General features: G+C 39.0%; 5 protein-coding genes across 6 annotated transcripts in view; 3 read left to right on the top strand and 2 right to left on the bottom strand.

Moving 5' to 3' along the window:
* Nucleotides 1-1,204, top strand: part of insrb (insulin receptor b) — a 90,168-nt gene extending 88,964 nt beyond the window's left edge. Inside the window, exon 21 of the mRNA XM_046857519.1 lies at nucleotides 1-1,204. This exon is cut by the window's left edge and continues 6,457 nt beyond it. The gene's annotated coding sequence lies outside the window, so the exon portion shown is untranslated.
* Nucleotides 1,205-23,718: 22,514 nt separating this feature from the next.
* Nucleotides 23,719-91,758, top strand: arhgef18b (rho/rac guanine nucleotide exchange factor (GEF) 18b). The gene is given in 32 exon segments (XM_046857518.1): nucleotides 23,719-23,897; nucleotides 31,282-31,388; nucleotides 32,131-32,471; nucleotides 34,878-34,995; nucleotides 35,084-35,210; nucleotides 37,716-37,767; nucleotides 39,372-39,416; nucleotides 40,141-40,209; nucleotides 41,334-41,442; nucleotides 42,137-42,356; nucleotides 58,109-58,176; nucleotides 58,440-58,482; nucleotides 61,377-61,512; nucleotides 61,601-61,707; nucleotides 62,671-62,811; nucleotides 64,355-64,605; nucleotides 65,158-65,280; nucleotides 66,621-66,702; nucleotides 66,705-66,737; nucleotides 68,123-68,377; nucleotides 69,165-69,241; nucleotides 70,262-70,440; nucleotides 70,696-70,769; nucleotides 71,836-72,021; nucleotides 72,346-72,483; nucleotides 74,109-74,221; nucleotides 74,430-74,486; nucleotides 74,905-74,952; nucleotides 75,788-76,249; nucleotides 89,802-90,123; nucleotides 90,425-90,550; nucleotides 91,273-91,758. Coding segments are annotated over 32 exon segments (4,395 nt in total). The 5' UTR covers nucleotides 23,719-23,821; the 3' UTR covers nucleotides 91,383-91,758.
* Nucleotides 91,759-112,064: 20,306 nt separating this feature from the next.
* enc3 (ectodermal-neural cortex 3) lies at nucleotides 112,065-126,166 on the bottom strand. Of its 2 annotated transcripts, none has more exons than XM_046857532.1 (3): nucleotides 125,934-126,166; nucleotides 122,884-124,683; nucleotides 112,065-113,399 (listed from the first exon to the last, which is right to left on the bottom strand). In XM_046857532.1, exon 2 carries the CDS (start codon nucleotides 124,668-124,670, stop codon nucleotides 122,901-122,903), a length of 1,770 nt encoding a protein of 589 aa, XP_046713488.1. In that variant the 5' UTR covers nucleotides 124,671-124,683; nucleotides 125,934-126,166; the 3' UTR covers nucleotides 112,065-113,399; nucleotides 122,884-122,900. The 2 variants fall into 2 exon arrangements, with proteins under 2 accessions (XP_046713488.1, XP_046713489.1); XM_046857533.1 differs by having other exon boundaries at nucleotides 122,884-124,678; nucleotides 125,935-126,166.
* Nucleotides 126,167-132,491: 6,325 nt separating this feature from the next.
* On the top strand, nucleotides 132,492-136,413 carry timm13 (translocase of inner mitochondrial membrane 13 homolog (yeast)). Its single transcript, XM_046857560.1, has 3 exons — nucleotides 132,492-132,731; nucleotides 133,798-133,866; nucleotides 135,646-136,413. The coding sequence occupies exons 1-3, from the start codon at nucleotides 132,612-132,614 to the stop codon at nucleotides 135,742-135,744; spliced, it is 288 nt and encodes a 95-aa protein (XP_046713516.1). The 5' UTR covers nucleotides 132,492-132,611; the 3' UTR covers nucleotides 135,745-136,413.
* A 384-nt stretch (nucleotides 136,414-136,797) lies between these two features.
* tmprss9 (transmembrane serine protease 9) overlaps nucleotides 136,798-144,179 on the bottom strand; it is a 15,651-nt gene continuing 8,269 nt past the window's right edge. Inside the window, 8 exon segments of the mRNA XM_046857524.1 lie at nucleotides 136,798-137,470; nucleotides 138,187-138,323; nucleotides 139,788-140,056; nucleotides 140,942-141,110; nucleotides 141,239-141,355; nucleotides 142,168-142,435; nucleotides 143,123-143,181; nucleotides 143,184-143,264. Coding sequence (XP_046713480.1) covers nucleotides 137,309-137,470; nucleotides 138,187-138,323; nucleotides 139,788-140,056; nucleotides 140,942-141,110; nucleotides 141,239-141,355; nucleotides 142,168-142,435; nucleotides 143,123-143,181; nucleotides 143,184-143,264 — 1,262 coding nt within the window. The 3' untranslated portion in view covers nucleotides 136,798-137,308.

Raw genomic sequence — 144,179 nt, 5'->3', positions numbered from 1 at the left:
CCTAAGGAGTGAGGCAACAGTAAATTACTCTGGAGCGTTACCGTCGCAGCCATGTTTTGTTTTTGTCATTTGGTATCACTTTACTTATTAGGACCTGCCATCAATTTGAAAGATGGTGTTTCACATGAATCAAAATGTCTAAACTTTGGAAGTTAGGGGAGTTTTAGGGAGTTGGTAGCTCAGTTGTTAAGGCTCTGGGTTACTAATTGGATGGTCGGTCGTTCAATCCCTATATATCGCCAAACTACCACTTTTGGGGCCCTTAAGCAAGACACTTAACCCTCATTGCTGACCCTGTACTCTGACCCCAGCTTCCAAACTTCACTCAGATATGCAAAAGAAATGTGGGATCAATAAATGATTCTAGAATGAAAAAAATTATAAATAAGCAAAAAAGTACAGACAAATGTACATTTAAACGGTAACTGTTTCATGGTTAATAAGATGATGGATTTCTCTTCAAATCCCAGGACCATCCGCTGAGCCCCTGAGCAAGTCCCTTAACCCTTACCTGCTCAGATCTATAAATGGGATCAAGTTTCTCCTGGATAAGGGCATCAGCCATATGTAAATTATAAATATACCCAACTGTTGCTCCTGTTTTGTAAAAATGAGGTATGAAGATTAATTCCTGAACTTGTATTGATTGAAAGTGTCTCGGGTGAGACGTCCATTACTTGTTCGCTTGTTAATTTCGATGCAAACGAATACCCAATTTTATATCATCAAACCTAATTTTTCTGTACGAGAAACCTTTTTCCACTTCTTAATTTTTCCTGTCATTTCCTGGCCGTGTGTCATCAGACACACTGATATGTGTGAAACGGTATTCGGTGAGGCCACCCCACACACACGCACACACACGCACACAAACACGAGACGGATCCTCGGCCGTGCCATCAACCTTGCATTGCTTACACACTCCTGTGTGTCTATGTGTGTATATAAAACCACAATCACAAGCTCCATAGCGGAAAGAAAAGCAACTGTATCGGATCAAAAAGTGCCATGATTAGCCGAAAGTCCCGCTTTATTACTTTTATTTTGTTGCTGTTGTTTTTTCTTCCTCACTGAGAGCCAAGCAGTGATATGTACAGAAAAAAATGTTGAATGATATGGAAAAAAAATCTTGCTGTGTGTAAATTATTCAACGATTAACTGTTTATATAAAAGATTATGAATAAAAAAACTTATTGGAGAAAAACTGTCTTTGCTACAGGCCCTCTCTACAGAGAACTCTTTTCTCTGTTCTTTCTTCTGCTTTCTCTGATCCTCTCTTTTCTCTTCTCTCCTCCCCTCTCGCCTCCTTTCTCCTCAGCCACACAACCCCCCCCCCCCCCCCAACCCTATCTCATAAATCTATATTACATTCACAATTGAAGAAAATAAACATCTCAAATGTTTTATCTGAGAATATACAGTGAGGAAAATAAGTATTTGAACACCCTGCTATTTTGCAAGTTCTCCCACTTAGAAATCACGGAGGGGTCTGAAATTGTCATCGAGGTGCATGTCCACTGTGAGAGACATAATCTAAAAAAAAAAATCCAGAAATCACAATATATGATTTTTTAACTATTTATTTGTATGATACAGCTGCAAATAAGTATTTGAACACCTAAGAAAGTCAATGTTAATATTTGGTACAGTAGCCTTTGTTTGCAATTACAGAGGTCAAACGTTTCCTGTAGTTTTTCACCAGGTTTGCACACACTGCAGGAGGGATTTTGGCCCACCTCCACACAGATCTTCTCTAGATCAGTCAGGTTTCTGGCCTGTCGCTGAGAAACACGGAGTTTGAGCTCCTCCAAAGATTCTCTATTGGGTTTAGGTCTGGAGACTGGCTAGGCCACGCCAGAACCTTGATATGCTTATTACAGAGCCACTCCTTGGTTATCCTGGCTGTGTGCTTCAGGTCATTGTCATGTTGGAAGACCCAGCCTCGACCCATCTTCAATGCTCTAACTGAGGGAAGGAGGTTGTTCCCCAAAATCTCGCAATACATGGCCCCGGTCATCCTCTCCTTAATACAGTGCAGTTGCCCTGTCCCATGTGCAGAAAAACACCCCCAAAGCATGATGCTACCACCCTCATGCTTCACAGTAGGGATGGTGTTCTTGGGATGGTACTCATCATTCTTCTTCCTCCAAACACTTTTAGTGGAATTATGACCCAAAAGTTCTATTTTGGTCTCATCTGACCACATGACTTTCTCCCATGACTCCTCTGGATCATCCAAATTGTCATTGGCAAACTTAAGACGTGCCTGGATATGTGCTGGTTTAAGCAGGGGAACCTTCTGTGCCATGCATGATTTCAAACCATGACGTCTTAGTGTATTCCCAACAGTAACCTTGGAAACGGTGGTCCCAGCTCTTTTCAGGTCATTGACCAGCTCCTTCCGTGTAGTTCTGGGCTGATTTCTCACCTTCCTTAGGATCATTGAGACCCCACGAGGTGAGATCTTGCATGGAGCCCCAGTCCGAGGAAGATTGACAGTCATGTTTAGCTTCTTCCATTTTCTAATGATTGTTCCAACAGTGGACCTTTTTTTCACCAAGCTGCTTTTTTTTTAGATTATGTCTCTCACAGTGGACATGCACCTACGATGACAATTTCAGACCCCTCCATGATTTCTAAGTGGGAGAACTTGCAAAATAGCAGGGTGTTCAAATACTTATTTTCCTCACTGTATATACCATTTTAAGGAAAAAAAATAAGGTCAGTTTGAATTTGATTGCTGCAACAGGCTTTAAAAAAATCAGTACAGGGCCATGTTTAACACTGTGTAGCATCATGTCTTCTGTCCTTATACATCTGGGAACCAAGGAGATTGAAGTTTCGGGAGAGGAATGTTCCATATGTGTCTGAAACAGGATTCTTGCTGCTCAACAGTTCTGGGTGTCCTTCGTTGTATTTTTCGCTTAACATTTGTCGGAAATTATCACTTAGGCCGAACGTTTCCGGCATTAGCTGGAACTTCCAAAATCAATGCTGTAAAGCAATCATTTCAAAGACTTCAAGAAACGTGGATGAGGAGAGCAAAGTAGAGCTTATTGCAGTAAACCGCGATCAACCCGAGAGCATACTAATGACATGACATTATAACCACAATGACTGTAAAAGACTGTAGAAAGATCATTACTCAATCTTACACTCGAGTGCTCATGTTACTTCTCACTCTCCAGTGTTCTGTATTGTTTAAAGACTATAACCACAGTCTTGATATCACCCAAATGAGGATGGGTTCCCCTTTCGAGTCTGGTTCCTCTCAAGGTTTCTTCCTCATAACATCTAATGGAGTTTTTCCTTGCCACAGGTCCCTGTGTGAGATGGCTGCTCATCAGGGATAATCACGATAATCACACATCGTTCACCTTAACTGTTAATTTCTGTAAAGCTGCTTTGAGACAATGTCTGTTGGTGGTCTGAAATCAAATGACAATCCTTCTTTTATACACATTGAGCATCCTTGTTTATCATTAACTTCAGAAACTCCCCAAATCTTGGCCTTCACCAATTACCATTAACTTGCAGATATTCTTTCTTATTGAGTGATTTAGAGGTCTGCCTGGATTTAAAGCTCATTTAATTAGTTAGTTATTTCAGTATTTTACGTAAACACTCAAATAAGTTTATATTAATTCTAAGCATATTATTTATGTTTTGTCAGCCAGGTGCTTTACTGCACAGCATCCTCCAGTGTCACATCAACACTGAAACAGTTTCTGCTTTCTCATATGGCTGCTGATTATTCACTGTTTATGGAGACTTTGGTATCATCCACACCTGCTCCTGATCCACGGATGTGGCCATCATACCGTCTCCTGCATCTCTAGCATGTGACAAATATGAGAGAGGACACGGAAGAGGCTGAGACTGAGCCGGCTATGCAGAATAAAAAAAGGGGACTGAGGCTACTAAGAGGGGGCGCAGAGAGGGCCCACCAAATCTGCTGTGGGTATGGGGATTCATTGTTTAAAATAGGTGCAGCAGCTGCGCATTGTCTTGGCAGGGAAGAATATATATGTAGGACATCATGGACGACGCGGCTGGAAGCGGGATAAATAAAAATGTAATTAATTTTTTATATGTATAGCATCCCATATAGAACCGGGGTTGCATCGAATGTCCATTAATTACAGATAAACGATGTTGCGGGGTGCAGCGATGGTGATCAAAAGCAAACTGTAGTCCTGAGTCAGTGTAGCAGACTGCTGACATTAACTACAGTCCAAAATCATCCCCAAAGCGCCTGTTCTTACTCCGTAATTTCATGGAACTCCAGAATATTGATGAGAAACCATCCCCAGCTGCAAACTATCCAGATGCAGGCCAGGACAAAGTTGGAAGATCCGAGGAGGCAAGAGGGGCAGGAACAGTGGTCACCGGAACCTGAGGAGCATGTTTTACTCAACAGATAGAGAGAGAGAGAGAAAATAGGGGCGACAGTAAGAGAAGGATATGGATTATTATGTGTCCTTATTGTTGTATGAAAGTTAAATACACTGTGCAGTTGGGGACTCCGGCAAGACTCGCTATGGTAGTGTTGCATGCTGAAATAAATGAAGTTCCAGACGTGCGTGATTTGATGGGTTCGTTTATTATCTCTTAATTTTTCTCTCTCTGCTTACAAATGGAAGCGCTAATTCCAAGCTTTTTCACACACCAAAAACTCTCCGCCTTTTTTTCCTATTAACTCTTTGTTTTCAGTCTTCGCTTGCACCTTTTTTCCCCTACTAGAGCCCCCTACAGTTAGATTGCTAGCACAACATGCCTTCTTGAGCATTCATCACAGCAGTTTGAGCAGTTTCATGCATTTACACAAACATTTCTCCAAACCAGACTTTAGTCATTAAACCCATCATAAATCCAAAACACAACCATCAAAATGAACTACATAATGTAAAACAAAAAAACATCTGGGGGGGTTATTATTTTCCTTCAAAAACAGAAACATCACATTACATAAGCCCCACACTCTCCCCTCCAAAATGAATGTCGACTGACATACCCTAGTTCCAGGTAACAATGTGTTAACATTAGAGCAAGATAGCATATAAGGGAGTCAGTTACTATACTCAATGCTAATTTGTCTTGCAACTGCCTTAGTATGACATCTATCTCCCATTTAATGTCATCCACTGGCGTAGACACCACTGGCCACATGATGTCTTAAGGATTACCTCGTCATAAGACGGGTCACGCATCAAGTACTGAGGGTTGTTCACCTGCGACATGCCCTATGCTCTATATACAGACCCACATATAGCTTTTTGCATGTTTCATCAAATTTTAGCAGTCTATGTGTCAATGTCTGTTTACTGGTACTTTATTTGCATTAACTAAAACATAAGTCTATAACCTGTTCTCCATGAACTGTTTCTTACTTAAGAACAATTAACTGTGCTAACAATACTTCACACAACAACTATGAAATTAAATAACTCTCTGTGCAATAGAAGGTTTGCCTAATGTATCATACGTAAATATCATGGGTGGATGTCTTTGTCTGAAAGGATACTTTCTCTGTGACAGATGTGTTACAGCTGGGCTACCCTCATCTACCTCGTCCGATGATGTCTCTTCTCCCGCTTCTGTCATTTCATTTTCATCCCCCATTACATCTGCAATTTTTCCTGAGTTTCTTTTCCCTTCATCACATTCCTCCTCTATGGGCAGTGCCTGCTCATCATCCAGCTCCTGGCCTAGATCTCCACCCATACCTCTTAACTGGAGCTCATTCTCCTCTGGACCCAACTGGCTTGTGCCCTCTGCAAGCTGCTTTGTCGACAGTGTCCTTAAGCATCTCCAGTCATTCTCATCTACTGAATCCTCTTCAGCCACCATATTTAATTGACGTGTGTCTTTTTCTCTTTGGTTGCAATTTGTTTTCCTTCTGGTCGCTATTGTCTATGGGTAGGAAATCACAGGGCAGCAACAAGTTTCTGTGCAGGACTCTCGCTACTCCTGAGCCACGCTCTGGCTTCACTGCATACACTGGGCCATCTTCATACTTTCTTTCTGTCACAACATAAACTTGATCCTCCCAATAAGAACGTAGTTTTCCCGGCCCACCCCTTTCTCCACAATTTCTCACCAGTACTCTGTTTCCGGGCTGGAGATCCGCTCCATATATTTTCTTATCATAGCCGTGCTTTGCTCTACTCTGTTCTTTCTGGACCGTTCTTGATGCCAATTCATACACTTCCTCCATGCGTTTTTTCCACTTGGCAACATAATCATCGTGTGAAGTTCCACACTCTCCCGGCTTCCGGCCAAACATTAAATCAATGGGCAGCCTTGGGTTTCTCCCATACAGAAGGTAGTATGGAGCATACCCAGTTACTTCACTTCGTGTGCAGTTATATGCATGGACTACCTTATTTAAGGAGCTCTTCCAATCAGACTTCGCTTGACTCGGCAGGGATCTGAGCATTGACAGCAATGTTCGATTGAACCTTTCCACCTGTCCATTTCCAGCAGGGTGGTATGGGGTTGTGTGGGAGTGTTGGATACCACAAAATTCCTTCATCTGGGCGAACAACTTGTTCTCAAATTCCTTCCCCTGATCATGGTGAAGTTTGGTGGGAAATCCGTGCCTGAGAACAAAATCGCCAAAGATCTTTTCTGCTGCAGTTTTTGCTGACTTATTTTTACAGGCATATGCTTGGGCATAGCGTGTGAAGTGATCCATTAACACCAGGATGTATTCGTAGCCACCCTTACAGCCCTCTAAATGCAGAAAATCTACTGACACCAGTTCAAAAGGGTAAGTAGTTACTATATTCACCAATGGTGCTCTCGTCATCCTGTTTGGACGTTTCCGTTTCAAACAGCTACACACTTTGGTAACGTAATGTTCCACATAACCCTGCATGTGAGGCCAATAAAATCTTTCTCGGATGAGGCTCAGTGTGCGCTCCACCCCTTGGTGTCCCATTTCCTCATGAAGCTCCTTAAGCACAAACTGGAGGTATTTGCTGGGCAGCACTATCTGAGTTCGCCCTGCTGATTGCCGACATAGTATTCCTTCCTCGTCCAGGTATAACTTGCTTCTCTGTCTGTACAGTACAGTCACCTCATTGCCACGGTCTCGTCTCATCAACTCTGGCCAGTGGTCTGCCATCACATACTCTCGTACCCTTTTAGCACTGGATCTTTTTCTTGAGCCTCTTTCAGTTCCTCAGTTGTCACTTTAGCCATCTGTTTTTCCCCTTGTTCCTGCTCTACTAAAGAACAAACTTTTGCTAGGGTTATAGGGCACATCCAGGGTCCCTCTTCCTCTGACTTCACAAGAAGACCATCTGTGACAGCAGCTACAACTCTTGGACTGGCCTCTTGTGAACAGGCCTGCATATAACTCTCCATATCCAGCGGCATTCTTGATAGCACATCAGCATCTCTGTGTATGCGACCTGGTCTATATTTGATGGTAAAATTGTAGTCAGCCAACTCTGCTATCCATCGGTGAGTGGTGGCATTGAGCTTGGCCGTGGACAAAACATATGTCAATGGGTTATTGTCTGTATAGACCACGAAGGAGGTGGCGTAATATAGGTATTCACGGAATCGCTCACAAATGGCCCATTTCATTGCCAGGAATTCCAGTTTCCCAGAGTGTAAATGATAATTCTTTTCTGGAGCCGTTAGTGTCCGTGACCCATAGCTAATGACTACCAGTTTCCCTTGCTGCCTTTGATACAGTACAGCACCAAGTCCATCTTGTGATGCATCACAATGCAATACAAAGGGCTCTTCAAAATCAGGGTAGCCTAAGATTGGAGGGTTCAGCAAGAACTCAAGAAGTTGACTGAGGACATTTTGGTGGTGTTCTGTCCATGATATCGGCTGACTGGCATGAAGTTGAGCTGTTTTTCGCCTTTCCTCCTTCCTTCTTACTACCATGACTTTTATGGCTTGCTTTATTTTCTGGAAGCTTTTCCACTGACAAAAGTTCATACAGAGGTTTGGCAATCTGAGAGAATCCAGGAATATATGTGCGGTAGTAGGACAGAAACCCCAGCAGTTGTCTTAGGTCACCCACAGTTTTAGGTTTACGGTCCCTTAGTGCTTGCACAGGTGCAATCTCTTTGGAGTCCATCGTGTAGCCCCTTCGACACTATTTTTCCCAAGAACTTAACCTCAGACTTAAAAAGCTCGCACTTTTTAGCTGTAAGCTTTACCCCATGACTCTGGTAACGGCGTAGTACTTCTCTGACATCATTGAGATGCTCCTCGAATGTCTTACTATGTACAAGGTTATCATCTAAGTATGGAAGACAGGTGTTGTCTCTGAGTCCCAGCAAGCATTCCTCCATACTGCGCTGAAACTCAGCAGGAGCCGAGGACAAGCCAAATGGGATCCGGACCCATTCGTAAAGGCCCCAAGGTGTTATGAAAGCTGTAAAGGGTCGGCTGCCCTCTTCCACAAACCCCTGATGATACGCCTTCCCCTGATCCAGGACTGAGAACCATGTACTCCCACTTAAACTGTTCAGCATGTCTTGCACCCTAGGAATGGGATGACGGTCTGGGATGGATTTGCGATTGAGCTCCCGGTAGTCTATACAGAGGCGGAGACTGCCATCCTTCTTGCGCACGCAGACTACTGGGGATGCATAAGGAGAGCGAGACTTCTGAATCCATTTTTTATTTAAGAGGTCTTCCAGATATGCTTTTACCTCATTGTGCAGTGGTTTTGGCACAGAGACATACGTACGTTTTACTGGAGACGTGTCACTCAGCCTGATTTTCAGTTGGAGTGATGGGATGCACCCCACATCATCCTCATCCTTTGCAAATGCTTCACATTCTTCTTTCAGCATTTGCTGAACTTTCCTTTGTTGTTCAGGTGTCAGGTGATCTATCGACACTGGTGGGTCCCACCTCTCTTGTTAACATCTTGGCCTGTGTTGACAACATGGTGTACACCTGTCCCCTCTCTACTTTCTGTGACTACTCGCGCCACCCCATCACCACTACTGACATTCCAGTCTGCTGTTACAACGACGGGTTGGGTGTCTGCTGGGTATATGGCTCTGACTTGCTGTACTCGTCCCAGGACCGTACGGGGAGCGAGAGTAATATCCCATTTGGTGTTGTTGGTAACTGGGATCTGTACTTTTGTTAAGTTCCACTTCTGAAGACTAACTACCATCCTGGCTACATTTAGCCCCTCAGGCCACTGTGGAATATCTTCTGGTTCAAACAGGACTTCCTGTTTTGCAGCAAGCTGACCAGTCCTAACATTACAACTTACTGTTGTCGTCTGTCCTGCTGCCACTATTATGTTTATCCTTCCCACCTTTACTATTCCCTCTCTTTCCGCTTGGTCCCCGTTCTGCATCATTTGGATCAGTGCAACAGATTTTCTGCCGTTGAATGAGAAAGCTTCCTTTACCACTTCTGAGACAACATCAGGGTGCTGCTCCATTCCCTTTGACACCAGATGCTGTATCACATTGTAGCCAATGATTGAGGCTGCCCCACGCCTTGCTCCTTTGAAACAAGCACTGGCACCGCAGTTCTACCTGAGCCCCTCTTTTTGGCCCTAGTTGGAGTTTCAGCTCCACCCATCCAGAGAAGGGAATGTCGGTTTGGTTTGCTGCTTGACCAATGAGTGTTTCACCTTCACTCAATAGTTCACTCAGGCTCCGTGTCTGTAGATGGGGAAGGCAAGTATTTTTAAACTCGTCATTGATGATGGTCACCTGCGATCCAGTGTCCCAGAGCGCCTTCACCGGCACACCTTCAAAGAAACAGTCAACCATACATCTTGGACCAATGAGTTTATCCAGTTTAGCTTGACGCTGCAAAGGAATGTGACTGATGTAGGTGGTAGCTCTGGCATGCTCAGCCTTTCCTTTTTGTTCAAGTTCTGCTTCCAGTTGTTTAATTCTTTGCCGCAGGAGCTCTTGGGTTTTCTCTTGTGGATCAATGTAGTTCAGAATGGAGGTGGAGCTTTCTGGTTTCATTGAATGGACAGATATCTTTACATCGCTTCTCCCCTCAGCTGGATTCTTTATTGCTCTACAACCGCGGGCAGCATGGCCCACAGCTCCACATCTGAAGCAGTGCTCACATCGATCCTCCTCACCTTTCTCCTGACAAGCTCTGCACCCCTTCCGGTAGCGGCCTCTTTCCTTGGTTATGTGTTCAGGAGGCGATTTTGAATCCTCCTGAGTTCTGCAACTTCCTCTATCAGGAGTTTAACCATCTCATATAGCTCTGATTCTTTCTGTCCCTCCATTGCTGGTGCCTCTTTGCCTCTTCGCCTAAAGATGTCACTTGGCTGCTTATTAACCAGATCTTTGGTGGTCATATCAGCCTGCTTGCCAGAATGGGACTGCATTTCTGAACACAGCTGGTGTACTTTTGCCACTTTGCTCCCTGTGTTCTTCTTTTGTTTATTTAGTCTCTCCGTCTCGTCACCAGCTGCTTCATTTGTTTTGTTTATCAGCATTTCATCCGAGATCTCTGAATCATCCAGATACGGCCTCAGCTGAAATTTTATATGATCACTGCTCAAACCTGTCCCCACTGAGCGTAAGAACTTTTTCTGAATATGCTCTGTACTAAAATATTCACCACCTTCTTCACACGTGCGCAGCAACCTCTCTTTTAACTCAATAGCTCTAAATAGGAAGGCTTGTGGAGACTCGTTTGCATTTTGTGTAATGTTCAACAATTTGTAGTACAAGTCAGTAGAACTGTCCTCCTTGAAATGTCCCTTTAATATTACTTTCAGCTGTGAGAGAGTGAGATCTCTTTTGATTTCAAGCATATTATGTAAGCTTAGTCCTGGGCTAATGGCTTTTATTACAGCTTCAATAATTTCTGCCTCATCATGGCCCCTTCTCAATCCTTTATCCACCTGATGCATTAAATTAGTGAATGACAGCTTGTCCTTTGTCCGACCTCTCCAATCTGTCCGCTGATTTTGAAATCTCTCCTCACAGTGACTTCAGGGGCAAGACCAATAAATGATTGCTGTTCAATGGGTCTACTCCGTCCTGCTCCAGCATCTTTTACTTTAATTTTTCCCATTACTGTATTTCCAGAATGCAAATCCACCTCATTCAGTAAATCGTTTGCTGTCGGAGAGATATCTGTCACGGTTTTATCGTTGGCGCCATTTTCCACTTTCTCCTCTCTAGCTGCGCCTCCATAAAAGTTAGCATTGAACACATGTAGCGCTTTGCTACATCTTCTTCCTCGCTATCCATGATAGCATCGACAGACTCTGTGACTATATTAATAAGTGCGTTTAGTAATGACATGCCCGGTAGGGATTTTGTTACACTCACATACCTCCTTCACTTGGTCTAGCCGCAACAACCACAACCTTCCTGTCACGCGTTCGGCTAGCGTTTCTAGATCCATCGAGAGCCGGTATGCTAGCTTACTCAACCGTGAATCTCTGCTCTTCAATTCACTTGCTCCGTTCCCACCCGGGTGATCCCCTTAAACTCGCACTTCTTAGAAATCCCAGCGGTGCCTCCAAGTTTGTTGCATGCTGAAATAAATGAAGTTCCAGACGTGCGTGATTTGATGGGTTCGTTTATTATCTCTTAATTTTTCTCTCTCTGCTTACAAATGGAAGCGCTAATTCCAAGCTTTTTCACACACCAAAAACTCTCCGCCTTTTTTTCCTATTAACTCTTTGTTTTCAGTCTTCGCTTGCACCTTTTTTCCCCTACTAGAGCCCCCTACAGTTAGATTGCTAGCACAACATGCCTTCTTGAGCATTCATCACAGCAGTTTGAGCAGTTTCATGCATTTACACAAACATTTCTCCAAACCAGACTTTAGTCATTAAACCCATCATAAATCCAAAACACAACCATCAAAATGAACTACATAATGTAAAACAAAAAAACATCTGGGGGGGTTATTATTTTCCTTCAAAAACAGAAACATCACATTACATAAGCCCCACAGTAGCATAATTAAAAGGGAGAACCAGAAGGTAACACAGACATGAGGGCTCTCTGGGATAAGAGACGACCCACCACATCACCGTCAACAAACCCAAGTGAACATGTGAGAGTGAGCGGACGACAGCATACAAATATCCCAGTTCGCCAGTTCACTCTATATCCATGATCCCGCCAGTTCGGCTCCTTAACCTAAGAAAAATCTACTGAAAAGACTTGACCAAATAATGTTTTCAGCCTCGACTTGAACACTAAAACAATCTGCCCCCTGCTGTAGTCTTCATTATTTGAGGTACCAACAAATAGCCTGCACCTTCTCATTTAAGTGGCATGGAGGATCATACTGGTAAAGAAATTCACTCAGATACTGCGGCAATAGACAATTAAGTGCTTTATATGTCAGTAGTAGTATTTTATAATTAATGCAAGATTTAATTGGGAGCAGTGTAGACTGATTAAAACAAGGGTGATGTGGTCATATTTTCTAGATCTAGTGAGGACTTTTTCTGCTGCATTCCAAACTAACTGAAGCTTATATGCACTTATTTGAACACCCAGACAGTAAAACATTACAGTTGTCTAATCTACATGTAAAAAAAAAGAAAAAAAAAAGCATGAACTAGTTTTTCTGCATCCTGTAACAACATCATATTTCTAATTTGAGCAATATTTCTTAGGTAAAAGAAGGCGATTCTGGTAATATTTTTCACATGAGCCTCAAAGGAAAGACTAGAGTCCATAATCACACCAAGGTCTTTGACTGCTGTACACACAGACAGAAACACCATCCAGAGATGCTACGTAATCGCAAAGTTTACTTCTTGTTGCATGCGGTCCTAGTAAAATTACTTCTGTCTTATCAGAGTTAAGCAGCAGGAAGTTATTAAACATTCCCTGTCCAATGTCCTTTACACACTCCTCAACATTTTTAAGATGATCTCTCTCATCTGGCTTTGCTAAAATATACAGCTGTGTATCATTAGCATAGCATGGCAATAACTCCTGTTGGAGGGCTGGTAATAACTAAGAATAATAACAATAGCAATAACAATAACTGGTGAGAATACCAACCACTACCCTGTAATATGGAACCAATGAAGTAAGCAGAAACTCTATACCGTGGATGTCTTGGCTAGATCTGTCTCAGGGGTGAGCGAAAAAACCTTGCAACCAATATGAGTAAAAATTCCTACCTGGCCTGCGAGTAGATGCATGCAGAGCATCTCGACAGGAACCAGTGCAGTCTACAGACGTTTTCCTGAGACCATCCCGATACATTCAAACAAACAAAGTGATCAGTGCCATGTTTTTTTTTAAGAGTATGGGGACGGTCTCAGACAATTATTTTACCTTAGAAAATTAGAAAACGTTGTGGGGTTGTAGATCTTTCTCTTCTACACCTTGAAACAACAAGTCCAGCAATGATTCTTCCTGCAATGATTCTTCCTGTTCATCAGTCTCAAAATCTTGCTCTCCAGTTACTGATTCCCATGTGGTTTCTAGCGAGACAGTGTCTCTGGATTTATCCAAAACTGTCTGTTTTGCAGCACTACCTGAAGGTTCTGCAATCTCGCTCTCAGGTGAGGATGTTAAACGCTCTTTAGCTGCCTGTCGTTCCTGTCGCTTTTGTGCCTGAATGCGGGTGTGTCTTGCCGGGACTAATGTGGCTGCTGAGTCTGAGTCGCTATCCGAATTGTGTGGCTGTGCTTATGGTGTTTCTTCCTCAGCTCCCCCCTTTGTCTCTTTTGATTCATGTGGCCCCACTGCAGTGGTTGAGATGGTAGCAGTGGTCCTTTTACCTTTTTACTTTTACTGCTGTGGGGGTTCAATGGGACATTCGTTTGTAGGCTGCTCTCCAGGGGTGTCTTCTGCTGTCTGTAAAAAACAAAGGCCTATGGATTTTTGTTAGGTGTTTAACATAACTTTTGAGTTCACCTTCAAGTCGTTCGAGGGAGGGTCCTTTATACGGAACAGGCATGAGTCTCCCTGTAAGCATTTCGTGGGGTGTTGTGTGTTATGCGATTAGTTGTGACCGCATCTTCATCAATGCTAGGGGTAAAGCATCTAGCCAACTTAGAGATGTGTCTGCACAGATCGTTCCTACCTTTGCCTTAATTACACCATTTGCTTTTTCTACCGTACCCTGCGATTTTAGATAATAGACACATCTCAACTTATGTCCAATACATAAGGTTTGGGTAATGCACTTTATGACCTTGTTTACAAAATGTAAACCATTGTTCCATTGTTCTTATTTAATTAAAAGTGGAAGATATGAGACTGGAAGACAAATAGGCTTTTCACATTGCGCCAAATATTAGTACTCTGCTCTTTAATTGCCCCACGCATCTTCCAGTTTGTTTGTGCATGTCAGCTGTCTCCTGCAATTCTGCTATGCAAGATAGATCTTGGTCTGGTGGTTCCTCATCTGAACCTAACATTGCCATAGTACACTTTTCAGAGGATCACCTCCTGCTGCCTTCTTAGCTGCTATATCTGCAGCATTGTTTAATTGAGATACAAAATCTTTCTCCAAATTATGAGCTTGATATTTAACTATAGCTACTTTAGCTGGCAATGTCATAGCATGTAGTAATTCTGCAATGTGTAGACCGTTTTTAATTGTTGTTCCATCTGCTCTCTGAAAACTTCTCTGTGCCCATGTTGGGCTGAACACATGGCAGGCACCATGTGCATAAACCGAATCTGTGTATATTGTGCATGTTTTTCGCACGCTTTATTTTCGTCTATGTCCCGGAAACATGACCCATCTGCAAATAGGATGAGATCTACTTAAGCAAAGGTTGATTTTGCCCATTCGTATGTGCTCTTAACAATTTCTCGGTTTCTTCGGAACAATTCCGTGGAGTTCCATCCAACAGGGTCACCGTTTTTTCACCAGGATAAACTGTTTTGCAATGCTCTATGGTCAGTTCTGCAAACAGGTGCAGCTGCATACGCCTACCAAAAAGCATCTGTAATCACCATGGGCCATCCAGTCACGTTGTATACCACACACAAACTACATGCGTTGCTAACCAGCCAATCCATTGTAATTACCAAATGATGGCGAACAGGATATGCGCCTGAACTAACCATAGAGCATTGCAAAACAGTTAATCCTGGTGAAAGGATCCACAGATGTGGCAATCATTCCGTCTCATGCATATCCCTCAAGTTTCCAATGCCTCTATCCAAAAGTTAGTGTGGGTGGGCATGACTAATGGGCCTACGTTACCTGTTTGTGATTAGTACCTTGTGTCATGAGTTGATGCACCAAATGTTTTCAAATGGCAGAAGGTCTAGACAGCAGGTAGGACTTTTTAGCACCTGGACTAGTCTATTATGGAGGTATGATATTGTAATAGATGTAGTATGCATTTAGCATTGTCTTGCTCCAATATGCAAGGCCGCCTTTGAAAGACGTTTTCTGGATGGACACTTTTGTTGCTCTAAAAGCATTTAGCAGATGCCCTTGTCCAGAACGATGTAAAAAAAAAAAAGGTGCTTTTAGTCTCTATCAATGAATAAATCTATACTGGTTCACTAGAAAAAAAAAAAAAAAAAGATGAATCAGCCTACAACGCTGTTGTGTCAGGTTCAAGAGCGGGTCTCGAACCCGGGTTGCTAGAGCGAGTAGCAGTCTCTCACCGGGAGGTGTTGGAAACTCCCCATGGTGTTGGAACCACTCGAGATGTGCAATGGCATGATTATTTAATGAAAAACAATAAGTACAAAAACAAGCTAGAGAAAAGAGAACCAAAAATAGAAAACAGGCAGAGTGGGTTTAACAAAACAAAATAACAAGACTTATGCAAATAAGTAATAACAAACCAGGACAAAGAAACTCAGGAAGACAGGAGGTACCAGGAGACTCAGGAAAACAGGAGAATAGGAAAAACAGAAGCCAGGAGACTCATGAAGAGAAGAGAATAGGGAACACAGAAGAAGCGAGGAGACTAGGGAAGACTGAAGAAGCCAGGAGACTCAGGAAGACAGAGGAACCCAGGAGACTCTGGAAGCCAGGAGAAACCAGAAGGCTCGGGAAGACAGGAGACTAGAGAAAACTTGAGAAAAGCAGCAAACAAAGAAAGCAAACAAAATAGAAAGACACTCACTAACAGAACAACAAACAAACCCACACATATCCAGATTAAAATGCAAATATCAAGACAGACAAATACAAAGACCAATATTAAGACAACTATACCACAACAAAAATAATGACAAATATAATGCACTAACAAAGACCAAAGCCTATAGCCAATAGACCACACTAACAAGGAGCAGGTGGGAGACATTAAACCAGGGGTCACCAACGTGGTGCCCACAGGGACCACATGAGTAGCCCATGAGGCTTTTCTAAAAATAGCTGTTTCCTACTTTGTTAAATCATTGTTAATAAATTAATCAGTAACATGAACAGTGTCTTCACATAGATAAATATCATTAATTATTAATAATAACATATAATAAAAGGTAAATTGAGCAAATTTGTTATTTCAGATTAAACTGAAAACTGTGTGTATCAAACTGGTAGCCCTTCACATTAATCGGTACCCAAGAAGTAGCTCTCAGTTTCAAAAAGGTTGGTGACCCCTGCATTAAACAGTTAGGGGCTAGGGAGTAGGGGCTAAGGGAGTAGGGAACAAGGGCCCAATTGCGGCATCTGGTGGCCAAAGCAAAAAACAAGTCAAGTCAAGTCAAGAAGCTTTTATTGCCATTTTAACCATATATAGCTGATGCAGTACACAGTGAAATGAAACAACGTTCCTCCTGAACCCTGGTGCTACATTAAACAACAATCACAGAAAACCGAAAACACAGGGCGAAGGTGATGATGAGACCCACCATGGTCGTGTTGTCTGCGAATTTGATGACGTGATTTGAGCTTTGCATTGCTACACAGTCGTAAGTCAGCAGAGTGAACAGCAGTGGACTGATCACACAGCCCTGAGGGGCCCCAGTGCTCAGTGTTATGTTGCTGGAGATGTTGTTTTCGATCCGGGCTGACTGAGGTCTCGCAGTCAGGAAGTCCAGGATCCAGTTGCAGAGGGAGGTGTTCAGGCCCAGTAGGCTCAGCTTCTCAATCAGGTGCTAAGGGATGATCGTGTTGAATGCTGAAGAAAAAAATCAAACCCAAAGAATCTCCAGACCCTGACATGTTAAGAGATGTGTTGTTGTTGTAAATAACAAAGAAAACCTGAAAAAGTGTTAATTTAAGTGTTCCAGGAAGAGGTAGGAAAAATAGTAGCAGGTGCTCTGGACCGATGAGTCAAAATTTGAAATATTTGGCAGTAGCAGGAGTCAAGTTGTTTGCTGAAGTGCTGGAGAGCGGTGCAATAATGAGTGTCTGCAGGCAACAGTGAAGCATCAAGGAGGTTTTTCTGCAAATTTGGGGCTACAATTCTGCAAATGTACTTGGAGATTTGGTCAGGAATAATGGTGTCTGCTAAGAAATACAGGCAAATACTTATCCATCATGCAGTACTATCAGGAAAGCATCTATTTAGAAGTAATAGTTTTGGCCCCCACAGAGCCCTGTTTGAGTATTACATGAAGAGACAGAAGAATTTGAGGCAGCCCACATCCACAGAAAATCTGTGATTAGTTCCCAAGATGTGTGGAACAATCTTCCTACAGATTTGCTTACATTTACATTTATGGCATTTGGCAGACGCCAATATCGAGAGCAACCTGTTGGCAAACTTCAAGCGGGCATCCATTGGTTTTGCCCTGAGGAGAGGCTTCCATCTAGACGCTCTGCTATATATAGCTGCTTCTGGAACTTTGTCCCATCTCCACACAGGAGCTCAGTCAGAGTGACCATCGGGTTCTCGGTCACTTCTCTTACTTAGGCTCCTCACCCTGATTGCTCGGTTTTCCCGGGCAAACAGCTCTTGGAAGAGTCCTGGTTGTGGCACACTTCTATTTGAGATTTATAGAGGCCACTGTGCTCTTAGGAAGTCTAAGTGCAACAGAATGTATTTGTTGCCTTCTTCAGATCGGTGTCTTACAACAATCTTGTCTCTTGGCTCTACAGGCAGTACCTTTGAGCTCGTAGCTTGGTTTTTGCTTGGATATGCATTGTCAGCTGTGAGGCCTCCTATAGAGAGGTGTGTGCCTTTCATAACCATGTCCAATCAATAAACTTTTTCACAGGTAGACTCTAATCAAGGTGTAGAAACATCTCAGCAACAATCAAAAGAAATGGGAGGCACCTGAGCTCAATTTCAAGTGTCGTTGCAAAGGGTATGCACTTACTGAAAATTGAAAAAAGTAAAGCAGATCTGAATGCACTGTGTATATAAAGACATATGTATATTTGCTTACTGGTCATATTTAAGTTTCTGGAACACCCACAGGTTAGTTCCAATTCTCACTTACATGATAGCTGCTATAAACAGTCTTTCTGTCACCAACCTCTGTTTTAATTTTCACTTCTGAAAAAAAACCCTCTTTCAACCAGGAAGCCACAAAGTATGACCTCCTCTGTCAGAAAATACTTAGCTTTACTTCCGACTGTAACAAAGTGATGACACCAGAGGCTCCCTTTGTAATTGTTCAGTAGTTCGAAATGTTCAAGGTCCTTAACTCTCAACTGCTCAGTTGTATGAATGATGTAATTGTAAGTTGCTCTGGATATGGGCAAAAAATGGGCAAACACAAAGATTTTTGAGAGAGTTTGACATGGGCCAAATTGTGATGCATCATTATTCTTGTGGGATGTTCCTGTTCTGCAGTGGTTAGTATCTATCAAAAGTGCTCCAAGGAAGGAACAGTGGTGAATCAGTGACAGGGTCATGACCAGCTATGGCTTATTAATGCATGTGGGGAGCAAAGGCTGGCCCATGTGGTCTGATCCAAAAGACTGACACAATATTAGGCAGGTGGTCATTTGTATGCCTGATCAAAGGCCATAAAGTATGCCTGATCGGTGGTCATAAAGTTATGCCTGGTCTATAATTAATTATTATTGAGCATTGGGGCATTTATAGAGAATAGAGCATTTCATTGGATGCAAAAAGCGAGTATAACCTCATGTGGTATTTCTTAAGATTTATGATAACATTGATGCCCATAATAATGACACACGGGTATAAAAAGATATGAACCACCAATTTTAGTAACTCTTTATAAAAGCAGTTTTGAGAAAGTGTTAGTGTAGTTAGAATGCAGTGTAGGCTGGTGGTTGTGCAGCTAGATAGAAATGGAAAGCTTGTGCAAAGCCGCTTACTTCCTTTCTACCCAGCAGCAACTGTATAGTACAGACTTACAGTTGATGTCAGATCATTTCAGCATTCACTTCTCACTTGTCTGAGGAAGCACAAAAACACACTGACACACACTGACACACACACACACACACACACACACACACACACACACACACACACACACATATCTACAGCTGAGAAGAAAAAACACTCCAATGAAGCTGCTTTTTAACACAACTCGTGCCTGTCAGCAACTTTTTGGCACTTTGCCACTTCCGAAGAATTTAAAATGTGTGTGTGTGTGTGTGTGTGTGTGTGTGTGTATTCTGAAATAATTTAGGGAGGAGTTTCTCTGCTTTTTCCCCCATACAAAGAAGGAAGTCAATGAGTGATACAACGTTAATTTTTCAGTGTGCATAACTGGCAGACGTATTTCCTTGCACCTGCTGAGGGACTATTTTTTATTCTTACTTCAGACGTTATTTTCCAGATCTTCCATCTTTTTCCCATTGATCTTACATAAAAGAGGTAAGTATTACTTTTTGCTTTATTATGAGCTCTGTACATGTCAATCACAATTAAAATGGGATGGGATTTGTCAAGTCATAAATCACTTAAATCTTACCGTGAAATGCATGAACCTTTCTAGTGACTTAACCAATACAGATATTTATTGCTATGCAGCATCTCGGACTCACCCATGCGCATTAACATGTGTATTATTATAGTTTGATTGAAATTGCAACTGAAATCCAAACAGGTTTCACTTCATATAGAATAGCTTTTATTTGTCACATATACATTACAGCAGAGTCAAATTAATTTCTTTGCATATACCAGATGGTTCAGAACCTGGTATCAGAGTACAGGGTCAACCATGATACAGCACACCTGGAACACAGAGGGTTAAGGGCCTTGTTTAAGGGCCCAAGAGTGTCAGCTTGGTAAAACCAGGGCTTGAACCTTCAATTTTGGGTTAACAGTTTAGGAAAAAATCCCAAATAGGTGGAAAAGTCAGGTGTCCCAATACTTTTGTCTATATAGTATAAGTGTTAGATTTGAATCTTTTGTGGCTTATGTACACTATGCAATAAAAGGGTTTATGTTACATGCCATTTCTATTAGCTTATCATTTCTATAGTAACTGCTTATCCACAAGAAAGAGTAAATGCACACAGATAAATGAATTCAAATCAAACTTTGTTGGACAAATACATTTTCTGTAATGAATGGACATTCGGCGCCCCCCAGATGAGGATGGGTTTCCTTGTGAGTAAAGGTTTCTTCCTTTTACATCTCAGGGAGTTTTTTCTTGCCAGTTCCCAGTGACTTGCTCGTTAGGGACAAACTTATAAGGAACAAACTTATAGGCACTAAACTTATACAGTCCTTGGTTCTTAGACGTTCCACCAACATAAAATGTACATATATACTGAGAAAAAACAATGAGTGAAAATCTTTTTAATTGTCTGTTAAATGCGCTGGTGTAAATGGAATAAAAGATAACGTGCTGTTATTGGCAACAATGTAGTGATTATTTTTTACTACCATACAGTTAACTTCCTAAAGTGTTCTGTTCCATATACAATGTCCATAAGGGTTTTGTTCTTTGATTAGCTGTAAATACTTTACTTTTCTTGTCAAGCAGAAATAGTTAAAGTGATCAGAGTGAGTTTAGGGGATTGACAGTGTTGTGAATGAACACACATTTAGCTTTAGTTTTGTTATTGTTTTTTTTTTTTTTTACACACGCAGCTCCTTCTACTTGTTTTTTTGTCAAGAGATCTCGTTCTCAATTTTGAATTTCTCTTTCGGTTTCTTTTCTTCTCAATCAGTATCGTGTCTGTCTCCTTATTGTGTGACTCGTGATTGACTGATAAAGACTTGTTAGTTTATAGTTTACATAATATCATGTCTTGGGATGGTTTATCCTCCTTATCTTGTACATACAATTAGCAAGAAGTCCTGTGTTTGTTAGTAAAAAAGTCACAATGCTAGAACACACTGAGGTTGTTCTTTTTCTTTAATATTTTATTTCCAGGTGATCACACAGAGGTACTTTGTATAATTATTCATACATTATATGAACAGAAATATGTGGACACCTGATAATAAGATTAGTATGTGCTTTCTGAACATCCCTTTAAATGTTTAGTCTTCATTTGATCTTATAATAACCACCACTCTTTTGGGAAGATGTTCCACTAGATTTTGGAGTGTGCTTGTGGATATTTGTGCTCATTCACCCACAAGGGTGAGGGGGCCTGGGGTATAGATAGCACCCCAACACATCACAAATATTAAATAGGGTTGAGGTTAGGCCTCCATAGCAAGCCGCTCAAGATCTTCCACCTAAACCCATCTAAAGCATATCTTCATGAAGCTGGCTTTGTGCACAAGAGCAATATCATGCTGGAACAGGTTTAGGTTTCCAAGTTCAAGTGAAGATAAGATCCTATCCTGTAAAACAGTGGTCCCCAAACCCTGGGCAATTGGGCAGTTGGTACCGGGCCACACAGAGAGAATATATAACTTACATTATTTCCGTTTTATTTATTATCTGATTCTAAATTATGTTTTATTTTGGAAAGCTACCGGATTCTCTCAGCCACATCTGCCTTTGACTCACTCTTGATCCATGTCAAGATGCTTGTCTTGATCACATGTCATACCTCCATCCACTACCTTCCTAAAGGGGCTGCTCCGGTCGGAAAAACCTAATACATTACCGCTGAATTGAAACCTCCAAGCTATCAAAATTAACAAAAAATAACACAGTGGATTTACGTTTATTATTATATTTAGAAACGTATTAGTTTTTATGCCGGTCGTATCATTTTATTTTGTTGTATGTATCCACCACTCCTTAAAGGCTGTCCGTGAAAATATTGTCTGACATTAAACCGGTCCGTGGCGCAAAAAAGGTTGGGGGAAACGCTGCTGTAAAAGGCATCATATACATTTGTGTGCCTCCAACTTTGTGGTAACTGTTGGGGGATGATCCACATGTGACTGAAAAAGTCAGGTGTCCCAATACTTTGTTGCATAGTGTATATTTACTCATAACACACGGCATGTTGTTTTAGTTGCAGACACCATATCTCAAGGTTTTACTCTAATACAGTGTTGTGTAGGAAGAAGTGAAAAAGTTTTTTTTTTATTTTTTGAACAATTTGTCCTTGTACAAGTTCTTGAAATGAATACTTTGTACTTTTAGTCAATTAAGAGGAAATAACACTTCTTACTCTTTGGAGTTTTATTTAGACCGTCATATTGCTCATTACCCTATAATCCCATGAGATGTTACTTCATTTTGTTTGGGTTTTTTGGGAGCATTTTTTTCTTAGTTACAAAGTCATACAGAATGAAGCACTCGCTTCTGCTTCTTTAAAATGAGCTAGTTTAATTAGCATGTTAGTTTGGGTTTTGTTTTTGTTGCCAATGTGCACATGACCTTCATTGCAAATTGGTTTATCATTGGTTAACTATTAACTTACCCGTAAATGGGCATTTAGGATTATGTTGTAATTACAAAAAATACTTTTACATTTAATTTACTTATAATTCAAGTCAAGTTTTGCCTCTATGTTGCTATGGGACTTTGACACATTACCCAAACATTTACATTGTACAGATTGTCTGTATTTTATTCACCCCTAAACAACTGGCTTGAGAAAACAGCTAGTTGGCGGATTAGCTGGTTACTAGATTTATGATATTTAGTAGCTATTAGCTATTAGCTACTAATATAGTAGATAGTACAAGCTACAAACAGTTAGCTAGTGTATAATTAAAAGTTTCACAATTCTCTTATTAAAGCCATTTTTCTCAATGATGCAGTATTGCTACGTTTCCTTGACGGCTGTTAGGGTTAGTATAAATTCTCCTCTCGACTGCTAGTGTTTATTAGTTGTGTGTTGCTGGAGTTTTCCTCTCCTGACTCCGTCCTGGCCAGTACGAAGGTGTCAAGGCTGTGAGATATGAGCTGGCTTTGGGTTCAAAGAAACAAGTGACGAGTCACACACTTCAGTCCAAATCTGTTTTCTCTGAATTTATCCTGTCCTCATTCTGTCAGAAGGAGACTCTCTTCTTCCGCTCCATGTCCTCCTCGGCACTTCAGCCTCCAAAATGCATCATTCTTCTCCATCTACACCCCCATCTCTGTCTGTTTTTCTCTATGTCTGTTTGTCTGTTCATCTCTCTTCTTTCCCCTTTATCTGTCTCTCTCACTGTATTGACTATCTGACTATCTGACTATCTGAATTTCTTTCTTTCTTCTTTCTTTCTTTCTTTCTTTCTTTCTTTCTTTCTTTCTTTCTTTCTCTCTTCCTGTCTCACTCACAATCTCTGTTTGTCTATGTCTTCCTGTCTGTCTCTCTTCTCTCTCTCGATCTCAATCTCTTTGCTTTTATTTTATTTTTATTTTATTTTATTTATATTTATACTCTTTCTATCATATTCTCTCTTGCTTCTTTTCTCTGTCTCTTCTTCCTCCCTCTCTCTCTCTCTCTCTCTCTCTCTCTCTCTCTCTCTCTCTCTCTCTCTCTCTCTCTCTCTCTCCTTCCCTTTGGATCAGATGATTTGCTAAGCTCCAGTTGGTTCTCAACTCTGCTGCATATCGGGGTTCTCTTTTTTTTCTCACTCTACTGCTTGAATGTGTTCTCGATGGCCGATTCTCTCCTAAACCACTCCTGGCCTTCCTTCTCCAAGTTCTGGATGAAAAGATGGTCTTTCAAAAGAGGTAGAAACTCTTTATTCTTGATACTTTGCTGAGGATTTGGATTTTTATTTTATACGATGTCAAAATTTTAAATAGTTTAAAACAAGTTTGATTATTAATAAAAAAAAATACAACAGAAATGTATTTATAATACATAATAATACTGACTCAGCTGTCAGCATTCATAAAATACAGATCTTGACTAGTGCTACAGGAAGATAATATTTGTACACATTTTTCTGCAATGTCATTTCAAACGTATCTTCTGAGTGCTGCTTTCAAATGAAGCTTCACAAAAGATTATAAAAGATATTCTTACATTTAAAATAATCTAAATAGATTGCAACCAACCTGCATGTGGTGTATTTAAAATACTTTTTAAAGCTCAGAGGATCTCACGCTGTGTATAGATGTCTGGTTCTAGGAACGTTATATGATGTTTATGTACTATATTTGTCTTCCAAGCGGCCATTTAATGCACAAATGTGGTTTAAACCATCAATACACTTCTCATGACTCACACATTGCCACACCGTGTGTTAAAACAGCTGCAGGTCGATGTGACAGCCATGTGCCTACAGACATCTCATGATACAAGTAATAAATAGTGAAAAAAGAAGTGGTCACCCCCATTTTTATTTAATCCCACCTTTGGTCATGTTGTATTGAGAATCACGTCTGCAGACTGACGGTTGGAAGCCTCCGGGTTGTGCAGAATTAACATTAAAGTAATGGCAGGAGTTAAATCCAAAGAACAATTCTAATATTGTAGAATATTAAACTTAGTAATGTAAGAACTGAAAGATTAGGGAAGTTGAGAATTATTTTTTAAAAGCAAACATTTATCTAGAATGAAAAGTCTGTGAGATTAAAGGTGAAATCACTGACTTTATATCAGACACTTAATTAGACATCAACAGTGTTTGTTTTTTCATTTTGTAAAATAATGGTCTTAATGTGTCATTTCTGATCAACTTACCCAGATATTTATGGGACATAATCAAGACTATAAATCAGGTTAGGGGTTAGAAGTTAGGGCTAGATCTTAGGGTTGGTTTACGGGTTAAGGTTAGGGAATAATTAGGCTAAGAGTTAGTGTTAGAGGTTAAGGGTATGGGTAGGTTTGGGGTTAAGTTTAGGGCTGGGGTTGGGTTTGGGTTGGGTTTGGGGTAAAGTTGGTCTTAGGTGTGGGGTTAAGATGTAGGGTAAGGGGTTAAGGTTAATGTTAGGGCTAGGGTTTGGGGTTAGGGTGTAGGGTTAGGACATTGGGCCAGGTTTAGGGGTTAAAGTGAATGTTTTGTCTAGGGTTGGAGTTAGGTATAGGGTTTAGGTTGGGGTGTGGTGTTGGGGCTAGGGTTAGGGATTAGGTTTGGGAGTTAATTTGGGATGCAGGGTTAAGGTATAGAGTTAGGGGTTAGAGTTATGGTTAGGGATTAGGGTTCGAAGTTAGGGGGTAGGATTAGGGTTTAGGGTTAGGCATTAAAGTTGGGAGTTAGGGGTTAGGGTGTAGAGTTAGGGGTTAGAGTTAGGGTTAGGGAATAAGGTTTGGAGTTAGGGGTTAAGCTTAGGGTGTAAGGTTAGTATTTATGTCTCATTTAAAGATTAGTAAAAAAGTGTTTTATTACTTACTGAATCTTGTTAATGCTCGCTAATGCAGTAAATTATGATCATTAAGGGATCATACATACACACCACTACCACAAAGTTCCTCCCAATTCGATATGATCATTGTATACATGTAAACATGCTATTCCATTTGAGCCACTAAAACACTAACACTCCTTTCTCTCTGGCTTTAACATATGGTGTGAGGAGTCAACCCTTAAAAGGCTCGCGGTGCATGAATGGTAGCGTTGAGGTTTACATACTACACGTTTGATGTAGATGTAGACCAACCCGGTGTCTGGAGTCAGAGGGAATTTTGAGGGGGGTGGTTATGGGGGGTCTGGCTTGTATCATTTTATATGTTATGATCATCAGCACAGGGATACAGAGAGAGAAAAAGAGAGAGAGAGAAAGAGAAAGGAAGTGCCTTTGTTCAAAGATTTATCTTATTCATATCTGATCTGTTAATAAACACCACTCAGAACGAACTGATGGGCATCGAGGTCATGATACAGCTTTCTAAATATGGAAGAATTTATAGCAGGTTAACAGGAGGGAAAACAATGTACAATAACAATAAATAAGATAAAAATGTTAAGAAAATTACACAAGAATCAAGATAAATTGATGTTTTGATGTGTGGACACTTAACCATGATATGTGGTTCTTCCCCAAACTGTTGCTACAAACTGAAAGCATGTAATTGTACAGAATGATGTTTACAGTTTCACTTCACTGGAATTTAGGGGTTTAAATATTCCAGCATGACGATGACCCTGTGCACAAAGCACGCTTTATTAACAGATGGTTTGTCTATGTAGAAATTCAATTCAATTAATTTTTTTTTGCATAGTGCTTTTAACACTGGACATTGTCTCAAAGCAGTTTTACAAAGACAAAGCAGGTATAAAGATGGACTTAGATTGACTATACTGAAAGGACTCGGGTGTCCTGAACAGATCTCTGATCTCTTGTTGTATTGCTGAATGATCACCACTGCCTATAGTCACACTCCAAAAAACTTTCCAGAAGGCTTTAATAATGATCAGATATCCATATGCCCTATAGTGAATACAGATACAATGGATGAATGAACAGATCGATGGATAGATAATATAGATATGATGGATGGATGGATGGATGGATGGATGGATGGATGGATGTATGGATGGATGGATGGATGGTTAGATTTAAAGCTGTAGTGATATGGATAGATTAATCAATATATACATGTAATGATGATTGAATAAAGAGATAGATGGATGGATGGATGGATGGATGGATGGATGGATGGATGGATGGATGGATGGATGGAAAAATAAACAGATGTTTTGATTTTTTAGCAGGAATGGACAGATATATCTGTCTGTCTGTTTGTGATGAGATGAATGGATGAATAATATGGATGAGTGATGGATGAAAATTATAATAATAATAACAAAAATAATAATAATCATCATCATCATCGTCATCATAATAATATAATAATAATAATAATACATTTTATTTAAAGGTGTCTTTTAAAACACTCAAGGACACCATACAGCAGCAGTGAAATCATTAAATCGAACAGCACCAAACTGCTATTTAATTGTTAAAATAATCAGAAAAGGCTAATCTGAACAGATGAGTTTTGAGGCATGATTTAAAAGTGGTCAGACATTTACAATCTCCTATTGATGGTGGAAGAGAATTCCAGAGATGAGGAGCAGCCCAGCTAAATGCCCAAAATACCACAGTGGCTCAACGAAAAGAAGGTACAGCGAGGGAAACGGATGAGGAAGATCTGAGAGTCAGTGTAGATGATTAAGAACAGGGGAGATATATTCGATGTAGGAGGTTCTAGTAATTATAATTGCAGCTGAGTTCTGGACGAATTAAAGTTTATAAAGAAGTTTGTGAGGGAACCTAAACAGAAGAGAGTTACAATAGTCAATGTGTGAGGTAACAAGAGCATGTACAAGAACATCTATGGAATTGGATGTGAGGATCGGACGAAGGCAGCTGATGTTCCAAAAATGAAAGTATGCAGACAATGTACTATCAAGGACAACACCCAGACTCTTAACCTAATGAAATAAGGAGATTATAGATTAGATTAGATTAGATTAGACTAGATTAGATTATAGATTACATATCTATCAATATAAAGTGAAAAACTATTATATTTTGACAAATTGGACTTGGTGTCAACCAGAAGAACTTCTGTTTTGTCAATATTTATTTTGAGACAATTGCACGAGAACCAAGATTTAATCTTTTCTAAACAATTCAAAAGAGATGAGAAAAGAAGGGTACAATTTGGCTTGTAGGACAAATATAGCTGGGTGTCATTCACGTAGCAATGAAAACTAATGCCATAGTTTCAAAAAATATTACCAAGAGGTAGTAAGTAAATGATAAGTAAAAGAGGGCCAAAACAGAGCCTTGAGGAACACCAGCAATAACATGTGAGGAGTATGATCTGAACTTTTTAAGTTGGACAAATTGAGTGCGCCCAGAGAGATAGAATCTAAACCAGGTAAGAGGGACACCAGTAATACCTATAGGCGCAGTAATCTATCTAAAAAAACTTGATGGAAAATTGTATCAAAGGCCTTAGATCTAGTAAGATATGTATAGTTAAGAGTGGATGAACCATTAACTATTCATAATAGTACATTGCAAATGAACAGAATGTACAGTCTGATCCAGTGACTGGTCTTGAAACAGTGGTGTTTATGATTTGGTGCGAATGGAGGAAGAGGATTTATACAGTCTGACTGTACATGGTGTGTATAAAAATGTGTTCTGTGATTGCTCAGTGTGTAGAGAAAAACACCTGTCAGGTCCCTAACGACACCAATGACCTTTCAGTCATTTCTTGAGCTAAATCGCATATTTAAAATTCATAGAACTAGCTAACAATAGCGCTATACTCTATTTACTAGTGTACATATCACAGGTTGGGGAAGGTGTGCTAACTCTATGTGGCTAATTCACCTGGATCCTGGGATAATATATAATATTGTACTCCACAGAACTGTTGAATTCAGGATTCTGACTGTGCTAAAAGTTCAAATTCATTTTCTATTTCTAGAGTAACAGCTGGTGCGAGTATTTCCACGTAATCGTTGATGTGGTAAAGTTATCTGTAGGGGACATTTATTTGACATTTATAGAAGCAGCTTATTAGCATATTAGCATATTAAAACCAATGCATTCATATAAACCTGTGATTTGTGGATGCAGTATTAAAACCTTCTAACCAATCAGTGGTTTTTGTATGTTGCACAAGGTTAAGGTGGCCAGCTGAGCTGTAAAAAAAAAAAAAAAGCTAATTTCCGCTAACAAACACACAAAGTAAACAGGAGCACCTGCGCTACAATGGCTTGAGGAGGCAATGTTTACATTCTGCAGCTGCACTTCCACTTCCTGTTAATTAATGTGTTATGTTAATTGACTGTTTGAATATGGAATATACGCAGAGATAAGTCGTGGATAAAGATAGTTTAAACATGCTTTTATAGTTTACACAGCAGGCTGCTGTTGTTTATCGCCTACCAGGATAGCAGTGTTACTGTATATACAGTCATGTCCAAAAAATCCTGTGGGATTATAATTAGAGACAAAAACAGTCCTGGGCCTTCAGCAGCAACTAATGGATGGCTGGATATCAGTAAGAAATATCTGGATATCTGAAGTCTTGTAACAAATATTTTTGTATATTATGTATTTGAAATTATTATATTTGATATTTTATTATTCTAATTATATTAACAATGTATGTAATTTCTGTGTAAAAGAGTTGTGCATTATTTATTTAAAAATAAATAAATAAACTAAAATAAAAAAGCTATTAGTACCAGCTGATAATCAGGGTATCAGTGTTAAACGAATTGATGAATGAAATGAATTGATTACGTTTTGGAGATGATTTGAATAGCTTCAAGGTCACAGCAAGGTCAAATTCTGAAATACTCTTCTTTCCTGTTTGTCATACAAAGATGTTCCCTATGCATGCATGTTAAGGACCTGAATGTTTGCTCTATTTATTTATATGCAACAAACTAGATAAAAGGCAAAACACAAGAATTGGAAACTGAATGACTTAAAGAAAGTTCTGTGGACAAATTAGTTCAAATTTGACAATTTTGGCTCTAACAGAAGAACTTATGAACTGTAAGACAGAGAACAGGAAAGATGATGTTTGCATACTGTCTTAAAGCCAAGAAGCTTAATAGTTTGGGGTTGTTTTGGAGCGGAGAAATTTGGAGACCAACATGGCTACCATTCTATACTTCAACACCATGCAATTTCTCCAACTTTCTTCATCAGTAGACTGGAGCAGTTCAATCCTATTGAACTGCTCTGGGACGGATTGGATCACAAGGCCAAAAAGAAATCTTCAACAAGTGAAGATCACCTTTTACAAGTTTTACAAGAGGCATGGAAAAGTAGTTCATATGTTCAGATACTAAAAGTGTATAAAGCTGATTTTTCAATGAAAAAAAGTGGAACATCTTCACATTTGTATATTTGCATGGTCAGATTAAAAATGATTGGTTATTGACAAAAGGAACATACATGTGACTCTCAAAAATTGATTAATTGATTGTGTCTCTAAACCTTTGACATGCCATGTATTCTGGGGATTGAAAATGTCTTTCTCCATTTCCTTTCCTAATCTCCCCCAGCTGGAAGGTGCACCAAAGACATTAACAGCCAAATAGTTAACAGTCCTAACATTTCTTTCCAAAGACAGGAACAAGATAAATCCAGGGTTTGTTTGTAAGAAATCCTTATAAGAAGCTGAACTTCATCTGCACATTTGTTCACACAGCAATTGATTGGTTAATGGTTGATTTTTCCCTGTTATGACTCTGCATTTTTTTATTTAAAATGAACACATAAATTTGTGAGTTAACCACGTCTCTGTTTGTTCTGTGTTCTCTCGCCTGGGGCTTTCAGTCATTTAATAAATTTGTTCTGGACTAATATCAAGAATCAGGACTGTTGATTGTGTCTGAGCAAAATCATGTTTGACCAAAATAGTATCAATATTTGATAAATGGCAACATAAAAGCAGTTGTTGCTAATGCACATGGACTTTTGTACTCAAATGATTAAAATCTGATTTCTGTAGTTAGTTGATGATTTGCCATTTGTACTATTTATCTGTTAATTTCTTAATCTGATTAGTCAATTAACAGATGAATGCGCATGTGCTAAATTTTATTTGGTGGATTGATTGATTGATTGATTGATTGATTGATTGATTGATTGGTTGGTTGGTTGGTTGGTTGAATGGATGGATGGATGGATGGATGGATGGATGGATGGATGGATGGATGGATGGATGGATTTACAGATGGAAGGATGGGCAGATTGGATCTTTTGATAGATGGAAGGATGGGGGATGGATGGACTGAAAGATGGATTGATTTATAGATGAAAGGGTAGATAGATAGATAGATAGATAGATAGATAGATAGATAGATAGATAGATAGATAGATAGATAGATAGATAGATTAATAGATTAATAGATTAATAGGCTAATTGATATAAGAGAAATGAGTGAATGGATTGATTGTTTTTGGTGGCCAGTTACCAATTAATTACTTGATTGTAAATTGATAGAAGTATTAATCATATATATATATATATATATATATATATATATATATATATATATATATATATATATATATATAATATTAATAATTTGTCTTTATTATAACATAAGTGTATATACAGAGTGCAATCAGTAGATGATTTACCTTCATATTGGTAAAAAGATTTTGATCCTTCTTTTTTTAGCTTCAGAAAATAAACCATGTACACGACCAAGTGCTCCGGTCTCAGGGATGAGATCTACCTCCTCACCTTCACCTGACAGCTTGTTCAGCAGCACAACTGAGGATCAGGTGAGATAAAACACCTTTTAGATAAATGTGTTAGTATTAATAAACCAAACTAGAGTAAGGCTGCACGGTCCTTAACCGTGTTGATTTCAAGTCAAAATGAAAGCAAAACAAATGAGAATGAACAAACAAATAAAATCACAAAGCTAAAACCCCAAATGAGAAGCAAAACAGAAAGAAAAAGATGAATTGCAAATAAAAGATGCAGAAGTAATTGCAAGAAAGGGTTGCAAAGAAATGCCCTATGTTGACTGTATTGTAAAATATATTTCCACTGAACAAAATTCCATCATTCATTAGAGATTTTAACACCAGTTTGTGTTTACACCTGACCATAAGTTTGGTATGTGCTTTTTGAACAACTTATTCCACATTTAGTCCCAATTTTTGTTCTAATAACCTCCACTCTTTTGGGAAGATGTTCCACTAGATGTTGGAGTGGGTTTGTGGCGATGTGTGCTCACTCAGCCACAAGGTTTGTGTAAACTTAGGTACTGATGTAGGGTACTGAGGCAGAGAAGAAGGTTTCAGGATTTTTCAGGAAAATTCTCAACTTCAGGGTTTTTTTTTTTTTTTTTTTTTATATTTGAGTTTTGCAGAATCTGATAACATGAAATGTAAGCATTATTTTAAATAATATGAGCTTTGCTGAAATAAATGCAATAGGTTTTCATGTCAGTCATGTAAGTGTTTTTATCTGAATAACCCACAATAAAACGGTGCTGTATTTCCTTCACTCTCTCAGAATTCCTGTTTAGCTGAAAGCGACTTTTTGGACCTGAGTTTTTCTCTGAGAGACTCAGAGTACTTTAAAGACCTGCAGGCCAACACTGGTGGGGAGTGTAACCCTTCTGAGAGCACCCCATTCACACTGCACTGCGAATCGTACGTAGATCTCTCCGTGTCCCACAGGAAGATGAACCTGCTTTCTGATCCGGAAGATCAGGTAGACTCGACAGAGGGTTTGGACAAAATGAGTGTGGATGATTTGGACAGGGAAAATTTTCCCATCCTGGTCAGGTCTATGTCGACCTCGCGGAGACACAGCTCGGATGTCCCACTGAATCCGCTTGACCTGGGGAGAAGGTGAGACTGATAAAAGAAAATGTCATAAACAAATAGTGCTTCGAGTGCTAAGTGAACTATGGAGTGCATAGTGGTGTAATGATTTTGGATGCAAGACATTTGGTTTAATCATGAGCTGTAAAATAATACGAAAATAATAATAAAATACATTTAAATCAAGCATTTACTTTTTCAAAAACTTCTTTTCTATCTCGAATAAGGAGAGGCTACGAGTGTTTGGGGAAAAAAAAAAAAAAACAAGCTCCTCTTAAACATTTTAAAGCATTTTTTTTATAATGAATATAATAGTATGTTAACATACTACTACGACTGCATCTTATTAAAAACACCAATGGCACTTATTATCAGCCAGAAGGAGATGAAAGATTCTTATAAAATTCCCTCATTTTCATGGCTGAAAATTCTAAATATATTAATAAATAAGTTAAACAATGTCTATGATTCTTTACTAATGCATTACAACATGCTATGAATGTATTCATAAGTCATTCTATACTGTTCACTATACAAATTCTGTGTAGAAATACGATTTGGTCCATAACAGGAGCATGAGCAATTGAAGGTTCGTGATAAAACAGTGCGTTTAAGTTAATAGAAGAAGAGAAGTTTTGCATGTTCACTAGTATGTGTGAAGTTCCACACTGCTGCTGAGAAAAAAGAGGAACCAGCAAATCAGCAATAGGCTAAATGACACACCCAACACACACCACTGCAAAATTACAAAATACAGTAATCCCTGTTTGTAACAGTGGTTACGTTCCAAAACCACCTGAGATAAACGAACAACACTCGAAAGATGCTATTTTATGTATACAGTACTGTACTGTATTAAAATTTTTATTCATTTTATAAATAATAATCATATTTTTATTATTACATTTCATTATTTCAACATAAAACTGCTTGTTATAACTTCCCTATAAGTTTTTTTGGTCTATGGTGCTATCCGCAAGAGACCGGGAAAATCAGCCAAACAAATTAGATTTGTGGCAAATGCAATTCCGCAATAAACCGGGGCATGAGAGTCGAAACATGGTAAAGGAGGGGATTTCTGTACACTACAACCCGAGACAAGCATGTGCACACACCAACATAGCACCAACACAACCCATGATTGGAGTTCCATCTCATCATATACCTCCAGTGTAGAGTTACAGGGTTTGGGTGAAGAAAATATAATGTGGTAAACGATTATGTAAAATTAAAGTACTTCTTTATTACATAACTATATTACGGGGGGTTTTTTTGTTAATAAAAATAATATAGGTAATATAGAAGATCTATATGTGATCTTCAGGAAATGTAAAAACGTCTGTGGAATATTCTAGAAATTTGCATATCCTGCAATGGCTGACATGAACAGGATTTTTCAAGCACAAGATAAATGGATTTGCTCCAAAAAATACTAAAATACGCTATATGGACAAACATTTTTGGACACCTGACCATAAAATGAATGTGTTTTTTGAGCATCCCATTTTACATTTAGTCCCCGTTTGCTCTTATAATAACTCTCTTCTGGGAAGATGTGCCACCATATTTTGGAGTGTACTTGTGGAGATTTTTGCTCATTCAGCCCCAAGGGTGTCAGTAAAGTCAGGTAATGATGTAGGTGCGGAGGCCTGGGGTGTAGTGTTCAAATTCATCCCAATAGGGTTGAGGTCAGAGCTCTATTGCAGGCTACTTAAAATCTTCCACTCCAAATCACATAAAGCATATCTTCATGGAGCAGGCTTTGTGCATTGTCATGCTCAAAAAGGTTTGGGTCTCTTAGTTCAAGTGATGTAAGTCAAATATGTAAGGTCAGGTTTCCTAATAGTTTTGTCAATGTAGTGTATTTTTATGACTAGATATGTATTTATATGACTAGATATGAAGGTAAAGTGTACCTTCACATCTATATGTGTGTATTTTGGTTTAGGAAATGTGTTGCTAAATTTATTAGCCTAATACATGCCAGATTTAAATGGCAATCACAATTTAACAGTGTTTAAAGTATATACACAAATCTGCACATAACTTTTTAAACACTTGTTGTTCCTTAAAAAGATCCAATAAATTGTTACATCACAACAGATGATTTATCCACATTCAAAATCTTCACAAAAGACCACAGGGAAGCTGAAAATAGCAGCTGAACTAAACAGTGATTGAGCACTTCCTCAAGGTGTGCTATGTGCTACCTCTTCCAGTAATGCAGTGCCTCACAAAAACGCACTAGGGTGCCATGACTTTTCTCGTAAAATAAATTATATTTATATGAACAAGTTTCAAAAAGGAGTGGTTTCAACCTGACAACATAATTTGCATATAGAAAATAACTAATTAAGTCAAGGTGTTTTTTTTTTTGTGAGTCACCTTTAACCTTTTGCCTGGTATGTGTGTGTGTAAACGATGTGTGTGTAGGTTTAGTTTGGACACCAGAAGTATAGACAGTGATGGGGAGCATGATGATCAGAGCCGGTCTCAGAGCTCGGTGGAGGAGTTCACTACATCTGGAGAAACAGAGAACACCAAAACCCTGGTAATATACAATTTTTACTCCTCATTACATACACACACACACACACACACACACACTTTATGAATCACTATCTACTTTCACTCTTAAGCAACCGTCCACCACGGGGAGAATGGTGTATTCTCGATCTGAGATTGTGTCGTCAGATGAGAAGTTTCGAGCTGAGAGGGTCTCACGCATTCTGGAAACTTCTAAAGAGGCAGCCCGAGTTTCTGGAGGTTAGGAGCTGATCACACACTCACACAACAACCTGATCTCTAATCACACTACAACCCAAAGCTTGAACGTTTGTGTAGCTGCAAATCACAGATTTAAATCAATGCATCAGTGGAGAAACACATAAACATATATTAAAAAGGTGTGATATCATTGCTGGGGTGATGCTTTCTATAGGGACATATAGATGTAACACTGATTAAAGGAGTCTAGGTTTTGACGTTCAGATCAGAGGAATTTACACTTTACAGTTACTCAGCAATATGACAATCTTAGAAAAATGAGTGAGAAAAAAGATGAGGAAATGACTGTGTATAGATGTCAGGGAGTTGGAAGCTCAGTGGTTAAGGCATTGAACTTCTTGGATCAGAAAGTCAAAAGTTCAAATACAACCACCACAAAGATGCCACTGCTGGGCCCTTAACCCTCCCCTGCTCAGTTGTTAGTGACTCTTGATAAGGGCGTCTGCCAAATGGCATTAATGTAAATGTACATGTAGATGCGATTATGTAATATGTGTGGATACAAAAAATAATTTTGTTTCAGGAAGTGGAAAGTCATTGAATAAGAGGTAGAACTACTTATTCAAAGGTCGTAAGTTCAAGTCCCAGCACTATCAAGTTGTCACAGCTGGGCATGTGAGCTTGCTGTGTATTAAATGTTAGCTATACCAAGTTATACATGCATTAAAAAGTATACTTTGCTTGACAGGACCATACAAACGTGTTTCTTGTATTAGAGCAGTTAGAATTTGGTGCTTTGAGTACAATTCTCTCATACTGACCACTGGATGTTTAAAGTGGCCTCATGGCAAAGACTCTCTGAGGATTTGAGAAATAGAATTGTTGCTCTCCACAAAGATGACCAACGCTATAAGAAGTTCAATAACACCCTGAAACTGAGGTAGTGTACAGTGGCCAGGGTTATACAGACAGGTTCCTCTCAGAACAGGCCTCGCAAGGGTCGATCAAAGAAGTTGAGTTCTCGTGCTGTGTGTCAAGTGCAGAAGCTGGCTTGAAAAAACAGATGCATGAGTGCTGCAGAATTGCTTTAGAAGCTACAGAAGCGGAAGGTCTGCTTTGCTGAAGACAACCTGTCTAAGAGCATGAAATAATAAAACCATGTTCTGTGATCTGATAAGATTTAAATAAACTTGTTTGGCTCAGTTGGTGTCAGCATGTGTGGTGATGCCCTGCTGATGAATACCAAAAGAATTGTGTTTTGCCTACAGTCAACATGGTGGTGGTAGCATCATGTTCCGGGGCTGCATGTGTGCTGCTGGTACTGGGGAGCTGCGGTTCATTGAGGGAAACATGGATTATAACATGTACATTGACATTCTGAAGCAGAACATGATGCCCTCCCTTCAGTAACTGGGCAGAAAGGCAGTTTTCCAACATAATAATGACCCCAAACACACCGCAAAGATGACAACTGCCTTGCTGAGGAAGCTGAAGTTAAAGGTAAAGAAGTGGCCAAGTATGTCTCCAGACCTTAACCCTATTGAGCACCTGTGGGTGCATCCTCAAGTGGAAGGTGGAGAAGCCCCATGTGTCTAAGTTCCAGAAGCACCCTGATGTCATTATGAAGGAGCATTCCATGCCCCCCCAGATGACTGGGTCAGAGCATCTTTAAAACTGCAGCTTTTGTTGGGTTTTCCCAGTCTGCAGTGGTCGGTATCTATAAAAAGTAGTCCAAGAAAGAAACAGTGGTGAACCGGTGACAGGGTCATGGGCGGCCAAGTCTCAGTGATACATGAGGGGAGAGCAGGCTGGCCCATGTGTATAGCTAACAAGTTCTGATAGAAAGATGTCAAAACACATAGCATAGCAGTTTGTTGCATTTCGGGCTGCATAGCCACAGACCAGTCAATATAATGCAGGTGGTCATAATGATATGCCTGATCAGAGAATACTGGATAAGTAAAAATATTGGAACACCTTTCCGGCCATTTGTGCTTCTTCCCCAAACTGTTACCACATAGTTGGAGGCACACAATTGTATAAGATGTCTTTGAATGCAGTAGCATGAAATATTCCCTTGAACTAGGAGACCCAAACCTATTTCAGCATGATAATTCCCCTGAACACAAAGCCAGCTCCATTAAGATGTGCTTCACGTGGTTTGAAGTTGAAGATCTTAAGAGACCAGCTATAGGGCTCTAACCTCAACTTTACCGAATGCCTTTGAGACGAATTGGAACGCTGTCTGCACCCCAGTCCTCCTCACCCTGCATCAGTACTTGTATTATCTTACACCATTGTGGCAAAATGATCAGCAATGCTCACAAGCACAAGCCAAAATCTAGTGGAACATCTTCCCAGAAGAGTGGAGGTTATTATAACAGTAAATGGGGACCAATTGTGCAATGGGATGCTCAAAAATCACATACTAATCTTTTGGTCAGTTGTCCACAAACTTTTGTATAAAAGGGTTTATTAAATGAAAAAATGTTAATTTCAAGATTAGTTTGTTCTCATAAGCAATGTTGTTTTTGTCTGTTTTAGAGGAACATGACTCAGATGAGAATTTGCGCTCTGCAGAAGGCCAGTCTCACATGTAAGTTCAACCCTTTCAAATTCCATTACACAATCCAGCTTTATTTAGTTCAGTAAGTCAAATGAATGTCCATGTGCACAATCAGAAGGATGAAACCTTGTCTACTGATTTTTGTGTTAACCATATTCATGTTTTAATCTCTTATCTCTATTACATTTCTACTTTTACTGAATCAGATCCTTGTGTATCGTCTGCTAAAATTCTGATCTCTGATTGTGGTCATTTTTTATTAAACTCTGGTATTTTGTATGTAGTTTATATGAACTCCAACATGCAGCGTGTCTCAGTCATTCTCAATCATTCTCATCTTTTTTTTTTTTTGTCATTTTTGCTCATTTACATCTTTCACACTTTAAATTTTCCTCCCACTTGTGTTGTTTTTTTTTTCTCCCATGCACATTTGTTGCTGAGGAAGTACCACCAAGCAATGCACCTTCAGGGTGTATTCATTACCTGATTTTAATTGATTTAACACGATGCAATTAAAAAAATATGATGCTATGCATTTCAATAAGGTACAGATAGTTCACTTTTATTTCTTTGCTTCAGACAGCAAATCATCAATACTTAAGTGTTTTCTGACTTCTGACACGTGGCCTTTTCGAAAAGGGCGAAAAAAGATTAAATAAATCCATGCATTTTTTTCTTGTTCTGTCTCCAGGAAGATGCAGCTCTACCTCTGCCATGTTAATCTGTATACTATGTGACTCATAGGAAACGCCTCGGTCTCCGTAGTGTTGTGATATGTCATATTCACGTAGCGGCAGTGGCGTCGAGAAAACATACTTGAGAAACAGTTTATTGAGGAGAAATCAACCTACATATCAAATATTAGTCATTTTTTAATTAATAAAAGTATAGCACATCTATTAATAATGTTATTAAACATAAATAGTTTTTTTTACTTATGCAAATATGTTAAAAGACGTTTTGCATCATGATGCAAATGCTAACTTGTATCCAATGCACAATTTTTAAAATCGATGCATCACATCACTAACTTTGATGCCGATGCACTGATGCGAATCGAGTTAATCTTACCATCCCTAGTGTCTATACGTTCTTAAAGGTGCATTCGCTTTCTGATCATTTTAATTCGTTGTACAAGTTCCACAAAAGTAATTCTTTTTAAAAAGAAATTGCCTTTCTGTCATGTCTTCTTCTTCTTCTTTCAGCTTCTCCCATTAGGCGTTGCCACAGCAGATCATCCGTCTCCATACCCCCCCTGTCCTCTACATCTGCGTCTTTCAAATCAACTACCTGCATGTCTTCCCTTTACCACATAAACCTCCTCCTTGGTCTTCCTCTTTTCCTCCATCCTGGTGGCTCCATCCTCAGCATTCTCCTACCGATATACCCCATGTCCCTCCTCTGCACATGTCCAAACCATAAATTGCCTTTCTGTCATGTACATGTTATGAATGTGATACAGCAGACAGGAAGTCACACACAGTGAGATAAAAAGAGACAAAACATACTGAGGTTGAATATTTGGTTTCACAACAACAGCAGTTATCCATCTTGTTTCTTCTCCTACTCCTCCTCTTACTACACGCACACACAAACACACACACGTTCAGTCCCTGTGTATTTTTTTGTCTTAGGCTGATGGTACAAAAAGTTCTTCATGAGCTTAAGCTGTATCATTGGTAAGTAAACAGAGTGACAGGAGGCTGCTATATCTGGTACACACACACACACACACACACACACACACACACGCACACACACACACGCACACATACACGTGACTGACAGCCACTAGGCAGCATGCAAAACCCAGTGGCCACTATCCAACGAGCCTGGTTAGCATTAAAGGAAACTTTCACAACCAAAAATAAAATGTGCACTAGCACAGACATAGTGGCTGGAGCTACAACACTGCTAACAATGAACAGAAGGTTCCAGTTTTGCATGGTGCATCACTTCCTCACCTCATTTCAAATCAAATCGTATTGTTTCCGTCGCCTGTCTGAGTCGGTCACCAAAGTGTGCTGCACACAAGGTTTTGTTCTACAAATATCTTTATCTCTGTGTCCATGTTTATAGATAATATCACCCAGAAAGCACAGTAAGAACCTCTCCACGAAGCTCAAAGCATGTTATTCACCAAAACGTGCATCAGAACATTCTGTGCATCTCAGTTTTGGATGAATTGTTCCTTTCCTCGTTTCTGAGATAAACAAGTGACACTTCACTTTATCACACCGCTGTTTCTTTTCATCACGGTTTTGAGCCAAAATATATCTTTTAATTCAGCATGTGCACTTTGAGTGAATCTGACATCACTTCCTGGCCATGATGTCTCTGTGGTTTGCACTTTCGCTTGTGTGAAACAGTAAAGGTGTATATGTATGTGTGTGTTGTTCATAGGGCCAATCGCAGAACTTCAACTGCTGACCGAAAAGAAAATGTCACCTGGTATGAATTTCTCTCAATCGAGTAAGTCCATTCATGTTTTATTCTCTTCATGCTGTTAAAAAAAATTAGAAGCAGAAAGGCTAGGTGGTCTCTGTGCTTTAATAACACTAAATCAGGCATGAATTTTATGTTTAAGTTACAGTGAAGGAGGCGTGGTCTCTGTGCTTCAGCCACAGCAAAAAGGCTATGGTCTAAATGCTTAAAAAATAGTAAAGGAGGCGTGGCCTGTGCTAGAGTCACAATAAAGGAGGCAGTAGGTTTAAAAAAAGTGAAGGGGGCATGGCTTGTGTTATTCGATCACGGTTAAGGAGGCATGGTCTTTGCTTCAGTCAGAGGCCTCTGTTTTTTAGTTTCAAAATAGGGGGCATCGCTTCTCTTCTTCACCCCACATAGAAGGGGGTGTGGTCATTGTTCTTCAGTTACAGAGAAGGGGGTATGGCATCTGTTTTTAAGTAAGAGAAGTAGGCGAGGTCTCTAAGCTTCAGTCAAAGTAAATGGAGGCATGGGCTTTGTTCTTTAATCATACAGGGGGCGTGGCTTCTGTTCTTCAGTTAAAGTAAAGGGGTGTGGCCTCTGTTCTTAAGTACCAGAGGAGATGTGGTCTTTTAAGTCTTCAGTTACAGTGAAAAGGGGCATGAGCTTGGTTCTTGAAATAAAGAAAAGGGGCATAGCCTTTGTTCTTTGATCACAGAGAAGGGGCGTGGCCTCTGTTTTAAGTTACTTAGAAGGAGGTTTGTCTCTAAGCTTCAGTCACACAGAAGGGGGCACAGTCTGTATTCTTAAATCACAGAGAAGGAGGAGTGGTCTCTAAGCTTTAATCACAGTGGAAAGGGGGCATTGCCTTTTTTCTTAAATCACACAGAATGGGGCATGGTCTCTGTTCTACAATCACAGAAAAGGAGTGGCTTCTGTGCTTTAAAAAGTAATGGAGGTGTGGTCTTATAGGTCCCAGTGAAGGAGGAGAATCATGTCTTTAAAATGCTGATATTTTGAGAAATTAATAAATGCCAGGCATATTTTCAGACCGTTTATCGTTTATTTGGAGGCCATTGTTTTCTGTCATTAAAATTGTACACTATATATTGGAGTTTTGCAAACTTCCCATCACGTCCTTTAAAATCTACCCTGTTTTCTGGTAACTTTAGGAATGAGGAGGAGGAGGAGAAAGTGGAGAGGGCAGAGAAGGGCACAAAGGTCAAGCGCACCCTGAGCTCGCTAAAGAACCGAATGACTGGATCCTTCAACAAAGATAAGGTGAGGACACTCATGATGAATGGTTACTCTGCAGGATAACACACTTCCCCTTTGCCACCATGCAATGGCTTACAAGAAACATCGCTGCAATGTGTACTGTAACTTCCTGTTTTTTCCCCATGTGAATTTAAAAGTAAAAACTGGAAGTTTTTTTTTATTTACTGATTGTTTGGTCATCTTAATTTGATGGATGGATGGATGGATGGATGGATGGATGGATGGATGGATGGATGGATGGATGGATGGATGGATGGATGATATTACATTTTATTAAGGACACACATGGTCCATAAAATAAACAAACCAACATTCAAATGATGATTTGATGAAGGGGGGGATGGATGACCTGATGAAGTGATGGATGATGAAATTGACAAAATAGATTATTGGATTAATGACAAAGATGAAGTGATGGATGGATGGACGGATGGATGGATGGATGGATGGATGGATGGATGGATGACGGATAGATGGCTAATCTGATGGATTATTGACTAAATGGAACAGGGGGTGAATAATGATTTGAAATAATAATGGAGTAGTAGAATGGATGGATGGGTGGATATATGGGTGGATAATAAGTAAATTATATTACCACTACACATGTAATAATGTTACCAATACACATTTATATGTCTCACATCCAGAGCATTGAGATTTGAGTATGTTCTTTTCTGTCGTGTTTCTGTTTCAGGGTAAGACCCGTGAGAAAGAGCAGCAGAAAGAGAGAGACAGAGAGAGGGAAAAGGAGAAAGAGAAGGAGAAAGAGAGGGAAAGAGAGCTGAAGGAGAGCACTTGTGTGGTTAGCAGCAGCTGTAATGGGCACCAGCTTGTGCGTGGCTTTTTTTCGAGCCGAGCCACATGCTCACTGTGCAGCAAAACCCTGCAGAGGAAGCATGGCCTGGAGTGTGTCAGTGAGTAAAAACACAGCCACCACACACATGCACACACACACATACACACACACACACATGGCATACATCTGCATGGTCACACGACTCTTGCATGCACCCTAACAAACCAATACAAAGCATTAACCACAGCTACTGTCACCCAAAGCAGCCTGTTTACTTTTCACGTGTGGCCGTGGGTTTGCATGTCGATTCTGCACAATGCAACTGTCCCAGTGTGTGAAATAAAATCCCTTGGGCTTAACCTCTAATACTTTGTAAGATGAGGATTAGAAATGATCTAGCCAATTATAATGAGCTGCCACACTATTAATAAGAATATTTCTATAATGTGATTTTATATATAAAAAAAATACATTAAATCAGGGCACTTTTTTCTGTGAGGCCACATACTTTTTCCTTCCTTTAATGGACTGGTATTTCTGTGGAGATTTTATTAAGAATTTAAATGTATTTTATATGCCTCCTGATGCTAGATTCGTTTATTATTTTGTTATGCAGCATACAGATAAATGAGCATTACTTTTCACAAGATATAAAGTTTATTAAAAGAGCATTATTAAAGTTATAATGGAATTTTTTTAATATTCATAAAAGACATGCATTTAAACTGAAACAAAAAATAACACTCCAAATAAATAAAAACAGTTACATTGAAAAAGAATAAAAGAGACACTTTGAATAAACAGTAGGTGGCATCAGTGATTCACCTCTAGAGTCTGCTCTCTCGCTGTATAATGCAACCCGGAAAAACTATTTGTTTAATATAATGTAATTTTTGCTGATTAATCAACTGTCAGTGCTAATTGATCAGCAAAACCGATGAACTGGTTGACCTCTAGATATTATGTGGCTTCACATTGCATGCAATAGCTTTGCTTTGTGCATTGACACACACAAGCATTTGTTGATGCGTAAATTAATCCACCTCAGAAGAACACCAGAAGCCTTAAGTCCAAAAAACGCATTTGTGTTACTGCAAAGTTCAATAGGTTGCTAGTTATTTTTCTAAAGGGATAAGTAAGAAATATAGCTGTGGGCAGTGATTGAGGGGTCCAGGCACAATGTGCTATAAGGATGTGGAAAATGTATTTGTTTGTCCTAATGGGATATGTGCATGTATGGTGTTGTCATTAATCAAATTTTAAAAAGCTGTAGTTAAAAAAAATATTTCTTCTCGTAGTTCAGGATAATGACCATTTGTAGAAAGCTGCATTTGACTGGGAATATATAATACATGACAGTTAATGATTTTAGACTTCTGAGCTGAAATGTGGTGTCACGTACTTTACAGCACAGTGAAATTTTTCTTTGCATATCCCAGTGATGTTACAGTAGAAAGCTGAAGTCAGAGCGCAGGGTCAGCCATGATAAAGCACCCCTGGAGCACAGAGGGTTAAGGGCCTTGCTCAAGGGCCCAAGAGTGGCAGCTTGCCAATACCACAGCTTGAACCCCTAATCTTCTAAACAGAAATTCAGTGCCTTAGACACTGAGCTACCACCTCCTTATTATTGGCTTATTATTGGTCCATTCGATTAGATTAGATTAGATTAGATTAGATTAGATTAGATTAGATTAGATTAGATTCAACTTTATTGTCATTGTGCAAGGTACATGTACAGAGCCAATGTAATGCAGTTAGCATCTAACCAGAAGTGCATAGATAGCTTATTTACAAGTGGCAGTGTAATAAATAAGGGTATGAGGTTATACAGAAGGTGTAGTAATATGTACATATACCTGAATAAGGGTATATATAGTGTGGTTTTTATTTAAGTATGATACATTATGAAGTGGTATTACAGATATAGCTGTACAAAGGAATGTCATTATGAATATATACATCTATATATATATACACAGAATAAACAGAATAGATATGGATGGACATACAGAAGTGTAATGAGTTTTTGGGTGGTGCAAGGATGCATGATTTTAAAGTGGTGCAAAATAGTGCAAAACACAGAAGAAGAGTGACAGTGCATTGGTGGTTGTTAACACCATATCAGCTGTTCGGTGCAGAAACAGCCACGGGAAAGAACCTATTTTTCAGTTTATTTGTTCTGGCTCTGAGACAAACAGCGTTTTTTGAAAATGTTCTCCAAGGTGGGTAGTTCAATACCGATGATTTGTTACTGATGGTACTGGCAGAAACCAGTGCAAGAACCTTTAGAAGCATGCTGAATCGTTGTATCAAATTTCATGAAAGGTGTGTAAGTGGTTCTCTGGGCTGCTATAGACTCCTGCACTTTCAGTGCTAGGACCTCTAATGATAAGAATGAAGTGGAATCAAGTGTGTTATAATAGGAATTCCTGATGTATATAGAACACACTGCTACTTATCTGCATTACAGATTATATACATAAATAACATAAATCATGTTGAAATTTGTGCAACATTTCTAACACATGAAACCACAGCAATAAGAAGTGTTTCATCTACTAATGCAGTGAAAACACAGACCCTGGTTGTAATTTAGAGAAAGCGCGAGTTAATTTAGTCGTTCTTACTTCCTCTGTCTGATGAAACCTCTGCAGCATAGCAGTTTTCACACTTCACTGTTTAGAGAAAAGAGGAACTACATGTCTATGCAGTACATTTTTTCGTTCTTTTTTTCTCATTTATCAGGAGACAGTTTCCTGTGTTAAATTTATCCGTCCTACAGCATGCATTTTCTTATACACTTTTACTTTTAGACTTTCAGCTCGGTTGGAATCACTGTAATTTGGTGTATAAAAATAGTATTCTTTTTAATGGGTCACTTGGTTTTATATCTCGATTTTGTGTCGAGCATCATCACTGAAAAAAAACATACGACATTAAAGGTGTCGGACAGAGTGATGTGCAATAAAATCGAGTTGATGAAAGAAAGAAAAAAATGAAAACGAAATGAAAAAAACACTACAGACCTTAAAATGATTCAGACACCTGTGTCAAGTCAAGTAGGCTTTACTTTCATTTCTACCATATATGGTGCAGTACACAATGAAATTAAATAGCGTTCCCCAGGACCAAGGTGCTACATTAGACAGAATAAATGAACAAAAGCAACACAGTACTACACAAAACTCTAAACTGACAACACAAAGTACACATATGCAGCATTTTGTTTAAAAAAACTAAACAAAAGACAGCATAAGACAAGCCGACAGCAGACACAGTAACTGGCAAAAACAGTAAACGTATCAAAACGGTAGCGCCGACCAGTACGGTATAGTAAGTTTGCACATGTATTGTTCGAATAAAAATACAAATATATACTATACATTTTAGCATTATGTTTAAGCAGCAAGTGTGCATACAGCAATTTTGTGCAAACATTTTTTTTTTGCCAATGATGTGTGTGTGTGTGTGTGTGTGTGTGCGCGCGTGTGTGTGTGTCAGTCCGGTCTCTTTTTGTTAAGGAGTCTAATGTAAAATTTTTAAACTTTATTTTAAAATGTCTACTACGATAAAATGCTTTTATTGGCAAGTTGTTCAATAATCGTAAAGCTACAGTCATATTATAATATTATTACGGTGGCCGAGAAGTGCAAAACACATTAACAAATCAGAAAACAAATGAACAAATTAGAAAACACTTACAGATCAGAAACCAAAATAACAAATCCGAAAACAAATGAACAAATCCGAAAACACAACGACAATTCAGACAAACAGGAAAAGGTAGGTATAGTTTGTGAATGGAAACTTACCGATCATTGGACGAGACACCTATCATTCAAGATATACAGGAAGTATGAAATCTTATTACCGTAATTTCCGGACTATTAAGCGCACCCAAATATAAGCCGCACCCACTGAATTTTACAAAGATTTTTATTATAAACATAAACACACCGCACCTGTCTATAAGCCGCAGGTGTCTACACTGAAACTAATGAACTTTACACAGGCTTTAATGAAAGACAGTGTCTGTTACACGGCTTGTATCTAAACAGTAGCCTACCAAGAAAGTCATTGTTCACTGTCTTCCTCCTTCCTTTCACAACTATTTCTCTCGGGAGTTTTTCTTTTGGCATCGCCGTGCGTTTAAAATCACCATCGGTGAAGCTTTTCTCCCGATGCCGTGCAGCTCAGAACACTGGTGAAGTGTGTTTTTTTCATGCCCGGTTGTTTTCAGCGTGATGAATGATTCGCATTTCCTGTAGACAGTCCGAGTGAGCGGCAGGTCAAACGTCAGAGGAACATCATCCATATTTATGATGTGGTGCGGCCCGATTCAGTGGGAGCGCATCTGATTTAATATAAAGAGTTTTATTGGTTCACCTGAACCCGTTCGGAAATTTCATTGGTCTAATGTTATGGGGCTCAGTTTTTTGGCATGAAGCTTGTGAAACCGGGAAAACCAGGACAAATTCAAATATTAGCCGCTTCGTTGTTTGAGCCGCGGGGTTCAAAGCTTGGGAAGTAGCAGCTTATAGTCTGGAAAATACGGTACTTTGTTTCTTGTACATGTGTAAAGTTCTCCGTTTACTTCAAACTATTTTTTATTTCGATTAGTGCACCTTTAAATATATACACCGTATATTATTCATCAAATACACAACCATACACAGAATGAGGTGCAGTGAAATGCTTTTTAGAATATTATTACTGAATTTTATTACGGTATTCAATCGGAACCTGTATAAAATTCTAACTACAGACCACAGAATTCATTCATCAAACTCTTCATCAAAACTCTTGCCAACAGATTAGGATTAAAACTAAATTCTCCTGTATAGTATTGACTAGTGATGGAAAGATCTGGCCATGCAAAGTGACTTGGTTCTTTGAATCTCGTTTATCAATATCAACAAATATTTTTTTGAGTCATTGAGTTCATTTCGTTTCTTTAATCATCTTCATAATGTATATAGGAGCCACTTGACAAACGACTGGGATCAGGGGACTCTTGAGATCAACAACTCAATTCTGTTTCATGTGTAATGCAATGCATAGCATCTATAGAAATCACATTAAAGACTCATTCGAAATGAACGACTCATCACTAGTATTGACTTGAGGTGCTGCTAAGCAAGAAACAGCTAGAAAGCTTAGAGGATAACATGGTTCTGCGTTCTATGTGAACCCTCAATGTTTTAATGATAATATTGACCGCTGTGAACTGAAAAAAAAAAATCACAATGCAAATTCAGGACGTGTGGCGACAAGGCACATATTTGTATAGGATGTTTTTCGATGTGGCAGTATTACATATTTCTTCACCCAACACTGTTCCAGCATGACAATATGCCGGTGCACAAAACCAGCTCTGTGAAGATATATATGGTTTACATGGGTTGTAGTGAAAGATCTTAAGTGACCTGTTACAGAGCTGTGACTTAAACAATACTGGGAGGAATTGGACGCTGACTGCACCCCAGGCCTCCTCACCTCACCTACGTCAGTACCTGACTTTACTAACACCATGGTAGCTGAATAAACACACATCTTTACAAGCAACACTCCATCTAGTGGAACATCTTCCCATAAGAGTAGAAGTCATTATAACAGCAAATGGGAAATAAACATGGAATGGGTGTCTACAAACTTTGTCCATATAGTCTGTTAGCTAATGCCATTGTTAACTATTAGGACATTTGGGTGCAATGTGGTGCAATTAGGACCACTAATTATGAAGATGATCAAATTGGCTCACAGCTCATTTCTTTTTCTCTTTTTCCACATCGATAAACCTCCTGCTTGGCCTTCCTCTTTTTCTCCTGCCTGGCAGCTCCATCCTCAGTTTTCTTCTACTGATGTAACCCATGTCCACCCCTCATATGTCCAAACAATCTCACAACTCAGCTCTAAGACTCAGAATTAATCTTTAATGTTGGCACTTTGTGATATTAAATGAATGAATGCCATTCTGCTTAATCTCAGGGTTTAATAATGAGCTGATGGAAGATTCCAGAAAAGGTGCATGACTCGGTGCCAATGCTGCTCATCTGCCAGATAGTAATAAATATTTTAATTTCCAGCATTGGTCAGACACCCGTATGCAGATCCACTTTCAATTATCTCATTTACTGTATACAACTGAGCAGTTTAGAGCTAGGGGGTAAGGTCATTAACCCTTAACTGCTCAGTTGTATGCCATAAAATGGCATAAATGTGAATGTAAATCTTGGTGGTCCTGGGATTCGAACTCACAACCTTCTTATCAGAGGTCCAATCACTTTATGAACTTTGAACTGGGTTTGTGAGAGCCAACACTCATGGGTGATCAGGAAAAGGGAATGATTTGAGTGCTGCAGTCCATTTGTTGCTTGGGTTTTGGACTCAAAAGAGAGGCCTTTGTGTTTATGTTCAGAGCACAGGCTGACAAAAGCCATGGAACTAACAGCCATTCAAAAGCATCACCAGGTGTGTCTGAGGAATATGATTGATAATCTTTTGAGCAGTATTTGCTTGCTGAACAAATAGAGCTGATATATTACATCAGGCTCAATACAGCTTGAGCTGGAGGTAGAAAACAACAATTTTACTGTCATCCATTATAGAGCTTAGAAATGCAGCAGTTATAGAAAAAAATACACTCACAAATTACAGGCTTATAGGTTTTCATGTAGCTGTCTAAGGAAATAAAGGCATGTTCATTCCATGTCAGTCGAAGGTGCATCTCCATTTTTTCATGGTTTTTCAAGTTTTTTGTGCACCTGCTTTAGTCAGATTCCTGGGCTGCCTGAGCGGATTACGCAAGTCATCTTTGTGTAGTTCACGTCTCTGTGGTTGCCAGATCTTTCTCAAGTATAAGTGAAAAAAGTGAGGGGAAAAAACAAATTATGTATTAAAAGCACAAAAACACATCTGTATCTCATCGTATAGGTTCCTCTTTAATTGACTCAAGGATATTAAATGCTGGCTGTCTAAAAACTTCCTCCAGTGTTTATAGTCGATCATCCTGATACAAGAAAACGTTTAAGAAAAACTGTTAACTAACAAACAGCAATGACAAAAACCTTGTTCCTTTTACAACACAGCAATTTGACATTCAATTTGGCCATTAACATTTTTTTTAATTAAATAATGACATCATGCTTTTATTTAAATATGAATATATTTAAAAAAAAACAGTATTGTGGAACATCCACAAAACAAGTAAGTTCCTGGCCTCATTACATTAGAGCATCTATGAACAGTCGCTCCCTTACCATTCTTTTCTTTTCTGTTTTGTTAATATGTTAATAAGACAGAACCAAACAACACACCCACCCACCCACACACACACACACACACACACACACACACACCCACCCATACACACACACACACACACACACACACACACATGTAGAGTCCTTCTATAATTTAAAATAAACACTTATTTACCGAAAACATGACTATAAATTTTTTTACAATCTGTCTGTTATACATGTTGCTTTAAAAATGCTTATTATATAACCTTAAAAAAAGAAGGAAAAAAGAAAGAGGCTTTTACTTCAGGTTCATTAGAGAACAGTGAAATGCCTTCTTCACATAGCAATCCTAACAAGTTGAGGTCAGAGCACAGGGTCAGCCATGATATAGCACCCTTGGAGGAGAGAGGGTTAAGGGCCTTGTACAAGGGTGCAACAGTGCCGACACCAAGATGGAACCTGACGACCTTCTGATCACTAACCCAGAGCCTTAACCACACTACGATTCACTAAAACTTTCTTTCGGCTTCTCCCGTTAGGGGTCGCCACAGCGGATCATCTGCATGTTTGATTTGGCACATGTTTTTACGCTGGATGCCCTTCCTAACACAACCCTCCCCATTTATCCGGGCTTGGGACCGGCACTAAGAGTGGCTGGGGTTGGTTCCCTGACCGGGGATCGAACCCGGGCCGCAGCGGTGAGAGCGCTGCATCCTAACCACTAGAACACACTAAGATTCACTAATCAACTAATTCTAGGACTGTGGTGAGACCTGCGATGTTGTATGGATTAGAGACAGTGGCATTGAGTAAAAGACAGGAGGTGGAGCTGGAGGTAGCAGAGCTGAAGATGTTGAGGTCTTTGTTGGGAGTGATGACGATGGACAGGATTAGAAATGAGTTTATTAGATGTACAGCGCATGTAGGATGTTTTGGAGACAAGGTGAGGGAGGCGCGATTGAGATGGTTTGGACATGTTCAGAGGAGGGACATGGGGTATATTGGTAGGAGAATGCTGAGGATGGAGCCACCAGGAAGGAGGAAAAGATGAAGACCAAGGAGGAGGTTTATGGATGTGGTGAGGGAAGACATGCAGATAGTTGGTGTGAAAGAGGCAGATGTAGTGGACAGGGGTATGGAGACGGATGATCCGCTGTGGCGCCCCCTAATGGGAGAAGCCAAATTAAGAAGAAGAAGATTAATAAAAAATTATTATTCTAATAATGATTAAATTGTAATGAATAGACATTTGGTATCACCCAGCTGAGGATCTGTTGCCTTTCAAATCTGGTTCTTTTAAAGGTCTCTCCATGATACCATCTCAGAGTTTTTCATTGCTGGTGTCACCACTGGTTTACTAGAGATAAATTTATAGGGACTAAATTTATAGGCTGTGACACATAGAGACTAACTTTTTAAACAGATAAAACTGAATTGCATTCTTCTACTTATTAGTATTAATGAAATAAAATATTATTATGAAAATGGTAAAACTATAATAAATTGACATTCGGTGTCACCCACATAAGGATGTTCCTTTGGTTTTTTGCTTATAACATCTCAGGGTGGTTTACTCAATAGGGATACATTTATAGGGACAAAACTTGTAAATTCATATTTTATATTCTCTTTATTTCTGTAAAGTGCTTTGGGACAATGTAGTTTGTCTCCAAATTGTTTGTTTGTCTACATTTGTTGTTGTTTGTTTACAAATAGAAAGTAGTATGATGATGATGATGATGATGATGATTGTTGTTATGATTATTCCTGAGCAGAAGACGCACTGATCGCCTCATTAAACCCTCGGAATGCGCCGCGTTCACTCCCACAATGCCTCGGGAGCTCGGGGGAGGACAGAGGGTGAATCGACTTTGGAATGAATAAATAGTGAACTAGATAGGGCACAGGGCTAGTGTTCGATGGTGAAGAACTAAGAAGGAAGTGTGGAAAGATTTGGAACAAAACCGAGGCAAAACCCAAAGCAGCCCCATAGAGAGAGAGAGAGAGGGAGAGAGAGAAAGGGAGAGAGAGAGAAAGAGAGAGATTCCTGGCGGCTGTCAGACGGAGCGGTCGTGACTGTGAGATGTGCTCCGGAGACCTGCGGCTGCTCGGGTGGGAGCGGAACTGCCGGATTTTGACTGTTCAGGTGTAGACGAGGCAACAGGTGCGTGTTCGTGTGAAAGCGCGTTCGTGTGTACGCGGGTGCGCGCACGCTGGCGGGCAGTGCGTTCATTGTTGAATAACCAGGCAGGCATTACGGCCTGATTTGTTTATTGTCTACTAATCCGTATTTGTTTAACACAAAACATGTCCCGGGTCTGTTTCATACCTGCTTTACAACATTATATCATTAGGCTCATTTATTAATTTAATTGCACGCCCCACCTGTTCGCCTTCCTTATTTCTGTTATGTAGTCTGTAGATAGCTTTAGCTTTAGCTTTATGTTGGAGGTTAAGTTTTCGCAGTGGTGAAGGTTTATGTGATTTGATTATATTTCAATTCCATGAACTTCTTGAAATTGTGAAATTATTTGCTCCCAAAGCCAAGTATTTTTTTTAGAAATTATAACGATTTTAAAAACCATTTAAAGTGAATGGAGTGCTGGGTCTCTTATTAGATCAGATCAGTTATTGGTGGTCGCGTTTTGATGACGCAATTCGATGCTGAGAAATCAAGCCGGTATAAATAAACTCGCGTTTTTTGTTTTTATTTTACTACTTCCCCCGCAAACATTCAACAAGTTGGAGAAAGCTAGGTAATGGTGACATCATGTCTAACAGTTTTTCCCTCAATTTAATTTTGTTAATTTTCCTGAAAGTGAAAACCTATTACAGTTTTTTTTTATGACTCATACTGTACCAGTTTTGTGCTTGTCCAATAAAATGCTTCCTAGAATGTCCATGCCCCGCCCACCTGGAGTAATGCCTGGCTCTCTACAGGTGGTCCCTGAGTTACGATGGTTCGACAGAATTGTACAAATATTTACATTTTCGGGCAGCATTGTAGTTTTCGCACTATACATTGGGAGGCTGCCTGTGCATGTGTGCATCTCCCACCTTGTGAGTTCGGTTACTCTTGCTGCCAGTTGGCAGTTCAGATGTCTCGGAGGTAGAGTGCGGATCTTTTTTTTTCTGCTTTTGGTTTTGGTCAAAGCCCAATTTAGCTCTTGTCTCTCTCCTTTTTAAAACAGAGCACGTCTGGTTTCGTCCTCCACTTGTGAACCGCCTGTCGTGCATGTTTCAAATTACAGTATCCCTCCATAATTCTAATAATTTTTTACAACTCTTGAGTAGGCTAGGTCATGTCTCGACTTGCGATATTTTTAAGTTACGATGGTGTCATTGTAACTAGGGCTGAAACAATTCCTCTAACTCTTACACACAGAGCATTGTGCTTCACCACGGACTATTATTACTGACGCACAACCCACTAAACTCTGGCGTGCTGGACAGGTAACACAGTGAGGTGCGAGAAGATTCAGGCCAAAGAAAAGGACAACGTTTTTCAAAGCTTGGGATTATTTCAAAACAAAAACATAAAGAAACCTCCCTTACAGAGTGTTTACTTTTTAAAAAAAGAAAAAAAAAAGTTATTTGAAATTGATTTTTATATTTTTATTTTATATTTTTATTTATTTATTTTTATTTTATTTTTATATTTGTATTTGGATGTAATATGGCAATTAAATGCACTAAATAGGTTTTAGTTTTCAGAGATATTCTTATATGCAAAAAAGGGTCATTTTAGGAGACCTGTCTTATTTTCTGTTGTATATTTGGTATTGCTCTTCAATAAAGAATAATCGATAGCTGCAGCTCTAATTGTAACACATCTCCACCGTAAGTCGAGGACTATCTGTAGTAACAGTGAACAGGCGTTCGTGTGCTGATGATCATGTGGCTGACGTGAGGCTGTTCGGCATCTGTTACCATATGTTTCTACTGTAAATGGATCAAGAATTGATCACTCAAGTCTTCATAAATAAACAGTTAATAGCCTTAACAATGATGGGACTATAATGCATGGACATTCTGTATCACCCAGATGAGGATGGGTTCCCTTTTGAGTCAGGGTCCTCTCGAGGTTTCTTCTTCATACCATCTCAAGGAGGTTTAGTTCTTGCCGCTGGCTTGCTCATGAGGGATAAACTTCGAGGCTGATTTGTAATGTTTTAGTTCTCTAGAAGTGCTTTGTGTCCATTGTTTCGTCAGAATGATTTAGTAATTTTATCTACCACTTTGACTTGTCAGATGTTTCACAGTGCTGATCTTTTGGTTGTACTTGAGCTTGGCTCAAATTTATATAAAATAACTTTCAAACAAACACAGAATTTTGTCTAGGATTAGACAAGCATTGGTAAACATGATGGTGGTGGGAAAGCGTACATAGTTTGTACAAATAGCTCTGGATCAACCGTTTCTTTGGTTTCTGTATATAGTTAGTTCACTAATCTACTTTCATTTTGTTTAGCATTTGATCAGGTTTGCTTTAAACTGATATAGTAAACATTTAATAGAGACATGGTGGCTCAGTGGTTAAAATGTTGGACTATTGATGAGAAGGTGGTTACAAGCAACTGCTCGGCCCTGGTACAAGAAACTGCTCACTTGTATGAGATAATTGTAGGTCTCTCTGGATAAGGGCGTCGCCCAAATGCCGTAAATGTAAACACACTTCTACTCCGACTTCCTGTTTCAAAAGAAATTGAACCATTGCTCCATATTTTGATAGTCAAAAGGTTAACGCTTTGGGGTTACTGATCAGAAGGTCAGGAGTTCAAGCTTCAGTATTGCCAAGCTGCCACTGTTGGGCCCTTGAGAAAGGCCCTTAACCCTTTCTGCTCCAAGGGTGCTGTATGATGGTGGACCATGCGTTCTAACCTCCTAACAAGCTGGTATATTTCGAAGGAATTTCACTATCTTATAATGAGCATGTGGCACATCCACCACTTTTCCTTCCCTAAGGAAGTTTCTACTGGAGTAATGACAGTCAGAATGGGTCTGTCTGAAATGCAGCGGGAAAGCCGCACAAATTCTGTATTAGGCAAATAAATAAATAAAAAACGAGACATTCCACCGATTTATATCTCGCTTTGTGGATATTCGACTCCTTCGACAAACCTCGTCCCTTGTGGCTTCGCTTTAGAGCTCTTAGACATGAAGTGCTGAGACTTTTTCCCCACACATCAGCATTTCTTGGCCTCTCTGTGTGCTGGACCGAGTAGTCACATGGTGCTGATTGCATTTGGCAGATCCGTGACTCTGCTGCTTTACCTCAGTTTTTCTCCCAAGCAGCACAGATTTCTTTCTGGTTTTCTTTACTGTTACTTGGTGCACATTTGGGGGGGAAAAAATAAGCATCACAAGACGGCATATGTTTGTTTTTTTTTTTTGTTTTTTTTGGGGGGTAATTTTTGTTAGCAGTGTTTGCGTCTTGTGGCCACATTTTGATGTCTAAAAGGTTGAGTTTTTATTCAGTTTTTTTTGGAAAAGGCATCTTGATTTGATTACAAGGATTTATAAACACCCCTCGAGGGGATAATCCACTCTGTGTTCCTGCATGTGTGAAACTGGGAGGCTGATCATTTTTAATTAAATTGATTTGCTTATTTATGCTGTTATTTTGGACCAATGATCTATTGATCTATTTTTCAGGAGTCGAATATCAAATCCATTCCATCATCCAAAATGGTGGTGGCCTTTTTATTTTACAAATAAAGACTTTCGTCTTTTAATACGCACCTCGCGTTAGCTCAGGTCATGTGACCAGACAGCAAACTGCGGCATCGTTTTGTCACCTTCATGATGCTGTCGATATTCGCCATCGAGAGCTTTGGAAATCCATCAGTTTAAGCAAAATGACTGAAGATTTAACAGACAACCTCCATTTTTATTGAAGGAGTTTTCAGTGTTAGTGAAGGAACGATTATCTACAGCTGCTGTAACACACGATAGAATGTGCTGTATCTCAAATGTATGTGTGACAGTGATGTAATGTTTGGTGGAAGATGGTGCTGAATAAGAGGAATAAAACACTTCAGGGCGTGCTGTTACAAGAAAATGATCTTTATTGCAGCTTCAACTTTACCACTAGATGTTTATCCAGATGTTAACCACTTCTTTATACAGTATATAGACAAACGTTTGTGAAAACCTAAAGAGTTTTTGGGTTTAAAAAGAAGTTGTTTTGCTAGATTGTGGAGTGTGCTTATAGAGATTTTTGCTCGTTCAGCCACAGAGCTCTATAGCAGGCCACTCAAGATTTTCCGCTCCATCCCATTTAAAGTATATCTTCATGAAGTTTGTGCAAAAGGGTGTAGTCATGGAACAGGTTTGGGTCTCCTAGTTCAAGTGAAAGGAAAAGTAAATAGTGCCACATCCAAAGACCTCCTATACCATTGTGTGCTTTCAACAGAACAGCCAAGAACAGCATGCAGATGGAAAAGTCAGGCTGTCCCAATACTTTTGTCCAGAAAGTGTATCTGTAGAAAAAAAAAAAGAAAAAGAAAACTTCACATGTATTTAGTGGGAGATATATGTGTGTGTGTGTGTGTGTGTGTGTCTGTGTGTCTGTGTGTCTGTGTGTCTGTGTGTCTGTGTGTCTGTGTGTGTGTGTGTGTGTCTTCTTCTTTCGGCTTCTCCTATTGGGAGTCACCACAGCGGATCATCCGTCTCCATACCACCCTGTCCTCTACATCTGCCTCTTTCAACCCAACCACCTGCATGTCTTCCCTCACCACATCCATAAACTTCTTCCTTGGCCTTCCTCTTTTCCTCCTTCCTGGCGGCTCCATCTTCAGCATTCTCCTACCGATATATCCCTTGTCCCTCCTCTGCACATGTCCACACCATCTCAATCTCGCCTCCCTCACCTTGTCTCCAAAATGTCCTACATGCGCTGTCCCTCTAATAAACTCGTTTCTAATCCTGTCCGTCCTCGTCACTCCCAACGAAAACCTCAACATCTTCAGCTCTGCTACCTCCAGCTCCACCTCCTGTCTTTTACTCAATGCCAAAGTTCTATAAACTTTCACTTTCACTCTTGCAGATACCCTTCTATCACTGTGTGTGTGTGTGTGTGTGTGTGTGTGTGTGTGTGTGTGTGTATATAAATATATATAAAAAAAATAATATATATGAATGACACTGTATATGTACCTGTAACTCACTGATAGGGAAGTTCAGCTAACATTTTAGAAAGAAAGAAATGATTGATGGATGTACTTCCAAAGTCTGCATTTTAGCACATGTAATTTTATCTCTATAATGCTGTTATAATGTGTAGTGATATTCAATGCACTGTAGTACAGGTTTCAGCTTGTTATGACCAGTATTAATCCCAACCATGTCCCATGTTGCTTCATCACTGTGTGTAAGAGGCTGCAATAGATCCAGGGGGGTTTACACCAGAGGTTCAAGAACATTCTGGGAAAAATGTCTATAGATATGACACTTTATTATTGATTGTGTGTTTTGCCATTAAGAGCCAAACAAGGTCATTTAACATTATGAATATTTACTTTGGTCAAACAAATATATAAATGTACAGACTTTATTTTCAAAAATCCTCCCTTTGCATGAATACCAGCTTTACACATCCTGCATCCTTACAGTTAGTTACTCCAAACATTCAGCTGAAATACTTTGCCATGGGTGTAAAAAAATCGATACACATGAGTTTTGCGATATTTCGTTTAGAGATACTGTATCAATTCTCAAATAAACAAGATCGATTTAAAAATAGAAAAATGCTAGTGGCAGTTGTTTCAGTTTTTATCCTGACCGCTAGATAGATAGATAGTCTTATTATCTCTAAACTTAAACAGTGACAGGAAGTACTAACGTTAGGGCACGCCACGAACATTAGCGTTAAATTCCCCTGGTTTCATGGGGGCGCTGCTGTAAAAACGATACAAAAGTAATAGCAGCATTTACTGACTTGCGAAGACGGCAATATGTTTGTTTTCCAGGCAGGCTATTCGTTTTTCAGTAGGGGTTCTTTCTGGCCTTGTGGTCCAGTTCATCCCAGAACAGTTCAATAGGATTTAGGTGTGGTGACTGGGCAGATGATGATAGATAACACTCCAGCCTACTGTTTGCTTTCTATATAACGCTTACAGAACTTGGATGTGCGCTTCAGGTCATTGTCTGTATTGTGAATTGGGTTCCAATGAGCCTCAGTCCAGATGGATTTGCATGGTGATGAAGTATAGAATAGTGGCAATGTTGGTTCAGTTTTTCATTCACTTAGAATAAGTCTCCAGCATTACTTTCTCCAAAACAACCCCCAAACCATTGTTCATGTTTGACTGTATGGTGAGGGAATCTGCTAACATCTTACATAAGTTTTTCTTTTAGAAGCAAAAAGTCTTCACTCATTCACTGTCCAGTTTTTGGCATATTTTTGACTGGGTGTTTTCAAACTATACGAGTGGATGACTTTAATTAATTAGTTATTATTACATTTATTTACATGTGTAGCATGACAGTTCTGTGGTTGTTGTTTTTTTTTTTTTTTAATACATGATCATGTCTTGTGCCACCCAGCTGGATCCAGAATTCAAAAAAAGGAAGCCAAAACTTTTGTTCCCATTTTTTTTTATTCATTCCCTATTTAATTTTGCAGATTGCGCTGTTAACGTTCACAAAAGCTGTAAGAGTCTCCTGCCTGAGTGCAGCAACAGTAAGAACAAGGTAAGATTTTATTTATTTATTTATTTTTATCTCCCCGGTAAGAATGAAGTCTGGGCTATAAATAAAACCAAACACTTCATGAAATCGAAAACCTGTTTGTAGCAGCTATCTTACAGTATATCAGATTGTAGATTTGTTTATCTTTACTCTGTACTTATTTCTGCTTCTGTGAAATCTTTTCAGCTATGAAGCGATCAGCATGCCGGCTGTATTTTGTTGTAAACCAACAAAAATTAATCATCCCCCTTTTTCTTTCTTGACAGAGTAAAGATTTTGCCCAGAAGAGCCAAGCAGCCTGTAGTCAAGGTGAGAAAAAAACCTGTTCCTGATAAATCAGACGTATACTTTATAAAGCACTAAAATGAATATTGTTACAAGAATTTGAATTATTAAATGATCTGAACACTTGCTTCTCTTCAATCTGATGAGTCAGAAGTTATTGGATTTTCTGCAAAAGCAGTACTGACAGCATTGCAGCTGCACTTGTTCTAATCGTTTCTATAGGACCAACTCAGGGTTTCCAGCCGCTTCATATAAACCATAGATAGATAGATAGATAGATAGATAGATAGGCAGATAGGCAGATAGGCAGATAGATAGATAGGCAGATAGATAGATAGGCAGATAGATAGGCAGATGGGCAGGCTACAATGTGGAGTGAGATAATCCCTGTGAGAGAGAGGTTCTGGTCTGTTTTTTGTTTTGTAGGCGAGCATCAGTGTTTTACATCTAATGAGGGAGGCTACAGTAAGCGTGTGGAGGGAGGATCACAATGGGGTGGTGTTGGAGATCTTGGTAAAATTGGAAACTAGTCATTCTGGATCAGCTACAGAGATCGAATGTGTTTCAGAGGGAGACCGGCCAGAAACAAGTGTAGTCTTAAGGAGATGAGGGACTGGACAAGCACATGAGCAGCCTGTGTGCTTATTATTGCAAATTGGTAGTAGTAGATGCATTTATTTGTCACATTACAGAAAAGTGAAAGTCTTCCCTCACAAATACTAGCTTATTAGGAAGCTGTGGTCAGAGCACAGGGTCAGCCATGATACAGCACCCCTGGAGCAGAGAGGGTCAGGGGGCCTTCCTATTATTAATCCAGAGCCTTAACCTTTGAGCTACCACCTCCCCACTAGGTGTCAAAGTGTACAGTTTTTGTCCATAATCTCGCATTTAAAAAGATTTTTGCAGTAAGTTCTCTCAAACTCATTCTTGCTTCAACATCAAACATCCTTCATTGTTCACTCTTTTGCGGCTTCACACGGACAAACTTGAGTCACCTGCATTTCTGCCATCTCCTGTAAGCTGGATTCCCCTGACAGCAAATTAAAGCTGCTCTACTTGTAGCACAGACGCTAATTAAAATAAAAATCTGATCCATAATGTGACATTTGGCTCCATCTGGAAAATTCGGGGCGATTTGTGGTGGCTGTAGAATTCTTGTAAAGTTAGCAAAAACAAATTTTGGTCGCCAAATAAAACAAACGGCCACATTGATAAAAATGCTTCCAGAAGCGTTCAGGTTCAACCTGTCAGCATTCTTCTTACGCATTTAAACCAGTTTGCTCATTCACTACACATCACTCATGATTCATTTGAGCCCTACGCTGTTTCCAGCCTCCATGCGAGTAAAAAGCTAAACAGCGAAATGAACAATCAGAATTTAAAAGTAACGACGTGCTGCTTCGTGTTTTTGTTTTTTCTTCCCCTTTCCTGTGAATGCTGTGAGCAGTAGAGATGGGAAGATTGAATCATTTTACTGACTTGGTGAATCTTTATTTTTGAGTCATTTAGTTCATTTCTTTCCTTTGATCAAAAATAGAATAAAAAGATAAAAGATAATATCTTACATTTTCAGTAAGCAGATTACGCACACATTTACATATACAAACTTCGACTGTAGTTCCAATAATTAAAATCTGAGAATTCAGAAGGATAAATTCTGATAAACAGAATGAGTAGCTTCACCTCTCACATCTTCTGGTCCGTGTTGTTAGTTCTTTTGTCACGTGACTTTATAATTATGGTAATGTCAAGCTTCGGACCAAAAAAATCAATGGGAGTCACGTGATAAAAGAGCTAATGAATCTGACTAGAAGAGTCAAGAGATGAACAACTCAATTCTGTTCCCTATGCTTTGAAAATGAACGACTCACTCTTTGAGACGACTCGTTCTTCTGAGTCACGTAAACGACGACACTGGTGAGCAGGGTGTTTTAAGATCATGTGATGAAATCGAGGGTGAGAAGGACATCCCAAGATTCCAAAGCGAGGGGTTTGTGTTTTGCCAAGTCTAATGTGGGGACATTTCAAGTAACAAGTTGAACACAGCCACAATTCCTATTAATACTTCTTTACAACACAGTAAACACTTGAATGAAACGTTAAAGGTCTTTTAATTCTACCGAAATCATTTGTGTGTGGTTTTTCCTACAGTTTCCTACAACTTCCTACATCCCAGAAAGTTGTTAATTTTATTATCACATAAAATAAAAACTGGCATACGTGGTATTGACAAAAGTATTGGGACAGCTGACTTTTCCAGTCATATGTATTTTTTATTTTAAATGTTACCACAGTGTTTGAGGCACACAATTGTATCAGGTGTGCAATTTGGCCTTTTTCTTGAAAAGGACCCAAAGCTGTTTCAGCATGACCATGTCCCTATGAACAAAGCGAGCTTCATGAAGATATGCGTTACATGGGTTGGCATGGAAGATCATTGACCTCAACCCTATTGACACCATTGGGTTAAAGTAGAGTGTAGTGTAACATGTATGTGCGTGTGTTCAAGAGGAAGAAACTTCCCCAGACGCCTAATGAGAATTCTGCCTTTCTTTTAATCTCTTAATCTCAGCATAAACCCCTCGCTCAAAAACACGCTCCATCGAAACCCCCTCCCGATGGGCAGGAGGGGATAAGAGGGGCAAAAAAGTAGGCTTGTCTTTCAGAATTGGCTCGTGTCATTATCAAGCAATCCTGCGATTTATTATTATTTTTCCACTCTTATTGATGGTCGTTCATCCTCCGAGAAACCATGCGAGAAAAGATGGTCGTGGTGATGCGTAGGAAGCATAAGCCTCGAAGAAATGTCTTGTCATTTTCGTTAGGGTTCCTCCTTCAGCGTCACCGACTCAGCTGGCATCTCAGGAACTCGTTGCTCCTCCGTTCCACCCGTTCTTATTTGCCCTGTTTCTCCACAGCTTCGAGGGAGCAGTGCTTCGCCACAGATGGAGCCATCCGCCCGGCTACAGGAATGACCATCCTGCCACGAGGAGCCAGCGGGCAGCAGAACGCTCACAGCACCACTCACTCAATCAGCCACACCAGCAGCTCCAGGTAAATCTTGGTGATGGTACTAAGTGTTGCTTAGAACCATAGAACATTTTGGATCCCTTTCAGACCTTCTGGGTCTGTTGTGTTTCAGCTCTATTACAGGAGAAATGGATGAAGTAGACGCGTTCAGAATTAAACGGCACACCGACGACACCATCTCCATCGCTCCATCTACAGCCGAATCCGCCATCGTTGAAGGTGAGAGATTTGATTAATTAATTAATTTATTTATTTATTTTTGTCAGTCAGGGTCTGGTAGAATTTTAATAGAATGATATTCGGATTCGTGATTTTGTGATCAGAAAGGATTACAAAAATATCATGAATATTATTAATTATTGTTACGATTCACCCCGTTATGATGCAGTGTGTGTGATCGGATTTCGATTCAATTCAACACAATGCGATTCATTTGAAAGGAATTGGATGCCATGCAGTTCAATAGAGTACTGATAGTTGGTACTTTGGTTTAGACAGACAGCAAATTATACATTTATCATAAAGCCATTTGTCTTCTGACTAATGCATGGCCCTTTCACAGAGATTCAACAAAACTAGATGTCCTTTTCCTGTTCTGTCTCCAGGAAGATGCAGCTCTACCTCTGCCATGTTAATATATATTCTATGTGACTCTCAGGACTCGCCTCGGTCTCTGTAGTGTTGTGATGCGTCATATTCACGTAGCAGCAGTGGTGCTGAGAGAACGCGCTCGAAATCAAACTACAGATCAAATATTGGTTACAAACTATTGGTCACTTTTGAAATAATAAAAGTAAAGCACATCTACTGATAATTATATAAAAATCGAATCGTTTTTTACTCATGCAAATATGTAGTGCGGTATAAACACTTATTTTGTATCTGATTCATACTTTTGTAAATCGATGCAACGATGCAAATTGCTATCATCCCTAATATGAACGCTTTGATTAACATGACCGAGTGTTTGGATTGTGGTCTGTTTTATTTGATCAACAGGAAGTGAAGATTCAAAAAGCCATACATGCGTTACATTTAATTATTATGCATTTTTTGAAAATGTTTGTATAGAATTACATTGTAAATAATTAATACATTTAGAGAAAAATATATTGCAGATGTATAATTATGAACTGTAAATGAACCGTGTGTGTGTGTGTGTGTGTGTGTGTGTGTGCGCAGATGCATACTACAGCAGCGTGCGAGCCGAGCTGGACTCGATGGCTCAGGACTACGAGGTGGAGTCGTGGAGTTTGGCTGTAGATCAGCATTTCTTAAAGAAACATTCCAAAGAAGTGATCAAGAGACAGGACGTGATTTACGGTGTGTGTGTGTGTGTGTGTGTGTGTGTGTGTGTGTGTGTGTGTGTGTGTGTTTCACACTATTCCTTATCTTGTCTACTCTATAGCTGGTCAGTCAACTTTTGTGTGTGTGTGTGTTTGTGTATTATATTATATATTTGTGTGTATATACAGACAGATACATACAGTATACATATATATATATATATATATATATATATATATATATATATATATATATATATATATATATATATATATATATATATATATATATATACACACACACACAGACAGTGTAAGGGCTGTCAATTGATTAAAATATTTAATGTTGATTAATCGCAAGATTGTCATTAATTGCAACATAATAGCACAAATTGTATCTGTTCTAAATGTACCTTAAAATAATTTTTATGTTTTTAATACTCTAATCAACATGGCCATGGACAAATATTTATGCTTTATGCAAATGTATGTTTGACATGTTTTAAAGATCATAGATGTTTTTCTATTAGACACATGGGGGAAAAAAAGAACATAGAAATACCAGGTTCCCATTACTTCTCTTTCGTTGCACTTATCCAGTTGCACAAACAGACAAGCCTGTTTACATTTTCAGATGACAGGGCAGCTCGTAAAAATACTCTTGTAAACATTTTAAAGTAATTATGGTGTTTTAAATTACGCAAATCGATACCAAACGGAACATTTGCTGTGTTTCCTATGTTTTCACAAATGTGCATCATGGCGATGTTTGATGCTTGATTTGAGACTTGGTCTAAAACAAATGTTTCATGATAAAAAAAAAAATTTGTTTTCTATTAGAAAGAACATTTTGAATAATAATTCTGTTGAAGGTTTTCATTTAGCTTCTTTTATATTTCTTTATTTAAATTTTTTATAAAAATGGTCAAACAGAAATGCGTGAAGCATCAATTGCGCGTTAATGAAATTAATGCTGTTAAAATGGATTTGCATTAATTTCTAAATTAATGCATAAATAACCTGTTCATTTTGACAGCTGTAACGTGTGTGTGTGTGTGTGTGTGTGTGTGTGTGTGTGTATGTATGTATGTGTGTGTGTGTGTGTGTATATATATATATATATATATATATATATATATATATATATATATATATATATATATATATAAAATATATAATAATTATTTATTTATTATTGTGTGTGTTATTTAAAATCTTGTACGAAAGTTGTACAATAGATTTACTTTTAATTTTAGATTCGGTTCAAAATTCTAAATCAAGTCGGTTCAATTTCTGATATTTCATAATTAAATTTAAAGTGATTAAAGATTTGAATATTTCAGAAGCATATTCTGAAAGAGTTTGTTGTAAAAATTCTGACAATTCCAGAAAAATCCCAGAAAACTATCACATAATTTATAATTACATCTCCAAATCCAGAAAGTGATACTTTTAGTGGTTAGAATTACTCTTATCTTCATAGTGACGGTCTATATTTGAGTTTGGGTCATGTAAGGAAAGTCACATCAACCCACAGGTTTCTAATGCAGTATAACTGATCTACGACTTGTTTGTTTTAGAGCTGATCCAGACAGAAATGCACCACGTGCGCACGCTGAAGATCATGATGAAGGTGTACGTCTGCGAGCTGCGTGAGACTCTGCAGCTGGAAGAGCGCAGACTGGACTGTTTGTTCCCGCAGTTGGAAAGCCTGCTGGATCTACACTCAAATTTTCTGTCTCGTCTCAGAGAGCGACGGCATGAAACGCTGGAGCCGGGGAGCGAACGCAACTACATCATCCATAGTGTGGCAGACATCCTCATTGAGCAGGTATTCCTCATGATGACAGGAAACATCCACTTTTGAGAATTCTAGAAATGTAACATTTTTATTAATGAACTGAAATATCTCATGCACTCAAGTATTCAGATTCTTTGCCACAACACTTAAAATGAGCTCAGGTGCCACTCCATTCTCTTGAACTTAGCTGAAAGTTTTTACACTTTTATCGGAGTACATTTGTGGATAAGTGTATTAATTAGACATGATTTGGAAAGACACACCTCTCTATAGAAGGTTGCACAACTGACCATGCATTTATGAACAAAAACCAAGCCATGAGGTGAAAGGAACTGCCTGCAGAGCTCCGAGACAGGATTGTTGCAAGCTACAGATCTAGAGAAGGCTACAAAAGATTTTCTGGTGCAACACTTTACTTTTTTTTTCACAACAAATTTATTTGATAAATGGAGTTCCCAAGCTAGCGCACATAGCTTGTGTTATGGAAGTGGGTTTATCCTCACTCTTCTAGATGCACAAACTGAACTATAGATTGTGTATTTTTTGTATACATGTTTATCCTGATGTTTTCCACTCCTGCAGTTTTCAGGTGAACTCGGGGAGAGAATGAAGGAGAGCTACGGCGAGTTCTGCAGTCACCACACCGAAGCCGTCAACAGCTACAAAGAGCAGCTGCAGAACAAGAAATTTCAGAACCATATAAGGGTAGGAGGAGAACTGATTCTTACGCCATTTTTTGTGTGTGCGCGCGAGGGGGGGTGAATTACACTTTTATTGAATTACACTTATAATATACACACACACACACACACACACACACACACTGCTTCTGGAATGTATTTGTATGTTACAGCATAACACTTATGTACATTTGATCTTTTTTATTTTTAATACATTTGCAAAGATTTTAAATGCACTTCTTTCATGTTGTCATTATGGGGTGGTGTTTGTAGAATGTTGACAAAAATAATCAATTTTATCCATTTTGAAATGAGGCTATAACATAACACAAATTTGTAAGTGCTGTGAATACTTTCAAGATGCACTGTTCACACACATACATACGTGTGTGTGTGTGTGTGTGTGTTTTGTATTTATATTATATACAGTACAAACCAAAAGTTTGGACACACCTTCTCATTCAAAGAGTTTTCTTTATTTTCATGACTATGAAAATTGTAGATTCACACTGAAGGCATCAAAACTATGAATGAACACATGTGGAATTATATATGGAATTATATACATAACAAAAAAGTGTGAAACAACTGAAAAATGTCATATTCTAGGTTCTTCAAAGTAGCCACCTTTTGCTTTGATTACTGCTTTGCACACTCTTGACATTCTCTTGATGAGCTTCAAGAGGAAGTCACCTGAAATGGTCTTCCAACAGTCTTGAAGGAGTTCCCCGAGAGATGCTTGGCACTTGTTGGCCCTTTTGCCTTCACTCTGCGGTCCAGCTCACCCCTAAACCATCTCGATTGGGTTCAGGTCCGGTGACTGTGGAGGCCAGGTCATCTGGCGCAGCACCCCATCACTCTCCTTCCTGGTCAAATAGCCCTTGATGCCTTCAGTGTGACGCTACAATTTTCATAGTCATGAAAATAAAGAAAATTCTTTGAATGAGAAGGTGTGTCCAAACTTTTGGTCTGTACTGTGTGTGTATGTATATATGTGTATATACATACACACACACGCACGCACTTACTTTTATAGACTCATTTCCCACACAGTTGAGTTAAATGAAGGTTTTTATTATTGAGGGAAAACAAAATCCAAAACTACATGGCCCTGTGTAAATAAGTGTTTGCTGTGGTTTAACACACCTGAGTTCAGTTTCTCTCGCCACACCCAGGCCTGAATACTGTGGGAAAACAGTGTTTCAAGTGTAGTTAAATGTATTAAACGAAGCATTGATGAAGTTTTTTAATCGAATTACATGAGTTACAATATTATTATTATTAAAAGCTTTGAATTAATGTGAAAATTGGTTGAATTTCAATTTGATTGGTCTGGATTAATTTCACATTTTCCTTCGTATCCAGAAAATAAACAACTTGACCATCGTGCGACGGCTCAGCATTCCTGAGTGCATCCTGCTCGTCACGCAGCGCATCACCAAGTACCCGTCCTGGTGGAGCGCATGCTGCAGTACACAGAAGGTCTGTATATAATAAATATACAATATGATGAATGTATGTAAGATATTTTTGATAAGTAGATTTCAAGTGCATTTGGATGAATGTCACTTCTTTTCTAGCAAAGTCATGTCATGCATCAGGTTTGTTTGGGATTGCACTGTTGGGTGATGTTCATGGAAATTACTCATTTTGAGGTCATCGCTGGGATGTGGGTTTTTCTTTGGCCGATACGATATTTAAAAACCAGGGCAGCTGATATATGATGGCGATGGGGTTTTGAGTGTCTGTCGGCGTTTTTTTTCTACACGTAATCTCTAGTCGGAGCACGTCAACTGTTTTGCCGATTCTGCGTGTCGAATAAGCGGCGGAGCTCTAGGCGAGAAAGAGAACTCTGATTGGCTATTTAGCTTAGTAAATGAGCACACAAGGGAAAAAAGGAACTTGTTTTATTCTTGTTCTTGTATTTGCATATTAGAGGACAGGGTTGAAAAAAGCTACACGACTCCGTTAGTAATGATTGCGGCAGGTGGAAACGCTGCTCGCTTTATATATTTACAGTTCCAGCTATCCAGGGTTCACTGTTTGGATGCTGAATGCACGCTACTGCCACCTGCTGGTAGGAGAGAGTTATGTTCTCTCACTTGAGCTTGAAACGTACACTCAGCACAAAGGGACGATGCCGTTTAATAAAAAAAATGCCTCTAATGTACATAAGGCCAAAATTATGTGGACAGTCCCATTTTTATATTTCTCTGTTAAACATTTCATTCCATATTTTTCCCTCTTTTACTGGTCTAATAATCTCTACTTTTCTAGAAAGGCTTTCCTTTAGATATTTGGGGTCATTTTGTATGTGGGGATTTGTGTCCAATCAGTTACAAGGGCATTACTGAGATCATTGGTTTCAAGGAGATTTGAGATTCAACTGTTTTAGTTCATCTTAAAAATGTTTATTTGGGTTAAGATGGTCAGTTCTCTGTGCAGGACTTTGTTTTTCCTCTCCAACCTTGTCAAGTCAAGTTTATGTGCATTTATCCCTGATGAGCAGCCGTGGCGACTGTGGCAAGGACAAACTCCCTCAGATGTTATGAGGAAGAAACCTTGAGAGGAACCAGACTCAAAAGGGGAACCCATCCTCATTCTTGTAGTGCTCTCTTTGTACCCCAGGGCACCATTATGATGAAGTTCAATTCCAGTGAAGATAAAATCCCATGTTAGAGGGTACTAGGACGTCCTATACTATTTTATGCTTCCAAACTTGATGGGAAAACAATTTGGGGAAAGAACAAATGGAGGTGTGCTGATCAGTTGTCCGCATACTTTTGGCCATGTTGTGTAGCTGACTTGTTAGTGTATAACAAAAACATAGTTCTAATGTTGCCGAATGAATTTATTTTTCTCCACAGCTGACACAGAGGAACACAAGGAGTTGTCACGAGCTCTGGGCCTGATCAAAGAGACCATTACGCAGGTGGACACTTGGGTAAATCTGTACGAGAAGGAGACACGCCTCCGAGAGATCGCTGCCAAGATGGAGCCCAAAGCGTTCGGCAAGATTAAAGACGGTTGCATCTTCAGGAGGGAGGACGTGACGCAGGGCAGGCGGAGGCTGCTGCACGAGGGCATGGTCAACTGGAAGGCCGCCTCTGGCAGACTGAAGGGTACGTCCACAAGATTTAAAGCAGTAAAATCTCACAATACCAAATATGATCATTGTCCTACAATGCACAATATTTCCAATTTAACATCCTAACCTTTAAGTAAAAGTGAATATAATTTGGGTTTTTTTTTTTTCTTTGGCAGAAATGTCCACTCTGGAGCCATTTACAGTACATAAATCATAAATAATGATACAAACTAGAGCTATGCAAGACAACATGCAGACTGTTATTGAACCATATCCAATAAAATATTATTTAATAATTAAATCGTATTTTATGTAAATATGTCATTACATTATATACACGTTATTGAACTTTATACAATATACGGACCGCCACAGGACCCCCACCAGGCGGGCGGTCCATATATTGTATAAGGTCCAATAACATGCATAATATGCAACAACTATACATATATGATTTCATTATTACTTTATTACGTATATAATGTGACTCACTATGACTCAGAGGTAGTTCTTGCTTAATTTATCAAGAGATCGAAAAAACACTTCAACTGAAACAAGTGTGGGAAATTGGCACAGGCGGATGTGACCCCTTTTATTAAAAAAAAATGAAATTAAAAAACACCCTGCAGGCTGCAAAAATTAATAAAAAGTTTTTTAAAAAAACAACTATTATTTACTCTTTCTGTGTGCCTCAGTATTGGTCTGTGGCCCAATGGTTGGGGTTCCCTGATCTATAGTATATACATCTTTCAGTTCTTCCTCTTTGACTGATAAAAAACAAAAATGCACCTTCTGTTTATTATTTGTCTCTCTGCCCCAAGATATCCTCGCTGTGCTGCTCACAGACGTTCTGCTCCTCCTGCAAGACAAGGACCAGAGATACGTCTTCTCTGCTGTGGTATGTTCCGAGTATTATAGGCATCTAGATCAGATGTTATAATTAATTATTAATAATCCCTGATTGTTTCAGCTCATTCACATCAGCATTTATCATGCATATTAATAGGTAAAGAAAAATCCTACAAAAACTAATAAACTAAAACTTCAGTTGAACTGCACTGGATCATACTGGATCAAACCTGACATGACTTATTGAATCAGAAATAAATGTGCATGAAATCATTATGTATCATATTTCTATTTAAATGATCTTTGCATCATAGACGAAAGTATATAGGCAAAAGTATTAGGACACTTGGCCATTACAAAAACAGGCACTATAATGGTATTGCATTCTAAATACATATACATTTAATATGGTCCCCCTTTGCAGCTATAATGGCTTCCACAACATTGTAAAGTGTTTCTGTGAAAATACTACAGAATCACCAAGCTGACACTCGTGGGCCTTTAAGCAAGGCCCTTAACACTCTGTGCTCCAGGGGGCGCTGTATCATGGCTGACCCTGAGCTCTGACCCCAATGAAAGAATTCCACTGTGCTGTAATGTACACGTGACGACAACAAAAATAAGCACCTTTAGAGCACTAATGTTGAATGAGATATTTGGATCTCTTCAGTTTTTTGCACCATGCACCTGAGGATTCAAGGTGGACTACAAGGTCTTTTGCTTCATGGCTTATATCTAGCAGGGAAGAAATTTTGTAGGCATGTACCATAGGTGAAGGGCTCAATTAATTCAAGCCATCACAGGCTTCAGAACGACCCACCTGTGGCAATGGTTCTAATTGATCGACCCGAATTCACTTAAGTGGTATGTCCTAATACTTTAGTCGAGATAGTCCGGCTATCAAAGTGTATTTTAATATCTGGAATAGAGTTTATTTATTTGTTTTGTGTAATATTATGCTTTCAGGTTCTACCTGAATCGCACATGTGATTTGTGACGTTATTATTTCAGCCTATTGAACTCGAGTCTGGTGTTTTATATATAGTTATGTTTCGCCGTGTGTTTGCAGGACGGGAAGCCGTCAGTCATCTCTTTGCAAAAACTGATCGTCAGAGAGGTGGCACACGAGGAAAAGGCCATGTTCCTCATCTGCGCCTCCTCCAACGAGCCCGAGATGTACGAGATCCACACGTCTTCTAAAGAAGAGCGCAACACCTGGATCAAGCACATCCGCCAAGCCGTGGACAGGTACAGCTAACGTCAGCAACCCCCAGTTTAATGGGCATGACATCACAAAAAATATACATTATAACCAAGAGCATTATTTTTTATAATATTAAATAAAAATTGTTCCGATTTATTTACAGTTTTTCGAAGCCATTTTTAAAATCGCTTTTCTGTACCATATTTCTCAAATCAGTTTTAGTGATTCGGATGCCACGAGCGCTTGGATTTCCTCAATTTTTGACTGTGTTTGCGTGTGTTTTCGTGTTCATGCTGCAGCTGCCCTCACACAGAGGAGAGGCTCGTTACTGAAGAAGATGGAGCGAGACAGCAGCACTTCAAAGAAATTCAAGGTAATATATTGGTGCAAGCATATGTAACGAACAAATTATATTGGGAATGACCCCGAATAGTCAAATTCATTGCTTCGATAGGAGGAGCCTAAATCAAATACTGATTTCAAAGTCGAATTGGCAGAGGTTTAATGAAACGAGGACCATCCCATTTTGTTGATGTGGGGGTGCTTAGTTTTTGATTTCACATAGAACTGCTGGTTTTCTCTCAATAAGTTAATATACACCCTATTATGTTAATGTAAATAAAAATGTGAAAAGGAAGGAGCTTTTAATAAATATTTGTAATGTGCGTGATTAAATCCAACCCCCTTGTGACACACGATTCTGTAAAGGTATATTCTGTTCTAATTTAATTCTGTAAATTAATTTACAGAATTTACGGTTTTTCGGTGCATCCACGTTGCACTGTGCTTAAATCGCTCGCACGGGCAATTTAGTCGATTTCATTACATTTGTCGAAGTGAAATGCAAATCCTGTCTCTTTTTTGTTTGTTTTTGGGATATAAAATGTAAATTAAGGATCGTTTTTAAGACTACATCTTGATCAATGGACTGTAGGGGCGACTTGACGATTCTGGTTTTCCTATAAAGTCTGTGACACCCCTAAAACATATAAGAAATAAATATCCATATTCATTCTAATATGTATGAGTTTATTAATTTGGTTTCCTAATAAGCTGGGATATGCAAACACTCACTGTATGTAAACTAATGTACATGTGATTGATAAATGCATTTATCTGTATATCTTATGAAGGAGATTAGTTGATTAGGTAATTGGCACTTCAGGAAATACTCACTGTTTTGCTAATCATAATTTTGAGTTGTTAAAGTAGTGTTATATTAAAGAAGTTTTATAAAATATGTTGCAGCATAAAAATGTATAATAACAATAAAGCAGTCAAGAAAACAAAACATTTAAAGACATTTCACTTTGCTATGCAGTTGATTAATTCTTTTATATAATTTTGCATTGCAGTCTGAATGGCTGGAAACATGGTTTTTTAAATCAACTTTTTTACAAGTTAAGAAAATTCCCTTCTAATAACATTTTTTATGGCAGAACATCTAACTGTGAAGGACGCTCAGATCAGGCAGGCTCTCACGGAAAAGCTGCGGCTGTACGCTGACCTGGTCGAGTGCGCAGGGGTTTTGGAGGACACAGGAACTCGCCGTCATCTTCTGCTTCGGGGAGATGTCTCGGAGCTCCTGCAGGGGGAGCAGTTGCTCAAGGGAGCTATTACAGAGGGTAAGTAATGCACCACACTGCTTCTTTACTATAAACCAGGTCCAGAATTATCCATATCTTAATTATATCTCTTTGTTAATAAGTGTTCATTTATTGGAGTTTTTGTTCATATGGACCATGATCTGTTTTTTTTTTTTTTTTTTTTTTATATGTAAATGTATGTATATGTATATATATATGGTGCTGAGATTTTGAAGTGTAAATAGATTTAGTGATTTTATGGACAAATGAGTTTGCACGAATAGAGGTGTCTGTGAAAGTGTATTCACTTTTGTAAATCCATACACTAAATCTGAGATTTCCTTCCTTTTCACTTAACTCCAGTGGAGAACCTGCAGAACATTCTGGTGTCCAGTTCGAAAGGTGTTCCCCAGACTGAGGAGAATCCGAGTCCCAGCTCACTGCCAAAAAGAGCGGGGACGTTCGGGGGCTACGACAGCACCGTCAGTGTACTGCAGAAGAGTAAGCGCTCTTAGACCTCAGCAACACTTGAACAACATGTTCTACACACTTCTAACAGATACCTTACATCTTTTACAACTTCAATATAATAATCTGACTGATAAGAATCAAGAACCTGTTCTCAGATGCCTCCATAACGTTTTCTCTTTATCATAACAGTTTAATAATCGCTATATATGTGTTGCATGATATATCACCCATACTGGTGTTGTTGTTTTTTTTTTTTTTTTTATAAATTATAACTGCTAAATAGCCTCTGTTGTTTTTGTTGTAATAACCTTTTGACATTGTGACTGTCTTGTATGGTATAAAATCTCTATGTATGTTATAACATCATTAGGGATTTACTTGTGATGTGATGTGACAGGGTTCACTATTACGATCCCATTTTGATTTGATTTAACACAATGCAATTGAATAAATATGATGCTATAAAAATCAACATGGTATAGATAGTTCGCTTTTATTTCTTTAGTTCAGGCCGACAGCAATGTGCTTTCTGACTTCTAACGCATGGCCCTTTCACAAACCATCCTTTTGTAGTGCAAAAAGAAAAAAAAAAGATTAGATAAAAACAATCCAGATGTTCTTTTCCTGCTCTGTCTCCAGGAGGATGCAGCTCTACCTCTGCCATGTTAATCTCTTCTATGTGACTCAGGACACGCCTCGGTCTCCATAATGTGAACGCGCTCGAGAAACAGTTTAGCGAATCTACGTATAAAACATTGGTCACAAATTATTGGTCACTTCCTAAATAATAAAAGTGAAGAACATCTACTAATAATTATACATCAATCAATTGGGGTTTTTTTATGTTAAAAACACTTAAATCGATGTGTCAAATCAACTTTTATGACGATGAGCCGATGCAAATCAGTGAATCTTGCCACCCATAATAATCACAAATGTCTGTGGACTACTGACTAAGACTTGTATGTGCTTTTTAAACATCCCATGCCACACTTAGTTCCCATCACCTGTTATAATAATCTCCACTCTTCTGGGAAGACGTTCCACTAGATTTTGGAGTGTGCTTGTGGAGATCATTCAGGGACAAGGGTGTTGGTAGAATCAGGTAGATGAGGTAAGGTTCGAGTTCATCCCAAAGGTGTTCAGTAGGGTTGAGGTCAGGGGTATATAGCAGGCCACTCAAGATATTTTACTCTATCCATGGAGTGGAGGGAAAATTTCATGCTAAAATTCCAATATTTTTGTCCATGTTTTACCAGCGCTCTGATATTATATCTTTTTATTTTTGTATTTCATATCAGTAACAATATTACCGTATTTTTCCGACTATAAGCCTCTACTTTTTTCCCACGTTTTGAACCCCGTGGCTTATTTATTAATTTTTCCTGGGTTTTTCCCAGTTTCACAAACTTCAAGCCAAAAAAACTGAACCCCATAACATTAGCTTTATAGTCCGGAAATTACGGTATATTGACTGTAATAATACTCCTTTACACCTCCCACTGTATCACATGCAAAGCATACATGTGTTGTCTGTCTACTATAATAACCTCATTTGTAAGTTTACACATTACATGCTTCTTATTATTCATCTGTTCTAACATGTTGGTGTGTCTCTGTTCTGATCGCTATCTTTGTGCCTGTGGAATAAACAGACGGCAGTGTGAAGAAACACTCGACTGGAGCAGGAAAATCCAGAGACAGGAGTCATAGAGCCAGTTCAGACCCTCAGCTTAAAGAAATGTGTGCCAGTCAAGGAGTCGAGGCTGTAAGAGAACACACACACACATGCACACGTTTCCCCCATAACATAACCTTCTCTGAATACTTCTAAAGAGACCGTGAGAACCTGAGTCATTTTTTTAGGCTTCTATTCATGCCCTAGATTCATGCCCTCACGCTTCACTTCATTGACACATCGCTGTTTTGATAAGCACACTTAGTTATGTAATGACTTCTTTCTCTTTCTCTCTCAGGATAACATTTCTTCCCCCAGCTGGAATATGATCTGCTCTAGATTTCCAAGCACAGAGGTGAGGCACATAGTTTTAAGTGCAGTTTTCAAGATGGCTGCGTTTAAGCCCCGGACATTACAAGACTGTCTGCGTGTCTCTGTGACTCAGACGTAGAGGTGATGTTAACTATAAATGGATACAAGCGTCTGCCGAATGATGTAAATAAATGTATATGATGCAAAACCCGGCTGATAAAAAAAAAAAAAAAAGACAGAATTGTTGGTAAATTGCGATGGTAGAAAAGAAAAATAATTTTCTGTTAGATCGCAGTAGGTTTCAGTGTAGAAACAGTAACTCTGCTGTAATCAGACCAACCAATCACTGATTTAGGTTTCCAGTAACAAGGAGGTTTTTTATTAAAGTCCCTAATGGCCAGTCCAGATTTTTAAGCACAGATGCTTTAGTTCTCTTTGTCTCCCTCTTCTTGCTTTTGCAGTTCTCTGACCGGGTTCTCCTGCTTTCCCAGCAGCTCTACAGTCTACAGGTAATGTAATGTAATATGTCACAGCAAGTCTAATTTATCATGACAGAATGACACTGATGTGCCAGAAAAGCAGCAGGGAATATACAGTCAACTTGGCATCTTTTGAGCTATGCTGTGTTTAGGCTGTTTGAATGGGAACCCTGGAAGGTTCCACCAGCTTTACGTACAGGTCCGACTTCCAAGTTAACATTGCTCTTAGTGTGTTGTCCTTTGCATATCCCAGGGATGTTAGGAAGCTGGGGTCAGCATGCAGGGTCAGCTATGATACAGTGATCCTGGAGCACAAAGGGTTGTTTAGGGGCCTAGGAGTGGCTGCTTGGCGATGATGCGGCTGGAACCTCTGACCTTTTGATCAGTAACCCCCAGAGTCTTGAGCATTGATCTGCCACTTCCTTAACTTCCTGTATGAAGTACATCAAACCTGGTGTGTGTTTTTTAGGTTTGTAGATTTCAACTGATAGGTGGAGGTGGTAGCTCAGTAGCTAAGGGTCTGGGTTACTGATCAAAAGGTGGAGGTTTAAACCCCCCTGGTATTGCCAAGCTGCCACTCTCGGGCCCCTGATCATGGTCCTTAATCCTCTGTGCTCCTGTGGTGCTTAAACATGGCTGACCCTGCACTCTGACCTCAGCTTCCTAACATCGCTGGGAAAGATTTTTACTGTGCTGTAAAGTACATGTGATGAGTACCAAGCACCTTTCTTTTTCTTTAGAAAGATTCTTAGTGGACATACTGTCCAGTAGTAGTGTAACACTAAAAAGCAGGAGACGTATCAATACCTTGTATGTAAATAAGACGTAAAAGTATTACTAAAGTATTACTTGCTTTATGTTGCAGGCCGTTGTCTCTCAACAGGACAGCATGATTGAGCTGCAGCGGGCATCTCTGTTCTCAGTCGAGCGCCAGCGGGGCACGGACGTGCTCCTCGAGCAGGAAAAACAGAGGAACCTGGAGAAGCACCGCGAGGAGATGGCTCATTTCCAGCGTGTCCAGGCGCAGCAGCAGCAAGAGCAGGAGCGCTGGGAGCGCGAGCGGGCGAGGCAGGTGAAACAGAACGAGGCCGAGCAGCTCCGGCTGCAGGAGCGAGAGGACGCGTGCAGGAAGCTGGAGGAAAGACTAGCGCAGGAGAGACTAGAGCTGCAGAGCCAGAGGCAGAAATACCAGCAGGACTTGGAGAGGCTGCGAGAATCCATACGGGTTGTGGCGAGGGAGCAAGAGAAGCTCGAGCAGCAAAGGAAGATGAAGAAACGGAATACGGCACCCATCACGGCAACAACCTACGGCTCTGACACAGTGCAGGTGAGGGAGAGAAGCGGCTCTTAATTCCTTTTTTTGGTTTGTTTTTGCATTAAATGCAAGTTAATAATTTGGTTAATGCTCGTTATTTGCAATAAAATTTAAAATCAAGCATCTAAATAAAAACTGATCACGAGAGTGAAATGACAAGGACCGGGGTACAGCACTTCTTCTCCTTTTATTATTATTTTACCATTTAAAAATAGATGCTGATAAGGTTTTATATTTACTTCTGTATATTTAAATATATAAACGACTAAATCTGGAAAATCCCTGAATGAAGAGATATCAAATGTATTGTTTTAGATTATTCATATTTTAGAATATTTTGCTTCTATTTAGCTGATCTGCGATAAGCTGAATTTCAGATGACTGTCTGCTCTCTATATGCACTTCCTAAAAAGGGTACAGTATAAAGAGGTTTTTATTTGTCATATTTACTTTACAGCACAGCAAAAGTTTTTTTGCATATCCCAGCTTGTTAGGAAGCGTAGAGTTAAGGGTCTTGCTCAAGGGCCCAACAGTAGCAGTGATACTGGGGCTTCAACTTTAGATTTTCCAATCAGTAACCTAAAACCTTAAACACTAAGCTACAACAGATAAAGCCTGTGTAGTGCACTAGAGGTCGGATAGTACACTGCTTTGGGTTTATTTTCAGGGAAAAAGAAACAAGACTATTATTGTATCATCCGGATGGATGGATGGATGGATGGATGGATGGATGGATGGATGGATGGATGGATGGATGGATGGATGGATGGATGGTAGGTAGGGGTGTAACGGTACACAGAATTCAATACGTACCTCGGTTTTTAAGTCACTGTTCGGTTAAATTTCAGTATGGTTAGGGGTAAGAAATGCAAAACAAAATTGCTTGCCATTTTTTATTAACACAGTTTATCATGAACATTTGTGAGCAACATCTAAACATATAACATTTTTAAAACAATTGTAAATAAAATGTCTATAAATATTTTTTATAATAAGTTTTAGAAAATATTTTTGAATATTTAATAAAAATCAATTGGTACAAATCAAATGAATGCAATACATTTTTTAATGATATTGATTAAATTGAGTAATTAATTCAATTCAAATTAAGTTGATTAAATATAATTAAATAAATGGAAGAATTAAATGAAATAGTTTACATTAGTTCGACCCCATTTCGGTAATGCAGGGGTGTGTGTGTGTGTGTGTGTGTGTGTGTGTGTGTGTTACATTTTAATATTTAATTATCTAGAGATGTTTTACATAACTGTTCTACTTATTTCAGCATACTTCAACAAATGTCTTCATTCCTTCCATCCTTCTTTCCTTCACTCCCTCGATATGTGGAATTGTCAGGATTTTCTCCTTTTAAGAGAAATTCTTGTAGCTGGAAATAAAACGCTAAAGAATCCATGGCGCTAGTGTTAGCTGCTAGCCACTTCCTGGTTTGTGGCTAACACTAGCGCTATGGATTATTAAGTGTTTTCATGCATGCGCAAATCAAATCTTATTTCCAGTGCGGAGTAGCGACAGTGACACTGCACTAACTCTAGTGTATTTTTTTTTTTATACCCCTGGCACTTTTGTGTATGTTTTCAAGTTTAATAATAATAAAAAAATGAAACGAGATGGATAGATAAATTTTACATTTATTTGTATTACATTTGGCCTCGACCTCTGCCTGCGAAATGTTCAACATCTCGCCTCCTGCATCTCCCCACTGCACAGCTCTAGCGTTTAATTCTTCATTACCATGTGGTGAAACATTAACTACCTACAGGGCTAAAGTTCTAAACTTGTTCATGTGTGTCAGCCTGTAGTCATGGAAACGGTGTGTGCGGTTTAGCCGTAATTGCCCTATGTTGTTTGCACTAACGACGGTTTTATTATAGTCATTACAGTTTCGAGAGATTTCATAGAGCACAACTTCCGAAACCTTTAACAAACAGAACGAGTAACGAGTCGATGCTGGCCGAGTCTCTGAGAGAGCTGATGAATTCTCCAGTCTGATCGGTCAGTCGGTGTGCTCGTTTGAATGTGGTATTGTTTCTGTAGGAAAAGTCACATGGTGACAGGGCTAGTTATTTAGCTGCTTCATTGAGGTGAAGTTGTGAGTTTTCTATAATTTTGAGGACAGAGGAGTTTATATTGGGCAGATTATTACTATTGAACATCTTTAGAGAGACCTAAAAGTGGGTGTCCATCAAAAGTTCCCCACCCAGCCTGACCCATCTTGAGAGGATATAAGAATGAGGAATGGCAGAAAATGCCCCAATCCAAGTGCTCGTTGCATCATACATTATATATATATATATATATATATATATATATATATATATATATATATATATATATATATATATATATATATATATATATGAGTATAGCTGGATAGATATACTTTATTGATCCCATTAGGGAAATTGTGTTACAGCAGCATCAGGTTTTACAAACAGTAAGAAAAAGGGTCTGAATGCTTATGTACTGTACATGTGTCATAAGGGGGCACTGAGTGTAGATTTTATGAGGAAAAAAATCTATTTGAATGATTCTAGTATTAGGCTGCAACAAAACAGTGAAGTGGGTCTGAATACTTTCCGAATGCACTTTATATCAATAGATCAACTGTTTATAGCTACAAGTAAAAGGGTTTCTGCAGGGACTTAAAAAGTCAAAAGAAAGTCTCACATTTAATAATCGAACTTTAAGGCTTTAAAAAAAAATCTTTCATTCATTCTAGCTCTTACATAATTTTAAACAGGTCTTAATTTTCTGATGTCTGTGTAACGCTACTTCTAATGCTCATTGAAATGCTCCCGCAGCAATTTATTTCCATTGGTGGTGTAGTTCTTTCACTAGGATATAATTGTATTGTCGACTAAAAATGAGAGCAACATTCAACAGCCAATCAGCTTTCTGTTATTGGCGCAAATATCTCTTGGGTTGTACCACAGACGTAAACCGGATTTTAACTTTTTAGTTAAGGGGAAGTGCAAGTTTACTTAAATATTAAAATGAATTTAGGGCTTGGTTAAGGCCAGTTGCTGCTAGCAACGTTTGTGTGTGTGTGTGTGTTTGTTGTGATATATGTCTCAATTTTCATTCTTAATAGTCTTAAATTTGACTTTGTGAAGCTTGTAGAAACCCTGAAGCACTCACACTATCACAGTAAATTTCTTATTGAAGGCTTTACAGCGAACGCTCGTTGTGCACCACTCAACTGCTCCGTTATAACTAACGGCAAAGGTTTCGGAACGAGCTCGCACTGATTTCAAACAATTTCCAACACCCCAGGGTCACCAACTCCTAGTTCCAAAATTTCCCTTGTCCTGTGCCACCCTTTATAACTAACCATTTGAGAGTTTAGCACCTTGTTCAGCAGCTTGGCAGTGCTTGGATTTGACCTCATGACTTTCCATTTAGAAGTCCAACATCATAATCACTGAGATGCCCGTTTAGCAGTTCACATCAAAAGGCATGCTACAACCCAAACCACACTTTCTGCAGGTAGGGTCAAATCATTTTCTCACTGCAGTCGATTAAACCAAAAAAAAAAAAAAGCGCAGTACTCTTAAACCCTGGTTCCCACTTGCCCAAAGAACCGCACCAAGGAGGAGAACAAACCAGGGTTCTGTTCAAACTCACTAAACCTTGCCTACATGAATTCAGCCTTGCTCTCCTTTTTCCTCAGATGAGTTTTCTCACCCGTTTCGTCTCCTGTTCTGTAAACGTAAACCCAACCTGAACAATAGACCACTGTGGCACTGAAACACTCCTCGATTTCCTGCCCCTCCACCCCCCATCACTCAAGAGTTAGAACGCATCGCTTCTGCACCGAATTCACCTTCTAACAGCTATCAGCTGAGCTGCTCGACCTGTCTGTGTGTAAACAGATCACACAGTCAAACACAAAGCCGCTTATTGTTTAGCGCGTCCCAGAGCTGCCAAGCTGAGATAACACACACACACACCGCGAGTGCGATGGTACAGTGAGATTTATGGGTTCAGTATTGTGTTGTGAGCGCAGATGAATATTTAATCTGATCTAAGCCTCTTGTCGCACATCTCCGGTTTGGTTTGCTCATTCTTCCTTTCTTTTTCAACAAACGTGTGGAAATGTGTTTGCACATGAAAGCAGGAAATGATCGTTATCTGTCACTTGATTTCAAAAAGGTTTGTCTGATCGTTTCATCCATCAGTTAAAATGCCAATATTTTAAGGGAGAAATTTCTCAGTCATTTGCCGCTATTGGAAAACAATCAGTGTGGTGCAACGAATCAAGAGTTCACATCACACTGAAATGCAATATTTTCCCACACTAGCGCTTCCTGCGGCAGTTTAATTCCTCTTAAACCACAGGAATGTGCCAGTTATTATTTGATTTATAAAAGAATTTATACAAAAGTCGTGTTGAATGCTGAAAACCAAATGTGTCTGAGCAGAGGTGGAAAAAGTAATAAAATATTCTGCTCAAGTGAAAGTTACTTCAATGAAGTTTTACTTAAGTACAAGTAAAGTTACAAGTAAAAATCTACTTATGTAAAAGTAAATAGTCGCTCATTTTAGTCGCCCAAGTTTAGTTCAAAAGAAGAAGCAGATATAAATCTCAAACTAGTTGTTTTTAATTGAAGGAACACCTTTACAAATTGAAAAATTGAGTTATGCATTTTCACAGCAAAAAAAAAAAATTCTCCTGTCATAATGTCATTTATGATAATGAGAGAAATCGCAAATGCAGATTCAAAATTCAGACAGTGAGCACACGCATTGAACAACTTTCTATTTCACTGCGTTTCTCTTTAATCTGTCTGTATAATTGCGTATGTTTTGTTCGGCTCCAGCTTCCTGTCTTGTGAGTTTAGCACGTTTGTTCTTCGCCCATCGATCAATCAGTGCAGTATTTTCCTGGATTTCCTGGATCCTAAATGTTTTATTTTTATTTTTTACATTTATTTTTTACAGATATGATTTAAAATGTAGTTGAGTACAATACTTCAACAAATAATATTTAAGTCAAAGTCAAATTTAAATTGTAATAAATTATACATTTTTGAAACTGCTTTCAAAAAGTAGTAGTACACAAATACACTTTCCGCCTCTGCACTTATGTTATAGCAGCTATAAAACACAAACATCCTTCCCTCACCAACCTGTTTCTCTCTCTTAACAAAAAACAAGATTGTTAGATGAAGATATACAGTTTCAGATTGATTTAAAAAAATCTTTCCTTTCATACCTCTATACAATAAAATCCTTACTTTTTATTTTTCTCTGTTTATGTGGAGCAGTCACTATACAAGTCTCTGTATTAAAATGAGTGTATTAATATAAACCTGTGAAATGATTCAGTGTCCACTGACTGGTCTGATCCTGTTTAAGTAATTATTGATCACTAAAAAACTATATTGAGCAGATCATTTTATCATAACATTTATTGACCTTTAAATGTAAATGTATATTCATGGTTAATGACTGTCAAAATCTCTTATATATTTTTGTCCATGAATATGTATTCAATTATTACCCATAGTCTATTATCTTTATTTCATGGATGCTTCTAGAAGCTCTTGTGTTCTTGTTCGATTCAAATCTGTGCTGCTTTAACCAATCAGACTGCAGCCTGGCCACTCCGAGGCTCCCTAGAAGGCATCAAAACACGTCTGCATTTTCATGTCTTTTGACTGGAGCGCAATACTGCAAAACGCATCTGTCGCGAACCGCACAAGCTCAAATCGACTAGTGTGTATTTAATAGTTAGTTTTTTGTCATTCCACAATGGCTGGGCGACACTTACAAGAATATTTACAAGATGGAGTTTTCAAGAATAGTTGGATGTCATGAGGAAAGGTCAGGCAAAACAGTTTTAATATTTTCATGAATCTTTTCCACTATTCTTCCCTGTAGAATTGAAACAAAAACACACAATTTGCCTCCATTTAAAACACCCAGCAAAAACATAATGTACAGAAAATCATTTTATGAGGTTAATATTGATGCTTCTGCTCGAGATGATGTATGCGGAGATTTGTTAATTGTGTTCAATGGGCTTCTTGCTTTAATACTAACATTCATTCTCGCTGTATGAGATTCCCGTCTGTGACGCAGTGCTCTGTTGTACTGCGTTTCTGTATAACAGTGATGGCTTCTGTAGCTGTGGCATCATAATGATGCTATTAAAAAGTGACTTGACTCCACTGAAGGTCTCTGTGTGAAATGCACAGCCTGCCTCTGACTTCCAATTATCTCGTTTGTACAAAAGTTGGGTGTTAAGAGCTACCACTGAGTTTCCGCTTCTCACCACATTCAAACTTATTAAATATTATATTAAACCTTTTATCAGAGGAATAAAAGGGAAGTGGTTGCTCAGTGGTTAAGATGATAGACTTCTGAACTGAAGATTGAGAGTTCAAATCCCAGCACCACCAAGCTATAATGTAAATGTGACGACTCCAATTAAGAATCTGCACAACTACTTAACCAAGTACAGTTTTGTAAATTAAAATTCCAATAAATTGTTTATCATACACAGAACAATATACAGCAAAAAGCTTTTTGCGACCGCTTCATTGATTAAAATGGAATAAAAAAATTGAACGGTAAAAAAATGTAAATGTTGTAAAATAAGAGGGGTTACGTTCGAAAATACGTTAGAAAATCCTTGAATTTTGGATGCACCCCTGCAGCCCTTATGGTACTTTATTGAATTCATCTAGAACAGGGGTGGCCAACCCGGCTCGCGAGCCGCATGCGGCTCTTTGGCCGGTTTCATGCGGCTCTTACGTTCATATCGATTTTTGTGTGTTTGATTTTTAATGTGCGTGTTCGCTTTGCTTAAGTTCAATACGGTATTTTAAGACTTAAATGAGCTTTCCCCCCACTGGGAAACTTTGCGGTATATCAGACCTTGGCATGAGGCCAATCATAAATTACAGGGATGCACCGAGAATTTTCGGAAATACCTAAATCACCGAAACAACACGGCAGAAACACAATTGTAATGACGCAATAAAAAAGCGCAGCAGCACACGGTTATCTGGATAGGAGCAACATGTCTGCGGTATGCGGAGAGCGGTTTGCAAAACATGCAATGCTGAAATTTCAAGAGGGGGTGTATCTGCAAAGAGGTTCTTCAAGTCGGGTTTAATTTATCACCTGAAATCCAAACATCACGATTGCCTTCTAAATATGAGAAGAACGCGGCGCAGAAAAGTAAAGTCAATCCGAGCATGCGCACTCCGTCTGTAGAGGACGTTTTTGAAAAGGCAGGAAAGTTTTCCAGTGATGGTGCCGAGGCAAAAGGCATAACACAAAAAATTATGGATTTCATTGCCTTTTGAATTCAATTTTCATTTCGGTGCATCCCTAAAATATTATCGTTGGTGTGGCCCTCCGACACAATTCAGCTTTCTCGTGTGGCCCCTTGTAAAAATTATTGCCCACCCCTGCGGTATATTCATCTCACGCACATGCGCATTTGACGAAAAATACCGTATTACACTCAAGCGAAGTAAACACGCACATAAAAAAAACCCCACAGTCTGTGTTTTCTACCCTGAAACACATGAAATCAAAGCATCGATCTGTTGTGACTGACACCCATGTGAAAGAATTGCTTCGAGTGGCAACAACGGAATACGAGGCAGATTTGAAGGGGATTGTTCAAGGCAAGGAATGCCAAAATTCCCACTAAGTAACATGCATAGTAAAAGAAAAACGCTATTGTAAATTATTATATTTTTGTTTGTGGACTTGGTTAAACAGAGTTTGTGTGTGTGTGAGACAGTGCACACAATGTGTATTGTTGAAAATGACTGTCCTGTGGTCTTAAAACAGTAGGAGCCAATTTCTGTCATTCTGTTGGTGTGTGACATTTACAATAAATCTGGCTGAGCAGAGGTGTGTGTGTGTGTGTGTGTGTGTGTGTGTGTGTGTGTGTGTGTGTGTGTGTGTGTGTGTGTGTGTGTGTGTGTGTGTAAGAGGAAGGGATGGGTGATGTTCATGTGTGCCCATGTGTATGATGTGGCTCTTTGCGGTAACACAGTCAAAAATGTGGCTCCCGGTCTCTGACTGGTTGGCCACCCCTGATCTAGACATTGTCACTTTAATACAATAATGTGTTTTAAAAAATGTTTATAAAATTTGTTAGTGAAAACATTCCTGAAAATTTGGTCCCGCTGCGGATTTCTGCAAATTTTAAGATAATCCGCAACTTGCTGTTAGTTACGTTTCAAATTCTGAACCGCAAGTTATCAGGGGTGGACTGTATTTCCATTTGGGGAGGGTCAAATATCCGGCTTTTTACTCAACTACATTTCTGTAAAATCAGTCGTTCCTTATCATTTGAGTGGATAAAAACTGGTCAATCGCACAGCACCGATCAGTGTAGAACACATGCTCTGTTTTCAACTTTTTTTTTTTTTAATGCTGCTTCGTGGCATCTACTTATCAAGAACATACAGTTTAGCATCAGTTCAACAGCAAGCAGGACATTTCGAGAGGAATAAATGATGGAAGAATCTCGAACTCGCCTTATTTGCACGATTCTTTTAAGTAGTTGAAAGAAGGTTTCGGGCTCATGATAATTTGAATAGATATCAATCAGTGTTTGTTATGTTAAGAGTAACAATCTATTAATAGAGTCTTTTCACATAAACTGAGTTGATTTAAGCAGAGTCTTGAGCCAAAAATGATAATAGTATCATAATTGCTATAATAAATCATAGTACATTTGATACTTAAGTACATTTGAAGGGAAATAGTTTTGTACTTTTATTCAAGTGAAAGCTTAAATTGAGCGTTTTTACTGGAGTAATATTTTACAGAGTGTATCTGTACTTTTACTCAAATACATGGTTTGTGTACTTCGTCCACCACTGCTGTATTTCCAAGCAGTGAGACTCCTTACATAATTGTTTAATAAGCATCAACTTATAGAAAAGTGAATGAAAACAGAAAATTGATTACCTTTATTATTGTTGGTATTATTAAACAAGAAATGGTTTGTCACATATTCATTATGGCACAGTGGCATTCTTTATATATCCCAACAAGGGGCAGAGCACAGGGTCAGCCATGATACAGCACCCCTGAAGCACAGAGGGTTAAGGGCCTTGCTCAAGGGCCCAACAGTGGCAGATTGATCGTGCTGGGGCCTGAACCCCCGACCTTCTGATCAATAACCCAGGGCTGCAATCGGCAAATTACTCCTCCCCCCTATTAGTATTATTATTATTATTATTATTATTATTGTAAGACCATCACAGGCCAAACCAGTCCTTAGCTACAGTTGTATATCCGTGTGTGTGTGTGTGTGTGTGTGTGTGTGTGTGTGTGTGTGTGTGTGTGTGTGTGTGTGTGTGTGTGTGTGAGAGAATTAACAAGCTAGTGTGGGCAAGTCAGGGCATGTTCACACCTTATCAAAGCATTAGTTTACTTTGTGTGTGTGTGTGTGTGTGTGTGTGTGTGTGTGTGTGTGTGTGCGTGTGTGTGTGTGTTAGTTGTCAGGCTCTTGCAGGATTTACAGTCTAGTTGGATGAATTGCGAAAATCATTGTGTGTTTTAAGAAACAAGGATTTATGAAAAGGGTTATTGTTTCATTACACAAGCGGTTACTTAAACGTTCCCAAATGTTCATGCTGCACAGTAGACGTGGGAATTAAATTAAAGCCTCACACAAGATTCACTAAGATCTTCTTACTACAGCCATTTATTTATAATGTGTGTTTATTTGCCTTCACTTCTGTGAGAACACTGGGAAATTAGTTAGTGATTAAATGTATGGAGATGAAAAGGAGGAGTGGTCTCCGAGCGAGCATCATGGCCTCGGGTGGTAGTGGCAGAGAAAATGGTCAAGTGGATTGAAGGGGGACTTGACCTCTGTGTTGTCCATCCTGTTTGCGAGAGCTATGTTCCCCAGTTCTTCTGCAGGTGGGTGGGACGTCTGTGTTTTAATCCTAGTAAAGGTGTTGCCTCTGAGTATTAAAAACATAAGTGCAATAGTTTTCCATTAAATGTGCATATTCAAATCGGTTACATTAAAGGTGGGTGGGGCTTCTGAGCATCAGGGCAAGTGAATGAGGTGTGATTAGTCGTACTGTAGGAGGCATGGCAGCTTTCAGATATTTTATTTAAGTCCCAATGAATGGCCTCTGAGAATTAGTCCAAGTAAAGGTGTGGCCTTTGTCGGTCAACATCGACTGAGGCGTGGCCACTGCTTGTCAGTCACATTTAATAAGGCGTGGCTTCTGCCTGTCAATCAACATGTCAATCTGTGCTTGTCAGTCACACTGGATGAGACGTGGCCTATTTAAGGACTCATTGCTTCGTCCAGACTTATTGAAAGTTTCTCAGGTGCGAGGTCAGGAATGTGAGTGTGGCTTTGTGACGTCAATACAAGAGAAGTGTGTGTGTGTGGCATGTGTGTCTCGGTCCCATTGGTTTCATTGAAGCTGGATGAGGTCGCACTCTTCAAAGTAAACTATGGGTCGCTTTGTCTTCCACTGAAACAGCTGCACATCATATTGTTGTGAATCTTTTCTGCCTTTTTGCTAGCAAGCGCGAATTACAGCCTTCCTCCTCGTATATAAACACATCTGTCAGTGTTTCTACTCCTAACATTCACCTTTGTGTTTCTTTTCCCCTTGTGGAAATATGTTTGTACGATTCTTCGTGATTCTATATCATTACCGTCTCTTCGGTGCAGTTTAATTTCCCCGAATGTGTTTCCACGCAGCGTTCATCTCGGCCTCAAAAATTCCTCTCATTTTGTTTGGAAGGAGTCTGTTATGCTCTTGTTGAGTCTTGGTTTCTGTACGAGAGGGGGGAAAACCTCGAAGGTAGGTATTTATCACCAGGTTTTAAAAGCTTGCTGTTCAAAGGAAAATCCGCAGTTTGTGGCCGGAGGCTCTGAAATGGGTTTACAGAAGGAATTCGGTGAAGTGTGAGCACTGGAGGAGCCGCAGCATGTCATTTATCTGCCAGAAACCTCTCGTTACTCCATCACAGCCAACTTTAATTGTTTGGATGATGTCAGTCAAATTTCCCCCATCCGATCTTTTTTTCCCCCCCAGCAGAAAGTGCATATGTACACAACGGCACTTTGAAAACGAGAGGAAACAATGAAGCGTCTGTGTGAAGAGGGACGAGAGTGTTGTGAAGGCTCGCGGTGCTCTTTACAAGCAGACTCGCCCTGAGGCAGATCGCAAGGCATCCAAGCTTTGAGGAATTTTTCTGTTTCGTTAGTTAATAAGGGAGTTTCGGGCACAGCCAGGCAGCCACAGGAACCATCACAGCTGGGAACATCTGCTTCTACAGAAAAATAGATCTATTATTTGGATGTCAGAGTAGCATAGAGGTTCATGCTTCGGCAGCAGGATGTCTGTAAAGTCGTGGTGTAACTGATCCAAATGGATTTGTGGAAAAATAAGTCATAAGAAATCCATTGGATTTTTCGCGCACTATCAGCATGCAGGATCGTGTACATGAGTTCTAATCTGTGGCGAAAAGAAGCAGACTTCTCTCAGTGATTGCAGAGGAGAATTGCTTTCTCACCTCCAACAGTTTCTCTACACCAGAGATGCCCAAACTGCCCCTACCCTTTTGGTTTTGCCCACCATTATATATATGAAAAGGGGCTATGTATATATAATGCTAGATATTTGATATTAAATAAATATTAATAAATAAATTATATTGAATTAATTTAAAAATTATAAATAAGAAGTAATAAATATATTATAGCTCACTCCTGTGTAAAAACAAACAGCACGTGTTGTCAGTGATTCGCCTCTAAAGGCAGTAATGACAGCGGACCCGTAGCCCGAATGGATTTTTGCCGATAGTTTCAGCAATCAACCATTAGAAATTATAGCACACTTTGTTTATTTTTTTACATAAAGACATGAAACAAACAGAAAAAAGGAACCCATCTTCATCTGGGTGGCACCGAATGTCCATTAACTGTAATAACATTGTTGAGGTGTGTAGCAGTAGGTGCGTAAATGCAGATCTATTCATGCAAACTGTTCTGAGCTGTTGTAGTAGACTTTATATTAAAGATATCAATCTCACACACACGTTTTTCTTGTTAGTGATGGGAAGTGGACGATCTTTCCTCATCCCTTACCAATGCAATCAGATGCTCATTTTTCCAGTTGGGTGTGATCAGTTTTTTTTTTTTACAGCTGTGTCTGATCTCATCTATGTGTGTGTGTGTATATGTGTGTATATATATATATATATATATATATATATATATATATATATATATATATATATATATATATATATATATATTACACACACACACTGTTTTTTCTCACCAAAGTCATGCTCTTTCATCTGTTGCCTTTAAAACCCATTAGTCCTGTGACTGAACAAAGTCATGACAGGAAATGCCTTTATGATCCCTGGGTTTGAACTTAGCTTTTCATGCGATTTTATTTATTTTTTGCCATGGTTTCTTTAGGTCCTGTCTCTTTCTCAAAAATCTAACATCAGACGCACTGATGCGCCCACACACGCCTCGCACAGAAATGTACTTCCTTTCAGATTTTTTTTTTTCTTTTAACTGTAATTGTTTCTGTCTCAAAAGAAATGATCCATGTAAACAGATAATCATCAAGCCTTTGGTGAGAGTTTATGTATGGAGACATTTCTATCACTTGGAAGGCAGGAGGCTTGTGGGTCACTGCTTTGTAATAGTAAGAAGTAAAGCTGGATATTTTCTGATATCTTCAGTTTAAACTTGGCTGAGGACAGGAACAGCAGATGTTGGTTTTGGCTGCATCTACACTAATCCGGATCAATTTAAAAACGGGGTCTAAAAACTCTCCGCGTCCACACTATCGTTTTTGAACTGTTTCCAAAAGTTGCTCGTCCACACTGAAATGCTGAAAAGATTTACGTTAATTCACCATCCAAGTGTGAAAACAGATAAGAGTCTTGAAGTCTGTCTTTCTTGTACCCTGAGAGATGGAGGGACGAGACGGGCTGTGGTTGAGGATTGAAGAGAGTGTGGTACAATACAGGGTGAGAGAAGAGCTGTGAGGTAGAGGGTTGCTGGTCCGTTTTTGGCTTTGTAGGTGAGCATCAGTGTTTTAAATCGGGACGCAAGAGGAGGGAGTAAAGCAGGAACTCCTGAAAGATAAAATGTGTGCCACATTGTTCTTAGAAGGATGGGTGGATGGATGGGTTGATTCTTTCCTACTCATCTCTATATCCATCTAAATTGTGAAGTTAGAAAGAAGGAAAGTTGGAAAGGAGGAAAATTTGAAAGTTAGAAAGAATGAAAGAAGGAAAATCTGAAAGAAAGAATGCAAGAAAGAAAAAAGTTAGAATGAAAGAACGAAAGTGACTGTCAGATTTCTGTGATGATTACAGGAGTAAAACTGTTAGCATGTGCTATATGCTGTAAAAATACTCATCCTCGGGCCTCAAGCAGGATTTCTATTTTTCACACTATGCCATCAGTGATAACGTAAGACTGGTGTGCAATTAATCATCACTCTAACTGTGTTCTCTGGTCTCAGAATTACCATTCACATTGAAATAATTCTTTCTCCAGCTCCCCATGTCCTCCAGTTTTAACGGCGACCTCCTGATAAACTCCGGACCGGATTCCTTCCTCCAAACGCCCTCTCAGCTCCGCTCCAGCACCTCGTTGTCTCCCGCTGATTACTCTGAGAGGGCAGAACTGCCCCTCCCGCGCCGGGAGAGTAGCGCCACCATGCCCGCCAAAACCGAGGTACCCATCCACCTGGTCAGCACCACTAACCAGCTGCACAAGCAGGGTGGAGTCCAGCAGCAGATCCCCACCAAGCTGGCAATGCTGAAGAGCAAGGACAAGAGCAGCAAAATCAAAGGCTCCCAACGCACAGAGAGCTCAGGTACAGTTTCTGATCACACAAACACAAATCACATGGGAAAGCGTGAACCTGGTTTTTAACGAGACTGCACGCTGCATAGAGAGCGCTATATTCGATTTATTATTTATTAATTATGTATTAATAAAAATTATTTTATTAATTTATATATATATATATATATATATATATATATATATATATATATATATATATATATATATATATATATATATATATATATATTTTTTTTTTTTTTTTTTACACATACTTTTTTGCCTGTGTATGTTGGTGAACCTGAACCGAGCTGAATTTGTGTTTGCAGCTTCAGTAGACATGAAGCACATGCTCTCTCAGAAACTGTCGTCTCGAGAACCTGAGAGTTCTTTTAAAGCTCGCCGCTCCACCAGTCCACACCAGCAGCTTTCGCTTGCTTCGCCTCCGATTCCAGGTGAGGTAGTAACCGTCATGGTAAGAGAGATATAAAATAATAAAACACATAATGACTTTAATGATCACAGCAAATTAGATTATTTTTCTCTACTAAGAGTAATGCTAACAGTATAAATATCATCCCAGTATACTAGCATTAATTATATACATTAATACATAAAAACTGCTGAAGTTTCTTTCGCTCTCTCTCTCTCTCTCTCCTCCCATTTTGTGTGTGTGTCTGTGTGACTATGTCTCTCTCATCTTACTCTGTGTGTATCCTTGTGTGTCTCTCTCTCTCTCTCTCTCTCTTTCTCTCTCTCTGTGTGTGTGTCTCTCTCCTTCTGTGTCTGCCTCTGTGTCTCTCTTTCTCTCCATCTGTGTCTGCCTCTGTGTCTCTCTTAATGTCTCTCTCTCTCTGTATATCTCTTTGTCTCTCTCTCTCTGTATATCTCTGTTTGTCTCTCCTCTGTCTTTCTCTATGTATATATCTCTGTCTGTATATCTCGCTCTGTATATCTCTCTCGCTCTGTATATCTCTCGCTCTCTGTATATCTCTTGCTCTTTGTATATCTCTCTCTCGCTCTGTATATCTCTCGCTCTCTGTATATCTCTTGCTCTTTGTATATCTCTCTCTCTCTGTATTTCTCTCGCTCTCTGTGTATCTCTCTCTCTGTCTCTCTCTCTCTCTCCATGTGTGCCTCTCTGTGACGCTGTGTATTTTTTTGTGTGTAACTTCAGATTCCCCCATTGGAGATAAATACACCCCCGAGCCTGGGAAGGCACAGAGCCTCCTGAAGTCCTATCCTCTCCCTGACGACAAAGACAAGGAGGAAGTTGTCATGCTTTAGTGTGTGCTGGGATACATCACAAACATCAGTACATGCTGGGATGCACAGCACAGAGCTTCACATGAGGATCAAGGGTTGCTACCTTTTTTTTTTTTTTTTTAGTTCCCTGGAGGAAAAAAAATCTTACAGTTTTTAGAGCTTGTCAGTAGCATTTCCTTACTTTTTAATAGAAGAACCAGATAAAAAAAAGGATGACTAGTTCTTAGTGAGAGAAATACAATCCCAGAGGAGGCAACTGAAATGAAGTGAGCAGGGCGTGCTCTTCCTGCCAGACTTATTCCGAAACGTCACAGAAGGATTTTCCGCATGTCTCGGATCAGAAAATGGAAAAAAAGTTTTTGAAAATAAATGAGTGCTGTTATGTTTATGAAGGAAATTGTTTCACACTGGAACCTCTTTTCACAGTTAGGCTGAGAATCTGAGGCTCACTTTGTATCGATTGTCGAGTTTAATGGTTTTATTAGATGACATAAAACAGGGACGTCCTGTTTTTTACGTCATCTTATGTCATTTTACGCTTAAAAGCCCGCCATGTTAATACCCTTAATTATTTGTATTATTTTTCCTTTTTTTGTTAACAATGAAAAAAAGATATATCAGTAATAATTAGCGATGCATTGAGCTAATCGGCCTGAAAAAAATCCTTAAAAATGTGTATTTCTGGTTTTTGATTTTTGTCTTTTTTTTTTTACTTATTGTGTGTCACACTCGCATATATAACTGCAGCAGTGGCTTCGGCTTCAAGGAATCAAGACTCTAAGACTAAATATGGACAAATAGCATGATAAATGATGTCTGAATGCACCGCTCCAATACTCCTCCTCACTGCAGCAACATCAAACACATTCTTCTTATTCAATTCAAGCGTTTTCCAATCTTATTCTTTCTTTCTTTCTCTCTCTCTCTCTCTCTCTCTCTCTCTCTCTCTCTCTCATCTTTCTTTCTGTCTTTTGCTCTCACTGTTTCTCTGTTTTTCTTTCTAACTTTATCTCAGTTTCTTTTATTTCCAATTCTTTTGCTATATCTCCTCCCTCCTCTCTCTTTCTTTCTCTTTGTCTCTCTCTTTCTCTGTCTGTCGCTCTGTCACTCTTGCAATCTCTCTCTGTTTCTCTTGGTCTCTGTCTTCCTCTTTCTTTCTCACATATTAACACCCCCCCTGTCCTCTTCCTGACACTCTTTTGCTAACTCTGTTTCTCTCTATCTCTCGGTCTGTCTCTCTTTCTTATTTTTTTTCTGTCTCTCTCCTTTGCCGTCTCTTTCTCTCTCTTAGACACTTTTCCATTTTTGTCCTTCGACTGCTTTGGGTGCATTTAGATACATTCTGGTTTCCACCAAGAACATTTTAAATTAATGCAGAACATTACTGGAACTTCAGCAGCACTGAAAACAGAAACACCAGTAAGCTGATGATCGGAGAGATAATGAGGGATTGTGCGCTGGTTTGAGTTCTAATGCCGATATTAAAGACTGTTATTGAGTATTGAGAACAGAACGTCTCTTCAGGACACGATCATTTAATCAGCGTCGTCTTCTGTTTCTGCCCACGGCAACCAGATCAAACTTCTCCGTCGCACCGAGAAGGAATTCTGGAAGCATGTAACACACTGATGAATGGCAATATATATGAAGATGATTTTATTTAATTTCTTTTGCAAAGGACTTCTAGCTCAAGTTGATTATTTTTTTAAATTTTTAATGTATTTATTTATTTTAATTTCTCGACACGGCATCCCAACTCGACTCTAATCCACTTGACTAGAGACGGCCGTGCTGTAGAAACCAGCGTGTACAAGAGCGACGATATCAGGAAATAAGACGCCGACGGTGGGGTTGAAAAAATCCTGCCCTGAAGGACAGTGTGTTTATTTCTTGATTATCATTTTTAGATTTTTAGTTTAAACCATGAAGGTTGAAGTAGGGTTGTGACCGAATAAACTGGGCACCTTTTAATGAAAGCGGTACCTGCTAGCCAATCAGAAGCGAGTGTTTTGTGGCATTTGACTGTACCACTATGCTGTTTGTTGCTTTGGCTACGTTTAGTCTTAATGTATACATTTTCTATGCTGTATAAATGTTTTTTTCTGTGCGGTATGAATGTACGGTATTTGCCGCTCATTACTGAAGGGTAAATGGTTGTCATGGTTATATTGTTTTGGAAACCGATTGAGAAACGTTCTGCTTTAGCCAATCAGAAGCGAGGATTCTTTTAGAAACTTGTACTGTTGTGACTTTGGTCCCCTTTAATTAACATATGCATATCAGTTTCAGTTTAATTGTAATCTTTGTTTACCAGCCAATGAGAGAAGGTTAAATGTTTGCCATGGTTACAATCAAACGTGTGATCGTTTCTATGTTTTGGTGGGTTTATTATTTGTTTTTTTTTGCGCACTCCATCTTGTGAACCTCTGACTCCGATGACAGGATGCAAAACCCGGACGAAGTTTTGTATATTTGCTGTTTGAAGGTTCAGTTGTGTAAATATTGTACATGTGTTGTAGATTTCATGCTCCGATGTCTTATAGGATGTCCAATGGACCTTAGTGCACATTTTTGTTTGGAGTAAGGGAACATGATCCTTCATTGAAGTAAAAAAAAAAAAAAAAGAGATAAATGCTGTAATTCTTCTTAAACTGTTTATCGTTTCTTTTTTCTTTTGTGTGATCTGCTTTAATCAGAAATTAAGCCGAGATTTTCCCTTCACCAAAGATTCACTCAGATACTGTAACCACTGTGTGTTTATCTACTAGCCAAGTCTCTCTCTCTCTCTCTCTCTCTCTCTCTCTCTCTCTCTCACACACACACACACACACACACACACACACACACACACACACACACACACTGGTTTAGTTTTATCCTGATCCCCCTTTCCCGAGTTGTGATGTTGCATGAGGAGACGAGCTGTTTTATTTCTCCCCTGTGACACTGCACTCTGCTGAAGCACATTTTGCAGTCATTTGTAACAAAAAGAAAAAAAATAATGTCCTCATTGCCAATTACACTAGTCACTTTCAGTAGGGCACGTGAAGAGGAGTGCGAACGTCCCGTTGTGTGCGCTTGTATTTTTCCAGATGTTTTAATGAGGTTTGTAGCACGCAAGAGCACTGTGATTTTTATTTTCTACTTCTATTGTACTCGCAGAACAAGCTGTAGCTGTACGACACACTTTTCATATTGGTAATAAAACATCTCATGGTACACGTGTCTGCGTTATTCCTCGAATAATTGCTGGGGTTTTATTTTAATGTCTATGGCCATGATCTTTGAGATCTGTGAAGGAAACACAGGGAACAGACAGAAGAGGAAGAGAAAAATTAACTATTTGGCTAAAATGGGGAAAAGACACAGTACATATTTTGTATTAATATGGCAGTTCTAAGAGGTCATGCGGTATAATCTATTTTTTCCCTTTTTTTGTTTTCTCATGATCTTGACATAGCAAACATTGTTTCCTCATGATCAGCACTTCGGAGTGTTCGGCATAGGAACATGTTCTAGAGGCAGCATCATCGCAGCATCATGGATGAGATAAAGTTCATATTTGCTGTGGGAAATTAGTAACTGATAGAGATTTTAAACACCAATGCATTCTTAATAGCATACACCAGAAACATTCACAAAGCCTGAGATTCTCTCACACTACAATTACGACGTGAGAAAAAGGGTTTTTACGTTGAGATCATGAGAAAACAAGAAAGACGCACATTTTATTATATTTTATATATTTTATAAATCTACTACTTCTGTAGATTTTGGCCTAAAATACAAAAAACCTCACCAATTAAATTCTATTATTCTACTCAATTAAAAGTATTGTTACTTCAATTAAAGTTTAAAACTCCTAATGGGGGGTGGAGGGGATTCTAGTGTAGTTTAAAAAGGTCTTTTTTTTCTTTCCACGGGAGGGTTACCCTTTGCATTATTTTATTTTATATTTTTTTAATTTTTTTTAGTTAGTAACACGTGATTTCATATGTAGTTAAGGACAATACTTAAAAAAAAAAAAAAAAAACAAGTATACAGATTTTAAAACTATTTTAAAAAGTCGAAGTACACAAAAAACTATTCAATTACAACACAAGTAAATGTAATTTGTTGCTTTCCATCTCTGAACTAGACATATACAAATAATGGTTAAAAAGGTGCAAAAGTAAAATACCTGGTTGAAATGAGGAGGAAAATTGGATAAAAGTTAAAAAAAACCTTTCAACCTTCAGTAGATGTGTCTCAGATTACTTCTCTGCAGACAGTAAGAAAGGTGGAAGGGTTTTATACTTGTCACATGTACTTTGCAGCATAGTGAAATATTTTTGCGTATCCCAGCAATGTTAGAAAGCTGAGGTCAGAGTGCAGATTGAGCCACGTTACTGAATCCCTGTAGGGCAGAGCTCAAGGACCCATAAGTGGAAGCTTGGCAATGCTGGGACTTGAACCCCTGACCTGCTAATCAGTACCCCAGAGACTTAGCCAATGAGCTACCACAAACTCCTGTACCAAGTTTTCAAAATATATCCATTATAATAGAAGACATAAAGAATGTCATTACTAATACAACTGTAGCCTCCATTCAATGAGTTCAAAGTCCACATGGTGGTGTGAGAATATCCTGTTATCACTGCAGAGGTTTTTGCTTGTGTGGACTGACAGTTACATGGGGTGTTCCAGTCAAAATGGGACTTTTGAGTTTATAAAAGAATAGAAATTTGAAGGTGTGGAAACCTGCTTTACTTTTTAAAGGTTCTAAATTTTTGGTCCGTTTTTTATGAAAATGATTTATTTTAAACTGCCATTATAGAAAGATTTGTCAGTATGCCCGAACCATCCTAGGACAGCCTGGTGAATGATAGTGTTCACCGTTCCCACAGAAAGTTTCGTCTGTGCAATTTCACAAGTTATGCATCAATTATCCAGGATCAGGCATTCCACATGCTCACAGGAATGACTGCTGTGGGCTGGGAACCACTATGAGCCGGATAGTCACTGACAGACATAAACGTTTGAAACGTTTACACTATTCAGATGTCCTGCTGCGGCTGAACACTTATTCAGATATACACGAGTTTTACTTTGTTCAAGAAACTTTACCACATGACGTTCCATACACTCACTAACACTGTTGTCTGCCATCTTGATTAACGGTGTCTGGACCGGTCGTCGACATGTGCGCCACCTATCAGTAATAGGTAATAGTGATAGTACCAGGCTATCATTCATTTTTCTGCCTCCTTCTACTATCATAAAAAAAAGTCTCTGATAGCTTCACCACCAGCACTGCTACCTGAGAGTTTAATAAAATGGGTTTAAAGTAAAATAATATCAGGCTATAACACAGGAAATGGAGTATCGGGGGTAAAAACACACAATGAGACTAAAAACAAGTGTTCAATTTCATCTTGAGATGGTTTGATAAACTTTGATGACATTGTGACTTTTGGGGGCCTTTTAGTTCCCTGGAGGCGTCTTATGTGGGAATATGAAACACTGCTGAGCTTCCGCAGACAGAGCGCTCTTTGTGTGTCTGTCTGTCTTTCTGTCTGTCTGTACATTGTTTCCCATGTCTGTGTGTCCATCCACCTACGCACACACACACACACCACCCACTAACAGCCTTCTGTACAGCTCCATCCTGCAGGAAGTGTGTAATAAACATAGGTGTGTATGTGTGTGTGTGTGTGTGTGTGTGTGTGTGTCTTCATGGTAACAGGAACAATGCCCAGTCAGCTGTATAAGCACATTTTATGGACAGATAGTGTATTTGTGATATGATTGTGTGATAAGGACACACACACACACACACACACACACACACACACACACGGCTGAATTGTTCTATATCAGTTGCATGTGCAGCTCACATGATTTCTGCTGAAGAAGAGAATGGAAATGTTCTCAGTAATGTTCTCATCAACAGAGTGTCAGAGTTAACAGTCAGCAATGAGGTTTACATTTTCATGACATGAAAAGTTACATTAATGGTGTTTGGCAGATGCTGTTAACCAGAGCGATTTCCAGGTATCTAATTTATACAGCTGAACAGTTGAGGGTAAAGGGTCATGCTCAAGGGCCCAGCAGTAGCAGCTTGATAGAGCTGGAGTTTGAACTTAAGCAGACCTTTCACACTAACTATAGCTGTTAAAAAAATAAATGAGGGGAGTTCCAGTCAAATGAGGATTTTTTTTGCTTTGTTTTTTTAGTTCAGGGAACCACCATGAGCGGCTCGTCACTGATGGACGTACAGCCGTTTTTGAAACATTTACACCATTCAAATGTCTTACCGCAGCTGAATTTCATCATCGTACTGTGCTTGAAGTCTCCTGTAGAAATCCATGGGTTTTACGCATTCATTCACAAGAAACGTCATCACCGCACGCTGTTCCATGCACACACCGATTTCTTTTACCAAAAGAATAAAGTCCTGGTTTGACTTGAAACCCCCTTAATTAACATAAATACATATAACAGTTTTATAATTTTCTATGGAAAATCTTTCTGTGTACAGTCTGGACTGTTCATATATGATATAAAATCACCCTCAGCGGATTGGTTACCAAGCTGCAAGACTTTTTATATTTATTATTTATTTTCCTCTATTGGACATTTCTATATCTCTCCCTCTTTTCTCTCTCTCTCTGTTTTTGAGTGTGTTATTGCCATGATATCGAAGTACTCATACAAGTATACGTTTGTATCGCCAAAGCAAATGAAATAAAATGAAAAAATTGCAATGTACATACATTGAAAACAATATGAAGTGTTATATACAGAATATTTAAAGGAAGAATAAATGAAATAAAATTAGTAAAAAAATAATAATACAGAGCAATTCTAACAATGAGAAGAAAACACAAGAACGAAGCAGATCACACACTGTTCCTAATATTGTGTCGCTAATATACAGCAGCTTTTATCTGGTTGAAAGAGAAGTTTTTCACAGATTGTGGAATATTTGGTTTATTGGTGTGTCAGATCTGTGTGTATTTTGTGCACTTTGTGTTAACGTGTAGCTCAGATGTGTTCTGTTGTAGTGGAGACAATGTTTTTCTGAGTGAAACATGCTCTCCTTGGTGTCTAACACCAGTCTCTACCTGGCGTTTGTGTTTATTTGTCACTATGTACAGGTAGTGTGCTATGGTGTACATGCTCAAATATTACTGCATTTAACTCTACTCTTTCTTTCTCTATCCCTCTTTCTCTCTTACAGGCCACTGCTCTCTATGTGTGTCTGTTGCTGTAATGAGGAACAGTATTTCCTGTGGAAAGCCCATTAAAAGTGTAAACACATCAGGATGTATGGAAACACATTTGTCTATAAAAACAGAGAAAACATTTTATGCATCAATTGTTATTATTAGATTTTCTTTTCCATGGATAAGATGGTTTAAGCGCTCTTTCTGTGGTTTCTCCATCTCTCTGTTTATTCATATTCAAGAAGAGAATATATCTCCAATAATCCTGCAGTGCTGGAACTAATAAACTCTCTTTTTCTCCACCAATAAACAAGCTGCTTTTATTTCTTTCTGAGATTCTGAGAAGGTCTATTTCAGAAAGGGTTAGATTAAATTTGGGCTTAAATTAAAAAGATTCAATCCAGTACATTAATCCTAAATGTGATAATTTTTTTTATTTCTGTTTGTAGAGCAGCTTTAAAAAATCATGTGGGTTTCATTGTTAGAATATTTTTCTTGTCTATTTTTTCAGATCTTTTCTATTGCTTTTATTTTCTATTGAATATATATATATATATATATATATATATATATTTATTCAATGTCTTATTGTCTAAATAAATGTTTTTGCTTTATGTCTTTTTTGTCTTAATGATTGCCGATGGTGATATTTTCAGGTGCTTTACAGGCTTTAATTAAATTTTTATTGTCAAAACAACTGCTAAGGAATAGTAATGAAACGATGCTTCTGGTTCCACAACTCTAGAAAGAACATTACTCATAATCACACATTCCAGATGCTCATGATATTTCTCACACTCTGGTGTTTGTAATGTTTTAATGATTTATCATCACACTCTTATTGTCACTCAGATGAGGATGGGTTCCCTTTTGAGTCTTATTCCTCGTTTCTTTTTTTTTGGCCCAGTTGCCCCAGGCGTCCTCATCAGGGATAAATACACAAATTTAAATACAAGTGAATTCATTCATTGAATTATTGAAGGGTGAGAACGCAGACTCATCCTCTTAATTCTTTTGTTTTAAATGTAATTGTCATTTTCTATTATCTTTATTATTATTTATTAAAATGTTTGATCAGAAATATATCTTTCATTTATTGTCTATTTGTTCTATTAATCTATTTGAAAAACCACAAGCATATCTTTATTCCGAATTTATCATAATTTCACTATATATTTAGAGCAGAGAAGCACAAACATTACTGCATTTTGAATTTATTGCAGTTCTTATTCAAGCAACTCTGAAGTGTTGAATTTCAAGCATCCAAGGAATCTCGAGCTGATCTGTGAGGGCTGATCCTGAAGGCATGCTGCACCCTGTCTACTCCATTATTAATTCACATGTCACTCCTTCTTTTCACATCTTTTCAGAAAAATTGCTCTAATCAAAGTCAAACCTGCCACACCCAGACTCTGGGTCTCACCCAGACTGTCTCATTAACATGGATTCTGCCTTCACGTCGCTTCACTTCACTTCCACACTCCCTGTTCTTTGTTCCTTTCCTCATACTGAAAACTCCCACTCACCATAACAGTAAGGCAGTGGGTATGCGGAATAGGACGGGAATTTTCTGTGTGCGTTGTGTTTTCAGAGATTTAAATCTCGTGTGGAATGTGTATGAGTAAGAGCACTGGCATGTGACCACGTGGAATCGCACATTTTTGCATTTGTTTCAGAGGGAAAAACAATGCACTGCTTAGAGCACCATCTCCATCATTTATCCTTCAATAACAAGGTTTATCATAAGGTCAGGGTGAGTCTGGGGACATGGAGCCAACACACACACACGCACACACACACACACACACACACACACACACACATGCTCTATATGGGCAAAAGTATTGGGACATCAGACTTTTCCAGCGATATGTAGCCAAACCTGTTCTTCATACACGCCTGAGGATGAGGATGGGTTTCTTTCTAAATCTGGTTTCCTTTAAGGTGTCACACAGGCTGGCTCATTGATTAGAGATAAATTAATAGGGACAAATTTATAAGCTGATTTTAGAAAATATTAACTGTTCTTCTTCTTCTTCTTCTTTCGTCTTTTCCCATTAGGGGTCACTACAGCGGATCATCCGTCTCTATACCACCCTGTCCTCTACATCTGTCTCTTTCAAACCAACTACCTGCATGTTTTCCCTCACCACATCCATAAACCTCCTCCTTGGTCTTCCTCTTTTCCTCCTTCCTGGTGGCTCCATCCTCAGCATTCTCCTACTGATATACCCCATGTTCCTCCTCTGCACATGTCCAAACCATCTCAATCTCACCTCCCTCACCTTGTCTCCAAAACGTCCTACATGCGCTGTCCCTCTGATAAACTCATTTCTAATCCTGTCCATTGTCGTCACTCCCAAAGAAAACCTCAACATCTTCACCTCTGCTACCTCCAGCTCCTCCTCCTGTCTTTTACTCAATGCCACTGTCTCTAAACCATACAACATCGCAGGTCTCACCACAGTCCTATAAACAAAATATCCATTGTTGAAAGTACTATACAAAAATAATATAATTGAATTCTGAATGCAAATTTTAAATTTCTATTGCTCTTCTTTACTCCAAAAGTGACTCCAATTACACTTTTATTTTATTTTATACATTCTTTATAAATCATAAAAAAACTGCTGCTTTCTGAATTCTTTATGTTTAAGATTTCTGAATATCAGGCACGTATTTGACGATGAAGCTTGTTTGCTGGAGTGTTACCTCATCAACTACTCAGCTCTGTATTAAGTTACTATACCTAGCAAGCCGTTAAGCATCATTCAGAATTATATATTTTTAGAAAAAAATTTTAACGTATTTTATAAAGTGCCGTTTTATTTTTGTTGTGTATGTAAAGAAAAGCTGCAGTTTATTAGTTTTAGGTTGAATAAAAAATGTAAAACTGTTATTATTGATATTAATGACACATGAGACAACTTTTAAATAGCAAACAATATTTGTTGCATGCAAGCTTGTTCATTATTTAGTATACAGTAGGGATTTGCATCAGCACATATGAATTTTTCCTGGGTTTTTCCCGGTTTCACAAACTTCAAACCAAAAAACTGAGCCCCATAACATTAGACCAATTACATTTCCGAACAGAAACGAAAAAACGCACCTCACCTGTGTTCTGAGCTGCACGGCTTCGGGAGAAAAAAAGTTTTTTTTTTTAAACGCACGACGATGCCAAAAGATAAACTCCTGAGAGAAATAGTTGTGAAAGGAAGGAGGAAGACAGTGAACAATTACTTACTTGGTCGGCTACTGTTTAGATACAAGGCGTTGTAATGCATTGAGTCTGGGTGAAGGGAGAGCTCGCTAACTCCAGTTGCAACAGAAATCATATAAGCACAGACAGGTTTCCAAAACTCGTGCTTTTTTATTTTTCTTGGCAACAGCGTTATGGGTTAGTCAAAGAAACTTCGAAATCAGCATCAAAAAATAATAAGGACATAATCTTCAGTCTTACACACATGCAGTAATACTGAAAAAATGCAGTGACGTGCTCTGCTCCTAATAGAACATATTGCATTTAGTGTCTTTCATTAAAGCCTGTGTAAAGTTCATTAGTTTCAGTGTATACCTGCGGCGTATAGACAGGTGCGGCGTATTTATGTCAAAATAAAAATCTTTGTAAAATTCAGTGGGTGCGGCTTATATTTGGGTGTGCTTTATAGTACGGAAATTACGGTAGATATAAAAGTTAGCGATGTGATGCATCGGTTTTAAAAAGTGTGCATCGTTTTTAACATATTTGAATCAATAAAACATGATTTCTTTATATGTAATTATTATTTGATTTGCTATACTTTTAATATTTAGAAAGTGACCAATTAGTGAAATTTTGATATGTAGATTGATTTCTCCTCGCTGAACTGTTTCTCGAGCGCGTTCTCTCAGCACCGCTGCTGCTATGTGAATATGACGCATTACAACACTATGGAAACCGAGGCGTGTCCTGAGAGTCACATAGAATACAGATTAACATGGCAGAGGTAGAGCTGCATCTTCCTGACAGAAGACAGAACAGGAGGTTTTATTTAATCTTATTTTTCCTTTCTTTTTGCACTACAAATGCATGTTTGTGAAAGATTATGATTTGCTGTCTGTCTGAACCATGCATCGTATTGCATTAAATCAAATAGAAATCGGACCGCATTGTAATAGGGGTGAATCATATCATATCGAATCACATCACATTGGTAGCTGCTTCACATGTATCTTGAATGTATTGTATCATTGCCTATGCTTTAAGATGAAAATCCCATCAGCCTCAGTTGTGGAGATGCACATACATCACAATATATTATATTTTACAGTACCTAATTTATTCTTCTCAGCTTACCAGGTAACCAGGAACTGACTTCTAATAGAACGGTTCTTTCTTTCTGTGCAGCATAAACAGCATAGGCTACATTCTGCCACTAAATTGCCATTTTTTAATATAGAATTTTTTTTAACCTCGTGAACCTGCTGAGGTGGGTGTCTTCATATCTGATTCCAGTCGCCCACCCAGACATCTTAAGTTCACCTTAGACATCCAAAAGCATGCAGCGTGTCTTCAGGGGCGTCTGTGGTCACAGAGAAACGGCTTGTTTGACAAAACGGTGCTTGTTTATTCCTGGAACCTTCCAGACACGCTGATTGCCCTATTTGTTGTTTGGGGAAACCGCTGTGTGTGAATCATCTTGTGTGTACACATTCCTCAGGTGAAACCACACACTTCTCTACAAATAGACAAGATGGAGGTGGCTGATGTGGTGAGTGTTGAGGACAAAATGTCTTTCTGTTTCTGCTGTGATACAGTTGTGGAGATACAGGGTTCCGCTTCAAGTCAAGTCAAGTCGAGAAGCTTTTATTGTCATTCCTACCATATATAGCTGACGCAGTACACAGTGAAATGAAACAACGTTCCTCCAGAACCCTGGTGCTACATAAAACATCATAGAGCGACGTCACACAATATAAAGCTAAATAACAGAACAGAAGCTGCTTCACATGTACAGAGTTTAGAGAAGGAAAATGTCACATGTAATAGAATTTAGGGTGCCATAATAAGGTGTGCAGTAAAAAAACCCACAAAGAAGTCACAAGGGAAAAAAGTTGTATAAGAGAAATAAACCTCATAGCTTCATTTTCTTTTCTAAAACAGAACACGGTGTTTTATTACTTACAAATTGCATAAAGCCGTTTTTATGTACTCAGTGGGTTTTACTCATCATGCCTAGACATCAAATAAAATATATTATTCTAGCTAAAAATGTATTATATTTAATTTGAGATGGTGTTTCTCAAAAAATATATATCCCAACTTATATTTGTAGTATTTATCTTGATTATATAATATTAAATTATATACTATATTGACAAAAGTATTGGGACACCTAACTTTTTCAGCCATATTTTATTTCAAATCTATTTAGTGTATGTGAAAATCACTACATATGTTACATTATGTATGTAATATACAGTATGAGATAAAGAAATAAACTTGAACCTCAAACCTAATAACAGTTTTGGGTACAGACCCAGATAAAACCAAAAATTTAAACCAAAAAGGAAATTCCCACTGACACGCAATACTTCTTCTCCTTCTTCTTCTTCTTTCGGCTGCTCCCATTAGGGGTCGCCACAGCGGATCATCCGTCTCCATACCACCCTGTCCTCTACATCTGCCTCTCCCACACCAACCACCTGCATGTCTTCCCTCACCACATCCATGAACCTCCTTCTTGGCCTTCCTCTTTTCCTCCTACCTGGTGGCTCCATCCTCAGCATTCTTCTACCAATATAATTCATGTCCCTCCTCTGCACATGTCCAAACCATCTCAATCTCGCCTCCCTCACCTTGTCACCAAAACATTCTACATGCGCTGTCCCTCTAATAAACTCATTTCTAATCTTATCCATCCTCGTCACTCCCAACGAAAACCTCAACATCTTCAGCTCTGCTACCTCCAGCTCCACCTCCTGTCTTTTACTCAATGCCACTGTCTCTAAACCATACAACATCGCAGGTCTCACCACAGTCCTATAAACTTTCCCTTTCAATTTTGCAGATACCCTACTATCACAAATCACTCCTGTCACTCTTCTCCACCCACTCCACCCTGCCTGCACTCTTTTCTTCACTTCTCTAACACACTCTCCATTACTTTGCACTGTTGACCCCAGGTACCTGAATTCCTCCACCTTCTGAAGCTCTTCTCCTGCAACCGCACCACTCCACTGCCCTCCCTCTCATTCACACACATGTATTCTGTCTTACTCCTACTGAGTTTCATTCCCCTTCTCTCCAGCGCATATCTCCACCTCTCCAGGCTCTTCTCAACCTGCTCCCTACTCTCACAACAAATCACAATATCATCCGCAAACATCATAGTCCAGGGAGACTCCTGTCTGACCTCAACCTGTCCATCACCACTGCAAACAGGAAAGGGCTCAGGGCCGATCCTTGATGCAGTCCAACCTTCACTCTAAACCAGTCTGTCGTACCTACTGCACACTTCACTGCCGTCACACTGTCCTCATACATGTCCTGCACCACCCTCACATACTTCTCTGACACACCTGACTTCCTCATACAATACCACAACTCCTCTCTTGGCACCCTGTCGTACGCCTTCTCTAAATCCACAAATACACAATGCAATTCCTTCTGTCCTTCTCTATACTTCTCCATCAACATTCTCAAAGCAAATAAGGCATCTGTGGTGCTCTTCCTCGGCATGAAACCATACTGTTGCTTACAGATGGTCACCTCTTCTCTCAGCCTGGCTTCCACTACTCTTTCCCATAACTTCATGGTGTGACTGATCAACTTAATACCCCTGTAGTTACTGCAGGTCTGCACATCTCCTTTATGCTTAAAGATCGGTACCAGCACACTTCTTCTCCATTCCTCAGGCATCTTCTCACCTTCCAAAATCCTGTTAAACAATCTGGTCAAAACTCACTGCCATCTCTCCTAAACATCTCACGCTTCTACCGGTATGTCATCTGGTCCAACCGACTTTCCACTCTTCATCCTCTTAATCGCTGCTCTCACTTCCTCCTTACTAATCCTATCTACATCCTGCTTCACCAACTCCACATCATCCAACCTTCTCTCTCTCTGATTTTCCTCATTCATCAGCTGCTCAAAATACTCCCTCCACCTTCTCAACACACTCTCCTCACTAGTCAACACATTTCCCTCTCCATCCTTTACTGCTCTAACTTGCAGTACATCCTTTCCAGCTCGGTCCCTCTGCCTGGCCAATCGGTACAAATCCTTTTCTCCTTCCTTAGTGTCCAACCTCTCATACAGCTCCTCATATGCCTTTTCCTTGGCTTTCGCCACATCCTCTTAACCTGCTGCCGCATCTCCTTGTACTCCTGCCTACTTTTCTCATCACTCTGTCTATCCCACTTCTGTTTTGCCAACCTCTTTCTCCTTATGCTCTCCTGCACTTCCTCATTCCACCACCACGTCTCCTTGTCTTCCTTTCTATTTCCAGATGTCACACCAAGTACTTTTCTAGCTGCCTCCTCATCACTCCTGCAGTAGTTGCCCAATCATCCAACACCTCCTTAACACCACTGAGCCTCTCTCTGACCTCTTCCCTGAACCTCACACTACACTCTTCCTCCTTCAGTTTCCACCATCTTATTCTTCTTTCAGTCCTCACTCTCCTCCTCTTCTTCTTCGCCTCCAAAACCATCCTACAGACCACCATCCTATGCTGTCTAGCTACACTGTCCCCTGCCAACACCTTACAGTCTCCAATCTCCTTCAGGTTGCATCTCCTGCATAGCACATAGTCCACCTGTGTGCACCTTCCTCCACTCTTATCGTCACCCTATGATCCTCCTTCTTCTTAAAATAAGTGTTCACCACTGCCATTTCCATCCTTTTAGCAAAATCTACCACCATCTGCCCTTCCACATTCCTCTCCTTAAAACCATACCTACCCATCACCTCCTCATCACCTCTGTTCCCTTCACCTACATGCCCATTAAAGTCCGCCCCAATCACCAACCGTTCTTTCCTAGGTACACCATCTACCACTTCATCTAATTCACTCCAGAATCTTTCCTTCTCCTCCATCTCACAGCCAACTTGTGGAGCATAGGCACTGATGACATTTATCATCATCCTTCAACTTCCACCTTCACGATCATCACCCTATCAGAAACTCTCTTCACCTCCACTACACTCTTACTGTACTCTTCCTTCAGAATCACCCCTACACCATTTCTCTTTCCATCCACACCATGATAAAACAGTTTAAATCCACCTCCAATGTTCCTGGCCTTACTCCCTTTCCACTTGGTCTCCTGAACACACAGCATATCTACCTTTCTCCTCTCCATCATATCAGCTACTTCTCTCCCTTTACCCGTCATAGTACCAACATTTAAAGTACCAACCCGAACCTCCACTCTCCTACACTGCTCCTTTCCCTGCCGTCTCTGTAGACGTCTTCCTCCTCTCCTTTTCCTCCTTCGGCCAACAGTAGCCCAATTTTCACCGGTACCCTGTCGGCTAACGATACCTGTGGCGGTCGTTGTTAACCCGGGCCTCGACCGATCCGGTATGAAATTCTCATTTGTGATCCGCATATTTGATTTGGCACATGTTTTACGCTGGATGCCCTTCCTAACGCAACCCTCCCCATTTACCGGGCTTGGGACCGGCACTAAGAATGCACTGGCTTGTGCCTCCCTAATGGCTGGGTTCCCACTGACACGCAATACAAAAAGAAAATAACATTACAACAATGTAGAGATGTGGTGATTACTGATTAACCAATATATTGTGATTTCTTATTTTGCATCTTTTTAAAGACAAATTTAGAGCTGAAGAAAAGCACACAATTGTCCTTAATTTAGTTTAAAGTTACAATTAAAAGGGTCCCCACAGAAAAATGTTTAAGCTTTTAAAGTAACACTGCAAATCAGAGGTTTATATCAATGCACCTGCTCTAATACCATTTTCTTTGTATAGCAACAGCTCGTTCACAGTGACGTCTTTTTTACGACAGTTTTTGGACAAAAACGGATTCACTGCAAAGGCTTGTTTATTATTTTGGCCTTGGTCCACCCTAAAGTCTGTCCCGGTGCATAGTATTGTACATAATTCAATACACCTTCCGTTTACGATACCCCGGTGTTTGTGTTTCCATTCCCCCATAATCACACTGTGTGCCCCAACCCTAGACTGGGACGTAACAGCCATGTTTTTGAAGTCGGATAGAACTTAAGTAAAATTATGATTTGCTGTCTTTTCAAATTGAACCAACTGAACCAAATTAATAAATTCGACTATCTGTACCATATTGAATAAATGCAAAAGAATGACGTGTGCAACCGGTAAATTATATGGTGGTGTTTCGTTGAAGGAAATGTTTATTGAATATTTATTGAAGGAATCTCCAGTGTCAGCACTTTGTCAGAGTCAGATGTAAAAAAATGAAAGATAATACAAAAATATAAATAATTTTATTAACATGATATGAGTTTCATTTTTTTTGGTATGTTCACAAAAGAAAGAATCAGAGAAGCTGGTGAGGGAACGACTGTTTATAGCTACATACATACAGTTACATTTATAGCTGCTTTATACAGTACAGACCAAAAGTTTGGACACACCTTCTCATTCAAAGAGTTTTCTTTATTTTCATGACTATGAAAATTGTAGCGTCACACTGAAGGCATCAAGGGCTATTTGACCAGGAAGGAGAGTGATGGGGTGCTGCGCCAGATGACCTGGCCTCCACAGTCACATGACCTGAACCCAATCGAGATGGTTTAGGGGTGAGCTGGACCGCAGAGTGAAGGCAAAAGGGCCAACAAGTGCCAAGCATCTCTCAGGGAACTCCTTCAAGACTGTTGGAAGACTATTTCAGGTGACTACCTCTTGAAGCTCATCAAGAGAATGCCAAGAGTGTGCAAAGCAGTAATCAAAGCAAAAGGTGGCTTCTTTGAAGAACCTAGAATATGACATTTTTCAGTTGTTTCACACTTTTTTGTTATGTATATAATTCCATATATAATTCCACATGTGTTAATTCATAGTTTTGATGCTTTCAGTGTGAATCTACAATTTTCATAGTCATGAAAATAAGGAAAACTCTTTGAATGAGAAGGTGTGTCCAAACTTTTGGTCTGTACTGTACATGTAACTATTGTCTGCTTTATAAATGTAACTGCATACATACAATATATTATGATGTCTTTCATTCATATTGTTAGTGTTTGCGAGTCGGTGTGGAGTAAGAAGAATAGAGCAGTTCGGTTTCATCACACGGCACGTGGTCGAATCTTTTCGAAAACAGTTATGATTCGAAAAATACTGAACAAATAATAAAGCCGTAGCTCGTAATTGACCACGCTGAGCTCCCATTTTCTTTCTTTTACATCCTTGACAGGCAGGAAAGGAGAGGAGGTTAATCGGCTATCATTTTCGACTTTGAGTGGTGTTGCAGGAGCAGTGGACTTCTTTCCACCTCACTGCTCCTTTTCTGCAAGCAGACACAACCTATCTTTTCCTCCTCCTCCTCCTCCTCCTGTTTTTTTGTCTCTTTTCTGCTTTTTGCCAGGCTTCAAACAGCTATTTATGCGTGCCGCTGTAATTGTGTCACCGGCAGAATCTGCTTGATTTCTTTTCCGTTTTTCATTTTACATGACAATAGGGCTTTTCAGCAGCCTCCTCTTTTATATCCACACACACACACACACACACACACACACACACACACACATACTAGGATCACTTTGACTGAAAGATGTTTCATCTCATGCCTGTTTGGATACTGTGTGTGTGTGTGTGTGTGTGTGTGTGTGTGTGTTAGACACTCTCCATTTATAGAGTTTTGGCCCAAAGTGAATGAAGTCATCGATGTCAATTTGATTTATTTTATTTCAATTTACATAATAATTCAGCCATAAGCATTACATCTTTACGAAATTTTTTTTTCTGAAAATAATAACATAAATAAATATATATAAAACATAAACTTCTTGTAAAAAAATTGCCCAGGAATAAACCACTATGCAGCTGCTCTTAAAATTCCATGTTGCATACATTTCTAATTGTTTTATTGAATCTCACAGAAAAAAAAACGGTTACAATAAATAGTCCTAAAAATAGTTACATATTTTTAAATTATGTTTCTTTCAGTTCTTGCTCCAACAGTCAGCGTTGTTTGTCCCATGAGAGAGCACCCAGCTGTTCTGGGGCGGGTTTTCCATCTGGCGTCTCTCCTAACCTTTTCATCCTCCTCGCCTAAGTGGTCTGGACACACACACACACACACATTCACACACTCTTCTCATAGGATTTGTGCTGGGCATGAGGCCAAGCACACTGTTGCTCTGGTTCTGAAGAGTATCTGACGTTCATGAAACTGCTCTTACTCAATCCAAACATTCTCTCGGATTTTATTTCCATGGTTGTAAATCTAAATGACATTTATTTACTGTTTTATTTTATCCTGGACACCTCCTGTTTTTTTCTGTTTTATTTTTACAACATGCTCATTTTGCTGAGTGATTTAAAAAGCATGAAGCACACCTTCAGCCCTAAAGCCATGAGTGTGTCAAGCACACAGCACCTGCCAAAATGATTCACCTCCACATGAGTCACATGACCAGCAAAAGGTGTCATGAGACTAACATAGGGTCTGGATAATGAGGTTTATACCGTTTGTTGAATTCTGGATTCTGATTGGTCGGAAGGTGCTGATTACATTTTAAACAGTAGCTGTGACAGAAATGCGGCGGTGAATCAAATTTATATACATGCGTCCATTTATTATTATTTCTGAAGGAACAACCTGGTGTTTTGAATATACAGTTGAAGCTTTTCCAACATCTTTAGGACAGGGGAGGTTTACAGATTTACAACTTTTTGGTTACATGATTGATTCGCTTGGTTCCGAATATTTTCAACTGTGCTAATGTAACTTTTATAGCTGTGAAAACAGGAGGTGGTAGATTAGTGGTTAAGGCATTGGACTGCCACTCCCAGGCCCCTGAGCAATGCCCTTAACCCTATAGCTGCTCAGTTGTATGAGTGAGATAAATGGATGAGTGTCTGCCAAATGAATAATGTAAACAGATAAAAAGTAGTCACCCCTCAATGATCTTCTTCTTTCGGCTGCGCCCATTAGGGGTCGCTACGGCGGATCATCCGTCCTTACCACTCTGTCCTCTACAGCTGCCTTTTTCAAACCAACTACCTGCATGTCTTACTGCAACACATCTATAAACCTCCTCTTTGGCCTTCCTCTTTTCCTCCTTCCTGGTGGCTCCATCCTCAGCATTCTCCTAATGATATACCCCATGTCGATCCTCTGCACATCTCAACGCCATCTCGATCAGGCCTCTCTCAATTTGTCCCCAAAACGACCTACATGCGCTGTCCCTTTAATAAACTAATTTCTGATTCTGTCCAACCTCATCACTCCCAATAAAATCTCAACATCGCAGGTCTCACCACAGTCCGGTAAACTTTTACTCTTGCAGATCACAAATGACAATTGACAAATCACTCCTGCTATCACTCTTCTCCACCCACTCCACCCTGCCTGCACTCTTTTCTTCACTTCTCTAACACACTCTCCATTACTTTGCACTGTTGACCCCATGTATCTGAACTCCTCCACCTTCTCCACCTCTTCTCCCTGCAACCGCACCACTCCACTGTCCTCCCTCTCATTCACACACATGTACTCTGTCTTGCTCCTGCTGACTTTCATTCCCCTTCTCTCCAGCGCGTACCTCCACCTCTCCAGGCTCTTCTCAACCTGCTCCCTACTCTCACCACAAATAACAATATCATCCGCAAACATCATAGTCCAGGGAGACCCCTGTCAGACCTCAGAGTGCTTAGAGCTCTATAGCAGGCTACTCATATCTTCATAGAGTTTATTTTGTGCACATAAGAACTGTCACCACATCCAATGACATCCTGCCTCCGAATTTTTTGATAATTTGGGGAAAAACCACATATGGCTGGAAAAGAAGGTGTCCCAATACTTTACTGACCCAAATGCTATGGCTAAACTAAAAATATTGGCACCGTTGCATAACCACTGGTCATATTTTTTTTATAAACAGAAACACATTCACATTAATCTTTAACATCAATTTTTTCCAACCCTTTTTTTTTTTTATTTTAGCACTCTAGTCCTAAAATTTATAGGGTATTCCAGCAAGAACACTAACTAAACATGAGCATTTAGCTCGGAGTTATTCTTTTTTATACAACACCGATTTGTGCTGCTAAAGGGCGTGCTGAGTCAGCTCAATTAGGGAGTGTTAAAAAGCCCCGGAGTCAGTAAGTCACCACAACAGGATGTGATGGACATCTGAAGGAATCTGACAGCTGATGATGTCACACACACACACACACACACACACACACACACACACACACACACACACACACACACACACACACACACACACACACACACACACACACACACAGAGAGAACAAAAAATAACCAAGACAGTTTTTTTTTCCCCCAAAGACATCGCTTTACTAAGAAACAAGTTGCAACCAGTAACATTTATAAATATTAGAGTAAAAACAAACATTTTTAGAGAGAAGACGTTCACAAATATATCATTTCTAGTACAGTGCAGGTCAGGGCTGGGTGATACGGCAAAAAATATCACATCGCGATACTTAAATGTGGATTCTGACAGTTTCGGTAACAGCATTCCTTACAGCATATACACCAAGAAAATGTTTACAAGATACAAAAATTGTCTTTTAGGTTTTATTTCTATAGAAGCTTCATTTATTCGTTTTTATATCATGTGATGTGCTGAAGCCGTGGCTATAACCGATACTGATATTTTTACCCTTTCGCCCAGCTCTAGTGTGGATTTGATCTGAAATGACAGATCGGTGAAAATCGATTATTCTAACAGACAGTGTTTAACCATCAGCATTAAAAATAACATTAGAAGATGCATTAACACACACTATATATATATATATATATAATATATACTAAATCTGATAAAATACAATAGACTTGAAATCCTACAGAGAAAAGGGACAAATAATAATAAAAAAATTATAATAATAGTAGTAGATTTTTGCTAATTTTTTATCAAACAATTATTTAGTAGTAAAAACATTGTGAAAGTCGTTCTATTACAAATTAACCAAACGGTGGTGTGAAGAGGAGCCGTCATATGATTCATCAGGCTAATTAAACACCCAATATTTAGCAATACACGTTACATATACAACAGCCATGGTCATTTACTGTGTGTGTGTGTGTGTGTGTGTGTGTGTGTGTGTGTTGTGTATCCAGGAATTTATATCTCCCTTCTTAACAACTAAAAAAAAAGAGCCGCACAGGGCGCGCCACATTTAATACATCACTCATTTCCTTAGCCGGCGGACAGCGGCGTGTTTGTTCCTCGTCCTGATAAGCGTCTGTGTTGTTCCAGGCTAAATCCTGAACTGCAGAGTTTCTTAAACCTACATCTTACGAGGGGTTTCCTCATTTCCCTTTAGCATCTTATTCTCTAAATATCAAAACCCTCAGTGAAAATCAAAGGAAGTGAAAGAAGAGGGAATAAATGGAGGTGGAGCTTTGAGCTTGAATCAAAGGAGGAAAAAAAAAAAAAAAAAGTCCACTCCTGGTTTATCTCCTACATGCCAAACGCTGCTCTTCGTTTCCTTTCCTTTCTTGTGCTTTTCATTTATTCCTCGGCAGGCATCTGTCTTTATTTCTTTTTTCCATTCTTTCTTTCTGGCCCCCCACCCCCTGCATTCCTCAGGCAAAGAAAGGACAAATTCCCCTGCATTCCTCACGACACTGGACATCTAGAGACAAAAAAGAGAGAGGGAGAAAAGGAGAGATGTGTGTTAGTTAAGTTGTGTACTCTGAAAAGCTGTTGCATTCCTATAAAAAAAAAAAAAAAAAAAAAAATCCAGTGCATGTGACATAACCCAGAGCAGGTCACAATTCCTTTACACTCGATTTCCGTTTTATTTACAATCACAACGCTGTGGAATTCTGGATTCTGATTGGTCATGAGGTGTTGTTTAATAACAGTTTCTCTCATTTGGAGCAATTAATAATCCTTAATATTTGCTAACAAGTGCATTTTTCAAAACAATTAGTACAAACCCAATGGATTTCTTGCAAAAGCCTGTACTTTCACTTCAAAATCACCTCTCAAAAGTAAGTAGTTGTGCCAAACATTTCACTGCCATCAGAATAACTAAAATTTATTTATTTATGAATTCATTCAATTTATTTATATATTTTGTCATGTGTTTTGTTAGCAAACAGGATCGTCAAATGTTTAGTCATGTTGTCGGTATGATGGCACATTTCTTCTTTATGACGTCTATGAAATTCAACAGCACAAATGTACACATTACTGTATGTGGGATATTGATTGCTAGACACCAGACAGGATTCACACTTTTACTGTACTAGAGTTTGTTTGTTTCCTGGTTGTTCATCCATCTTCAGAAATTGTAATTGTATTCTGCTCTGTATACGTTCACCAATTGAAGGTTCACAAAATTCACCTTTGACCAGAGATAAGAAAAATACACACATCCTTCATTTAAGTAGAAGTACAGATACTAGGAAGTACTGCCTACACTTTTTCACGCAAGTTAAAGAGGTTTGGGCTCAGACATGTAAATAAGTAAAAAGTAGCCATTACTACTACCTGTTTTAGTGTCATTCTGGTAACTGGACCTTCCATCATATTTATATATATATTTATATAAAATAATTTTTCACCTAATGTATGTATCCAGGTTGAACAACCACCATATAGAATACAAGCAGAGAAAAGATGATGATGATCAGGTGATCAGGAATGTGCCTGTTCTTAGTCATGTTTACATCGCTGACTCCCTCTGTCTCATCCACGTTACCCCCAGACTTCACTTTAACCCCAGTTCACTTCGTCTCTTACACACCACAGTGTGCAATATCGACAGGGTTACTGGCGGCGCTATTTTGTATTTTGTGTATTTGTTTAGCACTGTCCTGTGTTGTCTTTGCACCGTTTGCACCAAATCGTCGTTGTTTCATTTTACTGTGTAATGCGTTAGTTATATATGGTTGAAAATGACAATAAAAGCTTCTTGACTTGAGACTTCTTGTTGCCTTCTGCTGTGCTCATTGTGAGCTTCGTAAACTATTGCTGCTATTTGCCAAACAGATTAAAACTAAAGTAACGAGCCCCGTTTGAAAATGTAAGAAGTAGAAAGTACAGATATTTCTGTAAAAAATGAAATGAGTGAAAGTAAAAAGTTGTCCGTAAAATAATTAATAAAGTTCTGATACAAAAAAAAATCTACTTAAGTACAATAACAAAGTATTTGTACTTTAAGACTTCCCACCTCTGCCTTTGACCTATTTTAGAGAACTAGTTAATTATTAGTTGATCTAATGCCATAAACTCGCCTTCATTAGTGACCTCGGTGAACTGGTTTAACCATTTTGCATTCAATGGCTTATGCAATGAACTGATGCCAAGATGTTTTTGGGGTTAAAACTATTCAGGTAAAACCAGTATAATATATTTTGATTAAAATGACAAACAGCTGATAATGTAGGAAGCAGTACACAATCAATGTGATGTACTTTATATGAAGATTGAACAAGTAGTTTTGAGAATTGCAACTCTGATCTGAGAAATGCTCCGAAGCAACTGAGAAAAAAAACGAATAGTATGTTCTTGTTTCTATAGCAACACCTTGTTCCTGGCGACTTGTACGGCAGATGCTCTGGATAAATAGATAAAAAAAATGAAAATAAAAAGTGTGTAATTGCTAATAGTGTCACTTTTTTAATGCAGGGAAAAATAGTTTATTAACTATAAGGGAGAGAAAATCAAACATATGCGTGCATGGAAACTGAATTTACAATATGGCTTTTGGAAGATGCTCTTATCCAGAGCGACTTACAGTTATCGCTTTATACAGCTGAGCATTTACGGGTGAAGGGCCTTGCTCAAGGGCCCAACAGTGGCAGCTTGTTTGTGCTGGGATCTGAACCGATCAGTAGTCCGACATTTTATCCTCTGTGCCACTAAAACAATAAAATACACTGAATGCTGTTTACAGCTGCAAACTAATTCATTTCTCTTGCCATTCTGCAACACTGAATATAACTATAAAGGATAAAAAGTAACAGCTTACTCGTATTTGTTTGCAAAATGTATAGAATTGTGGAATAAAGGAAACATTTTGGTTACACGCTGTTATTTTCTATAACGCTAGGACATATAGTGTTAGACAGGTTATGCTATATAAATGAGAATGTATTATTATGCCTAGTCAGAATGTGTTTAGGACTGATATCAGCAGCTTTGTTACAGCTCATGTTTCCGTTGACATTATATTGGGTTATTTGTATAATATATTACTTCATAATTATACTGCACGTATCCTCTATTGATTTCTGAGCATTTTGGCATTTGATACTCTTATACCCGAGGTGCTGTTAAAGAAAAGCGTTAATTAAACCACTCGTGTTCTTTCAGCGTATTCAGCAGTCGCGGAGCCCAGACAGCCTTAACACCCGACAGCTTCCCGTGGCACCAGCGGGAAACACGTAACCGCTCAAATGAGGCTTCATTAACTGAGCTGTCACGACCAGAGGCTATAATAAACCTGCAGAAGCTTCTAGAAGCCTGATCCCACTGCTAATGCCGCACCGCCTTATTATCTGTCTGCTCGTAAACAAGAGTTCAGACACAACGTTCATGCAAAAGCCACAGGAACCTTGCTTGTCTTCTATGTGATAGGATTGCACACAGACCCTTGAAATGGATATCATTGAATGTGGTCCGAAAGTTAGTCACTAAAAAAAAAAAATACAACAATCCCCTCTGCTGTGGCGAACATTCCATCAGGGAGACATTAAAGCAACAGTATTAAAGACGCAACAATGTCCAATTCTTGGACGAGGTGTGTGTCTTTTCTTCTGGTTCAAAACTATTGCCGTGATCTAATAGATAAATGTTAAAAGATATCAACTGTTTAGTCAAATGTGCTTTTCAAATCAGTTTGAGCAAAGATGATGCAACCTAATGTGATTCAGTGCAAACCTGTAAAAGTTTCACCATGTCCAATTACAAAACAATACTATAATTAAATAGAAGGGTGCATTAAATGCCATCAAGTCAAAGTACATTATGGACTTGGATTAAATAAGAATGGAAAATCGTTTCTTCTCTGTCTAATCTACTGTTAAAAGAAAATACATTATAGTATCAAAAGATAGTTGCAAATGCAGTTTTTACAGGTATTTTTCGTCAGTTGAATTGCCACAATTTTTAGAGACTGCAACAACCAGGCCACACCCACTTCTCCTTTACTGAGATTGAAACACACAAGCCACGCCTCCTTCTGAGACTCACACACAAACCACACCTCTTTCACTCAAACTTGCAGACCACACCTTCACTGAAACTTGCAGGCCACACCTCCTCCCACAGAAGCCAGTAAGGCCACACCTCCTCGATTTGATCTTAAACTTCCACTGGAGAAGACAACCGCAATTGCAAAAAAAAAACTCAGGTACCTCTGTCTGTTTATCTCTAAGGTTTTACAAGCAAAACAAGATGACTTTATTGATAAGCCGTGCTAAATTCCTCAAACAGGAGCTGCAAGTGCTATTTAAGTATCCTTTCCTCCACATGTTCAGATTATTTTAAGTGGCTGGATTCCACACACACCAGTAGTCTTAATTTAAGTAGCAATGTGGAACGAAACACAGCCACCATAGAAGTGCGTGCGCGCATGTGCGCACTCAGTGTGTAACCTTTAGCCCTATTTAGGGCCGAAATCCAGAGATTCCGGTTGTTCAGGTCATGGCTGTGAGCAAGAAGTCCTGTGAATGTGTGTGCTCATGTATTAGCATTTACTCATAACACACAATGTGAAGCTGTAGTTTCCCTGAAAAAGGCTGGTTGTATTTTCTGACACTAATTTCACACAGCAATTCACACAACAAACCCACAAGTCAAACTTTTTTTTTTTTTTACTTACACTGCTGGCTATGGATTTAATTTACAATAAAATAGTTTCAGAATTTAGCTAGCATTGCTTTGCTTGTCCATGCTAGTCTATGCTATCTACCACAACATATAAAACACTAGCTTTGATTACACCATTCTAGAAGCCCTAGTAATGCAATTTTCTACTATTATCTAGATAATTGCCTAATATTTTTTTCCGGCTGACAGATAAACCGTTTTAAACCACCGCGTATTCGAAACTTTATGATTCCTTATTATGCTGCCTTCCAGATGGGACCATCTGTGACCTAAAAAGACTTATTAACATACCAACACAGGCTCTCGGATTTCTATTTTATAAGATGATTTAGTAGTGACATACTGCATTGTCAATTATCAGAACACATCCGCATACTGAAATAAGGCGAACAAGCTCGGAGAGATTTCGTTAGTTGGAGCAGACCGTTGTTCTGTCACACCTCTCGGGTCTCAGGGGACACAGGGGTGTGGAGTGTGGACGTTTGCGTCAATAAACTCAATAAACCTCACGTAACGGCTGTCAGGCTGCTCATTTGAGCCGTGCTGATCACATCTGCTGCCCAACACACAAGCCATGCTGCATCATAATGAGCAGGTGTAATTACACCATGCAGGCGCTCGCATTCATCCGTCACTGTCATGGAGCTGCTTCATGAATTTGCATTAGCCTGGACAAGCCTGTTTAAATTGGCGTATGTCAGGAGCTCAGGGGCCGTACTGAGGTAAAACAATGGCTGTGGGAAAAAAGGCAGTCAGAGAAAAACGGGCAGAGGGAAAGAAAAAAAAAAGGATCCCTGTTTGAGGATGGAGTCAAGGGTGATTTTATTTTATAAATCATCATCTAAATGTCTAGTTATATAACATTCCTCATTTACAAAAAGTCTGGATGAGTGACTCACATGACTGAATGGCGATTCAGAGGCGCAGGATTATGTTTAACTATTAATTATTTGCTTCTGGCTTTTTTTACTAATTATAATATATATACACTAAATATATATATATATATATATATATATATATATATATATATATATATATATATATATATATATATATATATACACTAAATATTAAATTTACTTTAATAGATAGACAGATAGATAGATAGATAGATAGATAGATAGATAGATAGATAGATAGATAGATAGATAGATAGATAGATAGATAGACAGATATCTCTAGTAAGTGTTCTTAGGAATGACGTGAAGCCGTAAACAATTCTATTTACCATGCATTGTTGTCTATTAACCGGACACTTTAGCTGCTAAGCGACATAGGTAAAGATTTGGATATTCTATGTACAGAACAGGGGTTACTAAGGATACGGGTTCTCTGTTCATGACAACACGATATCTTCCCCCTCGAGCATTCTGGCCACATGACAAAATTATTTTATTACTTAAAAAATTCACTTGGTGAAATTTGAATGTAAGCGTTTAAAGAATTCTGGTTTTGACAGTTCCTCGACCTCAGCTACATCACTCCAGTTCATAACTGATCTCAAATAGAGATGTGTGAGGGGCTGTTTTTTCCCCACTTTTTTCAAACCACATTGATGTGATTTTTATTTGCTTCCACTATAAACAAACTATTTGTCTAATTTAAACCACTGTGACTATGACCATGTACTTACTAAGGATGAATGAATGCTCCATACAACGTGTGTCCAGGTAAAAACCTGCTTGTAAGAGAGAATCCCAGTCCTAATCTTCACTTCTAATGTCAACATGAATAATCTTTCTGGCAAATTAATCTTTTTTAAAAAAGTCTACATATTTGAATATATCCCAAATGTAAAAATATGGACTGTGTAATTGTGATTAATTGTGGCAGGTGATTTTTGACTGGTAGCCAAATGTGTCTTTTTTTTCCTGGCAGAGGCACGACGGGAGTAAAATATTTATTCAAATCAGTTTGTGCTTTAGCCTTAGGCTCAGGACACCCTGTGTGTGTGTGTGTGTGTGCGCAGTCTGTGCACAGATGTGAGAATAAAAGCTCTCTTTCACTTGTCTTTCTCGGGTGGCTTAAAAAAAGGGCATTAATAAAACATAAGTACTGAATAAGTGCTCTGAGCGGGACAGCAGCTGAAATGAGCCACGTGACCTTTGACCCGGTTCAGGTGTGCCGCACAACAAACAGACGGCTTCTTTTATAACCCTGCTTTTCCTCATACTTCTTTTTCCATCCTGGTTTAAAAGGCCTGATGAGGCTTTGTCTTTAAACACTGACTCTGACTAAAATTCAGGTAATTACTGCTGCTGATAATAATGAAGTTGCAAAGTTAGTCAGCTAACTACATGTGAGAACTTGAGTAAATGATTTACATAAGGGGAAAAAAAAACAACAACTATATAGCACAAAAGTATTGGGACACATGACTATTACAGACGTGTGGTTCTTTGCCAGAATGTTACCACAAAGTTAGAGACACAATTGTATAGGATTTCTGTGGACATGGAAATTTACATTTACTTGAACTAGGAGATCCAAACATGTTCCAGCATGACAATGCTCTTGTGCACAAAGCCAGCTCCATGAAGATATGGTTTATATGGGTTGGGGTGGAAGATCTACTGCTATAAAGCCCTGACCTCAACCCTATCGAACACCTTTGGGATGAATTGAAACTCCAACTAGAAGAGTGGAGGTTATCAATGGTATTTGTCTTAATGAACTTTTAATTCACTTTTAATCTGGTTAATTCATTTTACAATAAATAGTTCTGTTTGTAAATCTGTAAATACTACCTGTAAAATGTGCCGTTTGTTTTACACTAGGATAACCTCCATTATAAGGCTAGGAATGTTTCATGCCCCGCTAGGAACTTGTTCATGTTTACATCTTGGTTGACTGGAACATGTGTGAAGATACACTTACGAGAATTTTAAATATGTACACACTTTATGAAACAGGTATGATATTTCCAGCTAACATGAACAGACCTGTTTACACTTGAAGGAGAGTTGTTTTTTTTTCTCTCAAGCTGACAGCATTGGGAGCATAAGGTATTTTTAGTTCTTAGCTTCTGGCCAGAGTAAAAATATAGTTTCTTCCTCCCTCAGCCTGCGTGCCTTTCTGCTTTGGTGTAAGTATGATGTGCAAAAAAATCAACACCGAATTGGCAAACATTAAAGCAACAGAGCAAAAAAAAAAAAAAATAAATAAAAAAAAAAAACCATCTGCAGGCTTGCGGATTTCGAGGCCCTTTCGGTACATCTCCACCCCGTCCATCTGTTTCCAGCTGAGGGACAAAAGACAGCGCGAGGGCTCGGTATGAAGTGCGTGAGCGTGCACTGCAGAAAGGGCAGCTCTGAAAGCTGCAGATATATAGACAATTTTGTAAACTTCCTGTAAGAAGTGGATTTCCCGAACAGAAGTGCAAGTAAAATGAATAGTAAATAGTCAGAAAGATGAAAAGTGTACACTTTCCATAAAAAGTTGATACTAGGACAACAATCTGCTACCATGTTTCTGAGGTTTTATTGTTAAGCAAATGGCTGCTTTTTGGGTGCATTTCGGTTTCGACGCCTTCTGGTGAACTCGCACCGATTTAGAGCGTCTTAAACCTTTAACAAGAATTCCAATGGGCAATGTATAACTGTGTCAGTGAGACAGTTTGGAAAGTGATGGCACATGTTGGGCCAGCTATAATTACCATATATTTTGAACAAAGCACTAGCAAGTGACACTGGTCAGCATGTAGATCCAGTGTGGATATACTATCAGTTGGGTGGGATTTGTTTGTCATTTTTAGTTGGGTTTTTTTGTTGTTTATTTCTTACCTTTATCCAGAGCAACAATTCTCTCACTTATACAACTAAGCAGCTGAGGTTTCCACTGAGCAACTGTTTCCCCCTTCAGACTAGCTTTCTAAAAGTACTAACTAGCAAGCTATTACAATAGCTGTACATGTTTCAATTGTATATATAAAACTGTACCATGTATACTCACCAGAGAGATGATCTCTGCCAAGCTTTATTTCTCTTTAAAACATCTTTTTTAACCACTAAATAATTGACTAGATGTTGTATATAGCGGGGAACTAAAGAAACTTTGGCCCACCCGCACCATAGGATTGGTCAAAGGGAACCATTCTAACCATTTAATCTCCGAAATTTGTATAAAATCGCGAAACTTGTAGATAGGAAAAAAAAAAAACCCAAAACGTTGTCGTTTGGTCACGTTCTAGCGTTAACGTACAATAATGCGCTTCTGATACATTAGTGCCAAAGGAAACGTTCGTCAAAACGGAAGTGCCGAGTGTGACGCACAGCTCACTTACATAAAAAAAAAAAAAATAAATTGCGCAAGTGGTGCATCCAGCCTTTCCACAGAAGCTCGAGCTTTGTTTACACAAAATAAGATCTTTATCTATACTAGACGGAATAAAGACTAAGATCTCAGCCTGAAAAACCTGTTCCGTAACTGATACCATTCTGACATTCTCTTTCCCATAAAACAACCCACCGTAAAAACTACTACTTTACACGAATACTAGGAAAAGGCAACTAGCTCAGACCTCCTGCTCAGACACATTCTTGTGAGTGAAAATCTTTTTACCCAGAACCCTTTTAAGTGGCAATAAGTTTCAACCTAAGACACAAAAGCAGTCCACACTGAAAGTCCTGTTCTGACAGATGATTTCACTTTCTTGAATCCACTTCTAGGTAAACATGCTAATTCGAGCTGCTCTAGTTGACAGGCTTTGCATTTCAAAGGCGAACCGGCAGCTGTTCTCACCCGTACTGTGATTTCAACGACTTCCTGTTATAGCGGAACCTTATTTGGGGCTTCTTGTGCAGGCATTTGTTCGTGTTTGTTTTCTCTCCTGAGCGAGTTTGTTCAGGATGTTTCTACATGTTAATGAAGCACTGTACTTAATTTAGGCAGAGATCCTTGGCTTGTGTGGAGGGAATTATAAGAGCAAATTGGAACAAAATGCGGAATGCGTTGCTCAAAAAGCACATACCATACTTATGACCAGGTGTCCACAAACTTTTGGCAATATAGTGTATATTTCCTGTGTTTTACATTATGATGAGAAGGGCAGCAAGCATGGGCCTGAGCTTTACTCTGTTGTTGCTGACTGAAGTCTCTGCCCTGTAATTAGCCCCTTTTTCATTTCTTTCAGGTGCTATTAACTGAGTTCTCTTCTTTATTTGACACCAAACAGCACTCATTAGTGCTCGGAATCCTTCATTATCCAGCCCTTTTTTTTACTTGATATACATCAAAAATAAAAACTGATGGTGTGAAAATTGACTTCTACTTACCAAACCGGCTGTGACATTCAAGATGGCAGATATCTCCAGGTGCTCACGAATGCTGTGGGAATGAGGGAATAGGGAATGCTAGTAACGCTGTCCCAAGAGTCAGTCGAGGGGTCGTAACAGTCCAGCGTTTTGCACCTCTGAGCACCGCAATAACCGCCCACCACATAGAGTCGGTTCCCCGAGGCGACCGCGTGGCAGCTGATCCTTTTGGCTGTGACGTCGACGAATTTAGTCCACTGGTACGTTTCGCTGTTGAACCGATACGCCGAGCCTGCAGAGAACTCTGTGTCTCCGCCTATGACGATGATGTGATTGCCAACGGCCGCTGCCGCCGTGTAACGCCAAAGCTGAGGGCAAGTAGCCGGCACCGTCCATCTGTTCTCGCAGGGGTCAAAACATTGCACCTTGGGGTACTTGTCCCTGTTGATGCTGGTTCCACCGAAAGCAAAGAGCTTGTTTTTGGCTCCTACGACGGCGGCGTTGCTCACGCCCTCCCGAAGAGGGGCAACTAGAGTCCATTTGTTGGACTGCGGGTTGTACTGTTCCACCTGTTTAAGTGAGACTGACGGAGAAGCAGGAAACGAGCCTGATAGAGAAGTGTGGCCTCCCACAACATAGAGGACCTGGTCCAATTCGGCAGAACCATGTCCGAATCTGGCTACAAACATTTGAGCAGCCTTGGACCACTCGTCATGTAAGGTATCGTAGACCCAGACATCTTTGGATGCACCATTTTCAGAGCCTCGTCCCCCTGTGACGTAAACTTTACAGCCAATAGCACAGGCGCTGCACTCTTTCCGAGGGCTGGGAAGGTCAGTTTTGGGCATGATCTCCTTCGTTTTGTGGTCGATCATGTACACTTTATCACACATAAAAGTCTGGCCTCCAAGGAGCAGCAGGGCCTGGCTGACTTTCCGGGGTCGAGCACAGAAACCAGTGACTACGCCGTCATTCTGGAGGATCTTCATCTTGCATCGTATGGCATCTTCGACAATCTCTCGACACACTTTATCCCCCATGATGAGCTCTTCAGAGACAACATTTTTGAGCAAGTAGATCTCAGGAAGAAGAGCTAAACGGACACAGCGCAAGAGTTCAGGCAAGTCGGAGAGTCTCCTTACAATATTAGCTCTCACCCAGTCTATAACTGCCTCGTACACAACACTCTCGTCCTCCACTTCCAGCTCCTCGCTGAAGATCAGCTCCTGAACTTGATCTTTTGGAAGGTTCAGGAAGTCCTCTGTCCGGTAAAGAGTGGCGAAATTTGCCAAGCACATTCGCCAAGAGAGCTCGTAAAGCCTTTGGCATTGATGCGCATCAGAGAGGAGCATCATCCCGAGGCAGTTCGAAGGGTGCAGGTTCTTCTCAAGGAACTCTGCAGAGGCATCTCGGATGTCATGGAACTGCAGCATGTCTCCGGCCTCAAGCAACGACTCCGCATTCTCCTCGTTGATAATAATGCGGGCGGAGTATGCATAGTCCAACAGAAGCTCTAATACTTCCGGGTGCAACGAGTCGTGGAAGTTGACTTCCGTGTCTCGAGACTCCTTGAGTCCGCCGTTAAACATAGCTTCAAAGTAGCGGCTGCAGGAGGCCAGGACGGCCCGATGACACGGGAAAGCTCGTTTTCCGGCCTGGAGCACGACGTCTGTGAAGACGCATCGTTTGCGCAGAAGGTTTAGTTGAGTAAGCAGACTGTCCGCATGAGATGTTTTGTGGAACAGGTGGATGTTCATGGAGCCGGAGCTTGATCTGGATTTGCGGTTTTCGTGGCTACTCACTGACATCTTTGACTAAAATCTAAAACAAACAAACAAAAGAGTAAACAGGACAGCAACACATTCCATTGATACATAGATTATATCTTTATTTAGAAACTGGAAATGGACTGTTGATCAGCATGTGCAATTAATAGGTTATACCAGAGGTTCTCAAACAAAGACCATGGGGTAGAGTCAAGTGTATATTAACTGTAAAATTATATTCATTATTAAAGCCTACTTAAATATGTTTTATAAAATAAAATACAAAAAAGTGTCCTGAGCAGGTCAGTGGAATGTATTTTACAGTTAAACCAACCTCTATATTTATACAATACACCAGGATGTGCAACAGGAACAAGATAATTTTTAGACAACAGACAGTTCAACATATTTTTTCCAATTTGAAAGATCAGTTTTTAAGCAGAATTCATGGTTGATAGATTGTATGGCTGGGAGGCAGCAGAAGAACAGCTTTTACACTGTTATAGTTTGGATCAATTTGAAGGCAGGATCAGCTTTTTCTCCTGGCATGAGGAAATCCTAGAAGTTCTTAAACATTACCCACCTGTTGTGAAATATACTTGACTTTAACGCTTATCTCAGGTGGAAAGTTTGAAGCTTCAGGTGCAAATGTAGCAAAAATAAAACTGAACTGGAGTGTGATCCAGCATACTTTTGCATTGAAGACTAACCGCAAAATAATTGGGTGTGTGCACCTGCAATTACACACACACACACACACACACACACACCTTGTCTTTCTATCTTTGTGAGGACTTTTCTTTAGCAGTTATTAATGCAGTTAATACCATGCATGCACTAAAATCTAACATTAAGGAAACTTTTAGGGTTCCTTAAAGTTAAATGTATATGTTATAATAATAATAATAATAATAATAATAATAATAATAATAATAATAATAATAAATTGTACATTTAATGGAGACTAACAAAATGTCCCCACAATGTCAAAATGATCAGAAATCACACATACATACATACATACATACATACATACATACATACATACATACATACATACATACATAGGTCCCTTATCCAGTTAGTTTGTGTTTATTATTTTAGGATCATGATTCATTCATTGCTGGTGTCATCATAATCAAGAAATAATATAAATATATATACGTTGAGAGATCAGCTGAAAAAGACTAACACAACCCTGTCCTTAACACACACACACACACACACACACACACACACACACACACACACACACACACACACACACACGTACGCGCTGAACTTTTCCCTATCACACGCTCTTACCTGTTTCTTTTCTTCCTGTTGCAGTTCAATTCGGTTACTGTCGCGGTTTAGAAAGTGTTCACTGGCTTGGAGTGCTGCTTTCAGTTACCATGACGTTCCCCGGTGTGGAAGGAGAAGAAGGAGAAGGCGAAGGAGAAGGAGAAGCAGAGGAAAATCAGAAGACACGTTTTCTTTCTCAGCTGTAGAAGAGTCAGTATGAGTTTCTCCTCTCGCACAGCTGTGTTCCTCCGAGAGCGCCTCCCCTAACCCCTCCCCTCGATGAATATGCAAATATTTAGCCAATCACAAGAGAGAAGCCGTGGATTCGATCACAATGACCACAGGATTAATATTGTATTATTGTTGATTGAATTTCCGTTTTCAGAATAGATAGATAGATAGATAGATAGATAGATAGATAGATAGATAGATAGATAGATAGATAGATAGATAGATAGATAGATTCTATTAAACAGATACAGTCACGTGGCGAGATAGATAGATAGATAGATAGATAGATAGATAGATAGATAGATAGATAGATAGATAGATAGATAGATTCTATTAAACAGATACAGTCACGTGGCGAGATAGATAGATAGATAGATAGATAGATAGATAGATAGATAGATAGATAGATAGATAGATAGATAGATTCTATTAAACAGATACAGTCACGTGGCGAGAGAGAGAGAGAGAGAGATAGATAGATAGATAGATAGATAGATTCTATTAAACAGATACAGTCACGTGGTGAGAGAGAGAGAGAGAGAGATAGATAGATAGATAGATAGATAGATAGATAGATAGATAGATAGATAGATAGATAGATAGATAGATAGATTCTATTAAACAGATACAGTCACGTGGCGAGAGATATAGATAGATAGATAGATAGATAGATAGATAGATAGATAGATAGATAGATAGATAGATAGATAGATAGATTCTATTAAACAGATACAGTCACGTGGCGAGAGAGAGAGAGAGAGAGATAGATAGATAGATAGATAGATAGATAGATAGATAGATAGATAGATAGATAGATAGATTCTATTAAACAGATACAGTCACGTGGCGAGAGAGAGAGAGAGAGAGAGATAGATAGATAGATAGATAGATAGATAGATAGATAGATAGATAGAATCTATTAAACAGATACAGTCACGTGAGAGAGAGAGAGAGAGAGAGAGAGAGAGAGAGAGGCGGAATAAATAAATAGATAGATAGATAGATAGATAGATAGATAGATAGATAGATAGATAGATAGATAGATAGATAGATAGATAGAATCTATTAAACAGATACAGTCATGTGGAAAGAGAGAGAGAGAGAGAGAGAGAGAGAGAGAGAGAGAGAGCAGAATAAATAGATAGATAGATAGATAGATAGATAGATAGATAGATAGATAGATAGATAGATAGATAGATAGATAGATAGAATCTATTAAACAGATACAGTCACGTGGTGAGAGAGAGAGAGAGAGAGAGAGATAGATAGATAGATAGATAGATAGATAGATAGATAGATAGATAGATAGATAGATAGATAGATTCTATTAAACAGATACAGTCACGTGGCGAGAGATATAGATAGATAGATAGATAGATAGATAGATAGATAGATAGATAGATAGATAGATAGATAGATAGATAGATTCTATTAAACAGATACAGTCACGTGGCGAGAGAGAGAGAGAGAGAGATAGATAGATAGATAGATAGATAGATAGATAGATAGATAGATAGATAGATAGATTCTATTAAACAGATACAGTCACGTGGCGAGAGAGAGAGAGAGAGAGAGAGAGAGAGAGATAGATAGATAGATAGATAGATAGATAGATAGATAGATAGAATCTATTAAACAGATATGGTCATGTGGAGAGAGAGAGAGAGAGAGAGAGAGAGAGAGAGAGAGCGGAATAAATAGATAGATAGATAGATAGATAGATAGATAGATAGATAGATAGATAGATAGATAGATAGATAGATAGATAGAATCTATTAAACAGATACAGTCATGTGGAAAGAGAGAGAGAGAGAGAGAGAGAGAGAGAGAGAGAGCAGAATAAATAGATAGATAGATAGATAGATAGATAGATAGATAGATAGATAGATAGATAGATAGATAGATAGATAGATAGATAGATAGAATCTATTAAACAGATACAGTCATGTGGAGAGAGAGAGAGATAGATAGATAGATGAATAGATAGATAGAGATAGATAGATAGATAGATAGATAGATAGATAGATAGATAGATAGATAGATAGATAGATAGATAGATAGATAGATAGATAGACTCTATTAAACAGATACAGTCATGTGGAAAGAGAGAGAGAGAGAGAGAGAGAGAGAGAGAGAGCAGAATAAATAGATAGATAGATAGATAGATAGATAGATAGATAGATAGATAGATAGATAGATAGATAGATATACAATCAGACACATCTGTGTGTGTGTGTGTGTGTGTATGTGTGTGTGTGTGTGTGTGTGTGTGTGTGTGTGTGTGTGTGTTGGTTGGGGGGGGGTGTCAGTGTGTTTTAACAATGTGAAATCTCCATGCAACACCTCTAACAGAGATGAGATTCACACTGTGATAAGAGTGATCGTATTTACACCAGAGACCACCATCACTCCACAGCCACTTCTGTACATGTTCTGTTAAATCTTATTCAGCTTTCAGATAGAGAACGAGAGAGAGCGAGAAAGAAACGGAGAGACAGAGAGACAAACAGCCAGACAAATAGACTTATTGTTTGGCTCACTGAAGCCAGTAACATTTTGTTTATTTGATATTCAATACACAGGCCACAAAAAAAGAAGTAGATCAATCACATGGAGAATGGCGTAAAAATCCTGGAGGATTTACAAAAAAGAAATTAGTGTGACTAATCAGACATAAGTGTCATTATGTAAATAATATTTGCCTTCATCTTAGAGCTCAAAACCCCCATACATTTTCATCAGTTTTTTCCCTTTATAATCTCCCGGGTTTTTTTGTATTGTATTTTTATGTGTTTATGTAATGAAGACTTTAATTTAAAGGTAATATTATATGACAGACTGAGTAACAGACAGAGAATTACAGCCTGAGGACATGGCTGGGACCCCACAGCAGCTGGAGAGTGCGTCTCCATGTCTCAGTAATGAGATTATCCACATGATTGAACAAAACCGTTACGGCTGTCCTTCATTTGGATAAAAACACTCATCCAGTGGTGTAGAATCCAGACCCGTAAATGCAACATGTATTTTATTTTATCATTTAATTCTTTTCTCTTCTTTCCTTCTTTCACTTTTAATTAAATAAACAATCATATAACATCTGTATGTGGACTTCCCATACTGGACTGCTTCTAAAGTTATATATCTTCTGCCATTTTTGCTTTTACTCAATTTACCTTACATATTTATTACATTTTTTTTATCACAGCAATTTATTCATGATTAAATGATTGTAAAATGTATTAAAGTTACAGATTGACCTCTGCTTGTTATACAACGCTGTCACTCCTTCCATAAATGCTACCACAAATAAATGTCTCCGAACTAAAATTTCATCATGTGTTTTTATTTCATTAATCTGGACTCCTTGTAAATAAGCTGCTGCCATAGAAACAAAAACCAACCTGTGATTTGCAGCTTCACTGCTGTCAGAGCTGCTGTTCTAGAAAATTAATAACAGCCTCTGAACAAACATAATGTAAAACTCATCAGCTTTGTGGTGAAATAATTAATAGTCATAATGTCATTAATAGACAAAGGCAAATACATTTTAAATACCTTCAACTTCAACTTCCCACATTAAAAAAAAAATTCACTAATTGCAGACAAAAATAGAAAAAATCAAATATAGATTGACACTTTAATAGAGTCCATGTAATGAATGAAATGTCTTACACAGTTCACACTGTAAATAACCGGCAGTTGGTATGTCTATACACGTCTATAGTTATCAATATTTGTCATTATTTAACCACTTTTCAAATTTCTTCATAATAATTTTTGCTAATATTTTTAGTCCTCTACCGCCCCCTGCTGTTTCAAATCGAATTCCCCCTCGAATGAATGTTTATCCCAACGATCAGCTGCTGGAAATAAAGACAAAAAATATATAAGATAATGATGATGATGATGATGATGATATTTTTTTATTATGAATGTGCAATGATTTATAGATACACATTTATGATACATTATTTGTACTTCTTACTCCACTATATTTTATTGAGCAATGACCGCTCCAGTTTATTTATTTAATTTTTTACATTTTGTACTTCTGGACTTTCATTTTCATTTTCTGGACCTTCTGTCTTTTACTCAATGCCACTGTCTCTAAACCATACAACATCGCAGGTCTCACCACAGTCCTATAAACTTTCCCTTTCACTCTTGCAGACACTCTTCTATCACAAATCACTGCTGCTATCACTCTTCTCCACCGACACTCTTTTCTTAACTTCTCTAACACACTCTCCATTACTTTGCACTGTTGACCCCAGGTACCTGAACTCCTCCACCTTCTCCACCTCTTCTCCCTGCAACCACACCACTCCACTGCCCTCATTCACACACATGTACTCTGTCTTACTCAAGTCAAGTCAAGTCAAGAGGCTTTTATTGTCATGTCTACTATACACAGTGGTACACAGTACACTGTGAAAATGAGACAACGTTTTTCCAGAACCCTGGTGCTACACTAAACAACATAGAGCTACAACACACAACATAAAGCTACCTAAAGTGCATCGAGTGCAACCGAGTGCAAACAGTGCAGACAAAAAACAGTACAGACACACAACACAAGACAGTGTGAGACAAATACGCATAACACAAGATACTCTGAATATACAGTACTGTGCAAAGAGGACTAGAAAGACTATGAACATGAGTAAATGTAAACAAACACCATGCAGTGCAAAAACAGCAGTAGCAGCAGTTGAGAGGTGCAAAAAAACAGCATGTGTACGGTATAATATAGTTTAGTATAAATAATAAATAAATGGTGGTGGAATGGATTGAAATGAGTAATGAGTGTGTGTTGAGTTCAGGTTGTACACAGTTGAGTGAGTGTGTGTGTGTTTTTGTACGGTTCAGTTCTGTGTGTTGAGTAGTCACAGGGATGGAAAAAGCTGTTGCACAGTCTGGATGTGACGGCCCGAATGCTTCGGAAACACTTTCCTGATGTCCACAATGCTGTTGGCTTTGTGGATGCAGCGTGTGGTGTAAATGTCCCTGATAGAGGGGAGAGAGACTCCGATATTTTTAGCTGTCCTCACTATCCTCTGTAGGCTCTTGCAATCGGAGACGGTGCAGTTCCCAAACCAGGCAGTGATGCAGCTGCTCAGGATGCTCTCGATGGTCCCTCTGTAGAACATGCTCAGGATGGAAGTAGAGATGCTGCTGGACTATCACCATGTTGTCACTCCTACAGACTTTCATTCCCCTTCTCTCCAGCACATACCTCCACCTCTCCAGGCTTTTCTCAACCTGCTCCCTACTCTAACCACAAATCACAATATCATCCACAAACATCATAGTCCACGGACACTCCTGTCTGACCTCGTCCGTCAACCTGTCGATCACCACTGCAAACAGGAAAGGGCTCAGGGCCGATCCTTGATGCAATTACTTAGTGACATGATACTATAATTTAAATTGTTAATTGTAGATACATTTTTGAAAGATCACTTCACTACTTTGTCTTTTTTTTTGACCGACTTGGCATGCTAAAGAGGTTGTTGTGTTGATTTTGTTTAATGCAACGTTGAGGTCTACAATTTGATTCGTATTTTAGGAAGTAAATCCTCATAAATAAGCTGTTTTTGGCTTTTTACTAACACGTGTCTTGGTGTTGAGGACTAGTGCATCTTTGAGCCTACATTCAGTATCAGAGTCGGGTACTCCATATCTAGTAGGGATGCAAATGGGTGGAGATTTTCCGTTAAATTTCCGTAAGTTTTTCATGAGAACTTCATCTAGGGAATTTAAAAAATATTCTAAGTTGGAAACTTACCAGGAATTTATGGGAACTCATTTGAAATTTTGGAAATGTATATAAACTGTATCATACACAAACATATATATAAATATTTTGTTTGGTCATTAGCTAAATTCATGCAAACGGATACAATGTTTTTTTTTATTACATTTTTTATTTAATTCTTATTTTGTTGCACAATAGCTTACACACAGCACAAGGAAGTTTTAAACATAAATTTGTGCAAAGTTATTTTGTGTACACAAATGATGTGTGTTATGGAGGAATGCACAGTGCATGTAGAGGGCGTGGCCTCAGTAAACCTGCAGTAAGTGTGCTGTGTGCATGTAATTGATGAATGTGCAGGATAGAAATTCCACTGAAATTGCATTAAATCTGGTTGTTTGAACCAAAATTATCCTTCGTTATCCCATACATTTCCGTTTAATCCCAATAAAAGTTTTCAATCTTAAAAATTCCTGGAATTGTGCAATTCTGGGCCCTAGTGTGTGCGTCTCTGCCCTGTAGCATCTTATGACTACATTACCCATCATCCATAACTACTAGGAACCTTTGTCAGTAGCGCTTCCGGGGGCCGCTCAAGGTCATTCAGGAAACTGTCACATGTGTACAGTCTGTAGAGCTCCGGGGGGAAGTGTGGCTTTAGATTAGTTTATTCTCCGATATTTGTTCAAAACTAAAATAATAAAACAATGGATAGTTTTGGATCAGATTTTACCTCTGGATCAGGAACTGGGAAGATGGACACGGGCGCCATCATGGAGCAGGTGAAGGTGCAGATAGCGGTGGCTAACGCTCAGGAGCTGCTGCAGGTCAGTACACCGGTTAGCTTAGCTGCTAATCTGGCTAGTCTGGATAGAGAATGTTTTTAATTTGTTCTAAAATATTACATGATTTTTTTTTAAAGTTACTTCAAATGTTGTAAAAGATTTGAAGCTCTTGGGTTTTAAGGCTGATGAATGATTATTTGTGTGAACACGTTAATGGGTGCATGCTGAAATTATTGAGCAGCCATGCCTTCATTAATAAGATCAATCATTAATAAGATCAATCATTAATAAGATCAATCATTAATAAGATCAATCATTAATAAGATCAATCATTTTTCATTTTCTATAAGTCAAAGCTTCACCACAGTGGTATTAGTGGTCATTGGGGGTTAATAAAAAATAAATTTATATATATATATATATATATATATATATATATATATATATATATATATATATATGATTTGCTTGTTGTGCTAGATATATTCCTTTTATTAAATATATTTAACTGTTTACTAATTTCTTTACCTTTACCTTTGTGTGATGATCCCCATAGGCTTAGAGAAGAAAACCAGTGTTTCAGAGAGATTCTTTTTCTTTTCTTTCCAAGACTTAAATTTCTGCATTTAAATGTACTTTAGAAAATAATGTCTTGCTCCATAGTAGTAGCTTGTTAGCAGTAATCACGGTTCACTGTATGTTGCAAGTTCACCTCACCGGTGCCGTCACCATTTTCCCCACTTTCCCTCGCCATGATTCCCCTCACCATGAATTCCTCTCATATTCCCTCACCATTCTCAATAATCGTTATTTCTTTATTTTCTCGCTTTAACTCCCTCACCACTTTCTCTCACTACTTTCCTTCATGCTGGAAGTAGATTTGAGTCATATTAAGGCATACAACAATCATATCTAAATGTCTTGGCATTAAAGACATCTCTACTTGTTCTTAAGCTTTTACCTATTTAAATAATTTTCTCTTTCTGTAATTATAAAAACAAATAGAAAGCTGTGTTTTAAAACTGCATTTGTATTACTAGATTATTGATACATTTATTTATCAGTTTTTTTTGTTTAAATCGTTGATTGAATATTTGCTGTATTTCAGAGAATGACGGATAAATGCTTTAAGAAGTGCATCTGTAAACCGGGCAGCTCGTTGGACAATTCTGAACAGGTATAACCTGTGGTTTCAACTAATGCATAAAACACCAACTTGTACACTTATTCTATATGTGAAAGCATGCAGAAACCTGACCATCGCAATTATACAATCCCTTGTGAAAGTATCGAAACAACAAGACGACGGTGTTTTTGCTATTCACTGAAAACATTTTGAGAGAAATACTGAAGAAGAGATAAAAGACTAGAATTTCGGCTATAATTTCCTGATATTTACATCTAGCTCTTTTAAAAGTCTTTCATATTTTTTTGGCAGACAAAATGTTTCTGCAAACGTTTGAATTTATTCTGTCGCTCACATCTTGAAATAAATCAATTAAGATTTAGTGAACCTTTTCAGGAGCAAGCCATTCCGTGCTAACTCCCTGCTTTGGGAATCAGGTTGCATGTTATGGATCATACGCAGATCCTTTCCTTCTCTACAATATAGCTTTTCCATTAGTTTAGCAGAGGTTAATCTTGGTTACTGAACCAATTATTTTTGTGATCTCTAATTTAGTATTTCCAGTTCTTACTGCTCGAAAGTGGTTTGGATCTATTTGTTGAACTTATATATTTCTGTTTCTATATGTGCGGTTTCAATACTTTCAGAGTGATGCATTACACTTGTGTTTCTTCTTAAATCTATTGCTATTAAGGTGGATGTGTTTAATTCTTTAGATTGTCTATGTATGCTGTAACATTACATTACATTTGTCTTCCACCTGTACTGAGGGGCAAAAAAAAACCCTCCATTTATACTATTTGGACAAAAGTATTGGGACATCTGACTTTTACAGCCATATGTTGTTCTTCCCTTAATTGTTACCACAAAGATTATTTTATACAATGACTTTGGATGCGGTTAAATAAAAGATTCTCTTCATCGAAACTAGGAGACTCAAATGTGTTCCAGCATAAAAATCCCCCTATAAAGATGGGGTTGGAATTGAACATCTTGCATGGCCTGCTATATTTTAATATAGAGTTAGCTCTGACTCCAACACCTTTAAGATGAATTGAAACACTGACTGCACCCCTCAGGTCTCCTCAAATCCTCTACATCAGTACCTGACTTTACTAACACCCTTGTGGGTGAATTAGCACAAATCTCCACGAACACACTCCAAAATCTAGTGGAATGCTCTCCCCAGAAGAGTGGAGATTATTATTAGAGGTCGACCGATAGGCACAAATAGTTGATTGCTGGAACCGTCGGCTATCTGAAAAAAATCAATAAATATATTTTTTCCAGCTTCCGGTCATACTTTCAATACGAGAGCAGCCTCTAGAGGCGAGTCACTGACACTGCATGTTTTACACGCGAGACTGCGTGCTGCATGGAGAGCGCTATGTTGTATTTATAATTTATTAAGATATTGATACTTTCTTTGGCACATTTTTAGGATTCAGTAACTTTTTTTGTAATAAAGTTCAGTACTATATTACATGGAGTGTTTGTTTTTTCTTATACAGTATCCATTTTAAAAATCCAACGCAGGTATCGGTAAAATCCATCGGTCAACCTCTAGCTATTATAACAGTAAATGGGGATTAAATGTGGAATGGGATGTTAAAAAACACATGCAAATATTATGGTCAGGTGTCCACAAACGTGTTAGGATGCACGTATATGTACATACAGTGTTATTAATAAAAATACTCTTTATAATATACACAACATTTATGTTAGAAATTATAAAACTTTGTATGTATATCATTTGCTCATTAACTTTGTATGCATCTAAATATTGGATTGATTGATTGATTGACTGATTAATTTATTTGATTGCAGAAATGCATAGCTATGTGCATGGACCGGTATATGGATGCCTGGAACACCTGTTCACGCACCTACAATTCGAGACTTCAGCGTGAACGAGCACGTATGTGATGCGTGCGTTCCAGTTGATGATCTGCCTGGTCGTCACATGGACCCTTGCATAAAGAGGCTTTAGGCTGAAAACACAACCTTGAAGCTGAAAGCCATAAGAGAAACCAAGAGGTCATGAGTTTTAGACTCGGGAACAACCTATAAGACATTTTTCTTCATTTTCTTCATAATTGATGGACATTTTGGTTGGTTTTACAGAATCACCACATAAGCTTCAAAACGTAAAAAGTTATAGGTCTAGAAATGGAACGAATCGAGTCCGATCAGTGTTTCAAACCATGTTTCGATAACCCTAAGCAATAAGTGAGCGGATTGTTAGTCAGACCGAGCCTGTGAGCACAGTGGCGCTCCTTCAGTTTGTCCTCGTGTGGACACTACACCGTCCCGCCGGGATCGCCGAGCCGTCTCGTCTTCCCGGCCCCTGCTCCACAAACCTACTTGCTTTCACCGTGGACAATTCAGGAGCGTCTCTCTCTTTTCATAACGGCAGCCTCTCCGCGAGGACGCGCCACGCAGGCCTACTTTCTTACCCGCGCCGAAACAAAATGCAATTGTCGCAGGCGGATCCTGGTTTGTCACACAATCTCCTGACTACAAAAGTGGGTTTGTTTAAACACTGATCACTTCACCATGGATCCTGCAATAAAAGCAGCTTACATTGTGTACGAATGTCAGATTTCTGGGAACAGTCTTCTTTTGCCTCATTTAACCTTTCAAACGACAGCACAGACACCCTCGGGAATTACACTCGGGAGTAGTTATTAATCATTCGGTTTTTACAATTTTCACTGGTTGTGAACAGAGATTAATGAAGTCAAGTAATTTTATTGAACATTATTAACCTACAATCAGGTCATGTTTCACCATTTCAACACAAGATGTTAAGATTTATACAGCAAACATTTCTATTATCTTATCATCCATCTTTTTTTTAAGTAAACAAATTTTGTGATATCCAGGTAATTGCATACATTAAATCTATAGATGACTCAAATTATTGCCACCCCACTATAAATACAAAAAGGCACCCTCGGTAAGTAAAGCTTCAACCTGTGTAGTTGATGCATACATTTATTGTCATTTTTACTTCACAATTATTAGATCACAGGTTTTCAATATGAACATTATTACGTGTCCTTATGTTTCTGATTATTATTTGGAAAGTAGAAACGTTTAGGGACAAAGAAAAATGTAGCTAAACACACTTCCAGTTGTAATTCCACTGATTGCTGGTGAGGTCGCAGCTGTGATTCAGCAGCTACAGTAATTACCAATCAATGTATGAGTCTTTAAAGCACCTAGATGTGTTTTTGCATTTGTTCCTTCTCATATGTTTAAATTTGTGCACTGTAAAGCCAGCCCAATCTACTAGTCAATTCACTCCTAGTGGGATTTGGGCTAATGTACTAATTAAAATAATATAACTTTTAACATTTTCAAGGCCTAATAGAGTCCGAGGTTTTCATTTTGGCATAAGCAATAATAAATATACAAAATAAATATGCAACTTTTCAAGTAAGTATGCACAAGTAACTGGTGAAAGTCCATACGAAGGTGAGCATCTTTAAAAAGGGAGGTATGTAGAGATCCATTCCCTGACAGCGGTGACACGCGTGTACACCCCGGGGAATCTGTTTCGAGCGCAACCTCGACCCCAACTGGTCACGCCAGCTATAAACCACCGGCCCCTCGGCTCACGGCATGCTAACGGACCTCCGGAATCGCCCTGCGAAGAAAAGAGCAGACCTACAGTCATCCATGTGTTTCTCAGTGTATGATTTTTAAATGCAATTAGACAAGCTGAAAACCCAAAGGTTTGATCATTGACAGTGGTGGATTAAGTACACAAACCATGTACTTGAGTAAAAGCAGAGATAAACTCGTTAAAATATGACTTAAGTGCTCTCTTTAAACTTTCACTTGAGTCAAAGTACAAAAGTACCCCCCCCCCAAAAAAAAAAAAAAAAAAAAAAAACGCTAAAATAAGGCCCTGTGTGTTGTGGCATATTCGAGTCAGGAGTTGCGTCTATCATTTATTATTCTCAATGTTTTGATTGCTGTTGAACTGATGCTGAACTGCGTGTTGGTGATAAATATAAACCATCAAGTGGCAATAAAAAAAACAATCAAAACAGAACCCAGAAGTTCCATCCTGATTGGTGGATCGCTGCGTGTTTGACGTTTTTATCCATTTAAATAATAAGGAACGACTAATTTCGCAAAATGTAGTGGAGTAAAAAGGTTTAAAAAAAAAGGTAAGATATTTGACTTTGATATGTAAAGTTAAAGTGAAAGTCTCCCCAAATGGAAAAACTTCAGTAAAGTACAGATATCCGAAAGAGCTACTTAAGAATTACACATACTTTGTTACTGTCCACCACTGAACATTAAGTCATGTGAATGATGAAAAAGAAAACTGATGTCTAATCAGTCGAGTCTCACCAGACACGTATCAATGCCACCTTCCATAGATCCAGCACACATCATGTTGGGAGTCAGTTTTCTTCCGTAAGACTGCTGACACTCGGATTGGTCTATTATACCAACCTGAGCTTTCTGTAACTGATTAGTTAGCTTTCCTGCATCAAAAAGAAATAAAATATTCAAATTTCTTCCACACAGAAAGGAGAATGACTGTGATTGAATCGTGTATGGAACAATTAGTGATTAGCAAAAAACCAGACAGCAAACAATACTTAATACAGTAACATGAACATAAAACAGAACAAGAAGCTCATTGCTAACACCAAACACAAGATAGGTGAGAAAAATGAGCATGTGACATCACTCTGTTACCAACTAACATTTTCCTAGTGAACATTATAAGGAATGACACAAATAGCCACTATTTAAACAATGGAAAGAAAAATGTAAAAAAGTAAATAGTTTACTTATATCCCTGATATACAGTGTTTATGCTAGGTTAGACATTAGGTTACTATTTTCCAGAATCAACAAGTACCACAAAGGGAATAAAATTGGACTGATGAATTCCCAGACTTAAGTTTTCTGTGCAAGTGTTTTAAATATCAGTAATATTCACCAACCAGACATAACATTCTGACATTCTAATGTTAAAACCGGTGAAGTAAATAACACTGATTATCTCTTAATCATGGCACCTGTTAGTGAGTGGGATTTTTAGTCAGCAAGTGAACATTTTGTCCTTAAACCTGATGTTAGAAGCAGGAAAAATGGGCAAGCGTAAGGATTTAAGTGAGATTGACAAGGACCAAAATGTGATGGCTAGCTGACTGGGTCAGAATCTCCAAAACTGCAGCTTTTGTGGGCTGTTCCTGGTCTGCAGTGGTCAGTATCTATCATAAGTGCTCCAAGAAAGGAACAGTGGTGAACCGGTGACAGGGTCATGGACGGCCAAGACTGCATGTAGGGAGCGAATGCTGGCCAGTTTGGTCCGATCCAACAGACGAGCTCCTGTAGCTTTAACTTCTGAAGAATTTAATGCTGTTAATGCTGCTGTCTGGACCATTTTGGCAGCAGAAGGGGGAACAACACAATATTAGGCAGGTGGTCATAATGTTATGTGTGATAGGTATAGAGTCTAGTAGGGTGTGAGAAAAGATGAGTAGAGCTTACCAAGAACAGATGAAGAAACTAAAATAAAATCAGTCACACGTCTTCAAGATTATAGTAAAAGCTCATTCACAGGGATTTGTACAGCAGGCACTTCTAATATTCTAATAAATTGAGAATTTCTGTGAGAGGTTTCATTAACAATTATAGAAGGAGTCTTCAGTGTCAGTGCTTCATTGTTTTTCTGTTTTGGAAAGTGTTCAAAATTTATACTTTGCAGCTGCAGCAGCAAAAAGATGATGAGTTAGATTGTTTTGTTCCACACAATTTATCTAAGGTTCCTTATCAGTTCTAGATAGTATTAATCAGTATTCATAACTATTATCTCATGAAACCCTTTTAAAATTGATGTGGTGCTTATGAAGCTCATATGTATATAAATCATCTTCAAGATTATACCTAAACGCCAGTCACATTCGGGAAAACTGCCAAGAAATGTACTTTCTTACCATCTTCCCTCATTGAGCCCCATCCCGTGATGTAACACTCTGTGCCTGTGAAGAAGCTGTGTGTTGGGGAGGGCAAACACAGTGTCTGGATGGTGTAGGAGCTCGGTGCTGGGATCGAGAGCTGCACCAGAGCCACATCGAAGTCCATATTGCTGCTGTTGAAGGCAGGATGCAGGATGATCCTCTGCACTGGGATGACCAAAGCTCCCAATCCGGACCGGAGTACCGAGCCTAAACTTGCCGTCCAGCCAGTGGGGTTTAACTCCTTTCTGATGAACAACACAAAGTGTTTAAAAAACAAAAACGGAACAAGATCATAGCCCTGAATAAGCACATACTTAGCTTTACCAAATAAACTCTGGACTCGAAATGTATTGTAGTGTCTGATCTGAATAATATATTAAATTTGCACCATTTGGCAGCTGCTCTTACCCAGATCAACAATTATTTTATTCATGCTACTGAGCAATTAATGGTTTAGGGCTTTGCTCAAGGGCATAGCAATTGTAGCTTAGTGTTGCTGTGAATCAAACTCATGAGTTTCCAATCAGAACCCCTGAGGCATGTCGTCCCTGCAAACTGAAAGATAGAGGGACCAGTTGAGCAGTGTTTAAGCAGAATTGTGGCGCAGGGTGGGGTTAAATATGTGCTATGAGGAAGGTGGTGTGCTGGTACACTTTGGGCTTTGTAGCCTCCAAGCACCAGTGTTTAACTCCTACAGGGTCGATTTCTTTCATCATCATCTTCATAGTTTCTTAAGAAACAAGAGCTGATCTTGCTAACATGTATCGCACTTTAATCTCGTACTGCTATGACATTATTCTCAAAATATTTCGACTTTACTCTCAGAATTTTGACATTAGTCTTCAAATATTTCGACTTTAATTTTGTAATCTTAGATTTTTTTTTCTTCATTTTCTTAATTTTTTTAAGTGCCACTAAAATGCTGTCATATCTTACTTTTTGAGTCTGGTTCCTCTCAAGGAACCAGGACCATCAGTGACAACCCTAACATTAAAATCCTTAAATCTCAAGGACTGATTCTAAAGCTCCTAAAGATCATAGCTCTTAAAGATTAGAACATTTTATGGGTGACGCAATTCGCATGAATTGAGCGTTGTATGAAGTGTGTATCTGTACTTCTCGAAGCGTACTTGCTGAAGCAGTGAGCAGCTGTAAGGAGCCATTTGCAGTGTATCAGAGTGGCTCCACAGCGATGTAAACGCTGAAACTGCAGACTTGCTACCCATGGCCACTCCCCTCGACAGGCACTCACACCTCCCACAATTCTCTGGGGGGGAAATTCAGGTCTCTGGCCACAGTCTGGATAAAAAAAACTTTGGGTCATTCAAGGTTTTATTCTCATGTAAATCAACAGTGTTTTGAACAAATTTTCCATGCACATAGACTCATTACTTGATATAAATGTGTATAAAAAGTGCTTTACTGACTGCAGTCCTTTTCATCGGCTTCATTAGAGCAGTCAGCCACTCTGTCACACTCAGGATTTATCTTGCTGATACACACTCCTGCACCACAGTCAAAGTTTCCACTGCAGTTTACAGCTCCTAAAAAAAAGGATATTTGTTAAGCCTGAAATTTACACATTAGGTGGATCCTTTGCCCATCCTGGGAACACTTGTAATGAGGTGGGAATACACCCTTGATCCACACTCACATTAAGGGGAGATTTAACTTTGAAAATCTGCTTACTGGCATGTTTATATTACGGTGGATGAAAAATCAAAACCAGAGAACATGCACAAGATCTGCACAGACATTAACCCAAGCTCAGAATCTGAAGGCTAGAAAATTAGCTGCTGTGCCACCTCTTAGCCTTAAAACTATACTGAAATGCAGTGGCAGAAAGTTAGCTTACTCTTCATAATTATATTTGTCACATTAAAGCACAGTGAAATTCTTTACTTCACATATCCCAGCAGAAAGCTGGGATTGAAGCACAGGGTCAGCATGATACAGTGCCCGTGGAGCACAGAGCATTAAGGGTTTGCCCAAGAGTGGCAGTTTGGCAATACCAGGGCTTGAACCCCCAAATATTCCCTCATCATCCCGTTATTTCTCTCCAGAGGTAAATCAGGTAAATCTCTGACACTGGAGACTCCTTTCATGAATGTTAAATAAACTTTTGCTTACACAAATAAATGTCTCCAAAAACTTTACTATTTCAGCGACTGTACACATTGGAAGCACAAATAAAGTTGTTTCTATAGAAACTATAATTATTCATAAAAAAAAAAAAAAAGGTATATAACATTAATCAACAGCTTCTGACCAATCAGAATCCAGATATGGCATTTTTATAATGCAAAGGCATGTAGTAGAGCATAATGATATAATTAGTGCATCATCACATTCTCACCAGTTGTAGTATTCCTATCTGACACCAAAGGAGTTGATGTGATGGACTTAGCACGAAGGACTGCAGTGTTTGTTGCGCTGCGAACCGTAGGTCTGTACTGAATGCTAATGGGCTCAGCATGGCTCAGGATCCATTTGCGGAGCGCGGTGACCCGGGAATACACTCCAGGCTTATTGGTTTGTGCGCAGCCTGCTCCCCAACTCACTATACCTGCCAGGAAGAAGCTGTCAGGACTGCCTTCACACACCAGAGGACCTCCTGAGTCTCCCTGTGGGGCAAATTGATGGTGTTTCAAACAAGACAGTGCTAATATGACTTAGCTGATAGACATGCCTATAGTTAAGCAGCTGTTTATTTCTAAACATGATCCAACATGGCTTTTGAAGTCAGTCTTCTTTTACAGCAAATCACATGGGTTTTTTTTACATTGTTTAGCTAAAAGCAGCTCATCAGATCAGATAAGCTAAAAGAATAGAAACATTACTTGAGAAAGCAATGACTTTCCACAAATGAAATAAAGATTGAAAAATAGAATGATCGAACATTATGGCATTTGGTAGACCCCCTTATCCACAGTGACTTACATTTAACTCATTAAAATAACTGAGCAGTTATAGGCCTAAGGGCCTTGTTTAGGGTTTAGAGTTTGGTGTGGCTGGGATTGAAACTCATCACCTTTGAGTCAAATGCCTTGACCACTAAGCTACCACATCCCCCCAGCATAGTAGCATGTGTTCATACTCTAAATAAGTTTTAAATATGATGTGTCCCATCGGTCATCCCTTGTGCCACTAGTCAAGCAGCATATTTTTAGTCATAGACTAATCACTAATGTTTATGCATTATAATGGAACTGTCATCAATCAGTGAAATCTCTGGAATCCTATACAACTTCATAAATCTTCAGATTTCCTCCTGAACTAGATCATGAATATGGACAATAATGAAAAGAAACCTGGCAGGAGTCGACTTTTCCCTGCAGGAAGCCGGCACACATCATGTTACTGGTGAGGGCCCTCTGTATACTTTGGAATTGTTGCACACGTTGGAATCAATGATCTTCACTGAGGCCTTTTGAAGTGTGGAAGGCAACGTTTCTGTTCACAAACACGCAGGGATACAAAAAGATATAAAGCTAACACAGAAAGTAGGTTTTCAAATAAATGTTAATGCTATGTTAGCTCTTATTTGACATTCATTTTACTTCACAAGTAACAAGGGTAAAGTTATCTAGTATCATGAGGAATATTCAGTGTAATCTCCTCATACGTTAACAGATTAGCATGTTTTGCTAATTGGTTATAAATGATTATACGTTAATAGAAAGGCTACCTATTGATTTTGCTTAGTTTTAGGCATGTGTTTGTGTTAGGTTGGTGTTTGCGTAGAATTTACATAATCTTTACATAATAGATTATTCAAATGTTAGTCTACTTAGTGTTTTGATTTATTTACACAATATTTAAATAGTTAGCCCATTGTGTGCAAGTTGTTTAACGGTAAACAGTCAAACATAGCATGACTTTTTACATTAGAATATGTAGTTCTGTAATGTTGATACTATTAGGAGATGGTATATTGTCATAAATAACAACAAAAACTTTATATGATGAAAAAATATACCGAATTTTGGCCTTATTTTACATGTAGGCTAAAAGACTGCTTGAAAGGCTATTTTGCATTTTTCCTTACCAAATGACTGAACCCTCACACCACCAAGTACACTGTTATATTGTACTTAATCCCACCATCTTTACATTTTTTATGTTGTTTTTTAAAAGCTACAATCATCTTCTTCTTTTTCTTCTTCTTCTTTTCGCTGTTCCCATTAGGGGTCGCTACAGCAGATCCTACTGATATACCCCATGTCCCTCCTCTGAACATGTCCAAACCATCTCAATCTCGCCTTCCTCACCTTGTCTCCAAAACGTCCTACATGCGCTGTCCCTCTAATAAACTCGTTTCTGATCCTGTCCATCATTGTCACTGCCAATTAAAATCTCAACATCTTC

Source organism: Silurus meridionalis, chromosome 9, assembly GCF_014805685.1.
Source record: "Silurus meridionalis isolate SWU-2019-XX chromosome 9, ASM1480568v1, whole genome shotgun sequence".
In the NCBI taxonomy this organism is placed as follows: domain Eukaryota; kingdom Metazoa; phylum Chordata; class Actinopteri; order Siluriformes; family Siluridae; genus Silurus; species Silurus meridionalis.
This window is presented reverse-complemented; position numbering and strand designations above follow the sequence as displayed.

What these genes read in the sequence shown, in the direction of transcription:
- enc3 (XM_046857532.1), bottom strand. Translation starts at nt 124,670, where the DNA reads ATGTCAGTGAGTAGCCACGAAAACCGCAAATCCAGATCAAGCTCCGGC.
- timm13 (XM_046857560.1), top strand. Translation starts at nt 132,612, where the DNA reads ATGGATAGTTTTGGATCAGATTTTACCTCTGGATCAGGAACTGGGAAG. An exon ending in ACGCTCAGGAGCTGCTGCAG is followed by an intron (nt 132,732 to 133,797) that starts GTCAGTACACCG and finishes GCTGTATTTCAG; the next exon opens with AGAATGACGGATAAATGCTT. An exon ending in CGTTGGACAATTCTGAACAG is followed by an intron (nt 133,867 to 135,645) that starts GTATAACCTGTG and finishes ATTTGATTGCAG; the next exon opens with AAATGCATAGCTATGTGCAT.